This window comes from Amblyomma mixtum, chromosome 6 (assembly GCF_055824585.1).
Source record: "Amblyomma mixtum isolate Tamu chromosome 6, ASM5582458v1, whole genome shotgun sequence".
NCBI classification, from domain to species: Eukaryota; Metazoa; Arthropoda; class Arachnida; order Ixodida; family Ixodidae; genus Amblyomma; species Amblyomma mixtum.
Window position 1 is genome coordinate 43,856,108 of NC_143017.1, and position 142,622 is coordinate 43,998,729.

Consider the following 142,622-nt stretch of genomic DNA (forward strand, 5'->3'; position numbering starts at 1 on the left):
AATTTTATTTGGTGGACTAGCGTAGTGAAGCTTCAGGCATCGCCAGGTGGCGCCGAGGAGTGAAGGTGCTGCCACGTCGAGCTCTGCTGTTAATGGCCTTTCTCGGCGGCGCTTGGGTGCACCCAGCAACTCTCTTCAGACCGATTTTCGGAAGTCCCGAGGATCAAGTGGAACGAACTCTCTAAAAGGTGGGACCACCAGTTTGGTTTTTACGAGACTTTGAAGTTCGGAGCAACCACGTCGCCAAGTTAAGCTTAGCGCCCGAGCCTAGCGTCCGGCCTAGCCGCCCTCGAGGGGAGACCATCGGAGCGTGGACGGCATGTACTGGCAGGACGAGGCAAATCCTAGCTGCCAGCCGAACTCTGACACTAGTAAGGATGGGGATATGAGGCGACTGAGGCTTTAGAAGAAAATTCATGGTTCCGGCGGCAAGGCGGCAGATATGTGAAGGAATGCGACGCAGCGTCCGAGGCGAAGAAGGAGGCACCCGTGAAGGGGAGCGAAGTGACCGAGGGCGCCAAATTGCTGCAAAGAGCGATAGGAAGGTCACTCGCCGAGAGATCCGTCGGCACGGTCAGATCGAAAATACCGAAGGAGAAGTTCCGCGTAGTCTTGCGACCGCACGGCGGCGCGGATCAGCTGACGAGGAAAGCGGGACCGAAGCTAGGCCAGGTCCTGACTACGGCAGCAGGCCTCGACCTGAACGGGGTAGACAGATTCATCGTCAACCCGAAGAATCAGACCCAACTAATTATGACCCCGCAGCTTGGCAGGGCGAAGATCGAGAGGAAAAGGCGACGCCGCGAGTACAACGGGCCATGCGAGAGACTCCAGCGCATCCGCCACCAGAGATGAGCCCAGATCCAGGAGCAAGAGCAGGGGGCCGCCACAACCATCGCCACCCAAGGAAGGCAAGAAACATTTACCGAAGGCCGGGGAGACGCCGGCCGGACAAGCAAAGACGAAGGAAGAAGCCAACGCGGGCGGCAAGTCGGTTAGCTTCGCTAGCGGGGTCTCCAAAGAAAAAAACTCGGAACTTTCCGAACTACAACAGACTCAAGCCGAGCATAGCAAAGAAATCAGAATAATTAAAAAAGACATCAAAGAGATTAAAGAGTCCCTCAAATCCCTAGTCGAGGTAGTTAAAGACTTAAAAGAGGCAAAAGCTATACCTGCACCGGCACCTCCGATGCTCAGGTCGCCTGTCATACGGGGCCCCGGAAGGGAAAGTGAGAGCAATTGTGGCGGAGACAGTGACGACTCAGATGAAATGAACATCGATCAGGCTAGACCCGCGAAACGTAAACAGAGTTGGTCAAATGTTTTAGGGGAATCCCCCAAGGTGGAGTAGATTTGTAATAAGAGAGTAATTACTCACTGACATCCACCCGAGCGCAGCCATACGGGTACGAAGGAAAGCTATACAGCTTTCTCAGAAACTTTGTAGTTAAAGAAAAATTCGTCCTGGGCCGTGGTTCGAACCCGGGACCACCGCTTCCCCGGAGCAGTCGCTCTACCAAATGAGCTAACCGGGACTTTTTTTTTCTTTATTGGAGCTAACCGGGACGGCAAGCTTATGGTAGGGCGAGAGCGAATTGATCAATAACTCGAAGTGGAAACAGTATTGGTGAACACTGTTTTCACTGTTGGTCAAAACATCTGACCAACACTGTTTCCACTTCGAGTCATTGATCAATTCGCTCTCGCCCTACCATAAGTTTGCCGTCCCGGTTAGCTCAATTGGTAGAGCGAGTGCTCCGGTGAAGCGGTGGTCCCGGGTTCGAACTCCGGACCAGTACTAATTTTTCTTTAACTGCGAAATTTCTGAGACAGCTGTATAGCTTTCCTTTGTAGCCGTATGGCTGCGCTCGGGTGGATGTCAATGAGTAATTACACCCTTATTACAAACGTAAACAGAGGACACTAGTATAACTGGACAAGCCAGAAAGCACGTGACATTTAGAAAATTGGTCAAAGATGAAATCATAGACTTCGAATTGAACCTGAACAAGAAACTCGAGGCGAGATTTGGATTGATAGAAGCGATGGCTCAAGCCCTTTGCAACGCATCGGGTGTACAATATCAGAATCATAATGGATCCCAAAACGTCTAAGATTTGGCAATGGAATTGCCGGTAGTTGTCAATGAAGCGATGGCTGTTGCAACAGTACGTAGCTAGCCAGAACACACAGCCTTTGACAATGGCTCTGCAGGAAAGGCGAGGTCTATGGAAGCTTTCGGGGTACAAAAGCTACGATAGCGGGAAGGGAAGTAAAACCCAGGTCGTGACGTACGTCAAAAGCAACGTCGCCGTCGTCCAGCACAAAGTAGGCAACAGGGAGACCGAAACGGTCTTTGTGGAGATCCTGACCTCTACAAAGAACAGAGGCAGCATATTTCTACTCGATGTGTACAGCTCCCCGAAGTGCACGAAGGCGAGGTTTGGCCCGATATTTAAGAGAGCGATTAGCCTGGCAGGTAAGAACCCGCTAATAATAGCCGGCGATTTTAATGCCATGCATCGAGAATGGGGTTACACGACCAGCAGCCCGAAGGGTCTAACGCTGTTGGAAGACATCAGTGAGTCAAACCTCGACATCGCTAACGACATCACATGCCTGACGAGGGTAGGCAACAGTGTGTCAGTGGACATAAACCCGGACTTGACTCTCTGCCATAGAACTGGCATAGTCAAGTGGACGAACAAGCATAAGGATCTCGATAGCGACCACTACGTGCTAGAGGTAGAACTAAGCAAGAAAGTGAGCTTTAGGCCCGCTGTGTATCGGAAGGAAACCCAAGTTGATTGGGATAATTTCAGACAGATCAGAGAACGGGAAGAAATTGGGGATATTGAGTGCATTCAAAATTGGTTCACCCAAATAATTAACCACGTAAACGAGGCCACCCAAGAAATTAAAGGCGAAGCTCTCCCTGAGGCGATGGATGGCACGCTATTCGGCATCTTCGAAAAGAAAGAAGAGTTAACGAAGAAGTTCAAAAAGCAAAAGTGGAACTGAAATCTCAGGAGAGATAGTCAGACACAACACCGAAATAGAAAAATACGCTCGGAAACTCGAGTCGCAGCGTTGGGATAACAAATGCGACGAGATGGAGGCCACCACGAATGGGGCCAAAACCTGGCAACTGCTCAGGTTCCTGATAGACCCCAGTAAGTCCAAAACGGCCGCCAACATAGAACAGGCCAAGGCGAGGTATAACTTTAAGGGTGCGGACAAACAGCTCATTGAGAAGCTCAAGTCCACGTACGTAGCTCCCCCCGCCACAGCGCATTACAAAGATTACAACGGACCGGCGAAAAGCGAGCTTGACGCGCCCATAACAGTGGCAGAAGTCAGAGCGGAGCTGCACGGCCTAAAGAGACGATCGGCCCCCGGGCCGGACCTCGTTAATAACAAGATGCTCGGCAATCTGGACGACGAATCGATCAGTGCCCTAACCAGATATTTAAATAAGGTGTGGGAGAGTGGTCAAGTACCCCAAGAGTGGAAGAGGGCTAAGATCACCCTAATCCACAAGCAGGGAAAACCACCGGGCTTAGATTGGATTGGATTGGAAAACGTTTATTGTCAGCACTGAGCCCTAGTGGGAATTATACTAGGTGGCTTCGAGCCCATGGCTCTTGGCGACCTTGTGAGCCCACTCAGTGGCCCGGACTTGCGTCAACGGGTCCGAGCTGGCCAGTATAGCCTCCTACCGCTCTAGAGAAGGGACAGGTAGTAGGTCCGCCGGTGGCGGCGCCTTTTTGGAGCTCCATAAAATGTGGTCATATCCGGCTATCTCGCCGCATTTTGTGCAAGTAGCGTTGTATTGTGTTGGATACATGTGTGCTAGTCTCGACGGGCTAAAGAAGGCTCGCGTCTGGAGCCGACGCCACGTTACCTCCTGGCTTTTGTCGAACTTTTTGTCTGGTGGCGGATAGATCCTCCTTTCCAGTTTAAACTGATTGGTGTATTCGTGAAATGATATGAATGCATCTCTCGTGAAATTTGGGGACTCAACCCGGCTCACTGCTCGGCTGACATAACCTCGAGCTATACTGTGAGCCAACTCGTTTCCCCTGTTCCCCGAGTGTGCCGGCACCCATATTAGTTAAACCTCTCTTTGGTCCCAGTCTTTATGTCTTAATATTCGTTCTGCCTCCCGGGAGATCATACCCCGCGCAAAATTGTTGATAGCCACCTTAGAGTCGCTAATTATGGTGACTGCTTTGGTGCTGACCATTGCCATGGCGATAGCCGCCTCCTCCACTGTCCCTGAATTTTTTGTTTTGACCGAACTGGCCGTTAATGTTTCACCCGAGTCGTTCACGGCCACGACCACAAAGGAGTAGCCTTCTTCGTATTCCGCCGTGTCTACATAGGTTGTGTATTCCGAGCCTTCCAGCTTGGCTTCAAGGGCCTTTGCTCTGGCTCTCCTCCTGCCTTCGTGAAAGGCAGGGTGCATGTTTTTTGGAAGTGGTTTAATAGTGAGGAATTTTCTAACTTTGGTCTGTAATATTGCCTGCGCGTTTCTTTCCGGAATTCTATCATGTAATCCTAGGTTGCTCAGGATCTTTCTCCCCGGGGGTGAGGTCGCAAGCCTCCTTAATTGCGCAAATATATGTGCCTCGTATAGTTCCGTGGTGGTGTTGTAGATCCCCAGTTTAAGAAGTCTTTCCGTAGGAGTGCAGTGGGGCAGCCCCAATGCTGCTTTATATGCCTGCCTTATGATCCCATCTATTTTGTTCTGTTCAGCCAGCCCTAGCTTGAGGTAGGGAACGGCGTAAACTATTCTGCTTATCACGAAAGCCGGAACCATTCGGCAGAGATCTTTCTCTTTGACTCCGCGTCTTTTGTTAGCTATTCGCCTTATGAGCCTGGTTGTCATGTTAATTGTGGACTTAAGCACGTTTATTGTCTCTGTGTTCTTTCTACTGTCCTGCATTATAAGTCCTAGGACCCTGATTTTGTCAACTCTGGCTACCGGAGTCTCATTTACCAGTACGTGAATGTCTCCTGCGTTGGTATCGCGTTTGCTAGCCCCCCGGATCACCAGAAGTTAGGATTTGCTTGGCGGGCATTTTAGTCCTGCCCATTCCGCGTAATCCTGGACAATATCGACCGCGTGTTGGAGATTTTGTTCTATTTCCCCATCGTTTCCTGTATGCGTCCATATTGTTATGTCATCCGCATATAGCGCATGGTTTATACCTTCGACAGTATTAAATAGCGGCGGTAGGTTCTTCAACGCCAGGTTGAACAAGAAAGGATGAGCCCTGCGGAGTTCCCTTGTCTCCCAGCTTAATAGTTTCTGACTGGATGTCTCCTAGATTTATTTCTGCGGTTCTGCCGGTTAGAAAGTCTCTTACGTAATCGTAGGTCCGCTTTCCAGGGGCAATCTCCGCCAGATTAGTTAGTATGACCTCGTGTTTGACGTTATCGAAGGCTTTATGTAGGTCTAGGCCCAGTATAGTTTTGTCGCCCCCTTTGTTCGGCGGGTGTTGCCGGCAACAGGGGGAAGCCTGGCTTCTATGTTTGCTAGTTGTTCCAGAATTTGCTGGAAGCAACCCATGATTCATTCCCTGAACATGACGAATTCCGCCGTCAGATTGTCAGCACGTTCGGCTATTTTGTCTACCCTAGCGGTAAGGGCATCAATTCTAGTGTCTTGAGCGTCAACCCGCTTCAATAGTGTGTTCATGTCCGACCTAACCTTGATGTGGGTTTTAGCCGATGCGTCCTCGTTAGGACTTTCTGCCGCCTTTTTGGGAGTACTGTCGTCTGTGTTTCCCTCTTTGGGTTTCCCTTTCTTTCCCTTTTCAAGGGGTCTCTGGTGCCTGTATCCATTGCGATTTGAATGTCTCCCCCTTCATATGTGTCACGCGGGGGCGCCTGACTAGCGTTTTGTGATTGTTGCAAAGGAGGTTTTTCGACCACCTTCGGCTGTTTTGTGTTAGCATTAATGAGTTTCCTCAGCTCCGCCATTTCCTTCTTTATGGTGTCTAGCTCTCTGTCTCTCTTAGCGAGTTGCTCTACCAGTTCCTTCTCCCGAGGTGTTTCCCAAGAAGAAGCCTTATCTGGCCAGCTCACCTTTTTGCCCGCGTCTCTGTCTTTGCTGGAGCCTCTTCCTCTGCTCGAGCTGCTCTCTCTGTCAGGACCCGAGCTGGCGCCTCCGGTCCCCGGTAATGGTGGGAAGGAGCTCGATCTGCTTCTCCACCGGTGGCCTTGGCGGGTGCCGCTGTAGTCCCTGGTCTTCGGTCTTGGTTGGTGTCCGGAGTCAAGTTGCCCCAGGTCGTTCTTGGCTTTATAAGGTTCTTTCTTTGCCAGCCGATACTTGCAATTCCGGCTAGCGGTGTTGTGGGGCCCCCCGCATACGATGCATTCGGGCTTGCATGTCGGCAGTTCTCCCTCCGGTGGGTCTGGATGGTCTTCGCCGCATCTGCGGCAACGCTTTACCCATGGCTTATAGCACACATCCGTCCTGTGTCCCGTCTTCCTGCAGTTGTAGCAGGTCTCTACCCGCTCTCGGTACGGGTAGACGATGAACACTGATCCCCAGTAGAAGGCTTGTCTGGGAAGCTTCTTCTCTCCAAAGGTGATGAGAATAGATCTCGACTTGCCAGTTCTTCTGGCGTTGAGTACTACGATGTCCGGGTTGCGTTTGATGAATCCTTGACGGACTTCTTCCGCTGTTCCGATATCATAGGCGTTGTATACCACGCCCTTAATTACGTCGTCGGGAGCCGCGACGTAGGGTGCCATGGCGAGGGTCTTCTCCCCGATAACTTTCGTCTTTATCCTCGCGTAGGTGCTCGCGCGTTGACGATTCGGTGTGCTTATCGTGTACGTGTTGTTCACGGAGTTGATTCTTGAAGTGTCTTCGTCCAGGACATCTCCGTATGGTAGTTGCGCGGCCGCGCAGGTGGCCTGCAGTAGGTGACGTGGCACGTAATCGTTCAAGTTCCAGCCTCTGGGCCTGAAGATTATTTTATAGTCGCTCTCCGGGAGCTTCGGCATTGGTGCCCTTTTTCGGATGTTCGGGTCTTACCTCTTGTTCTGAGTGGCAGTCGATTTCTTCTCCCCGGCGCCGTGATCGCCAGCGTTCCCGCCGATATTCGCGGCGGTGTTCGTGCCAGCATTTCCGCTGGCGTTTCCAGGCTTCCCGCCTTAGAGAATCTCCGCCCAATATCACACGACTCTGTGTCCACCGTGACGGGATTTGAAGGGGCAGGCTCCTTTCCCAAGCAATGCAACCCTGTGAAGCCGAGCACCAGGCCGGGGCATAGCTTGTACCCATTTTGAGAAAACCGGTGGGTACCCGGCCGGCGGCGGGAGTCGAACCCACCACCTCCCGAAGCCGAGGCGGGCGCTCTGCCACGAGGGCCTAAGTCGGGCGCGCCCGGGCGGCGGCCACCGCCACTGGGGTCCCATACTAGGGACCTCCACCTAGTGTTTGTTAGGATCGGTCCCTTACGGGCTGATCCAAACATACCTCCTGTTCCTTCTTAATAAATGTTTTCACCACCACCACCACCACCGCCCAATATCACTAACCTCGTGCGTAGGCAAACTGCTAGAGAAAGTCATTCAGATGAGGCTAACGACATACACCGAAGAGAATTATGCGTGGCCGGCTAAATTGGTCGGATTCAGGCACGGCCTCTGTGCTCAAGATACCGTGCTCAGACTACATAACGATGTAGTTAGCGACTTCAGGAAAAAAATACCAAAGCCATTCTAGGCTTCGATCTCAAGAAAGTTTCCGACAACGTCAGCCACGACGCCATTCTCGACGGGCTCGCTGAGCTAGGAGTAGGTGAAAGAACCTACAACTACATTACATCATTCCTGCGAGACAGGACGGCGATCATCAGGCACTCCGCAGGGGGCTGTGCTCTCACCCTTCCTTTTTAACATCGCAATAAGGAAGCTCCCCTGTAAGCTTGGGCATCTCGATGATTTAAAACTAAGCATCTACGCGGACGATGTGACCGTCTGGATCTGCGAAGGTAGCGGCTCGTACATCAAATTCAGGCTCCAAGAGGCAGCAGATATAATCAGCAACCACGCAGAGGACATAGGCCTATGCTGTTCGCCAGAAAAATCGTAGCTCCTGGTAATGACCAGCAATAGCGGGAAGATAACTCCAGATATCAAAATTAAATTCAACGGGAGCGAAGTCCCGAAAGTAGATGAAATTAGAATATTACGTATGATTATCAACCGCAGGGGTAGTAACAAAAGCCTCATTAAGAAATTAAAAGACAAGGCGGAGCTCGTAGTCAGAGTTTTTAAGAAGACGTCCAACAGAAGGAGTGGCCTCCCGGAGGCTAGTAGACTCAGATTCGTACTAGCTTTTGTCACGAGCAGAATCTGCTACGCGACTCCATTCCTAAATATCAACAAGAGCGAAGAACGGGAAATAAACACCATAATTAAGAGATGCACGAAGTGCGCTCTAGGGCTCCCCATAACTACTTATAACGACATTCTGGAGAATAAGGGGATTGGATAATGCGTGGAAAGAGCTGGCTGAGGCGGTCAGGATATCCCAGAGAGAGCGACTCGCAGGAACGACGGCAGGTAGAGAAATCCTCGGCTGGGTAAACCTACTAGCACCCGGGGAAGGCGAAAATGCCAGAGAAAGCATAGATCGAGAAATCAGAAGACATCTATACGTCTCGCCCATACCGAAGAACATGCACCCCGCACACGACGAGGGGAGGAGGAAGAGCAGAGCTAACCACCTCGCTAACAAATTGGACAAACTCCCGCCGGGATGGGTCGCCTACACCGATGCAGCGATCGGGAAAGAAGGTGACGCAACCTCAGTCGCCCTATTAGACACCGGGATCGTCGTAGGAATCGAAAGAAACCGAAATCTACCGCCGGTAGAGGCGGAGGAGATTGCAATAGCCATTGCCATTGCAAGACCAGGCGTGAAAGACGTCGTCAGCGATAGCAAAGCGGCGGTTAGGAATTTTAGCCACGGAAGAGTCAGCAATCGTGCTGCCAATATTCTGAACGAGTCGTCTCTCGCCGAAAGCGTGACTATAATCTGGACCCCAGCGCACGCCGGTCTCGCCGGCAACGAGGCTGCCCACATGCTCGCCCGCTCCTCGCTACCTCGGGGTGCTGCGGACACCTCCACAACATCATCTCAAAGCAAAGAAAGTATTGGTACGTTTAGGGATGTAACCGAAAATCTGAAGAAAGAACGGAGGATATATCCGCCACCGGATAGATCCCTGAGTAAAAAGGAGTTGTACGACTGCAGAAGACTCCAAACTCGAATTTTCTTCTCGCCACTGTGGAGGAGTTGACGGGTGCCAGAGGTCGGGAGAGGAACGGAGCAGAAACCGAAATTTGTAAATTTTGCGGCCACTTGGCAACATAAGATCACAATTCGGAGATGCGTTCGTGCTCCAGGGCGCAACGCGATTAAAACTAGCGTTGAATGGGTGACCACGCTGAGAAGCTCCGACGAAAAAACTCAGCGCTTCGCCGTCCGCCTGGCGGCCGAGGCTGAAGACCTCTTCTCCTAGACGGGATCGGATGTCCTCCGGCCGCGGTGCAACAGACTGCCTCCCCGGACTCCTGCGTGCTGACCCGGAGGTGGCTGCCGCGCCATATTCGGCGGAAACAAATGTTCTTCCTCCTCCTTTATTTGGTAAAATAGAGTTCGGGAGCTACACAGTGGCCCCGCTATATGGTCGGCGTCCCTTGTCCGGGACACCGCATGACAAGGTCCCGTCTCTCGCCTTTTCACCAGAGCCCTTTGGGACTCAAGAGAGGAGCAGTTGAGGAGGGCAGTCTCCCATGCCTCTCGGGAAAGGGTAGGGGAAGGTGGGGATTTTGAGTACATGCCCACACCATTTGTAAGATATCACATGTCTCCCCACAGTGCCGGCATCGCCTATCGGTGTTAGGATCGTAATGTTTTATGATTGCAGGACAGAGTCGAGTACCTGTCTGCAGGCGCCTTTTAGTTTCGCTCCTCCGTCTTACTCAGCCCCTTTGCAGGGGCCAGGAAAAGGCGATAGCTGTCGCTATAATGCGTTATTTCCCTGAACCGTAGCAGCGGCTGGTTAGTCTCCGATCCAGAAGAGCCGGGATGAGGAGCCCGGTGAATAAGAGCTCGGGCAGCCGCGTCAGCGGCCTCATTACCTCGTAAGCCCTGGTGGCCAGGAGCCCAAATGATTCTTTTCGGTGTTGGATCAGAGGCAGTCCGTCTTGGAATGCAAGCAGCTAAGGGGGAGATCGCCCCTGCCAAGTAATGATCACATGCTTTTCGGGAGTTCGTAATGATGATTCTCGAATTGGCGTGGGCGGAAGCAAGCGCTATCGCTACTTCCTCGGCTCGCATTGAATTCGGGGCTCGAAAGGAGAGTCCATCAACGTGCATTTCCTGGTGAACGACAGCGGCCGTGTAAAATCCCGTGGGCGATGACCCTGCTACGTCTACATAATATACACCGGGTCGGGAGCCGTGTTGTATCTCAAGAGCCCGAGGCCGCGCTTGTCGTCTGTTTTCGAGCATGTCGGTGTCCATGTTACGGGGGAGCGGGGATGCCCAGAGCATCTGGCACCACAGTTCTGGGATACGCTCCGCCTCCTCTGGAGTGCAGTCATGTTGGATGTGTAAGCGGTTTAGCAGGCGGCACCCGGGGCCCGTCTGCATGAGCCGCGTGTATTTTTTCACGAGGTGGGCCTCCCGTAGCTCCTGGTAGGAGTTTAGCACCCTCAATTCCTTGAGTTTGGCATTAGAGGTAGCCACCGGGAGATTCAGTGCTCGCTTACTTGCCTTGCGGATGATGGCGTCTATTCGCGCCTCGCCTTGCATAGTAGTGCGGAGTTGCACGGCGTAGAGGATCCGGCTAGTCACGAAGGCATAGACGAGCCGAAGCGCGTCCCTGTCCCGCAGAATGCCCAGCACCTGCCAAGGGGCTGAGTAAGGCGGAGGAGCGAACTCTGCGGCGCCTGCAGACAAGAACTCTTCTCTGTCCTGCCATAGCAAAAGACTTCGACCGGAACAGAGATGGGCGCTGCCCGCACTGTGGACAGAACGGCGGTATCTTTCACATGGTGTGAGCATGTACGCAGAGCCCTCACCTTCCCAACTTCCTTACCGCGCTATGAGGTTAAATCCAACAGCGAACTAGACGCCCCTATTCACGAATTCGAGGTTCGAGCAGAAATACTAAATCTGAAAACCAAATCAGCTCCCGGACCCGATGGTGTAACCAACAAAATGCTTAGAAACCTAGATGATAAATCTATAACATCCCTGATCAATTTCATACAAGAATGCTGGGAGAAGGGTGAGATTCCCAAACAGTGGAAAACCGCTAAGGTAATTTTCATACCTAAGCCAGAGAAGCCGCTCAATCTAGAAAATCTAAGGCCTAGATCCCTCACATCTTGCGTTGAAAAACTGATGGAACATGTCATACAAACGCGACTAAACAATTTCATGGAAGACAACGACTTATATCCCCATTCCATGATAGGTTTTAGATCGCATTTGTCCACACATAATGTCATGATACAGCTCAAACATGACATATTAGACACTAATGTGAAAGTAATAGTGGGACTTGGCCTCACTAAAGCTTTCGATAATGTAAAACACGAGGCGATACTAGAAAACCTGGCTCTTTTAAAAGTTGGGGAGCGCACATATCACTACATTGCCAATTTCCTTTCGGGCAGGATAGCGCACATTTACTTTGGTGAAAGTCAGTCTCAAGACAAACACTTGGGCAGCATAGGCACCCCTCAAGGTTCGGTACTTTCCCCTCTTCTCTTCAACGTGGCCATGATACGGCTCCCGAAGAGGCTAGAGGGGATAGATGGCTTGAATTTCTGCATGTATGCGGACGACATCACCATGTGGATGACCCGTGGACACGACGCGCACATAGAAAGTACGCTACAGAAGGCCATAAATGAGGTAGAAAACTATGTCAGCCGTAGGGGCTTGCAATACTCGCCGCAGAAGTCTGAACTTCTTTTTTATCGACCTTTGCATCAAAGCCAAACTAGAACCATCCCTAACATCAAATTACAACTCAAGGGGCGGCGATTCCTCATGTTGAAAAAATCAGAATTTTAGGAATGATTATACAAAGCAACGGGTATAACGGTGATGCAATAACTAAGATGGAAAACTGCGCCGAACAAACGATGCGACTCATACAGCGGATTGCCAACAGGAGACACGGCATGAAAGAGCAGAATCTCCTACGGCTGGTACAGGCGTCCGTAGTTAGCCATATCTCGTATGCTGCCCAATTCCTTGATCTTAAAGTTTCAGAAAAGGAAAAGATAAATGAAATTATCAGGCGGTGCACGAAACAAGCTCTAGGATTGCCCATCCGTACATCTACTCTCCGCCTCCTAGAGCTAGGCATGCATAATACCCTGGAAGAAATTACGGAAGCAGTGAGAACGTCCCAAGTAGAACACTTTGCCGGGACCACAACCGGCAGGGCCATTCTAGAAAAACTCAATCTGAGCATAGATAACAGAACAAACGCCAAAGTTGACATGCTCGGAGAAATTCGGGACAATATAGTTGTACCCCCATTACCCAGAAATATGCATCCTATTCATCACTCAGTGCGCCGGGCCAAACGGGCAGAGGCGCTAGAGAAACGCTTCGGCTCCTACAAAGACGAGGACGTGGTCTACGTGGATGCCGCTGAGTATGGTAAGAACACGATGACCGTCGCGGTGGTCAATAATAAACAACTCCTCAAAATAAGTGCCTCCATACTCTCGGGTAACCCACAGACTGCAGAGGAAGCTGCCATAGCACTGGCTTGTGTAGGCACAAAAGCGAGGTACATCATCAGTGACTCCAAAGTTGCCATTCTAAATTTCCGCAGGGGCCGGGTCTCCCTCTAACAAATACAATTCTAAGCCGTTATGCAATAGACAGGAAAATTACACTAGTCTGGACACCAGCACATGCATCCCTGCCTGGTAATGAGACGGCCCACGAGTTCGAACGAGGCTTTTCCTTCCGGGCAGACCCGAGTGAGGTGGTCTTTACAGACAGGGATCGCATGATGACTTACAGAGAAATTACACAAGACTATCGTTTGCAACGAGCTAGACTTCCTCCAGCGGATAGATCCTAGTCCAGATACCAAGCCATCAACTGGCGCCGGTTACAAACTTACACCTTTCCAAACCTGGCCCTCTGGAGTCTTATGTACCCAGGGCAATTTTCAGACAAATTCGCAAACTGCGAACTTAGGGCCACCTTGGACCACATACTATGGGAATGTCCTCATGCCCCCCGGGAGGGACGAGGCATAAACACAAAAGATCAATGGGAGACCTTACTACTGAGCTCCGACCCGGCGACTCAGTTACAAGTCGTCCGACTGGCCGAAGCCGCCGCCGAGAGTCAAGACCTTTCGGCCGTCGTCTAGGCGGGTAACCCTCTGGCTACCCTCTTTCTGTTGGACATTAAAAGCTTTCCTATCCTATCCCTTCCCCCAACTCCACCCGAGAGGCATGGGAAACTGCCCTCCTCAACTGCTCCACACTGGAGTCCCAAAGGAATGTCCTCATGCTCCCCGGGAGGGACGAGGTATAAACACAAAAGATCAATGGGAGACCTTACTACTGAGCTCCGACCCGGCGACTCAGTTGCAACTCGTCCGACTGGCCGAAGGCGCCGCCGAGAGTCAAGACCTTTCGGCCGTCGTCTAAGCGGGTAGCCCTCTGGCTATCCTCTTTCTGTTGGACATTAAAAGTTTTCCTATCCTATCCCAAAGGGCTGTAGTGAAGAGGGCGGGAGACGGAGCCTCGTCGTGCGGTGCCCCGGACTAAGGATACCGACCATGTAGCGGGGTCTCCTGATCCCCAAACTCTCTCTGAGTATTAAAAATGCTTTTCACCACCACCACCACCCAGCTTGTTGGAAACGCGGCGGATCATGCGCCCTACCTGTTCGCCTACTCTCTTGAGTTTCACAGTAGCGGTGTTGTTGTTGTTGCGACTGAGAGAAGAATGAAAAAGAAAGTGCACGGGCCTGCCGACTGGTTCGAGCCAAGCCACCACCGCTGCCACGTGCGCATAGAAGGTGGCGGTGAAAAACATTTATCATCTATAAAATTTACACAGAAAGTTGATTGGGGTAGCACCCTACTGGCTCTTCCCCCTCACAATACTAGGTGGAGCCCCTATTCCGGGGCCCCATTGGCAAGCAACGCCGCCCGCGTCCGTTGAACCAAGGCCTTCTGGGTGTTTAGGTCTTGACAGCCGAGCACGGCCGCCTCTCAGTTTTCTCTGGTGGGGTTGGGGTTGGGGGGGATAGATGCTTTGGATTGACACGCCCAAACCATGTGGAAGGTGTCAGCCACCTCCCCACAGAACTTGCACGCGTCATCAAAGAATGTATTGAAATGTTTGAGCACCGCCAGGCACAGTACAGTGTTAGAGAGAATTTTCATGAGGAGGCGCTCGTCAGAGCGATCCAGACGCGATGTGAAGATCCAACTGCACGCAACCTGATTTGGGCCCCCGGTCACCACGGACTCCAGGGAAACGAACAGGCCGATCAGGCCGCCCGCGCACTCTCTCCCCGGGCTATCTCCCTGTCCTTGGAAGGATACTCCCAATCAGACAATCTGGCCATTACATTCAAACAAATCACCGATTACTACAAGGAGGAGCACCGGTGCAGATAGAAGAGAGTTGAAAGATAATGGGAAAAAAAAAGTGAGAAACGACGCCCGTCGCAACAACCGCGTCCGCCGAAGCGGACGCTGGCTGAAAAAAAGAGAGAGAGAGAGAAAAACTTTATTGTACAAGGAATTCGGGGCACGCCCCAGGGTCCCCGCACGACCCCACTGCACTCAAGTGTTTATGTTCCTAAGGTCCATAACACTGGCAGCCCGGCCGGTTGCGATGGTCTGCACGGCCGGGTCATCCGAGCGCAGCAGGGTCTCCCAGTACTCCCAGGTCTTGAGGTTCTCTAGGTCCCGCGGGGGAGGGTCCGCCGGGCAGAGGAAAAGGATGTGGAGGGAAGAGGCGAAGGGTTCTGGGCATAGGGCGCATGCTGGAGTGGGGAAGGAGGGATGACAGTGGGCCAGGGTAAGGGGTGAGGGAAGAGAGTGTGTCTGTAGTCTGCGCCAGAGCGTTGGGTGTTTGTTATCTAGGGAGGGGTGGGGCGGGGGGTAGAGCTGGCGTGAGGCTCTGTAGGCCTGCGTCAGCTCGCTGAATGAGTGCATGCGCTCCTTCGTGAATCCCCGATTCGAGGCCACCTGAGCCCGGTTTAAAGAACCTCGGGCTAAAAGGTTGGCGGCCTCGTTTCCGGGATTCCCGGAGTGCGCGGGCACCAATATCAGCTCCACTTGGCGGGGCGGGGATGCATCGGGCGAGTCTAGTATGCCAAAAGCAGCGACATGGACTCGGCCTCGAGCAAAATTTAGAATCGTAGTTTTAGAATCACTTAAAATGTACCGGGCTTCCGTGCGGGTGATAGCAAGTGCAATGGCGGCTTCCTCTGCAGCTTCTGGGGAGGTGTCTGGAGGGAGAGGTAGTGTGAGAAGGGCGGATAAAGAGGAGTCCACCACAGCTGCTGTCGCTTCATCACCCGTGCAGGCAGCGTCCACCCATACGGCGTCCGGCTCGGGGCCGTGCGCTCGATGGAGTGCCTTCGCACGGGCTCTGCGGCGCTGCTCATGGTGGGACGGGTGCATATTCCTCAGGAGCGGCCTGATGAGGAGCTCCTGGTGAAGGGGTCGTGGGATAGCGAGGATGGTTGGGTCGTTGGCCGGTATTCTGATTCCGAGGGAGTCCAGGATATACCGACCTGTGGAGGTTTGTGTGAGCCTGATGTATTGGGCCTGTCGGTGGGCCTGCACCAGTTCCCCGATCGTGTTGTGGAGGCCCAGGTCTAGTAATCTTTCTGTGGGTGTGTTGAGGGGAAGATGAAGTGCTACCTTGAATGCCTTGCGAATCAAAGCATCCAAAGCATTTATGTCATGTTTGGATAGTTGTAAGTATGGGGTAGTGTACAGCACACGGCTGAGGAAAAAGGCATGAATGAGGCGACATAGGTCGCGCTCCTTCATGCCTCTGTGATATCCCGAAACCCTTCGGATGAGGTGCGATATCGCGCCTACAACCTGCTTGAGTTTCTTGAGGGTGGTGGTGTTTTTTCCATCGTTCTGGATGTGGAGGCCCAATACACGGAGGGTGCCAACCTCAGGTACCGGGTCACCATTCAGTTCAATGACAATGGGGGAGCGGGGACAGCGGTGGTTCTTAGGACGGATGACGAGCAGTTCGGACTTCTCTGGGAAGCAAGACAGTCCGATGGTCCGTGCATAATTTTGGATGAGTGTGGCTGCTTCCTGTAAGGTGTTCTCTATGCCGCCGTCACTGCCGTGGGTGGTCCACAGGGTGATATCGTCGGCATAAAGAGTGTGCTTCAGGTGGGGAATAGTTGCCAATTTTCGGGCGAGGGGGATGAGGGTAATGTTAAAGAGAAAGGGGGAAAGGACGGACCCTTGAGGGGTGCCGATACTCTGAAGTGTGTAGGAGGGGGAGACAAAGGGCCGAAGTGTATCTCACCTGTGCGGTCAGTGAGGAATGCTTGAATGTAGGCATACGTGCGCACACCCACATTCAATGGGGATAGGGCAGTCATGATCGCGTGATGTTCAATGCGATCAAAAGCTTTGGAAAGATCCAAAGCTAAGACTGCCTTGGTGTGACCTGGAAGAAGCGGTCAAAAAGGTCGTGTGTGAGTTGCAGCATGGCGTCCTGTGCGGATAGATGGGGGCGGAATCCCACCATGCTATGCGGGTAAAGATTGTAGTCCGCCATGTGACTTGTGAGTCTCGCTAACACAACATGCTCGAGCAGCTTCCCGAGACATGAGGTTAGCGAAATAGGGCGAAGGTTTTGGATGGTAAGTGGTTTGTTGTGTTTGGGGTTGAATATTACCTTCGAGTGGCGCCACGACTGCGGAAGGCTACCCTCCCTCCAGCACTGGTTGAAGTATTTCGTAATCTGGGTGATTGATCGGTCGTCCTGATATCGGAGCATGGAGTTTGTGATTTGGTCTGCACCAGGGCGGAGTTGGCGCGGAGAATCAGGAGGGCCGCTCTGAGTTCCGTCTCCGTGATGTCGGTGTTGAGTGTGGTATTTGCTTGTCCTGTGTAGTGGGGTAAAGGTGTGGGGGCGCCTGGAGAGCTGTACATGGTTTGAAGTGTGTCTAGGAGGGTGTCGGGATCGTCAATGTGTTCGTGTGTGAGGCGTGTCACGTGGTGTTTTGTCGCTTATTTGGTGTGTGTGGGGTCAATGAGGTATCGGAGGAGTTGCCATGCACGTTTGCTGGACAGGTTTCCGGCGATGCCGTCACATATCTGTCCCCAGTTGGATCGACAGAGCTCCTCAGAGTGCTGTTGGATTTGTGTCTGCAGCGCGGCCAGCCGCTTTTTAAGTGCCCTGTTAAGTTTGTTGCCTTTCCAGCGTTCCAGGAGGCTGTGATAAGCCTCCTAGAGGTGGGCTAGGCGTGTGTCGAGTGTAGGGGTTTCGGTTGTAGTTTCAATGTGTCGCGTGTTGTGGTGAACGTCATGCGTGAGTGATTGCACCCATGCGTCGATATCCGCGATGGGAGTGTCTGGGAGGGCGGTGCGTACAGCGCGAAAGGCATCCCAGTTAATGTTTGTGTGTTGTATTTGTGTGACGGGGTGGTTTGTATGGGACAGTGATTTGTATAATGTAATGATCACATCCCAGTGTATGTTGTGTTCTGTTCCAGGTAACGCCGCGGATACAGCGGCTCAGCGTCAGGTCCGGACTGGTGTCCATGCTGACACTGTTGCCGATCCGTGTAGGCGTCTGAAACGTGTTGTGCACAGTGAGTTGGAGGTTGTGCAGGAGCAGCCAGAGCCTGCGACCTCGATGTGTCGTGGTTGTGTATCCCCAGTCAGTATGCTGACTGGTAAAGCCCCCACCGATGAGTAGGGGATGTTTCCCTGCTAGATGGTGTAGCTTTCGCAGAAGTGATTCTAGCGAGGCCATCGGCTGGGAGGGGGGGTGGTATATGTTTGCTATAAATATAGAAGGAAGTGAATGTGTGTGATGTATAAGTTCTGTGATCACGCAGGGCGTCCCAGACGTGACGTGGAGTTTTGTAGGTGAGGCTGCGGTGGACGAGTGTGGACTCCCTGGGTGTGTTAGTGGTATCTGAATGTGTAGATGTGTAGCTGGGGACGGTTGCCCGGTGTGCAGTCTCCTGTAGAAGTAGTATGTGGGGCATGGGTGTGGTGGTGGGAAGAAGTAGCTGCAGAGGCGCGCACTTTGCCCGGAAGCCGCGGCAGTTGCAGGTTAAAATGGGGAGATAATTAGTGTTCCCCCCCGCCATATTGGATGTTGGGGGGATTGAGGATGGTAGTAAGACGTGTGTCAATTGGTATGTGTTGTTCAGAAAAGGTGTATTGTGCTTGCGGAGGTAGGATGGGGGGAGTGGAGGGGGTTTGAAGTTGGGTGAAGCGATGGGTAAGATTATTTTCCAAGAGTTCCATCATCTTGGTAACCATAGCGTCCATGCGCTGCTCAACTTTTTCGGTGAGGGTGGCGGCAAGGTGATTGAATTTGGCCTCGAGGCGGGCGTCTAGCTCTTTGAGTTTGTTGTCAAATTTGGCTTCTAGGGCTACTAATTTAGCGTATATTTCTGATGGTACCGGAGGGGGTGTGGCGTCTGAGGTGCGCTGCTTCTTTGCGGGAGGGGTGCTCGAAGTGTCTGTGGATGATGAAGTCGGGTTAATGACAGGGGGTGCAGGTTGAGGGGGCATAGAGGGGGAGGGGGTGATTAGAAGGGAGGAAAGGCGGCTTACCTCGTCACGCAAGGCCTTGAGTTCCTGGTCTCTCGGATCTGCCTGGGAGGACTGGGGTGGTGGGGGTTGACGGGTGGTTTTGCCGGAAACGCGGTCTGCCCAGGTGAGACGCGAGGCGTTCTTGCTGCTATGCTGCCGGGTTGTGGAAGGCGACCGTGAAGCCGTCGAGCTGCGTCCGCTGGCTGTTCTTGGTTGATCGCAGCTGGAAAGCTGCGATGTATCCGGAGGAGGGAGAGTGTTCCTCGTGGACGCTAGTTTGCGGCCCCGTGCCTTGCAGTTCCCGGTGCCGGTCATATGAAGGCCTCCGCAGAGAATGCAGCTGGGGGTGCATGAGGGCACTTCTTCTTTGGGATGGGACTGACCGCAGCGGGGGCACTTATTTGATCTTGGCTGGACACACACATCCGCCCGGTGGCCTGGGACGCGGCAGTTCGTGCAGGCGTCTATATGCCCTCGGTACGGTGCACATCTGTGGAGGGCTCCTCCATACAGAACGGCGCGTGGGACAGGTCCAGCCCGGAAAGTTATTAGGATGGAACGCGTGGAGCCCATTCGGCGGGCGTCCACGATGAGGGCGTCTGGGTTGCCGGTGATCAGGTCTTGTAGGATCTCTGTCGGGGTCTCATTCCAGTACGCATTAGAGATGACTCCGCGTACTGCTCCGTCCGGCGGTGCTATGTAAGGTGCGATGGCGAATACCTTGCCCTGGATTGTGATGGTGGTTACTCGAACCAGAGCGAGTGCGTCATCTTTTAGGGGCGTGCTTACGGTGCAGGTATTGGTGACCGGGTGTACCCTAATTTGGGTACGCGCTGGTTCGTGAAGCTGGGACGCCGCTTGGAGGATGGCTTCCCGTAGTAGTATGGGTGGAAGCAGGTCCAGCTGCAGCCCGCCTCTTGATCTAAAAACGACCTTGTAGTCCGCAGCAGGAAGCGGGGGCTGCTGCCGCTAACGCTGCGCAGCTGAGCGCGTTGCTTTCATGTGCGCCGACTTGTCAGGGCATGCAGGCTTGGGGGTACTGGTAGCAGAGGCTGCGGCCTCCTGGCTTTGGGTTGCTGAACGAACTTCCTTGGCGCGGGCAGCCACGCCAAGGATGTGATTCCAGTCCCTTGGGTCATAGTCGCGGGGGTTGAGAACTTCTCCCTGCACCTGCACCTCCATACTGGCGTTGGTGGCGGAAGCGTCCGTCGGAGTAGGCCTAACTCCCAGCGGAGCGAGGCCTAGCTCAGGCGAAGCGGTCACAGAGGGAAGAAGGGGGGGCCGTGGGTGCCCGAAAAATGGCGTAGTCGGGCCAAAAACTGATAGCGTGCGGCGCTCACCTTCACAGATCAGTGGGTGGTGAAATCTGGGCCGATGAAGCTGGCGAATGGTGAATTCCGTCGTTTTTGTGTGGAGCTGATGTGGGGTGCGTCCATACTCCACGGCCCCCTAGAAAGACTCCGGTCTGAGTCGGTGGTGAATGAAAAGGCCTAGAATACGGAGCTCCTCCAACTCTCTAATAGCACCTCCTGACAGAGATGTGTATTGCTGTTGTAGGGTTCGGCACGCTGCGGCCTCTTTTTGTACGTGTGGCACGTGTGGTACGCAGCGGCCTAAGCTGCGCGTCCCGGAAACGAGGAGGCGCATGCCCTCTCCCGAGATCTTACCCTCCGGGCGGGTGAGCACACCGCCTCCTCCGTCGAAGGGGAGTGCCTGTTAAATTTCAGTGACATCCTACAACACTATCGTTCCAACAGACAGATATACGCACCTCCTCACCCTTCGCTATCAACCACGCAATCAACTTTCTGGCGCAGGCTTCAAACTCGCACACTCCCATACCCGATAGTCATGCACGGACGCTTCCCTGACCTATTCTCCTCCTCCTGTCGACTATGTGGCAAACCAGGCGACTTTCTGTATGTTCTGCTCACCTGTTCCACTTACCCGCACCCCCTCCCCCAGAGGTGGCACTCACTTACTGGGAACAGCTGATGTCCAGTTCAGCACTCCAAGACCAACGACTCGCCATCACCAGTGCTTCTAACAGGCTGGCCCTCCAGGGTCTGGCACACCATTTGTAAGGGAGGAACCCACTGTGTGGCCCACTCCCGCAGGCCATGAGGGGGGCTCTGCCCCCCACCTGTAATTTGTCGTGGCCAATAAAGTTTACACCACCACCACCGCGCGTCCCGTTTTGTTTTGTTTTGTTTTAGTGCGTGCAGTTTGAAGGGAAGGGGCAGTTCGAACGCCCATGCTCTTCGGTTGGTCTCCCCGTTCGGTCTTGCGTTTGCCCTTGTCACTCCAGACGGCGGGGCTCTCTGCCGGCATCGACCATGGGCCCCTGTCCCCCGGCTTCCCGGAATCCTGTCTCCCGTGAGGGAGAAGCCGCCGGCCATAAACAAGCAAGAGAGGTCTGGGTTTCGTCGCGTTACGCGACTTGCTGTGTACTAGGCCAGCACGGTAAGGAACCGACAGTGTCTGTTAGCGCCCCAGACGTCTAGCGTGCATCCTGTGCACTTGGTGGAGGATTGCGCAACCGCGTAAGAGGAATTTCGGAGTGAGGAAAAAAGACCCTGACATCAGTTCTGAGCTTTCCTATTCGTGAAAACTGATGTCAGGCGGGAAGCGCTAGCACAGTTCTTTTTTTTTTTTTGCGTATGGAAAGCCCCTTTCCATACGCAAAGGGGCATCGGTGGATCGGTGAACTCGTGAAGAGACCCGCGCCTGAGAGCTTTTGGCTCTAGCTACTCCTAGCTGGCAGGCGCTCAGTCTGGCCGAGCGCGGAGGTAGCGGCCGTTGAGAGCTGGTGCAAGGCGCGCCAGTTCGACTGTTGGGACGTGGTGTCCCTCGCCTCTGTGCAGGCGGTCGGCTAGGCCGGCCGCGCATAGTTTGGCCGTGCTGAATCTTGTACCCATCTGTAAATAGCCTCTATAAAAGTTCTTCGTTTCTCCCTGAATCGCTTCGCCTTGAAGTCACTTCACCGAGACGCCCTTCAAGCGGTGCATCCAATTGCTGGAAACCACCGCACCAACACCACCGGCACAACTTTACTGCTGTCCTATCCTTTGGTTTCGCACTGGCATGCAGAAGCTCCGATTTCACTGCAGCACATTGGAGCCCACAGTCAATAGCATACGCATCGGGTATGGAAGCGGCCCGCTGAAGGCGGTCCTCCATGTCCCCAAGGCTCCCCTGAGTGGTCAAGATTGTAATGTCATCTGCATATAACGCGTGTTGAATGCCTTCCACCCGGGCCAGTTGGCTTGAGAGGCGCATCATAGCTGTGTTGAAGAGGAGCGGTGATAACACCGCTCCCTGAGGGGTACCCCGTGTTGCCAACCTCATGTGCAGCCCGTCAGCTCGCAGCGGGCATGCCTAGGCACAGCTACTGAGGTCGGTAACCACTAGGATATGGCGGCTGGCATGACGGGAGGGAAATCTTCCTGAGCATTCGACAATCTGTCAGCTCCTCCTAACACAATATCTTAAATTGTGCTTAAATGAAAGACTATTTTCTTTGTTTAATTGGTAAAAAAACCTTTTTAAATGTTCCACTAAAAGATTTACGGAATGTTTAGAAACCAGTGCCAGCTTTCTTTCTCAACCCGCAAGAACGAATGACCAAGCAAAAAAATATCAGCATTCTTATGCTAAACCAGCGGAACTATTTGCGCTTTAATTGATAGCAGGCGGGTCTGTTCCCGGAGGAGCCGGGTCTCTTCGCGGTTTATGAACAGTCTGTCCTTAACTTGATGGTTTTGCTGATAAACGTGCTATCGTTGGAAAAGTGTCCACCGAGACAGTTCATCGAACTTCGAACGGTTGCATCGGTAGCTGGTGGACGCTTCGGTGTGTGTTCCGGCCGCCGGCTTGCGTCGGTGGCCGGTGTGTGACCTTTCGACGTACTGTTTTGTTAAGGTGTCCTTCGGCTGGCGGGCGCCTCATTATGGTGAGCCAGCCACCTACAAAGGCTCTAACCTTTGATGTTGTCGTCCCTGAGGGGGCTAGTCCGGAGGATGTCGTCGATGCGACAGCCTCTGTTGTTGGATTGGAGGAAGTGTACTGCGTCCAGCACTTCGGTGGACGCAACTACCAAGTCACTGTGAAAAGTGAAGCCGCCATGGCTAAAATCGTTGAAGCTTCCTGCCTCACCATCGGCAAGGAACGCGTCGCCATCGTTCACCTGAGCCCGCAGGTGACCCAGGTGACTGTTCTTTTTCTGCCCGCACGTGACCCAGTGACGCCCTTGCCAAGGCTCTCTCCCCTTTTGGCAAGGTGCTGCACATTAGTCGCGGCGTCATGGGATCGCGTCCCACTGTCACCACCGGGACCCGCTATGTGCGGATTGAAATGAAACCAGAGTCACCCGTACCCAACTACATCAAGGTCGCGGGCCACCGCGTGACGTGCGACTACAAGGGCATGCAGCGCGTTTGCCGGCGTTGCAGGTCCACTGCGCACTTCAGGGCACAGTGCACGGCTCCTTTCTGCGCCCGCTGTGGGGTCTTTGGGCACCAAGGCCAGGGTTGCGTGCTGCCATGTCGTCGTTGTGGTGATCCGCACGCTACTGTGGCGTGCGCTATCAAGCCCTCGTACTCGGAGGCGGCGGCCGGCCCTGCGCCCCCGCAGGCCGCTCAGGGAGCGGTTGAAGCCATCAAGGAGACCGGCGGATCCAACACCGCCGCCGTTACGGGTGCTTCCACTGCGTCTCAGCGTCGCTGCGTGGAAGAGCCGGAGTCTGCTGTTGATGCGTCCAGTGCTGCACCAAGCGAGCAGACAGTAAAGGTTCCTGCTGCGTCAGCCTCTGTCTCTCCGAGCGTCCCTGATGAGACAGGGGCCGAGCCTACTGTGTCCCTGGAAAAATCTGAGGCTGAGAACGTGCCACCCTCGGAGCCCGCGCTAGAGCCCGCGGCCAGCGTTGCGGTTTTGAGCAGGGACGCCGACATAGCTGAGGTCGACGGTGACGACAGCAGCTTGACGTCCTCGGCCTCTTCAGTCAACCTCGTCATTGAAGAGACTGTCATCACGCCTGAGGAGGACCCGACGCCGCCATCGCCGTCTTCGTCATCGCTTGTACGAGAGCCAAGATAATCTCCAGACGCTGACCCTGTGCAGTCGCCGTCCTCTTCAACATCGAGGATCAGCGCTAGCACTTCTAGCGAAGAGTCGTCGGATATTGAGATGGTCGCTTTAAGTTCGAGCTTAAAGCGTCCACATGCGTCGACTACGGACTCGGACAATTCTGCCGGTCGGCCAAGGAGGCCTCGTGCCTCCTCTGGTCCGACCCTCCGCAAAAAGTGAGGTGGTTTAGCGCCGTTCGCGGCGCGCTTTGTATTGCCTAAGCATCACGACTGTTCAGGTTTCATTTTTCATTTCCAAAATGACAAACCTTCAAATTATTACTCTTAACGTGCAGGGGTTCCGCAGTGTTTTGAAGCAGGCAACGGTGGTCGCATTCGCTCGTTCCTCGGGTTGCGATATCGTCTGCCTGCAAGAAACCAATTTTTTTCGTCTCAGTGACGTGTTGAAATTCAAGCGTAGGTTTGGCGTCGATGCCTTCTTTTCGTACGCCAGCACGCGTTCTAGCGGCGTTGGCGTTCTTGTTTTGAACCGCTCACTGTTGCGCGATCATCATGTTACCTACGATGCGCTTGGACGCGTGTTGGCGTTCGACTGCACGTTTAACGCACTTCACCTGAGAATTCTTTGTATTTATGCGCCTGCGCATTCCAATTTGGTAAACGCATTCTTTAAAGATTTAGATGTGTATTTTCTTGGAGGGCGTAATGTTGTGATGTTGGGCGATTTCAACTGCGTGCTCGATACGGTCGCCGATGTGCAAGGCCCTGGTAGGGGTAGGCCAGGCTGGAATGCGCGTGAGTTGCGCCGCTTAGTGAACCATTTCATGCTCACGGACGCGTATGAGCTCCTCTATGGCAACGTCTTTGTGTGGACTTGGCGTCGCGGGTTATCGTCGAGTAGGCTAGACAGGGCGTACTACGTTCCGGCGAGCCTTTCGCGCTCAGTGTGTGTAGCTAATGTACTGACGCTGCCATCCTCGCCGGTGCACATATCAGACCACCGCCCTTTTCTTCTATCACTCACGGTTCCGGCGCCTGCAGCATCACCCCATAGACCATGGCGGTTGGATGTACGCATACTTCACGACGCCAGCACTAAAGAGGGGCTCACACGGGTCTTGCGTTTTTCGGTTGTTGGGGCGGTGCCTGGTGACTGGGACCGTCTGAAGGAGCAGTGGCATCACCATTGCGCCGCATCTGGTCGAGCCCTTAGGGCTCGCGTGTCAGATGAGGTGCGTGTGGTGACGGCGAAGCTACGTATTGCTCAACGCACCCCGTCGCCTTCGTCGCTTATGTGCGCATGGAAAGAAGAGCTTTCGGAGCGCCTACAGCGTCTTTTACGTGCCTCCTCTTTGACAGCGGCTGCATGGCGTTGTCGACGCAGTCCAACTGCTCATCCTGAGGTGCTTCGGTTGGCCCGCCAAGAGCTGTTGTACACTCAAGGTTCCCCTGCGTTTACATCTTCCGCCGGGGCTACGTCCCAACCAGGTGGCAGGAATTTCAGTGCGTTTTTTAGCCATTTCAGGGGTATTGCTCAGTCGGTCATTCTAGTTGATCGCAATGTCGTTTCCGCAGCCCCATTTTTAGCAGGCTTGCCGCAGGTTTCAACTGAACTCCATGACGGCCTTATGGCTGTGCCAAAAACAGATGAAATCAAGGAGGCGTTGGACTCCATGAAACGAGGCTCAGCGCCTGGTCCAGACGGCCTTCCTGTGGAGTTCTATTTAGAATTTTGGGATATTGTGGGCCCTATTTTCTCGGACGTATTAAAAATATGCTTTACTGAGCACGTATTTCCAGAATCATTCAAAAGAGGCCGCATTGTCCTTATTCCTAAAAAGTCTCCTATGTCGACATGTCCGGCAGATTGGCGCCCTATCACCCTGCTAAATTCAGATTACAAAGTATTAGCAAAATTAGCCGCCGCGGTGGCTCAGTGGTTATGGTGCTCGGCTGCTGGCCCAAAAGACGCGGGTTCGATCCCGGCCGCGGCGGCTAGAATTTCTTTGGAGGAGAAATTCTAGAGGCCCGTGTACTGTGCGATGTCAGTGCACGTTAAAGAACCCCAGGTGGTCGAAATTTCCGGAGCCCTTCACTACGGCGTCTCTCATAGCCTTAGTCGCTTTGGGACGTTAAACCCCATAAACCAAACCTATTAGCAAAATTACTCGTTCGTCGTCTACGAGCTCTCCTCCCGTCACTTATTTCCTGCCACCAGGTTTGCTCCATCCCAGGCCGTGAAATACACAGTTTATCTTCTGTAACGCGAGACATCCTAGCGTATACTTTACGACGGCGCGCACAGGGTCTTCTTGTTTCCCTTGATCAGGAAAAGGCGTTCGACTTAGAGCACGAGTACATTTACGGGATGCTGGATGCTTTCGGCTTCCCACCTTCTTTCGTGCTTCTCATTAAAGAGATGTACAGAGATATTTCAAGCACTCTGTTCCTCGATGGCCGGGAAAGTACCGCATTTGATGTTCGCCGCGGCGTCCGTCAAGGTTGTCCGCTCTCCCCCCTTTTGTTTGTCTTAGCATTAGAGCCTTTCCTCTTGGCAGTCAATCGCCACTCCTTTATTAGAGGTCTGGCTTTGCCATGCAGCGTTTACATTCTTTTACATTCTTGTAAATGTGAATTCTAGTAACCTTGGCATGTGTACATATGTAAATAAAATTTTTTCTAAACAACTTGATATTGTATTCCTGGCGGGCCTTGTACGCTAGGAAGCGTGTATTACTTCCTTTATAATCTATATCAGAAAGGATATACGTAGCGAGAGTGTGGTTAAACTTCAATACATATTGCCGTTTAGCTTGGTTTCTCTCCTGCTATGTCCAATGTTTAGCTTCGGTTGTTTTCCCCCCATTGCGTCTAATTACGGCTACATTAAAGACGGGTATTTATTATGCAGCAAAGTGTGACGCAGTTATTAAGTCGAAAGCCTTTAATGGCTCATGCTCGCGCTGTCCGTCCTTGCGCTGGAATCGTGCGAACTGTGGCCTCTCCTGCACGCAGCGGCGCAACCTCCTCCGTAATTTCCTTTCCTCAAATTCATTTTCTTCACTACGGGCCCTCTTTCTGTTCCTTCTTTCACTCCCACTTCCTTCCTCCCTACCTCTGCAAACGGACGACGGGTGTCCACCGAGAGATGCGAGACAGTTACTGCGTAATTTCCTTTCCCCAAATAGAATTTTCATTTTCTTCACTACGGCTCCTCTTTGTCTTTCTTCTTTCACTCCCACTGCCTCTTTTCCTGTAAGGAGCGGTTCGGGTGTCCACCGCGACGGTTGCTAGGCAACGGCTCTTGCAGCAGGAGAGAGCGAGAGAGAGGGAGAAAAACTTTATTTACAGAGGAATTCGGGGCACGCCCTAGGGTCCCCGCACGAGCCCACTGCACTCAAGTGTTTATATTCCTGAGGTCCATAACACTGGCAGCACGGCCGGTGGCGATGGTCTGCACGGCCGGGTCCTCCGAGCGCAGCAGGGTCTCCCAGCCCTCCCAGGTCTTGAGGCTCTCTAGGTCCCGTGGGGGAGAGACCACCGGGCAGAGGGAAAGGATGTGGAGGGAAGAAGCGAAGGGTTCTGGGCATAGGGCACATGCAGAAGTGGGGAAGGATGGATGATAGTGGGCTAGGTTCAAGGGTGAGGGGAGAGTGTGTGTCTGTAGTCTGCGCCAGAGTGTTGCGTGTTTGTTACCTAGGGAGGGGTGGGGCGGGGGGTAGAGCTGGCATGAGGCTCTGTATGCCTGGGTCAGCTCACTGAATGTGTGCAAGCGCTCCTTCGTGAATCCCCGATCCGAGGCCACCTGAGCCCGGTTTAAAGAACCTCGGGCTAAAAGGTTGGCAGCCTCGTTTCCGGGATTCCCGGAGTGCGCAGGCACTCATATCAACTCCACATGGCGGGGCGGGGGTGCATCGGGCGAGTCCAGTATGCCAAAAGCAGGGACATCAACTCGGCCTCGAGCAAAATTTAAGATAGCAGTTTTAGAGTCACTTAATATATACCGGGCTTCCGTGCGAGTGATGGCAAGTGCAATGGCGGCTTCCTCTGCAGCCTCTGGGGACGTGTCTGGAAGGAGAGTTAGTGTGAGGTGGGTGGATGAAGAGTCCACCACAGCTGCTATCGCTTCATCACCCGTGCAGGCAGCGTCCACCCTTACGGCGTCCGGCTCGGGGCCGTACGCTCGATGGAGTGCAGCAGCAGCAGCAACAACACAAAAGCGCGATTCAGGCGTCCACTGACCAAGGAGCCCGTTATGAGCGCTTCCTTTCCTTAAAATGATCGGAGCGTAAAACGTCAACGCCAACGCCAATGAACACAATGAGCGCCGAACGGACAACAGGACGGCGACGCCGCGAAACGGGCGCCAAAGTGCTCGCTCTAAAACACTGCAATCAAAATAGAGACCGAAGTCACCAAACACAATAAAAACCGCACATGCGGGAAGCCCGCCACGGCCGAGCGGTTCGAGAAAGCGGTGGTGGGTTGACCGCAAGGCTTTCGCCCAGCACACTTTAGAATTTCCAAAGTGTCTTCGGTAATTTTTTTTATTTCCAGTTCTTCGTCTTGTAGTTGTAGCCTGGCTTCTTTAAGGTCTGCAGTGCAGGCAGTATACTTTAGATGCCATTTCGCGCTTGTCTGGCTCCCCACTACTTTGAGAGAGAGAGAGAGAGAAAAAAATTGGCACAGGCTTAGCTTGGTTAAGCCCGCAAGGTTGCGAAAGCAAATTAGGAGCAACTTTAGCGACTAAAGTAGGGAAAGGCGAAAACCTGAGTTCTGCACGGAACGCCGGAATTAGTTAAAAGTGCTATTGAGGTGTTCACTAAACTACAGAGTTGGTAAGGCGCCTTTCCTTTCCTCCAAATCAACACAGTCTACAATGCTGACTATATCAGAGCGCATCAATGAACGCCGGAATTAGCTTAAAGTGCTAATTAGGTGTCCACTAAACCACAGAGTTTTGTAAGGCGCCTTTCCTTTCCTCCATATCACCGCAGTCTACAACGCTGTCTATGACAGAGCGCATCAATGAACGCCGGAATTAGCTTAAAGTGCTAATTAGGTGTCCACTAAACCACAGAGTTTTGTAAGGCGCCTTTCCTTTCCTCCATATCACCGCAGTCTACAACGCTGTCTATGACAGAGCGCATCAATGAACGCCCCAATTAGCTCAAAAGTGTTATTGAGGCGTCCACTAAACCACAGAGTTGGTAAGGCGCCTTTCCTTTCCTCCAAATAGTCTACAACGCTGTCTATGTCAGAGGGCATCAATGAATGCCGGAATTAGCTTAAGGTGTTATTGAGGTGTCCACTAAAGCACAGAGTTGGTGAGATGCCTTTCCTTTTCTGGAAATAAATGCAGTCCCCTCTCTTACTGCCTGAAATACACTTCGGCCCTCTGTCTTCCCCCTCCTACACGCTTCAGAGCATCGGCACCCCTCTAGGGTCCGTCCTTTATCCCTTTCTCTTTAACATTACCCTCATCCCCCTCGCCCGAAAATAGGCAACTATTCCCCACCTGAAGCACAGTCTTTATGCCGATGGTATCAGCCTGTGGACCACCCACGGCAGTGACGGCGACACAGAGAACACCTTACAGGAAGCAGCCACCCTCACCCAAAATTACACACCGACCATCGGACTGTCTTGCTCCATAGAGAAGTCCGAACTGCTCCTCATCAGGCCTAAGAACCACCGCTGTCCCCGCTCCCCAATTGCCATTGAACTGAATGGTGAACCGGTACCTGAGGTTGGCACCCTCCGTGTATTGGGCATGCACATCCAAAACGATGGAAAAAGCACTACTACTCACAAGAAACTCAAGCAGGTGGTAGGCGCGGTATCGCGCCTCATCCGCAGGGTTTCAGGACATCATAAAGGCATGAAAGAGCGCGACTTATGTCGCGCTCCTTCATGTTTCTATGATGCCTCTATGATGGGGTAGTGTGCTGTACACTACCCCATACTTACAACTATGCAAATATGACAAACGCTTTGGATCCTTTGATTCGCAAAGCATTCAAGGTAGCCCGTCATCTTCCCCTCAACACACCCACAGACTGATTATTAGGCCTGGGCCTCCACAACACGCTTGGGGAACTGGTGGAGGCCCATCGACAGGCGCAATACATCAGGCTCACACAAACTTCCACAGGTCGGTATATCCTGGACTCCCTCGGAATCAGAATGCCAGCCAACGACCCAACCCTCCTCGCCATCCCTCGACCCCTTCACCGGGAGCTTTTCATCAGGCCGCTCCCGAGGAATATGCACCCGTCCCACCATGAGCAGCGCCGCAAAGCCCGTGCGAAGGCACTCCATCGAGCGTACGGCTCCGAGCCGGACGCCGTATGGGTCGACGCTGCCTGCACTGATTATTAGGCCTGGGCCTCCACAACACGATTGGGGAACTGGTGGAGGCCCATCGACAGGCGCAATACATCAGGCTCACACAAACTTCCACAGGTCGGTATATCCTGGACTCCCTCGGAATCAGAATACCGGCCAACGACCCAACCCTCCTCGCCATCACTCGACCCCTTCACCGGGAGCTTTTCATCAGGCCGCTCCCGAGGAATATGCACCCGTCCCACCATGAGCAGCGCCGCAAAGCCCGTGCGAAGGCACTCCATCGAGCGTACGGCTCCGAGCCGGACGCCGTATGGGTCGACGCTGCCTGCACGGGGGTTCGAGGTGAGCGCGCGGAGCGAGAGGACGTCAGTGCATCGGCTCCGCCAAGTTTTGGCTGGAGCCACGGATCTTCGACCGCAACCCCGTCAACACAGCCGCGTCTGGCTTCCCGAAGACGACAGCTACCTGTGCATACCTCTCGCACACAGGTGGGGCAAAATTTAGGCCATTTAGGGCCGATCTTCACTTGGGTATCGTGGCGGCGGCGCTAGGCCTAACCTCTACGCCGGCGCCCGGCCGTGAGTGAGTCGCCCACCCGCGGCAAGATGGCTTCGCCAAGCTTACAACGTGGCTACGACCCGGACGCCATGGCCTGGTCCGAGGTTCCAGCAAATCCAGCGCCTGATAGCCCGGACTCTGCGCCCATCGAGAACTTGAAGTTATTCAAGCGAGTGGAAAGCCGCTCCCGCAAGCGGAACGCTAACTCCAAGAAAGCGGACGCCACGTCGCCAGGCCGCTCAACACGGCACAGCGCTGCTGCGCGCGCTGCAGCGCTTCACGGTGGGCCCCAGGGACCTGCTTGGAAACCAAAGCGGCTTCCGCGGCTTCATCCCGAAGACATCGTTATCATCCTGAAGCCCCGGGTGACCGTCGCTCTGAAGGATGTCTTTCAACATGGTGAGCTGGGAGCAGCGTTCGCGGCCTACCTGGGCGCCAAGGCCGCAGCATCGCTCAGCCTGCTCCCCACATGGGAGCAAAACATGATCGTGGCAGGCACCCGAGAGCCGCACGTCGCAGACAACCTATTGCGGGACTTCGAACTAACAACACCGAAAGGCCAGCTCTCTATGTACGGCCAGTTGAAGCTCACTGGTGACGTCTGCCGCGGCGTCATCACCGTGGCCAAGCACGAGACCAGTGAGTCTCTGCAAAACAAGATCCAGTGGCGTGCTGGAGAGCTTGCCGATATCCGCAAGCTTGGAAAATCAGACGTCGCGGCGCTCACCTTTGTGGGCAAAGTGGTGCCGCGATACGTTCATTACAACTCAGAAGTCACCCTTGTGCGTGCCTATAAGAAAACGGCCCCGGCCTGCGTGCGGTGCGGTACCGTGGGACACCGAGCGGACACATGCCCCTGCCCGGATCAAAAGTGTGGCCTTTGTGGCAGTGCGGTGTCGACAGTCGACGGGGTGGAGACACCGCATGAGTGCACTCCGTCCTATGCAGTCTGTGGGCAAGCCCACGCCACCAACTCCCGGGAATGCACGGGGAAATTCAGGCAGCTCAAGGTGCCCGGCCGCAAAGCTAGGCGCTCCGAGTTCCCTGGAAAACAGCGACCTGGCCGGCAGCCCAGTCATCCCAATTCAGGTGCCGGTGGCGGAACGCCGCGTGGGCCTGACGGCATCGACAACAAAACGTCATCATCATCATCCTCGCTGAAGTCACCGCCCGGGAACAAGACTACGCCCCCACCGCCACCACCCAGCGGCAGGGACGCTGGCCACTTCCCTGCGCTCAAGACAAATGGCGCTGCCGGCGCCCGGGCATCAGCGTCTCAACACGGCAAACAGGTGAGCAGCTGGGCTCAGATCGCCTCCTCCTCCTCCCATTCCCCCGCCTCCCCAGTTACCGTCTCCGCACTCGACGCGGAATACAAAAAACAGATCGACGTGCTCCGGGCACAGAATGAGCTTTTGCTCAACAAAATTCAAAATTTAGAATCAAAATTGGCGTCCGCCGCTCCGAGCCCGCAGAACTCGGACGCAATGGAGAGCGACGCGGAGATCTCGCCTCCCCTCGTGACAGCCATCTCCGCGATGGAGGAGCGCTTAACCTCTAAATTACGATCTATGATCGAGACCGCCATGGACCAAATCTTGACCAAGGTCAAATCTACCGTCCCCGCGGTAGTATCAAAACACATCTTGGACAACCCCCGCCTCCTCCGTCGGACGGGGCCCATTAGGGACGTATCCCGTCCTTCAAAATTCAACCGTCTGATTATTGATTCGGACAATGAGGACAGCTGCCCCGCTCCTTCCATCATCACCCCCTTGATGGCGAAAGTAGCTGGCTCTGAGGCAGCCAATCCCTCCTCCTCCCCCCCAAGAATTTTAAATCATGGCGAGACACCTTAATCAAAGGAGTTCCGCCATCTCCAATTCGGCCATGTCAACTTCAATAACACAGTGGAACTGTAGAGGCTTTAAGGACCGCACTAAGCGGGCCAATTTCCGCCTCTACCTTGAAACTTTCGGGTCCTTACCAGCCGTGGTTGCCCTCCAAGAGCCAGGCCTGGGCGCCACAATTTCAAATTACACGTCGTTCCAACAGGACTCCGCGTCTTGTCTTCTCGTTCACAAAGACTACACAGCCAACCTAGTGGATCTCGACCTCAAGCTCGAGTATTCCTATGTAATGGTGACTATCCTACCACTCCGCCACAGGGACCCGCCGTTGCATATACTCAACGTGTACTGCGCTCCCAAACTCAAGCGAGTGACTTTTGCGGACCTCTTTAGCCGCGCGCTAAGAGTAGCGGGCCGCGATCCCCTGCTGATTGTGGGCGACTTTAATGCTCCCAGTCAGCTGTGGGGGTATCGCAAAGAGGAGTCGCGCGGACGTAGGCTGGCGGAGCTTGCGTCCACGTTGGGCCTCACCCTCCACACGGACCCCGTCCACCCAACACGGCTAGGAAACTCCGTGACACGGGATACGTGCCCGGACTTAACCTTCACTCGCAACATACAACACGCAGACTGGCTCAACACCGAGGAGACCCTCGGTAGCGACCACTGCATCATTAACACTACACTACGCACACGCCCCCTCAAGCGTCCCAGAACACAAGCCCATATCCCAGATTGGACGAAATTCAGGCAAAATTTTAACTCACTTGATAATACACCCATTTCCGCGCAAGGCTACACAGCATGGTCCCAACAGCTGCTGGCACACCTTTCCTCGCACGAAACACACATCCAGCTCTCAGAGGCGGTCACGGATGTGGATAACCACCTTCTACACCTCTGGGAAGCCCGTCGCAGCCTCGTCCGCCGTTGGCGACGCCAGAAACACAATAGAAAGCTTAAAGCTCGAATTGCCGAGCTTACCCAGACAGCGGCAGAGTATGCGGCCCAACTCGCCGACTCAAACTGGGTAGACAGATGCAACACGGCCGCGCGACAAATGTCCAACCGAAACACGTGGCGTCTCTTTCGAGCCCTAATCGACCCAACCCAAACACGAACCGAAACACAAAAACATTTGCAGCGAGCCATGCGCGCTTTTCCTGGCAACACGACTCAACTGGCACAGAAACTTCGGGACCAGTATCTGTGTACAGCCCAAGACCCCCGTGGATCTGCGTACTCTTATGCAGGCAGAGAGAACACGGAGCTGGATCAACCTTTCCAGCTCCATGATCTGCGGGCGGCTCTCGCAAAAATGAAACGGGGCACTGCGCCAGGACGGGATAAGGTCACCGTCAAGCTTTTGACGAACCTGCCCGACTTGGCATACCAGTCCCTCCTGGAATACGTCAATGCGATTTGGCGCGGGGACACCCCCCTGCCAATCGAATGGAAAACGGCTTTGGTCACTTTTATTCCTAAAGCTGGCAAACCAATTGACACAGATAACCTCCGGCCCATCTCTCTCACCTCATGTGTGGGCAAACTAATGGAGACGATGGTGCGGGATCGGTTATCTACATATCTTGAATACAAACATGTCTTTGCGAGCACCATGTTCGGATTCCGCCCACACAGATCCGCACAGGATGTCCTCCTGCAACTCAATCGGGAAGTCCTTGACCCCCTCGAATGCCCCCATAATGACCGGGTCGTACTCGCCTTGGATCTTAAAGGGGCATTTGACAATGTAACACATGAGATCATACTCACTAACCTAAGTCACATCGACTGTGGCCTCAACACATTCCGATACATAAGCCAATTTTTAATGGATCGTCAATCCTACATTCGAATTCAAGATAGAGACCATGGTCCTTACCTACTCGGCACGCGGGGAACCCCTCAAGGCGCAGTACTTTCCCCGCTGCTCTTCAATCTGGCCATGATGCACCTGCCGGCCCAGCTGAGTGGTGTCGCCGGCGTGCAGCACGCCCTGTACGCCGATGACATCACTCTGTGGGCCACGCAGGGCAGCACAGGGGATATTGAAACCAGCCTGCAAACAGCGGCGACGATAGTAGACCGCTACGCCCGCCGCTGCGGTCTTCAATGTTCCCCTCAAAAATCGGAATTTGTGCACCTCCGCCCCTCACAGAAGTGCACAACTAAAATATCTCTTTCTCTCGAATGTGGTCCCATACGCGAAAGTGATGAGATACGGGTACTCGCACTCTACATCCACAAACACAGGCGGCCAGACACTACATTGGCCAAACTCCGTAAGGTGGGGGGACCAGGTGGGCCGCATGGTCCGCCGGGTTTCCAACAAACGCGGAGGGTTACGAAGTAAGGATGCCTTGCGGCTGGCAAACGCCTTCGTAACTAGTCGAATTCTCTATTCGACTCCTTATCTCCACCTACGGAAACAAGAGGAGGATGCCCTTGAGGTCATCCTTCGCAAAATTGTTAAACGTGCCCTTGACCTCCCCATCACTACTTCGAACAGCCGGCTTATGGCCCTTGGGGTGGTGAATACTTTCCGGGAGCTCCGGGAGGCGCACCTTACAAACCAGTACACGCGTTTGTCGCTAACGGAGTCGGGTCGACGCCTTCTTGCTCGACTCCATATACAACACACCCCTCCAGTGGAAGACAGGTTTCGCATCCCGGAACTGTGGTGACGTGCCCTCCACGTGCGGCCTCTTCCTGCAAACATGTCACATGAAGACCATAATGGTCGGCGCCTGGCACGAGCGGAAGCGCTAGCCCGATATTATGGCAACAAAACAGGTGTATACTACGTGGACGCCTCCGGCCCTCGCCACGGGGGATGGTACACGGCCGCGGTAGTTCACAACAGCAACACAGTTAACGGCCTCACTTTCAGAGCCCGCAGTGCAACACAAGCAGAAGAGGTCGCGATTGCTCTCGCGGCCTCACATTCCAATTCAAAATACATAATCACCGACTCGCGAGGGGCCTGTCGGAACGTCGAACAAGGCAGCACTCCCTTCCTAGCCTATCGAATATACCAAAATTGCATACGGGATACGGACCCCGCACACCGTCACCTCATATGGGCCCCTGCTCATCAGGGGTTGGCAGGAAACGAGGCAGCAGACGCAGCCGCCCGCGCGCTCTCTCACCGGGCTGTTTTCTCCTCCCCACCTGATCAGGAACCCGATTTTAATCCGGTCTATACGTTCAAAAATATCGCAACCTTCTTTCAAGATAGCCATCGCCTTTACCCTAGCCCATGTAAAGGCCTCAAGAAGGCGGATGAGCGGCTTCTTCTCCGCCTCTTCACCAATACATTGCTGTGCCCGGCAGCACTAAAACATTTTGACCCCTCCTTTAGCGGCAACTGCCCGCACTGTGGTGCGGTGTCTTCGGACACCTATCACATGGTGTGGGCCTGCCCCTCCAACCCGGCCATTCCCCCTATCCCCAACCCAACCCGGGAGGACTGGGAGGCGACCCTGCTCGGCTGCCACGACTTACAGGCCCAACAAGCCTTAGTCGGGCGCGCCCGGGCGGCGGCTACCGCCACTGGGGTCCCAAACTAGGGACCTCCACCTAGTGTTTGTAAGGATCGGTCCCTTACGGGCCGATCCAAACACCTCCTGTTCTGAATAAATGTTTTCACCACCACCACCACCACCTGCACGGTTGATGAAGCGACAGCAGCTGCGGTGGACACCTCTTCATCCATCCTCCTCACACTACCTCTCCCTCCAGACACGTCCCCAGAGGCTGCAGAGGAAGCCGCCATTGCACTTGCTATCACTCGCACGGAAGCCCGGTATATTTTAGGTGACTCTAAAACTGCGATTCTAAATTTTGGTCGAGGCCGAGTCCATGTCCCTGATTTTGACATACTGGACTCGCCTGACGCACCCCCGCCCCGCCAAGTTGAGCTGATATGGGTGCCTGCGCACTCCGGTAATCCCGGAAACGAGCCCGCCAACCTTTTAGCCCGAGGTTTTCTAAACCGGGCTCAGGTGCCTCGGATCGGGGATTCACGAAGGCGCGCATGCACTTATTCAGTGAGCTGACCCAGGCATACAGAACCTCCCACCAGCTCTAACCCCCGGCCCAGCCCTCCCTAGATAACAAACACGCAACACTCTGGCGCAGACTACAGACACACAGTCTCCCCTCACCCCTTAACCTAGCCCACTATCATCCCTTCTTTCACACTCCGGCATACGCCCTATACCCAGAACCCTTCGCCTCTTCCCTCCACTGACTTTCTCTCTGCCCGGCGGACCCTCCCCCGCGGGACCTAGAGAACCTCAAGACCTGGGAGGACTGGGAGACCCTGCTGCGCCCGGAGGAACCGGCCGTGAAGACCATCGCCACCGGCCGGGCTGCCAGTGTTATGGACCTTAGGAACATAAACACTTGAGTGCTGTGGGGTCGTGCGGGAAACCTGGGACGTGCCCCGAATTCCTGTTGAAATAAAGTTTCTCTCTCTATCTCTTACTGCGTGGGATCTGCGGCGCTTAGTGGCTACCGCTGGAACCGTGCCGACGAACCGACTTGGTAGCTCAGATTTCACCTCGGTATGACGTCACAGACGCGAGCGCCTCCACGCGTCATTAAACTGGAGGCCGTCGAAAGGTCAAACGTACCTACCGCCGGAACTACCGCCGGGACCACGCTGAAGGCTCAAAACCTAGCGTAGTATTGGTTTCGCAATAAAATCTTTACTACAAGAGGAATTCGGGGCAGGCCCAAGGGTCCCCGCACGACCCCTCTGCACTCAAGCGTTTATGTTCCTAAGGTCTATAACACTGGCAGCCCGGCCGGTGGCGATGGTCTGCATGGCCGGGTCCTCCGAGCGCAACAGGGTCTCCCACTCCTCCCAGGTCTTGAGGTTCTCTAGGTCCCGCGGGGTAGGGTGCGCCGGGTAGAGGGAAAGGATGTGAAGGGAAGAGGTGAAGGGTTCTGGGCATAGGGCGCATGCCGGAGTGGGGAAGGAGGGATGATAGTGGGCTAGGTTAAGGGGGGAGGGGAGAGTGTGTGTCTGTAGTCTGCGCCAAAGTGTTGCGTGTTTGTTACCTAGGGAGGGGTGGAACGGGGGATAGAGCTGACGTGAGGCTGTGTATTCCTTCGTCAGCTCGCTGAATGAGTGCATTCGCTCCTTCGTGAATCCTGGATCCTAGGCCACCTGAGCCCGGTTTAAAGAACCTCGGGCTAAAAGGTTGCCGGCCTCGTTCCCGGGATTCCCGGAGTCCGCAGACACCCCTATCAGCTCTACTTGGCGGGATGGGGGTGCATCGGGCTTCTCCAATATGCCAAAAGCAGGGACACGGACTCGGCCTCGAGCAAAATTTAGAATCGCTGTTTTAGAGTCAGTTAAAATGTACCAGACTTCCGTGCGGGTGATATCAACTGCAATGGCGACTTCCTCTGCGGCCTCTGGGGAGGTGTTTGGAGGAAGAGGTAGTGGGAGGTTGGATAAAGAAGAGTCCACCACAGCTGCTGTCGCTTCATCACCCGTGCGGCAGCGTCCACCCTTACTGCAACCGGCTTGGAGCCGTACGCTCGATGGAGTAAGTGCCTTCGCAGGGACTCTGCAGCGCTGCTCATGGTGGAACGGGCGCATATTCCTCGGGAGCGGCCTGAGGAGAAGGTCCCGGTGAAGGGGTCATGGGAAGGCGAGGAGGGTTGCGTCGTTGGCCGGTATTCTGATTCCGAGGGAGTCCAGGATATGCCAGCTTGTGGAGGTTTGCGTGAGCCTGATGTATTGCGCCTATCGGTGGGTCTCCACCAGTTCCCCGATCGTGTTGTGGAGGCCTGGGCCTAGTAACCTGTCTGTGGACGCGTTGAGGGGAACATGAAGGGCTACCTTGAATGCCTTGCGAATCAAAGCATCCAAAGCGTTTATGTCGTGTTTGAATAGTTGTAGGTATGGGGTAGTGAACAGCACACGGCTGAGGACAAAGGCATGAATGAGGGGACATAGGTCACGCTCCTTCATGCCTCTATGATGTCCCGAAACCCTGCGGATGAGGTGCAATATCGCGCCTACAACCTGCTTGAGTTTCTTGAGAGTGGTGGTGTTTTGTACCATCAATCTGGATGTGCAGGCCCAATACACGGAGGGTCTCGACCTCAGGTACCGGGTCACCATTCAGTTTAATGGCAATGGGGGAGCGGAGGTTCTTAGGCCTGATGAGGAGCAGTTCGGACTTCTCTGGGGAGCAAGACATTCCGATGGTCCGTGCGTAATTTTGATTGAGGGTGGCTGCTTCCTGTAAGGTGCTCTCGATGCCGCCGTCACTGCCGTCAGTGGTCCACGGGGTGATATCGTCGGCATAAAGAGTGTGATTCAGGTGGGGAACAGTTGCCAAATTTCAGGCGTGGGGGACGAGGGTAATGTTAAACAGGAAAGGGGAAAGGACGGAGTCTCGAGGGGTACCGATACTCATAAGCGTGTAAGAGGGGGATGACAGAGAGCCGAAGTGTATCTCAGCTGTGCGGTCAGTGAGGAATGCTTGAATGTAGGTGTACGTGCGCACTCAATATTCAATGGGGATAGGGCAGTCGTGATCGCCTGATATTAATGCGACCAAAAGCTTTGGAGAGATTCAAAGCTAACAGTGCCTTGGTGTGACCTGGAAGAAGCGGGCCGAAAATGTCGTGTGAAAGTTGAAGCATGGCGTCCTGCGCGGATAGATGGGGGCGAAATCCCACCATGTTATGCGGGTATAGATTGTCCGCCATGCGACTTGTGAGTCTCCCTAACACAACATGCCCAAATAGCTTCCCGAGGCATGAGGTTAGCGAAAACGGGTGAAGGCTTTGGAGTGTAAGTGGTTTGTTGGGTTGGTTATTAATATTAACTTCGCGAGGCGGCAGGACCGGAGGGGGGGGGGGTTACCCTCCCTCAGCACTGTTTGAAGAATTTCGTAATCTGGGTGCTCGATTGGTCTTCCAGATTATGGGGAATGGAGTTTGTGATTTGGTCTGCACCAGGTGCGGAGTTGGCGCGGAGAATCAGGACGGCCTCTCTGACTTCCGTCTCCGTGATGACGTGATGACGTGATGACGTGATCCCACACTGACGGTGTCAAGTGTGGGATTGGCTTGTCCTGTGTAGTGGGTGGATGTCTGAGGTTTCCTGGAGAGGTGTACATGGTTAAAAATGTGTCTAGGAGGGTGTCGGGATCGTCAATATGTTCGTGTACGAGGCGTGTCACGTGGTGTTGTGTTGCTGATTTGGTGCGTGTGGGGTCAATGAGGTGTCCAAGGAGTTGCCATGCGCGTTTGCTGGACAGGTTTTCGGCGGCGGTGTCACATATCTGTCCCCAGTTGGATCGGCACAGCTCCTCAGGGTGTTGGATTTTTGTCTGCAGCGCGGCCAGCCGCTTTTTAAGTGCCGTGTTACGTTTGGTGCCTTTCCAGCGTTCCAGGAGGCTGTGATAAGCCTCCCAGAAGTTAGGCGTGTGTCGAGGGTAAGGGTTTCTGTTGTAATGTCAATGTATCGCGTGTTGTGCTGAACGTAATGCTTGAATGATTGCACCCATGCTTCGAGCTCTGCGATGGGAGTGTCTGGGAGGGCGGTGCGTGCAGCACGAAGGGCATCCCAGTTAATGAGTTTGTGTGCTGTATTTGCGTGACGGGGTGGTTTGTAGGTTACCGTGATTTTTATAATGTAATGATCATTGCCCAGTGTGTGTTGTGTTCTGCTCCAGGTAACACAGTCGGGCCAAAGATTGATGGCATTCGGCGCTCACCTTCACAGATCAGTGGGTGGTGAAATTTGGGCCGTTGATGCTGGCGACAGGCGAATTCCGCCGGCTTTGTGATGGGCGTATCTCTTTCTTTTACTCCTGTAAAATCGATCCGGAACGAGAGGTGGGAAGTCTGGAACACTGGTTTTGTCACTAAAAACAGTTTGTGATAAACGTGACTTCACATAAACTGGCACAAAATAAAAACTCTGTCGGATGGTTAGCCTTTTATTGTGGCGAAGAATTCTCAAAAAGCGCACTATCACGGTTTTGAAGTGCCTTCCACCTTTCGCCGCCTGATGATGAATAATCGGAGGCTCCCCATTAACGCGTGTCTTGTGCACCATCTGACTACCATTTTGAGAGTTCCTGCGAATAATTTTACCGGCTGCGAAGGAGGACATACACAGAAGGAGGGTAACTTTATTTCAACTTCACATTAGGTGCCAAGGTGATCCTACGGACGAGTTCAAAATTTCATCTGCTCCACGTGGAGCTCAGAGTATAGCCACACGGGCGTCGTTTGGCAATTATTATTCGAATCACACTGGCCGGTTAGTGAGCGCTTGAATATTCTGAGCACCCACATGATGGCTCATCTGGCTCATGTGACCTTCCAGGGCATATCTTCAAAGACATTTATTCCCCTACCCCCGTCCTGTCAGCACTCGTATTGTCTAGCTGGTGAGGGAAAGGATTTGTGTTCACTATTCTCACCATATGTGGTACAGATGGCGACAGAAACGCCGCAGTTAATCTTGAGAAGAATCCATGAAACTAGTCTCACTCTGTTTGCCTGGTAATTGTTGAAGATATTAAATACGATCAAGCCGATATAGGAGGTATTCACATGACGTCATCCGCAAGGGGCGCTAGCGGCCGGCGCGGCATTCGCCATGTTGGTGGTCGCGCGCGCGGCCGCCGCAGCCAGCCGCAGCGTTAAATAGCCGGTGATGTGTGAAATGTGAGTGTATTCCCCTGCGCAGCTATTGCAGTGGAAGATGTCACCAACAAAGCTTTGGGGCCAAGAGAAGGAAGCACTCTCAGCTTTAAAGATAGCCATTAACGCAGATCGTGACACCGCGAGATATCAATCTTGCGTGAAACGAATTCGCTGTTCACTGCATTAAAAGAGGTCATTACAGAATTGTATGACCTCCACGAAAACAGATCCTTAGTACTTCAACGTTTCTGAAAGTAACATGTAGCTTGCATGAAGCTTAGCTGACAGAGGGTCTTCGAGCGATGAACCATCAGTAGTAGAAATGACCGTCACCAAATACATCAAGACATTAATGAGTCAGGTCTTGCAGATCTTTCAACATGTTGTTACCCCAGCCTCCGTTAGGATCATACGTACCCTGAGAAGAATCCATGAAACTAGTCTCACTCTGTTTGCCTGGTAATTGTTGAAGATATTAAATACGATCAAGCCGATATAGGAGGTATTCACATGACGTCATCCGCAAGGGGCGCTAGCGGCCGGCGCGGCATTCGCCATGTTGGTGGTCGCGCGCGCGGCCGCCGCAGCCAGCCGCAGCGTTAAATAGCCGGTGATGTGTGAAATGTGAGTGTATATCGCGTCTCGCCATAGATAATTACTGTCCGGCCCGTAACACCGCGTTACTGAGCGGGTGTTCCGGGAACTGCGCGAAGCAGAAAAGAGCGGCCACGCTCAAAAGGTTCCACTTTGTGAAAAGGTCGGCCCGTAAGAAAGCGGAGGCGCCGGCGCAGTGTGAGACGTACAGGACTGCTGCCGCGCGTTGAATTCACTGGTATCGAGGAACACCTTGTGCACGGCTTAAGTTTGTTGGCATGACAAGGAATTAAAGTATATAAACCTATGAGAGGGTGCAATTACTTGACCAGCGGGTGAGTCCAAGAGCCGTGCTGAGGGTGCCGACGGCCGAAGTGCCGTTTTTGAAGAGGTGAGTAATTCGAAGGGTCTGTTCACTTAGCTGTAGCTTAATTTGTCATCTCCATCTGCTGAAAGTGACGTGTTACTACTGAATCTAGCGGAATGGCTGCACACTGGGTTGCTGCGAAAGCGCTAGACGTCTTGTGCATACGAAGCAGCGCTAAGTAGCTACAGTCAAAACTGCAACATTCTCGCTGTGTCTGCCGTTCGTGCTGCGAGCGCATGACAGTATTTGTTTGACCGTTCTGTCGTGTAAATAAGGCAGCTATGACGCTTTGCCTTTCTGCTGAACGACCGTCTGAGAAGCATCAGCAGTTCGCGGACTACAGGCGTTTGAATTATTAATTTCTGCGGCGGCAGTTTTGGAATTTCGGTAATTAATCGTGCTGTTTATCCACGATGTGCCCTGCATGAGTAGCTGACAGTTATCAACTGATATTAAAAGCTGCAAGTCGTGTACATTCTTGCGTGCAGCGCAGCCAGCCAGTTTTGCTGCCGAGTTGAGGCAGCTCGGTTATATCACGGCGCAGAAGAATTCTGCTGCAAACTTCGTGCACAATACGCGCTCCACAAAGAAAAGTGGTCGCTGACGTATTCAACAACATACAAATATGTTACGGATCACTAACGGTTCAGGCCGGGCACCTCCCGGCGCACCGTGACACTGCGCGAGCTGGCCTGAAACGACCGCAAATATGGCGCGCTTGCCGCGACGACGCTCGCGCCGTCTGGTAGCGCGGCCTCAGCGAATACCTCCTATAGAACACTGTAGCTTCCTACTTGGAAAAACATCAAAGGGCTTTAGCTCACAATGCACCGCATCGCCACCTTTCATGTACAGTCATGAAATTTATGAGCGTGAACACGGCAGCGCGTGGAAGATAGCCTCGAGCCCTACTCGTGGCGATACGCGGCGGCCGCTTTCGTAAACAAAGTGGAAAGGGAGGTCTGTCCTTCGGCTTGCCGGAAGCTGGCAACGCGGCATAACCCTTTCCACCATGTTGCGGAAAGCAGCCGTCGCGTATCGCCACAAGTAGGGCTGGAGGCTATTTGCCACGCGCGGCCGTGTTCACGCTCATAAATTTCATGACTGTACACACAGAGCCAAAATGCCCTCTGGCACACCAAACCACCGCCAAAAAACGCAGTGCCGCACAGGTAGCTATGACAGCGTAGTGAATTAAATCGGCTGCAGCATACTCTGTATCACAATACAACATTTTGGGCGAGTTGGTTACCTACATTCATTATTACAGCGCAAAGACGGCACAGAACAAGAAGGGGACACAACAACGCTGTGTATCCTGCTATCAAAACAAGTGGCGGTTACTCTTCCGCCAGGAAGTAACTACGCTACATGCAGTTTCCTCCGAGCAGAATTCCCCGGCTTAAGAGCAACCGTCAATACGGTCATGAACTCGACTACGCAGTGCATAGAACGCATCAACACCTACTTACCGCCCCATTCCTCGGCGTTGTCGGCAAATGCGCAGTTGACATCCGCGCGTGCTGAGTCCTCCATGTCCATGGCGCACATGGTCCCCACGTCTTTGACGAAATCAAAGAAGCCCCGCAAAATCTCTGCGGCGAATTCGCATGACATGTCAGCGCCTCCACTGCGCAACAGGAAACGGAGAGCTGGCAAAGGCGTTCAAACCACGACCTAGATTGTGGTTCAAACAAACGCAACAGCGAGCGAAGCACGTGCTGCAACTCAAGTCAAAACTTGTGTCAAAAAACGGCGCGGCTATGGGTGGCTTCGGCTTCGGCTTTAGAACTTGATAGCACTGATCTCCGCTAGAGGGATGGTCGGCGCGTCGAGCGCTTGGAAGTGAAGTTACCACATGGTACACTATACACATGAGTTACCAGCCAGGAGCTATGCTAGAAGCATACAAAAGAAATGTTTTTTAGATAAAAAGTAAGCGGGCTTGTCCTTGAAGCCACTGTTTGGCAGTGCATCAAATGGAACACTAGCACGGTTTTTCAGTTTCGGTTTTTGCCTTTCACTTGGCATTTCGTGTTTTCGTCGTTCTCTCGCCTCTTTACACGACAATGCTGGCCTGTTGAGCTGTGAGCTGCATGGGGAGAATAACAATGCCTCCTGGAAACAAGTTTCAAACAGAAGAGTCATTTGCATCTTGTTGGGACGACACTGTAGCAGACGACAACACATTGCTAAACACATGGAGGTTAAAAAACTTCTTCTTCCTCCATGGCTAAACACAACACGTATGGAGCCTTTCAATCAACTCAGTGTAGACCCGTTGCGCTAGCGTCGCCAACGCTGTGCTTTTTCTTGCGGTGCACACAAGGAGGTTATACATATATAACCTCCTTGGGTGCACGTACCCGCGCGCTCTAATACGCCACAGCGTTAAGGGGAATCGTGTCGCAGAAAAGCTGGTGTGGGGGTAGTCGTACGAGAACCTCCAACACAAAACTTGCATGCGCAGAACATGCTACGAAGGCTCGTTGGTTCGAAATGAACAAAAATGGAATGCGTTATGGCTTCGTGAAGTGTACTTGTGTATACTGATGCGTGCATGAGGAGGAGGAGGTAAACTTTATTAAAGAAGTGGTCTTGGGCGCGGATTGGGGTGATGTTCCCCTCCCCGCGGTGGGCTTCTCTTCTAGGCCGGTCGTCAAGTGGCCGACCGACGATGTGGTTCGGCGACGTCTTCGGCTCGCTCTGTGACTCGAAGTTGAACCCCCGGGTCCGAGCTGAGCAGCGCGGCCTCCCACTGTGATTGGGTGGAGAGCTTCAGACTATGCGATGGCTTGTCTTGAGTACATGAGTATAGAATGAGTAAATACATGTGTGCCAATTTTGAAACGGCACCCGACAACAATCGCATTTTATACTCTACTGACTGTTGCGTCAATCAGAGAAAATAGAAAAAAAAATCACTCGGCCTAACAGCACATTTATTCGGGCCACGGTGTTTCGGGCTCAGATTTCGCAAAAAGGTTCCATTTGATGGTCACTTTTGCTTTATACTATCTTTAGGTGGTGGTGGTGGTGGTGGTGGCGTACTTGCCATCGTCTGCGGCGACGGCGAACCGAAACCGAAAAACTTCACAGCAATAGTGCCCGTGGTGCCATTTCTCAACGTCTCGTTTCTCCGCTGAGAAATTAGCCTTTTTTTTTAATGCGAAAGCATTACAGGGATACGTTGGTGGCTTTCTGTAATATAAACCGTGTGCGCAGCGATTGTGGGAAACTATACAGAGATATCGTCTCAAAAGTGGTTATAGTCAAAGGAGGATGATGTGAGGATGCGGCGCAAAAATTTTGGTGCCGATCGGATCATTAGTTAATTAATTGAGCCAAAAAAGTGTCCAAAAGTGGCCGTTATCGGGCCGGGAGTGGCGCAAAATTTGAATCGCCGAAAGTGCGGTGCCACGTGACACATCATGTGATGTACCACGTGATTGGTTTACGTGCAGGAAAAGTGGGCAGAGCCAACGCGCGGCGCGAAATTTGAATGACCGAAATGAAAACCGAGGTAAAATGGTGGGGACTTTAAAGTTAATCTAAATCTAATCAACAATAACAAATTATAGAAACGGCAGCAGTAAATAACAATGAATTAAGGTGCATTAGAGTGAATTGAGGTGAATTAATTGTGAATGAAGTGTGAACTAAATGAATGAATTCTGAACTAAATTAGGCGTGAATTAAATTGACTGTGTGAAAATTGGGATTTAAGTGAATTAAGTGTGAATTAAATGCTAATTAATTTAGAGTAAGGTGCGTTAACTGTGGCTTAAGTTGAATAACGTGATTCGATTGTCAGACGCGACGTCACAATCGACACAGAGGCAAAGAGGAGCAACTAGAGGCGAAGAGGCCCAATTAGAGGCGGCGAAGAGGCGTCAATGCTTTCGCAATACTCCTATCCCCACTGTCCTGTAGCAGAGCAGACATTTGGGCTATTTCGTGTGAATTCATGGCGGAAAAACAGCGTCAGGGAACCTTCAGTGGCCTTGTCAGATTTGGAAATTAGATATTTGAATAACCGGGTGCAGACGCGCGCCGCTCCTGTTTAGATATCTCTTTCACGCCATGCAAGTAATCTGTTTCCCCGAGGTTATGACGTACGCAGTCGTGGGTGGTTACTGTATATATTTTGTTCTGTTTTTCTAATAAACCTTAATTGCGAGTCAAAAAACAGCGCTTGTAGTGTCTCCCCTCTTGTTCTGTGTCCTCTGTCTTTGTTTGCGCTGTTTTTTTCCACCATGAACCCACTGTCGTCTAACGTTTCTTTTTTTTTGTAGCGAAAGCTACACAACTGTCGAGAGTAACTTGAGCATCCCTGACTGCGACGGGTTGGTTATGTAGACCAGGGAATAGACCAGGGGTTTCTCTTGTTAAGAGCGGAACTACTACTTGAGGGTCCGACAGAGGAGGGACGAACAACTGGTGAAGCGTGACGCTGCCGCGAACGATTAGAGGGAGTGATCGGAGGTCGTGGAAGTAACAAGGGCTCTGGTATGCAATCAGTGCCGCAACGCTAAGTCCTCGGGTCCGAGCGTGGCGTAACCACACTGCCTCGGCCGGGAACCATCGGATCAGTGAGAGCTTCCGGTGGTTACCAGTACCGCAACACTGACATCGACAGCCCGCGGCGAGCTAGGGAAGAGAGGGGCAGGGCCGACACTTTCTTGTAGCTCGGGGGACTACTGCTACACAGCCTACACTACTGCCTCCTGTCGCTCTCAACTGCCCTTTTATACCCGCCAGATTGCACCATGGGAGTGAAAGGTGACCGTGGCTTCCCTGTTGGACCTCATCGCAGGCTGTTCACGTTCTTTATTTCTTCATCAAGAGTACAGGTGGCGCTACTGCACTACGTTCTCTCCCCGGTACAAATAATTTGTCACTGTCCTCACTCACAGGTTCTTGACACAAAAATAACGCTAATTGCAGGGATAAGGTAATACACAACGCTGCAATATACTTTACATATGGCGGTAGTCTTTGCAATTTCATTTCCTTTGCTAAGTTCCACAGCGTGCAGTGGCGCAGTCTCACTCACGATCAGCCGCTGCGCTCGCAAGTTCGCTGTGCGCAACGGAGGACAAAAAAAAACTTTTTCTTCCTCTATGCTGCGCGCTTCAGGGTGTAGGGAGTGAGGCCGAAGTCAACTGTTCCATCGCGGAGCACAAACGCGTGCACGCACGCGCACACAATGTGGTGGTTCCAGTTAGCATGATGTCACGAAATGTCGTTGGGGTTCCTGCTCCCGCGGTTATTTCTCGCGAATTTTTTATGCACTCACACACGCACGTAAGGCACTTCACACATGAACGTATGGCACTTCACACATGAACGTATGGCACTTCACACACAAATCTGCACACACACGCAAGTCGATTAATAGTAGACAAAGTCGTCACGGCGACAGGTCCTTTCACTGGCAGTTTTAGCGTTGTCGCATGGGACTATGTCCGTTGCATCGAAGAATTCGTCATCGACACCATCATTAGATGGCAGCTCACCTGTGCTTGCTTCTGGGTATAGCTCCTTTGCATCCTCTGCACCGGTGGTGCATGGCGCGCTCTTCGGAGTTTGTGGCTGTGCTGTCGTCGCGGTCAATGTCGGGCTTGGTCCGATTAATGTTGACGACGTCGCGACGCCCCCGGCGATTCTCTACTTCCCAATCATTTTACGCGGTTTGTCTCACGAGGTGGAAGGGACCATGGTAGGGGTGTAGAAATTTTGACGTGCGGCCTCGCTTGGATGTAGGCATACGTACATAGACGAGATATGACCAGCGGTCAGTGGTGCGTGCGGTGTGTTTGATCGTACCGCAGCTTATTTGCCTCTTGTGCTCTTCGTTCTTGCTCTAGCACCAGGTCTCTCGCGTTACTCCATCGGCGCGCTGTCTCCTCGTTTGTCGGACCCATCGTATCCCCACGGACTGCCCCTAGGGCCGCATCAATCGGCAATGTTGGCTCATGACCGTACAGCAAAAAAAAAGGGAGAATAACCAGTCGATCGTCCCTTACACGGATGAGTTGTATGCGGACGTCACGAAGGGGAGGAATTGATCCCAGTCGTGGCGATCGGAGAAGACGTATTGACTGATCATCTAGGCGAGTGTCCGGTTAAAGCGCTCACAAATTGATCGCAAATACTACGGCGAGACATTCCTGTATTAAGATCCATTTTCCGCAAATCAAATGAAAAGAAAGTCGCATCTGAAACCTCCCGCGCAGGCGGCAGAAGTCATGTTTCTGGTTTTTACATGCACCCGATGACAGCGGCATACCAAAGTGATAGTAGTACCCTACTGTCGCAGTCATAGGCCCGCGGAGCAGTTTGCGCTTTGACAGTTTCCAACGGAACATCAGCTCTTCGCGTGCTGAGCGCATCTTCTTTTTGAAGGCAGCAGCGGCAAAACCTACGACTGCAATTGTGCCCAATGTAGCGAAAAATGGGCGGTCACACGTAGCCGTCGAGATCGTAGCAGGACGACAAAAAGGAACCAAGCACTTAACTTTCGCGCTTAAAAAAAGGCGAGCAGCTGCATGCAACGAAGTCACGAGATCGCAAGACCTACACAGGCCATCCAAGGCCGGCAGCTAGTGGAAAAAATACGAATCGACCTCACTCAAATTGGATGGAATAAGAGCCGCTGCCCGCTACTGCAAAATAACGTGAACGAGAATATTTTTTTTTTGACAAAAAAGGCGCTGTACTTTCACCCAAATGCGCTGCGCTAAATCACTTTTTAATGCCAGGAGTTTGAAAGGGGTGTTAAATGATTCTAGATCACAAATATGTAACCAATTATTTTTTCTGATTTGTGCTTGTCCACTCAACACATTTGGTCCAACTCCACAGCTCTAACTGATGTCGCAGGCGCTTGGTTCTAAGACCGCATCCGAGCTCCGCTTCCGCAATCTATGTAAACTGACCTGGGATCTGAGGTCATAATTAGGCGAAAACAGTTGAAAATGATTAGTTCGGTGGTTTTACTCTAATGAATATTTTTACCCTCAGTCAAAGCTTCAAACACTCAATAGACTTTATCTGCAGAATGAAGGTGGGCGGAAGTGGCTCGAGGGCGGCGGTGGGTGAGTGTAAAAACAGTGGGCTATGCTCGAGCGCTGACACGTGACATGGTCGTCTGAGTTTACCGAAGTGGCATCCGAACAGAGCTTCCAAAACAAACTCGTTTGATAAGTAACCTGCCTGGATACAGAGAGAGAGAGAGAGAGAGAGAGAGTCAAATGTCGAGCATGGCCACATGACCAGGATCACTAGTGATTTCATCACATCAGCTCGTCATAATTAGCCAAAGAGAACATTAAAAAGCGTGTCATTTGATACATATCGTGCGTGGTTAGAAAAAAAAGGATGTGTGCTCAAACCTAGTCGTGTGACCATAATCACTAAGGATTAGGTCATGGGCCCTCATTGTTTAGTTTAGTTTAGTTTATGGGGTTTAACGTCCCAAAGCGACTAAGGCTATGAGAGACGCCGTAGTGGAGGGCTCCGGAAATTTCGACCACCTGGGGTTCTTTAACGTGCACTGACATCGCACAGTACACGGGCCTCTAGAATTTCTCCTCCAAAGAAATTCTAGCCGCCGCGGCCGGGATCGAACCCGCGTCTTTTGGGTCAGCAGCCGAGCACCATAACCGCTGAGCCACTGCAGCGGCAAGGGCCCTCATTGTAGAGATAGCCTAAGATGCATTTGAGAAGCATATCCTTTGCTATGCATGAAGTCCGGTCGTAAAAAGATTGCTGTTCGGTTGACCGTGGTCACGTGACCATAATCTTTAGTGCCTCTGTCATGTGAGCCCGTCATACTAGTAGCCGCGCAGGGTTTCGGAAACAGTTTCGTTTGATATGCAACATGCATGGGGAGAAAAATTATGCACTGTGCTATGGTCACAAGTCACGTGGCTATGGTCACGTGCATATGGTCACAAGTCACTTGGTCATGTAGCCTTCTTATACTTATAGCCGAGCGGGGTTTCGAAAATCATTTCTTTTGGTATGCATCATGCCCTGGTACAAAAAGAGTTCACTACACTCGAACGTGGTCACGGAAACGGCTCAATAAATCTTTTTGTGAAGTTTCTAGGAAGACTAAAACCGACAAACAATCAGCGAGGATGATAAAGCGTGACACGTGACATGGAATTCTGTGCAGGGCCATTCCAAGAGCCAAAAATTCCGCAAAGAATATAGGAATATAATCTGGCATGATGACAGAGTAGCTCCATGCCAAATCCTGCGAAAATATGCCAACTGCAGCTTTTTGGAAGCTGACGAAGGCATTGGCAGAAAGCACCATATGATGGGGTATTCCGCTATCCTGCAACGATTTCATCCTTCGTCTCTTTTTACTGTCGTTTTCATGTGTACGCAACTGCGTTTCTCGATGAAGATGATGTCCTCAGGCTTAATGGTTTCTCGATCACCTGCTATCTATCGATCATTTTTGGCTCCATTTTCGTCGTTTCACCTCTTTGAAATGACTGCTGGAGTTGCCCTTACAGCACCTTGGCCTTAGTTTGAGCAGCCCATGCTTGCTATGATTTAGCGCCACCACGCTTGTGTTCAGCCACAGGTCTGCTTGTGCGACTGTTAAAAAATCCTTGCTGGAATCTCATCGACTGCCTTGATAAAGGTTATATTTTATTTTTTTTTATGATTTATTACATTTTGAATTACTTCTTTCTTTTTTCTTTCTCTCTCTCTTTAATCTAAACACTCATCTCTTTTCATACCCTGCCCTCCTTGTGGCAGAGTACCCGGGTGTTGCTCTCTCGTGAACTCTTTTTTTTTGCCTTTAGTATGTACTGAATAGCAACCTTTGCTTCCCGATTCTTGGCCGATCCCCTAGTGTGGGTTTGTTGTTGTTGTTGTTGTAGCCTTTGACAGGATGGCACATACCCACACTGGGGGATCGGCCAAGAATCGGGTATGTGCCATCTTTTCAAACAACAACACCCGCTAACCTTCATCTCCTTGTTCTTCATCTCTCTTTCCATTGGCTGCAGCTGGTGGGAGGCTCCTCCGTGCTCACTCAGTTACTCCGAGCCTTCATCCCCAGACAGGACGGCTTTTTCGTTAGCGAGGCATCTATTTCTAGTGCACCAAAAATAATTACAAGGGGTAAGCCTCTTGCTGCAGTATGCCCATACCGACCTTAACATTACCTCTCTTTTGTGCCGGCAAATGGCATGACGTGAGGAAAAGGAAGCAGGATTCGTGTATCGAAGCGCAGCTTTTTGAGAGCACAACAGCAAAGTCAAGCGCTGCTTCAGCACAACCCGTCCCTCGTACTGGCCGTGAGAGGCGACAAAGCGGACTATGGTAAGCTGTCTTAGCCGCTAGTGAAATGGTAGCACTAAACCAAACCTCCAAACTATTAAATCCAATCGATTCGCCTGCACTCGCTGCACCAGTTCTACAAAGTACTGCAGTGGTGCCGCAAGCGAGCAGCCTCATTTGAGGCAGTTTCGGTACAGCTTGGCTCTAGCTATTTCCATACTGAACCGTCGAGAGCAGGCCTGGTTTGTTTGCTAGCCTTGCCGTCACCAGCTGATTGCATCCGGCTGTGTGCTGCCCACCTCAACTGCCGTCAATATCCCGAGCCACTCACATCGCAGCGAAGTGTTTCTATGAACCAGAATCGATGCAACCTCGAGGCAGCTGACGCTAAACTGACGTGTGTTCTTTATTGAACATATCCGAGATCCGCGCGCCCAGTTACATGCTACGCGGTTTTTACAACAACGTGCATCATGCTGCATGCACGTGTTTGCTTTTTAAATGACATACGCTTTGACAAGTATTCCTATAGCTTTATTGGTCTAAAAGATAAACGCCTATGACGAGTCCGTCGAGAAGTGCAAGGTGCCGGTGAGGGCCTCTTCTCGGTTGCGGAGTCAATGACGTTCTGTACGAGTCAGGCCCGAGTGGGGCACCGTTCTCTCTGACGAGCGGAATAACTAGGTCGAGTATATTCCCCATTTATAGTGCAAGGCATCGCCTGCTTCTAAGTCGGCTGCCGCTACACGATTTCCGCACCGACCATTGAGCAGGTACAGTTTCTCTGAACCTGACCTGCACGACATCCGCACCTTTCTGAGAGGAGTGGCTTCATGCAAAGGTCGCCATGTTGCATTGCTGAAACGAATAGCGAAGTGCAGCACGCATTTACTGTCTCAACTCGGTGGACAATTCAACCGCGCCACAAGGAAGGTGGTGAAGGAGGGAGCGAAATAATATTGGCATAAAGAGATGCCGTAGTGGAGGGCTTCTAAATAATTTTGATCACCTGGTGATCTTTTACGTGCGCAGACATTAGTGGCTTTGAGAAACGTAAAATGGCTTAGTAATTGTATAACTTCTTCTTGGACACCCGAAGTCAGCCGTTATAAAAGGGAAGAAGGTGAATCTGAAAAAAGAGAGAAAGAGGTGCCATAGTGGAGTGCTCCGTAATAAGTTCGACTACAAAGGGATTTTAAACGTGCACTTACATCACACAGCACCGGACTTAAACTTATTAGATGACATCTCCTTATGACCATGAAGCGAATCATATCGTTTGTTTTGCGTTAGAAATTTTGGTTCTGCGCCCCTTTAATAAGAACCGCTTCCGTGCTTCTGTTTCGACGTCAAGAAAAGGAGAACGAAGTTTAGGCGTTGGAGGATGCACGCAGAACGAAGGCGCACCTGCAATAATAGCGTAGTTATGTCGTCATCACGGTAATCAGCAGTAGCTGCAATTGAAAATAATGGACAAAAATAGGTGCGCGGCCGACAAATGCCGGGAAGAAGAGATGCATGTCTTTCTGTGGGCACTTATTACAAGGGGGAAAATGCATTACCTGCCCTGCTGGAACGTTGAAGGCTGCTGGAATCGCCTGTCTGGACGGCATCGTTCGCTACCATCGGAAAAGGGAAAAAAAAAAGATACCCAGGCTTAGCTTGGTTAAGCCAAGAATGCGTTGCATATTGCGCGGTCTTTTTGCGCGAGGTATTGCTTGGCGGAACTCGATTTTCTCAGCTTTTCCTCCGTGACGCATGGATGGATGGATGGATGGATGGATGGATAGGAGCGCCCCTTTGAAACGGGGCGGTGGCAACCGCCACCATGCTCAGGCGTTCTTTTTTTTTCCTTTTGTTTTATTATTTTTCTTTTCTTTTTTATTATTTTTTCACGTGGTTTGGTGACGTCAGGTCACGTGGTTTGGTGGCTGCCCGGCCGCGCCCAAGGGCTGAACTGAGTGATTGCAATATGCTACGCATAAAAGACGCGCCTGACAAGGGGTCGAAACCTGGACCGTTAGGTTAAAAGCCTAACGCTCCACCTACTGAGCTACCCGGGCTTTTATCTATTTTTTTCCAACATGGTATTTACTACACGAGGTTATACAAGGTGTCCCAGCTAACTTGGACCAAGATTTAAAAAAAAAACTAAGCGTTCTTCAGAACTGAAATCGCGTGGATGTTGTTAGTGTTTTTCTAAAGTTACATTACCATTTTTTTCGCTCCTCCTATTTCTATAATTAGTCGAGATAAATAAATTAACTTTTTAAACATATAGCTTGACACGTTCAGGCGTCAATAGAAAAGTTGTGGAGCTCCACAAATATTGTCCAACCCAGGCACTTCCAAAGAGTTAGACTTAGCGTGACCGTTTTTATTCGGCAGAAACGAAAGACCGCGGAGTTTAAAAATATACCACATGACAGCGCGCTCCGTGCGCCAGAATGCGCCGCGATTACAGCGCTCTCATCCGTGGTTTGTAAGAAGCATCACTCGCTTCGCGCCTTTCGTGCTGCCCAAGACAGAGCTTCGCGTTGTGCTTAATTCCAAGATAAGGGCCAGTGTGTACGGGCGGCAGTTGAAAGAAAGCACGGCTCTCGTTTCTGCGGCGATAATTGCGCTCTCATGTTAGCAGAATGCATGCGGAGGAACGTTGACAATCTCATGAGTTTAAATTTGGGAGCAAGATCCCAAGAAGCAAAGACGCATGTAACAAACCTAATAACGTCCTGTGAATTACAGTGAAAAGCAGGAGCCGCGCTTTCTTTCAATTGCCGCCCGAATCCGCTGGCGCTTATCTTGGAACCAAGCACAACTCGAAGCCCTGTCTTGGGCAGCACGATAGGCGCGAAGCGAGTGATGTTTCTGACAAAGCACGGATGAGAGCACTGTAATCGCGGCGCATCCGGGCGCACGGAGCGCGCTGTCACGTGGTAATTTTAAAAAACCGCGGGCTTTCGTTTTTGCTGAATAAAAACGGCCTCGCTAAGTCAATCTCGTTGGGAGTTCCTGGTTTGGACAATATTTGTGGAGCTCCACAACTTTCCTATTGACGCTTGAAGGTTTCGAACTATATTTAAAAAGTTAGTTTATTTATTCTCGACTAATTATTCAAATAGGAGAAGCAAAAAAATGGTACTGTAACTTTAGATAAATGCTAACAACATCGAGGCAATTTCAGTTCTGAAGAACGCTTAGTTTTTTTTTTATAAATCTTGGTCCAAGTTAGCTGGAACACCCTGTATAAGTACAGAAAGGGGCTATATACAGATTATCTAGAAAGCATGCAGCTATACACAGCATGCAGCTAGTGAATGCACTGAACTAGCTTGACAGAAAACAACACAGCTAAAAGGGAGGCAAAGACAGACACCGCATCAACAGCGGAAACCAGTCCGGTAGAAACTCCCTTTGATGAGAAATGTCCCTGAGTTGGAGCATCATTCGACTGATATGGCTTCTGGCTGAAACAAGAGGTCCAGCGTTGCGGCCAGCAAGGGCGTTTTACACAGGCTATGAAGTCCAGTGAGGAAAAACATGTCATATGGTTCGTAATCAGATTAAGTGGCTGAAAGGTAACGCACACAGTAGGAATTCAAAAAAAATCTTCCTATAGCGTCCTCTGCACACCCACGTACTCCTTCCAGTAATGTACACTTGACTTAAATGCATGAAGTGGAACGCCAGTGTATTTAGGCGGTACACATGACCATTATATTCTTCTATAACGAAGCGGCCTTGAGCCCCATGAACTGAATCACAGGCCAGAACATTTAGAGCGATTGATCGAACAATAGATATGATGCCATATTGACCTATTGTGATACAACTTTCCTGGTGCTGTGCTTGCTAATGCAGAAAAAAGCAAGAATGTCAGCATATGCAAGTACTCTGACTTCATTACCCAAAACAGGGAAGCCATGGATATTGTAACGGAAAATAGGGCGACAGGTCGCTAACCGGCAGAATACAGCAAGCAGCCAGCCAGCCAGCGCGAGACACTTCAACGTCTTCGAAGACACTTCAGCGCCACCTGAGAACACCAGGTGGCAATATTACTGTTACACAGGACACTCAAACAAAGCGGTTCCAGATAAAGAGCAAACAGCAGAGGGGACATCAGGCAGCCTTGACTCAGAGAAGAACCGATTGGCGCAAGGTTTGACGAATGACCATTTACAATTAGGCATACACTCCTGTTTTCCCTTCTAGAGCGAGGAAATACTGGGTCTACTCTACTCTAAAAGTTCTTTTTTTTTCTTTATTGCCTGGCTTAGACACAAAAATAACAGTGACACACGGGAACATGTACGAGGTCTGTTTGAAAAGTATCCGACTTTATTTTTTTTTTGGGAACACCTGACGGATATGAATCAAGCGCGCTTGCACCAGCCGACCTTGAACCTCCGTGTGCGTGTACGAATATTTTCGGGCCTGCCGATAGCGTCAGTCGCTGGGACGCAGCGTTTGAGTGAGGCAGTGCGCAGTGCTCTCGTCGGTTTTTTATTACAAGGAAAATGGCGGAGTGACAGGAGCAGCGCTACTACATCAAATTTTGCCAGAAACGGGATGACAACCAAGTGGAAACTGTTCGGAATAATCAGTGCGGCTGTCGATGAAGATGCTATGAGCAGCACAAAAATTAAACAGTGGTACAATTGGTTTAAAGATGGCCGCACATCGGCGGAGAGCGAGCCACGCTGCGGTCGGCCATCAACGTGCCGAAATGGCCAGGTCATTGCCGAAGTGAACGCTGTGGTGATGCGGGACCGTCGTGTGACCATCCGAGAAATTGTGGAAGAGGTGTACATCAGCAATTTTTCTGCACATTCCATTATCCCCGAAGATTTGGCAATGGAGAGAGTTGCGGCGAAATTCGTGCCGAAGCTGCTCACGGCTGAGCAAAAGCAGCTTCGTGTTGAAGTCTCGCAGGACATGCTAGATTCCACAAACAGTGACCCTGACTTCATAAACACCATAATCACTGGTGACGAGTCTTGGGTGTACAGGTACGACCCGGAAACCAAATCCCAATCGTCACAGTGGAAGCATTTCATGTCACCGAGACCAAAGAAGGCCCGCCAAGTGTGCAGCAATGTCAAAGTAATGCTGACAGCTTCCTTTGATTCCCTCTGTGTGGCACACCACGAGTACGCACCCTACAGGGTCAAACAATGACCAAAGAGTACTATAGGGTCGTCCACCTTCGCCTACGTGGTGCTGTGCGGCCCGAGAGACCGGAGTTGAGGTCAACAGGAAATTGGCGCATCCATCACGACAGTGCTCCTGCACATTCCTCGCCCTTGATTCAGACTTTTTGGCGAGAAACCAGATTCCTCTAGTTCAACAGACTACGTACTCCCCTGATATGCCCCCTGCGAGTTCTGGCTGCTTTCCAAAGTCAAGAGGGCATTGAAAGGAGCGCGATTTCAAACAAGAGAGGACATTATGGCTGCAACGACAGCTGAGCTAAACTCCATCCCGAAAGAGGCCTTTTCGGAATACTTCCAGCAATGGCAGCACCGCTGGGAGAAGTGTGTGGAGTCCCAAGGAGACTACTTTGAAGGTTATTAGGTTTCCAACGCTCCCGTTATGCCAGTTTTTTTTCTTCGGCCAAAGGTAGGATACTTTTCTAACAGACCTCGTATACACAGCGTTCGAATAGCCTGTACCCACGAGGGCCAGGCATTGTCATGTTAAAATTCCTTGAGTACCGTCAAGGGCTCCGGCCTTGACAGCCAGTCGGGAACACATGGTTGTAATTTTTACCGTGTCCAGCCATATCTGTACGCTTTCACGGAAGTACATGCGTGCCGGTCTTGTATCCAAATCGCAGTGATAACCGGCCATTCGAGAGTGCCATATATTGTGAAGGCACATTAACATAACTTGGTCTAATGGGACGTCATCCTGGTTGCCCGTTGGCAAGTATCTAATCCCATGAGCACCGAGTGGCAACTCTTTTTTAAGTGTCCTTTGAAGCACATCCCACAAAAACACCCCCTCCCAGCAATGAAGAAACACATGATCTATTGTCTCCGGCTGTTTACAAATGAGACAGTGGGCGCCCCACGCAAGGAACAAGCCCTTTTCCTCCAGAAATGATTTTACAGTCAATGTACCGGTGTGTAACATGAAGAAAAACGTTTTTGTTCCTGCTGAAACTTTCATTTTCTTTACACGTTTCAATACATTACTGCCTTTGCCTCCAGAGTATAAGGCCCTGTACAAGGGCACCGGGAAAACTACATCACAAAGATTCTTGTATAATGTTTGCTTGTCAACTTTACTGAAATACTCCATCGAAAACGTACGCTAAGGAATTTCACACTTAGAACAATCTCTCTAAAGAACCCAAAAATACGGCCAGGCATACATCGGGTGTGAACCACAACATCAGGCAACGCTCGACCTAGCCTTTGTTGGCAAACAGCTCGCAGGAATGGGTCTCTTACATCCCTAAAAAAAAATAAACCGGTTCACGATCTGGCGTACAAATAAATGGCCCAACCCAAGCCCGCCATACTTCACCTGGCTAAACAAATGTGTCCTCCTGCACCTCTTCCAACTGGAGGCCCAAATGAATACGGCAAAAATTCGGTGCAGTTTTTGCACATTAACACGAGAACAATGCAACACTTGCGTCACGTACCATAACTTGCTTATTAAAAAAAGGTTACAGACTGTTGCTCTTGCAAATATTGACAAGTGGGCGTTTTTCCATTTCTCCGCTTTCTCGCCGGTTTCTTGGATCTGCTGTGTCCAGTATGGCTCGGTATCCTTATAAAACTCTAAAGGCACTCCGAGGTATTTGACAGGCGTTGTAGCCCATGACATATTAGAAAATGTCTCGGGGGTTGACGGCCATTCTCCATGCCAAAACCCTAGGCACGTACCCCAGTTAACTCGGCTTCCTGTGACTTCACTAAAATGTTTCACAGTATCGACTGTCCTCTTTATACTTTCCTCATTTACACAAAAAACCGCGACATCATCTGCGTAGGCCAGCAGTTTAATTTCAGTAGACTGCAGTCGGAAACCATCAATGCCTTTGTTTTGTAGAATGCTTAAACACAAAGCTTCAATATAAATACAGAATAAAAGAGGGCTGAGGGGGCAACCCTGGCGCACCGAACGTAGTACGCTGATGGGGGCCCCCAATGGCTTATTGACAATTAATCTTATAGTGCAGTTACGGTACGCCAAGGCCACTCCCTATCGAATAAATGTAGCAACATTAATGTAGTCTAAGATACTAAACAGAATGTTATGTGACACGCAATCGAAAGCCTTTTCCAAGTCCAACTGCAGCAATGTCACACGTTCGCGTGTGGCATCATAGCATTCGAGCACACATCTATCTTTATGGATGTTCTGAAAAATAGATCGTCCTTTGGTCCAAAACGTTTAGCGGGGGCCAACTATTTCGGCGACTGAGCTACCCGGGCAGCGTGCGGGAGAGAGTGAATAGCCCATCTGGACGCCGTCGTTGGCTACCATCGCAAAAGGAAGAAAAAAGACGCGCGCCCGAGCAGGGGCTCGAACGCTGGACCATTAGTTTAGAACCCTAAGGCTCTACCGACTGAACTACCCGGGCAGCTTGCGGGAGAGAGTGAATCGCCCGTCTGGACGCCATCGTTGGCTACCACCGGAAAAGGAAAAAAAAAAGGACACGCGCCCGAGCAGGCGCTCGAACCCTGGACCGTTAGGTTAAAAGCCTAACGCTCTACCGACTGAGCTACCCGGGCTTTTTTTTTCTTTATTGCCTGTTTTGACAACGATAACAAACACACAAACAAACCGCTAAAACACGTGAACCGGCCTACGTACGGTCAACGTGGTTGTTTAAAACTTCTTGAGGGCTCCAAGTTCATCCAGCACGCCAAGCCATTCGGGTAGCTCCGATTGGGCTCGGTAACATTCCCGCACACGCACAACACTTTCAATGAAATTTTCTCTTACAGGTCGAATGTTTACATCGGCATTTCGCACTGACATCCTGGTTTTCCATATGCTGTGGAGGCCCAGTAGCATGATGAGATCATAAGGAACATCTCGGTCATCGCCTACCGCTAAGAACCGGATTCCGTACGGTGTGATTGGCAGGTCTTTCTTTATTGTTCTTTGTAGAATGTCCCAATGGAATACCGGATCCCAACATTCTATAAACACATGCTCGACTGTCTCAGGCTTTTTGCAGAGCATACAGTTAACCGTCCATGGCACAAAAATGCCCTTTTGTTCTAGCCAGGTTTTAACTGGCAGAGTGTTAGTATGGAGTTTGAAGAAAAAAACTTTTCACGTTAGGATTTACTGGCATACGTTTCACCATTTTCAGAACATCTTGCCCTGGGCCTCCGCAACCAAGCTGTCGATACACTGGTGCAGGCAGCATGACAACCAACAAATCTTTATACAGTTTCTTTCTCGACACATAACTTAATCTAAAGAAAAGCGCACTTTCAGCATGTTAAAAGCCGTGACAACTTCGCGCCAAAATCCTCTTACGGCTGTCGTTCTTTTATCAGAACAGGACACCAAAAACTCAGGCAAAGCATTGCGCAGGCGCACTTGCACAAAAGTACACAAAAAGGGATCATTCTGGTCTCGCAGAAAAATAAAACGCGGCACAATCTGTCTGATAAACAAATGCACAAGCCCTACTCCCCCTTTTCGAACCGAAAGAAACAGATTTGTCCGACTCGTACGTTCCCATGTGCTTCCCCACACGAAAACAGCAAAGATTCGATGTATTTTTTGTACGGTTACGCGCGACATGAACAATACCTGCAAGACATACCACACTTTTGCAACCAAGAAAAGGTTGCAAACAGTTGCTCGTGTGAACATAGATAGGTTCCGGCCGTTCCATGCTTGCGTTTTCCTTCTGAGATTCTCTGTTTCCCTATTCCAGTATTCGTCAGTGTCATTGTATTGGTCAAGTGGTACACCCAAGTACTTTGAGGGAAGCGCTGTCCATCGCACATTGGCAAACACTTCAGGCTTTTGATCCCACTACCCGTGCCAGAATCCAGATGATTTCTCCCAGTTAGCACGGCACCCCGTTTTAGCGCAGAAATCAGCCGCCACTCTAACAGTTTCTTGAACGCTTTCTTTGTCTCTACAAAAAATAGCGACATAATCTGCGTATGCAAGCATTTTTACCTCAGTTGTTTCCAGCGCGAAACCGCGTATCCTTTCGTTCTGTATCATGCTCAAGCATAACGGCTCTAGGTATAAAGCAAAAAGCAACGGGGATAATGGACAGCCCTGCCTCGCAGACGATTTCACTGGCACTCTTTCGGTGAGATTCTTATTTATAATAATTCGCACTGCACAATCAGAGTAAGCCATTTTGACTCCCTCTGTAATAACACTTCCTATGTTCACAAATTCTAGGAGATTAAAAAGCACTCCATGGCACACTCGATCAAAAGCTTTTGCTAGGTCGAGCTGCATCATCGCAACTCGTCCATCAAAAGTATCGCAACACTCCAAAACACTTCTCGCCACATGTATATTGGTCGTAATACTTCGTCCTTGTATTCCACAAGTTTGGTGGGGTCCCACTAGGTCTTTAATGACGCTCTGTGTCCTTCTCGCCAAAACTCATCAGGATTTTGTAATTACGTTGGTGAGGCTTATCGGCCGTTAAGACCCCACCAAAAGCAGCCTTGCTGAATCCTCATACTTCGGAATCAATACAACGTGGGCAGCTTTGAAAGATGACGGCAATCGTTTTGTTTCATAGGCTTCTTCGATTACTCTATGCAGGACCTGACTTAGTTCATCTTTAAAGGCTTTATAGAGAGCTACACCCAGGCCGTCGGGCCCAGGGGACTTCCCGGCATTTAACTGGTCAATCGCTTTCTCTATTTCTGTCATACTGATTGGAGCTTCAAGTCTTTCCTTCTCACTCTCATCTGATTTGGGCATTAATCGCAAATAGTCACGTTCAAAGCCGTCCTTTTTCACTTGCTCCTGTCCTAGCAAAGCTTGATATTGCTCAAAAAAGGCGCATTTTTTCTCTGGATCAGTGGTTTCTTCATTTCTGTACATTATTTTCTGTATTTTTTCGAGGCATAGCTCTTTTCATCGCTCAGTGACCGCTTAGTGGGCGCCTCACCCATCCATAATCGCTCAGTGCGTGCCTGCACAACGGCCCCTCGGTACTTATCTTCATTGGCCTGCTCTAGCTTTCTTTTAACTTCCTTTATCTGGTTCATGCATAAACCAGGCTGCGCAGACTATGTTCAGCAATAGTTTCAACTGGCTGTGCAATTCCTTTTCTTCCTGTTTTTCTTCGCGTCTTAGTATGCTTGCTCTCTCAATGGCTTTCATTTTTACGTCATTTTTGAAACCTTCCCACCTGTCCAACCAGCTTTCGGCTCCAGACACATGCAATGACTTCAGTAAATTATTTACCTCGCAAACGAAGCTGTTGTCGTCCAGAAGTTTGGCATTAAATTTCCATAAAATCCGAATTAAATCTCACCTCCTTTAATTTTGATCCTAAGGTGAAGGAAACCATGCGGTGGTCAGAGAAGGATACTGGAATGACTTCGTAGTTTTCGCAGAGCGGCGCCAGATGCACCGATATGTATATGCGATCGAGTCTGGCATGGCTTTCACCCTGGAAATGAGTAAACTGTGCCTGACTGCCGGGTGATAACATGCAGCCAACATCTATGAAGCCGTACTCCTCTACGAGCTCATCCAGAACCTGCACACTTTGATCCTTTATTGTACGGACTTTAGCTCGGTCCTCTGGCCTGCAAACACAATTGAAGTCTCCCAAAAATATAACATGTCTTTCTGCTTTCAAATGCTGCTCGAGGTTTTCAAAAAAAATTCTGCGGTCGGTTTCTTTGTGAGGCGCATAAAGACACACAACACGCCACAATAAATCACAGAATGAAAAATCCAGGATAACAAAACGGCCACTTTCGCAAACAATGACTTGTTCCTCCAAAATCCCAATACTGTTACGTACAAAGAGCGCGCATCCCGCCGATGTTCCAACCGCATGAGCTATACAAACATTGAAATGAGTTCTAAAGGGCTGCACCATGCGGTCCGTTTGGTCCTCGCTGCTGACCTTCGTTTCTTGGACAGCAACGATGTCCAGCTCGTTTTCGATAAGTAGCCTACTAACCTGGCACTGCCTTCGCCTACTTGCCAAGCCCCGAACATTCAATGTTGCTACACGAAGGGATTTTTTAAAGTTTGCAGCCATATTTACGCTAGGACACAAGGACCGCACGGGGCTTACCTCGACAATCTGAGGTACGCCGCTGGCGTTGAAAACCGCGGCACTCGACTTTTCCGCCCCCGCAGCAAGATAGTAGTCCTCGTCGTTGTTTTGTCCCTTGATACAGCTCCATGACGCACGCTAATTGCAGTTTCGTGGGCAGGAACAAGACTGGCCCACGCTGCTACGAGGGCTCCGTGCCGCCCCCTCTGCGGTCGGGCGGAATGTTCGGCTTGGGCTTGAAACTCGGACGCCGAGTAGCAGACGTCTTGGGAGGCGGTTCCACGTCGGCGTTGTCGCCCGCGACGACTGTTTCCTCGTGCACACTTTTTCCTGGCACTGAACCTGTGGTGTCCACGGTTTGCTCACCATCCCACCAGCCCCCCGTCGACACTACTTCCAACTCCTTGCCGGAGTCTTCCTTCGCAGTCCCCGCCCCCGAGGGTGTGGTGTTGCCTTGATCTTGTTGGTCGCCTTTGCTGACGGCGCCTTGAGTCTCCTCGGCGGCTTCAGCCTTGTCGCCCGTTGGAGACTGCACGGGCACATTCCCAGCCCCTCTGGAAGCCTCTTCAGCGTCTTCGTCATCCATAACGAGCTCGGTCACATCGTTCTTTTTCGGCTGGCCGGTGATGGTTGCGTAGGTTTTAACGCAGTCCGTATCGTTGTGACCAAAGCGCCGGCATCGGGAACAGCGCGGGACTTTGTAATCACGCCGTATATGGCCCTTACTGTTGCAGCGCAAACACAAGGGTGCCCGGTTCGGTACCACAACTAAGGCCAGCTCACCGCCCACACGCACCTGATGGGGCAGGTCTTCCACACTGACACCGGCCTTCAACTTCAGGGCGACGAGGCGCGTCGTCGACAACCTGTCGGTAATGCCGTAGATACGCCACTTCTCCCTGGTCACTTCGGTTACCTTGCCATAATTTGCCAGCGCAGCCTGCACATCATCGTCGCTGACTCCATGAAGGAGCCAGTGAAGCTTGAGCCTGACGTCTTGGTTTTTCGGGTTTATAACCAGACACCGACGCTCCTTCACCAGCATGTCGCCTTTAGCGAGCATGCTCTTCACCGCTTCCGCTGTCTTGAAAGTTACCGCCCATACATGGTTCATTTGGTACGCCTCCTGGGCGATAGCATCTGGGAGTGCTCCCAGATTAACAAGGGCGTCTCTGAAATCTTCGACGCGGAAAGGCCGCGCTCTCACATCGCCGTGCAAAAAAACTGTGTTCAAAACAATCTGACCCGATGGCAGTTGCGGCAGTACCACTTGATAATCCTGGTCAGCAGTGTCCAAAATCCTGTTACCGCGGCCCTACTGGGCCGCTGAACCCGCTCCGACGGAGCCCATCGAGACACGTCCGTTCACTTCTGCGTCCGGAAGTAGAATCCACTGAGCTACCCGGGCAGCTGTTTCGGTTGAGAGTGAATCGCCTGTCTGGAAGCCATGGTTGGCTACCATCGCAAAAGGAAAAAAAAAGGACACGCGCCCGAGCAGGAGCTCGAACACGGGACCGTTAGGTTAAAAGCCTAACGCTCTACCGACTGAGCTACCCGGACAGCTGTTTCGGGTGAGAGTGAATCGCCTGTCTGGACGCCATCGTTGGCTACCATAGCAAAAGGAAAAAAAGGACACGCGCCCGAGCAGGAGCTCGAACCCTGGACCGTTAGGTTAAAAGCCTAACGCTCTACCGACTGAGCTACCCGGGTTTTTTTTCTTTATTACCGGTATCATGACACTCAATATACAGACAAAACACCCCAGCCTGACTTCGGTTGGCGGAATACAGTCAAAAGTTCTTCAGACCCACCATTCCATCAAATACATTAATCCACTCAGGGGGTTCGGGTAACGTCTGATAGACTTCTCGCATGTAGACCATATGCTGAATAAAATTTTTGCGTACACACCGAACATTAACATCTGCATGGCGGACTGCCATTCTGGTTTGCCACAGACCGTGGAGGCCCAGTAGCATGAACATATCAAAGGGAATGCCTTCATCACACTTGACTGGGAGAAACCGGATCCCGTATGGCGTTATTGGAAGTTGTTTCTTTAGAGTTCGCTGCAGTATGTCCCTATGGAATATAGGGTCCCAACAGTCAATAAATACGTGTTCAATAGTTTCTGGTTTTTTGCAGAGTATGCAGTTACTTGTCCGGGGTACAAATATCCCTTTCTGATCTAGCCATGCTTTTACGGGTAGTGTGTTCGTGTGCAGCTTAAAGAAAAAGGATTTGACTGAAGGTCTTAGCGGCACTTTTTTAACCCGTTTTAAAACGTCCTTTCCTGGGCCCCCACAGTAAACAGACCTGTACATTGGTGTCGGCAGTAGATTTTCAATTAAGTCTGCATACAGTTGCTTTTTTGTAACAGAGCAGAGGTAATCCATTGAAAACCTTGAATGCAACATGCGGAGGGAAACAACAATTTCATGGAAGTAACCAGTCACACGGTGACATCTTGTATCACTTGTAGTCACAGTAAATTCAGGAAGCGCTTTCGCAAGTCGAACTTGTATGACTGTGCGCAAGAAACTGTCGCTTTGGTCGCGCAGAAAAAAGAAACGTGACACAATCTGCCTAATAAACAAATGAGAAAGACCCAGGCCTCCATCGCGGACTGAGCGGAAAAGGTTGGTACGACTCACCCTCTCCCAAGTTGAGCCCCATATGAACACAGCAAAACCCGATGCATTTTTTGCACATTTGCGCGGGTCATACATAGCACTTGCAACACATACCAAACTTTGGCTATCAAGAACAAATTGCAAGCAGAGGCACGCGCAAACATTGAAAGGCCGCGACCCTGCCAGTTTCCCGTCCTCTCCTTCATTCTCTCCGTTGCATCACTCCAGTACCTTGCGGGTTCCTGATAGTGCAAGAATGGCACACCAAGATACGTCGTAGGTGTGCCTGTCCATGTCGTACAAGCAAACCTTTCTGGCTTGATGTCCCAGTTACCGTTCCATATACCAACACTTTTTTCCCAGTTTATCTCTGAGCCCGTCAGCTTACAGAAAGCCTTAGCGAGGTTGACCACTTCCAACACACTCTCGCGATCTTGACAGAATACGGCTATGTCGTCAGCATACGTCAACAGTTTTACCTCAGTAGAATGCATTCTGAAACCTCGTATTGCTGTTTGATGAATTACTGCTAAACAAAAAGGTTCGACATATATAGCAAACAGGAGAGGAGACAGTGGACATCCTTGTCTTACTGAAGATTGCACTGGAACCCTTTCCGTTAGTGACATTTATTATGAGCTGGGTACAACAATCGCGATAGGCCATCATTGCGCCGTCTAAAATTGTGCTGCCTACATTTGCATGCTTCAATATGCAGAAGAGGACCTCGTGTGACACCCGTCGAAAGCTTTCGCCAAATCGAGTTGCGACATGGCAACTTGGCCGTCCATGTCGTCGCAGCATTCTAACACATTTCTGGCTACGTGAGTGTTCGTGAAGATTGTTCGACCTTTGATGCCGCATGTTTGATGCGGCCCAACTAAGTGCTTGATCACACCTTGCACCCGCTTCGCGAGCACTTTCATAAACACTTTGTAATCGGTGTTAGTAAAGTTCAGGTTCTTCTCTTTCCTTGCACCAGAGGTGCCCCGCCCGAGACGGTCTTGCTATGAGTTACGATGCAGGGATAACTGATAAGGCGAATACTTGAAGTTTATGTACAGATATTTACAGCATATACAAGTTAAGGCACTGGAGACATATTAAGCGGCAAAAAGACAAACAACAAAAAGGTGGAACTGGCTAACACTAGGGGAGGCCCCTACTCGGCGTAGCCGAAGATGCATAGCACCTGACCTTAGCCCAGAACCCTTTTTCCGGCTCCGGGGCCCGGTTTTAAAACCCTAAAGGCCCGGCCCACATTTGGTAGCCACCAATCATGCTACACTCTTCATACGATTGGCTCATCGAGAGCATGGCCAGCCCTCTAGCCTCCGTAGGGCAAAACACCCTCTCCTTTGCAAAAAAAAAATAAAAACAAACAAACGCACAGTCGTGCCAGCCAATGCCAGCATGTGCGGGGTAGAACATTCTCCCTCCAAAATAAAAGTAAACACAAACACAAAACACACTCGTGCGAGCACGTGACGGCGGTTTCCCCAATGACCTTCGACTTTGGCGTCGTCCCGGATTAAGGGATTATCGGGCTTAAACGGGTAGTTACCGCTGTAACTGCCACTGCAAGCTCGGACCTGCATTCCAAGGCGACTTAGCCTTCCCAAGGCTGTTTAGTCGGCGCCTCTCCGGTATCCGTAGCGTCATCCAACTCGGGCCTTCGCTGCTCGCGGCTAGACGCGCTGTCGCCGGCTATTCCTCATCTCTTTTGCCCCCTTGTCACGGCGCCCTGACGCCGTTCCTTCCGGCAGTGCTTAATCCTTTCAGGAATCCTGCATACTTTTCGAACGAGACGTTCGTCGCGAGCTTGTGTCGCATATCTGGTGTCCGCTAAGACGAGGGGATTAAGACAAGGGGGGGGGGGGGATCGACGTGTGGCGGCCCTTCAGCCACATAGCTCTCACCGCTCCCCTGCCCAGCCGACGCGAAGCAGCCCCAAAGGGCGATGGACGCCCGAGCGGCCCGGCGCCTGCGCGCGCGCGCGCGCATCTTTCCAAGAAATGTCATTCTTCCCTTCGAGCGCACCCCACCGTCCCGTCCCGTCCCGTCGAGGGGAGGGGGGGGGGGGGTCTATTGAAGACGGCAGCGGCGGGGTACTGAGAAAGAATTAGCGGTAGTAATGACCCCGCACGCACTACCGATCCCTTACACGCCCTTTCCAAGATTCTAAAAAGGGCTCAAATGGCACTTTTAGAATTATAACAAAAGGGATCGGAGCCTGTCACGAAACCACCCTGCGGGTGACATAACATAAACAAAACGTACACATTCAAATGCGCGTTTCACACATTTAAATCCAGCGCATTGGCCGAAGTCCAAGCTGTCGCGCTGGAACCAGTTGCATCAACAAAACTAAAAGCAAAATAATGCACACGGGCACCAATACAACATAAGCAAATTGCACAATTACACACAGTGGCATGCCTGCTGTGCGCCGTAAAACGCAGTCCATGTTGATAGGCTGTACCCAGGATAGGCTGTACCCAGTCCATCTGCATGCACGCCGTCGTCCTGCTCGCGAACGAGCACACACACACCCAGACACTCGCAACTGTAGCGTTCAGCAGCACTCGTACGATGTCCGTAGGTGGCCACGTGAGCCTCCTTAGTCGCACCGAGTGTCCCTGTGTGTATTCGAGCCGCTACTCGTTAATCAACCCGATTAACGCCAACGCCTGACGGCCACTCAGCTCCCTAGGCTGATGACACCACGGGGCGAGAACTCGAAAGCTGGTGCCCCCCAGGATCAAACACGTCCCGGTCCTCGATGGGTCCAAACCCCTGACCACACGACGCACCTGAGGGCCCTCTCTCTCCGGCGCGCCGGTACGGACCGCGTGCTGCGTAAGCAGCATAGCCCCTGCCCCGTCTAACCCTTTCAATGCGGCCGGTCTCGCTACACTTGATTTGGCGAACTGCAGCACGGAACGTAACGTTCCACGTACCGACTTTCAACATGAAAGCCACGCACCTGCCTTCTGCTACTTCGCCTGGCTTGGAGCCATTTGCCCCGTTCCTGCACGGGCAAGCATCAAAATTTCCGCTCCCTACTTTATAGGCGCTTGCTGGCTCCGTAGCATTGTCTAACTCGCCAATCTGACGTCTGTCGTCGCTGGCCGCTTCATACTGAACGAAATGTTCTTTTTCGCAGCTTCCTTGAGTCCGAGTTTTTGTTCCTGAACTCGCGCCCTCGTCCCTGGTCTCATCCGGGGTAGAGCTAACCTGGGCGGATTGATCATCGGAGTGCGTGATCACCGCCTTTAATACCGCGGCGCTGCGTTCCATCAGGATACTTTGTTCACCTGAGATTCCGGTTTTGCAGAAATCTGGCTCTCCTTTTGCTTCTGCCTGGCAGTTTGATATGTCGGAGGTCACAACCTCCGTCACCGAGCCTGCAGAAATTTGATCGCTGTCCTGTTTGTTGTCGGACAGTTTGCTCTCGATTGCCCCCGGATGATGAGAACTTGGCTGCTCCTTTTCGTTGTTAGCCGCCCGCGGTGGCGGAAAAGCTGTGGTATTTTCGCGCCCTTCAGGAACCTCATCCTCACCTCCTGCCTTTTTTTCGTCCTTTTCGAACGACGATGTGTTCCCGCATGCCGGCTGCTTGTTTACAGCCACCTGGCTGCTGCTTCCTTCACTTGTGCTCGACGAGCACAAGCCTTTGCCTTCCAGCGCAGTCTGTCTGGACTCGGAGTAGTTCCCCCTGGCTAGTTCATTAGCCCTCCTAACCCCCTTGAGCTCGGCTAGCTCGAGCTCTAGCTGCTGGCGCTTTGCCTCTAACGCCTTCAAATCGGACTTAACGTCCTGAGGTTTTTCCTCGCGAAGCAGCGTCTTTCCGCCATTTACCTTTGCAAGTTTGGCCTCATAGTACGCCACGCGTGCCTTCGCCAATTAAACTTGGCACCTCACCTCGAGTGAAGGTCGGCATGGATAACCCTCCATACCGCCGTCTGTTGTCCTACCGGCTCGAACACATGCACAGGGGCGTGAACAATGCAACCAAGGAAACTCACGGTTTCGATGCGTCGATCCGCATTGCCAGCTTCCTGGTGTCGGAGTCCGTCATCACTTTCACCGCACGCCGCGATGAGCTGTTCCACGCCGCTGGTCCTGTGCCCGCTGTCGTCACTTGCTGCGACCCGCCGGTGACCGTCGAGCTTCCGACTCGGCGCGCTGCTTCCCCTGGTTGCCGTCTCTCCGCAGGTCCTTTCTCGAAAGCTGACCTGTTGCCTGGTCGTCGCCTTTTTCCCTGCCTTCAGTCTTCTTCCTGCGCCGACTTCCGATGGCCGCAGGATCCTGTCGACTGCGCCAGTAAAGTTCAGGTTCTCTTCTCCTTCCTCGCACCAGAGGTGCTCCGCCCGAGACGGTTTGTTTAACCGGAAGACTGAAGCTTTTCTTCGCACCAGCGGTGCCCCGTCAGAGACGGTCTTGCTATGAGTTACGATGCAGGGATAACTGATAAGGCGAATACTTGAAGTTTATGTACAAATATTTACAGCATATACAAGTTAAGGCACTGGAGACATATTAAGCGGCAAAAAGACAAACAACAAAAAGGTGGAACTGGCTAACACTAGGGGAGGCCCCTACTCGGCGTAGCCGAAGATGCATAGCACCTGACCTTAGCCCAGAACCCTTTTTCCGGCTCCGGGGCCCGGTTTTAAAACCCTAAAGGCCCGGCCCACATTTGGTAGCCACCAATCATGCTACACTCTTCATACGATTGGCTCATCGAGAGCATGGCCAGCCCTCTAGCCTCCGTAGGGCAAAACACCCTCTCCTTTGCAAAAAAAAAATAAAAACAAACAAACGCACAGTCGTGCCAGCCAATGCCAGCATGTGCGGGGTAGAACATTCTCCCTCCAAAATAAAAGTAAACACAAACACAAAACACACTCGTGCGAGCACGTGACGGCGGTTTCCCCAATGACCTTCGACTTTGGCGTCGTCCCGGATTAAGGGATTATCGGGCTTAAACGGGTAGTTACCGCTGTAACTGCCACTGCAAGCTCGGACCTGCATTCCAAGGCGACTTAGCCTTCCCGAGGCTGTTTAGTCGGCGCCTCTCCGGTATCCGTAGCGTCACCCAACTCGGGCCTTCGCTGCTCGCGGCTAGACGCGCTGTCGCCGGCTATTCCTCATCTCTTTTGCCCCCTCGTCACGGCGCCCTGACGCCGTTCCTTCCGGCAGTGCTTAATCCTCTCAGGAATCCTGCATACTTTTCGAACGAGACGTTCGTCGCGAGCTTGTGTGCATATCTGGTGTCCGCTAAGACGAGGGGATTAAGACAAGGGGGGGGTCGACGTGTGGCGGCCCTTCAGCCACATAACTTTCACCGCTCCCCTGCCCAGCCGACGCGAAGCAGCCCCAAAGGGCGATGGACGCCCGAGCGGCCCGGCGCCTGCGCGCGCGCGCGCGCGCGCGCATCTTTCCAAGAAATGTCATTCTTCCCTTCGAGCGCACCCCACCGTCCCGTCCCGTCCCGTCGAGGGGAGGGGGGGGGGGTCCATTGAAGACGGCAGCGGCGGGGTACTGAGAACGAATTAGCGGTAGTAATGACCCCGCACGCACTACCGATCCCTTACAGTGTTCGTAAGGCTGATAGGCCTGTATGAGCCTACTGACAGCAGCTTGTCACGATCATCCATCTTAGGAATCAAGACGATATGAGCAGCTCTGAAGGACGGTGGCACCCGCCTTGTTTTATACGCCTCATTGATAACACGATGCAACACATATGCTAGTTGATGAGCGAACGCTTTGTAAAATGTGGCTCCTAAGCCATCTGGTCCAGGGGACTTTCCTGCCGGCAGTTCGCCGATAGCGGCCTCGATTTCGCGGACACTTATCTCTTCCTCAAAACTGTGTCTGACGTCATCTGCTATCTTTGGCATACCAGTCATGAATTCCGCGATGAAAGTGTCGCTGACACGAGTAACGTTGCTAAACAACTCGCGATAATATTGCACGAACGCCTGCTATATCTTTTTCTGCTCACCCGTCACCTCGTTCTTATAGCGGATCTGTTTGATTTCATTTTTTGATGCATACCTTTTCTCGTCAGTAAGAGTGCGTTTATTCGGTGCTTCCTCAAGCCATAATCGTTCGCCTCGTGCACGAATCATAGCTGGCTTATATCTTTCATTGTCTATCACCTCAAGTTCACTTTTGGTTATTCTTATTTCGTGTACCACTTTTTCAGGCTCCAAACGCACAGCGTTTAACAAGTATTCTAGCTTGCGCTGCAGAGCTTTCTCATTCTTCATCTCATTTCGACGCTTGATGCTTGCTCTTTCAATCGCTGCCATTTTTACTTCATTTTTAAATTGTTCCCAGGCAGCCGAGTAATTTTCGGGCTCATCATTCACTAGCCGCCCTAATTTTCCTTCACCTCCTTTAACAAAGGGTTCATCATTGAGCAATTTAGCGTTCAACTTCCACAGGTGCCAGTTAAATCGTGGCTGCTTTTGCTTATTGCCAATGACGAAACTTACGAGGCTGTGATCAGAGAATGAAACAGGTATAACATTGTAGCTATTGCAGTGGGGGATTAGAGCTAAGGACACGTAAACTCTGTCAAGCCTTGCTTGACTACCCTGCTGGGCGTGAGTGAATTGTGGCCGCCCGCCGCTTGTTATAGTGTGACCTACATCCTCCAAGTTATAGTCATCCACCAAGGACCTAAGTAAGTCGGCGCTTCGATCATGTACGTATGCCACTTTCGATCTATCCTCCGAAAAGCAAACACAATTAAAGTCTCCCAGCAGAATAACATTTCTTCCACAAGGCAGATACTGATTAAGTTGTTCAAAGAAAACACATCTCTCATTGACATTGTTGGGGGCATAGACAAACCAGACACCACTTTTCCCCCGTCAACGAAAAGTCCAAGACGATGAGGCGACCATTTTCAGACACAGTAATCATTTCCTCAATAATCCCCACACTATTGCGTATCAATACAGCACAGCCGGCAGATCTTGCTACGGCATGGCATACACAGACATTATAACACGTTGTGAATGGTGACACCATACGATCAGTCTGCTCTTGTTCTTCCACCTTTGTTTCTTGTACCGCAATTAGATCTAGCTCGTTTTCCATGCAAAGGCGGCTAAGCTGGTATTGCCATCATCTTGCAGCCAAGCCTCTGACATTATTTGTCGCTATGCGAATGAAGAATTTAAGTTATTCGCCATTTTGAATCAAGTAAATCAAGCAGAAAGATACGAATGGTGTCATTAGAAACATGCCTGACACTGTTCTATCAATTCTAAGGTGAAAAATCACAAAATGACATAGCATAACCAAGTCCAGTGAAATCTTCAACCGTACCTCGAATGTGTTGCTCGAAGTTTCCGTTGTTTCTTCCATTTCGAATCAGAAGAAGTCCAGCACCTTCGACGGCACCAAGCTTGTCCGCTAAGTGGGCGTCACCGCCGAACTTCTATCCGGCGGGATGTTCGGTTTCGGGCGTAGCGTCGCCCGTCGCACCCCCGGCGTCTTTGGCGGGGGTTCATCGTTATTCGGCTCGTTTGGTTGTCCATCCTGGGTAGCTAACTCATCATGAGTTCTCTTCACCACCACACTTGTGCCTTACTCGCTCGCGTCCATTGCCTCAGCATCGTCTGTTGGAATTTTCCCGCCGTGCGAGCTGAGAGAGCTTGCACCCGTAAACGCGTTCGACGTAGCGTGTTCCGGTTTAGAATTAGTGGGAGACGCAGAATCACTGGCCTTAGCCTTGTGGTCATCTCCGGACTTCTGTTCTGGAGTCTTCGCGTCCTCGCCACTGTTCTCCTCTGCTCTTTTCAAAGATTCCTCAACTTCGGCTTCATCCATCAACAGGTCGTTGACGTCTAATTCCCTCGTAGCTTTCTGCGTGACAGAGGCATACGTCTTCTCGCACTGCTCTTCTCCGTGGCCGTATCGGTGGCATAGTGCGCAGCGTGGCACGCGGCAGTCACGTCGAATGTGGCCGGTATTGCGACAGCGCAAGCATAGCGGGGCCCTGCCGGGCACCACCACAAGCGTCAGTTCACCTGCAACACGGATCTGATGTGGCAAGTCGTCCACCGTCACGCCCGTCTTCAAATTTAAGGCCACCAAGTGCGTCGAGGACTCATTGTCTTGCACACCTTGAGCACGCCACCGTTCCCGGGAGACGTCCGTCACTCTTCCGTACGGCAAGAGCGCCACACGTATGTCGTCATCCAGTACAGCTGCAACGGAAAAAGATCAGTACAAGTTACTCATCACCGGAGCGGAAAAATTGCGAGACGCGGCGCTATTGTAGCCGTATGCGCGAATAGCGAGAGTGCCTGGCACATTCCACTTTCCAAAGTAGGGGTAGCCGACAGAAAGCAGCCCATCCGAAAGCAGGCACTGCCACACGTTACTTTTGACAGTGCATCCCCAGCACATTTTTAAAGGAAAACGGTGATAAAGATAACGTCGATCGCCACGCTAGCGCAAAAGAAAAAAAAACAGATTATGTGCTTAGTCGCCTTAGCACATGATTTGGCTGATAAGACATCTACAGGCGTTAGTTTAAGATGTTGCATCTCTGATGGGCGAATGTCTAGGTGGGCTGCTTTCTGCCGGCCACCCCCGCTTTAGGAAATGGAATGTTCCTGGCACTCTCGCTCTCGGCGTACTCGGCAACAATAGCGCCGCGTGTCGCGATTTTTTCGTTCCGGTCATGATTCACTTGTGCCATTCTTTTTCCGTTGCAGCTGTACGTTGTGAAGCATCCAGTGAAGCTTGATACGCAAGGCTTGGTTGTTAGGGTCTATCACAACGCACCGCCTTTCCTTCACAATCAATTCCTTCAAAGCCAAAAGCTTTTGCACGCCGTCTCCGTCTTTGAAGGTTGCAGCCCATACATGACTCATCTGATACGCCCCCAGGGCGATAACTTCAGACAGCAGGCCTAGGCTAGCCCGTGTGTCACGGAAGTCTTCCACACGATATGGCCTTTCACGCACATCGGCATGCAAAAAAAGTGTTTAAAACAACTCGCCCTGTAGGTAGCTGAGGCAAAAGCACTTGATAATCCCGGTCATCAGAGCCAGAAATCCTGTTACCGCGGCACTGCTGGGCCGCTGAAGCCGCTCCTACGGAGCCCATGACACACACGTCCGTTCGCCTCGGCGTCCGGAAATGGAATCCGACTGAGCTACCCGGGCAGCTGTTTCGGGTGAGAGTGAATCGCCTGTCTGGACGCCATCGTTGGCTACCATAGCAAAAGGAAAAAAACGACACGCGCCCGAGCAGGGGCTCGAACCCTGGACCGTTAGGTTAAAAGCCTAACGCTCTACCGACTGAGCTACCCGGGCAGTTGTTTCGGGTGAGAGTGAATGCCCGTCTGGACGCCATCGTTGGCTACCATCGGAAAAGGAAAAAAAGGACACGCGCCCGAGCAGGGGCTCGAACCCTGGACCGTTAGGTTAAAAGCCTAACGCTCTACCGAATGTGCTACCCGGGCAGTTGTTTCGGGTGAGAGTGAATCGCCCGTCTGGACGCCATCGTTGGCTACCATCGGAAAAGGAAAAAAAAAGACGCGCCCGAGCAGGGGCTCGAATCCTGGACCGTTGGGTTAAAAGCCTAATGCTCTACCGACTGAGCTACCCGGGCTTTTTTTTTCTTTTTTACCGACTTGGCCGGGCAAACAAAACAAAAATACAATGACATGACAATAAAAGCACAGGTCAGTTTCTAGCTAGTGCACGATGATAAAATGGGTTAAATGATTTTAGTTGGTCGAGGACAGGCAGCCACTCAGGCTGAGGAGCTTGCTGTCCGAAAACTTCCTGAGTATACAGGATGCTCTCAATGAAATACTGATGAGCCGGATTCACAACAACATGTTCATGCCTGACATCCATTCGCGTACGCCATAGGCTGTGCATGCAGAGCAACATTAGCAGGTCGCAAGGCACTTCACCTGGCTCTGCACATGGTAGGAAGCGTATTCCAAAAGGAGTCAGGGGGAAATCTTTTTTCAGTGTGCGCTTCAACACATCCCAAAGAAAAACAGCGTCATGACAGTCGAGAAAGATATGTTCTATAGTTTCCACTTTCTTGCAAATAAGACACTCTACTGACCAAGGTAAAAAAAGGCCTTTGCTTTGCAACCATGGCTTCACTGGGAGGGTTCCAGTATGCAATTGAAAAAAGAAAGAACGCACTGAAGGCTTCACCGGCATTCTTTTGACTCTTTTTAGCACATCCCTTTCGGGACCCAGAAGATAAGCACTGCGATAAACAGGCACTGGCAGAAACACATCAAGCAGGTCCTTGTACATCTTTTTCCTTGTTACAATGGTTAGATACTCATCGGAAAATTTTGACCGAAGAATACGGACTGCTGCAACAACTTCTTGCAAAAAAGCACTTAACCCACTCCGCCCTGTTGACATAGATGACACAACATAATCAGGCAGTGATTCTGACAATCGCACTTTTATAACAGTTCGCAGAAAATCATTATCTTGACGCAAGAAAAAGAATCTAGTGACTATCTGTCTCAGAAATAAATTTGACAACCCTAGCCCCCCGTTCCGCACCTTGTGGAACAGATTGCATCGGCTGGTACGTTCCCATGTTGACGCCCAAATAAATGTTGCAAACACTCTGTGCAACCTTTGCACTGAAGTCCTTGGCAAAGTTAACGCTTGCAGAACGTAAAAAATCCTCGCTACTAAAAACATGTTGCACACCGCAGCTCTTGCGAACATGGAAAAGTTGTGACCGCCCCATTTGCTTGTCTGAGCTTTGACTCGTTCGGTTTCATGGGCCCAATATTCTTTGCTTTCTCTGTAGTTGGTTGGCGGCACGCCGAGGTACTTTCCTGGCGTGTCTACCCACTTCATTCGACAGAATACTTCTGGCGTGACCTGCCACTTTCCATGCCAAAAACCAAAACATTTCTGCCAGCTTATCGCGCAGCCACTTGCATCACAAAAATTTACGGCTTCTCTCACCACTTCTTGCACGCTTTCCTGGTCTCTGCAGAACACTGCTATATCATTTGCATATGCCAATACCTTCACTTCATTATGACAAAAGGCGTAACCTCGAATGTTTTGCGTAGTTAACAGCTTTAAACAAAAGGGCTCCAGGTAAAGTGCAAAAACAGTGGAGAAAGAGGGCAACCCTGCCTCACTGACGACAAGACAGGAATACTATTACTCAGGCGGTTATTAATTATGAACCTTGATGTACAGCCATCATAAACCATTTTCACGCCATCAGTGATGATACATCCTACATTCACATGTTCCAAAAGCACAAACAAAATTTCATGCACAACTTTATCAAACGCCTTATGCAGGTCCAGTTGCATCATGGCGACACGACCCTCCGTTGCATCACAGCATTCAAGGACACTTCTAGCTACGTGTATGTTAGTAAAAATGGATCTTTCTTTTATGCCGCAGGTCTGGTGTGGGCCAACAAGGGTTTTAATTACTGTTTGGAGTCGTCCGGCTAGCACTTTCATATAAATTTTGTAGTCTACGTTAGTTAAGCTTATTGGGCGGTAACACTCAACTGACTGCAACCTACTCGGGTCGTCCGATTTTGGGATCAACACCACGTGGGAAGTTCGAAAAGACGGCGGAGTTAACTTTCTTTCGTAACACTCGCTTTTTACGCGCTGTAATGCTATTGCCATTTCTGTTTTCAAAGCCTTGTAAAGTGCGGCACCGAGGCCGTCCGGCCCAGGCGACTTGTTCAAGCTCAGCTGCTGTATTGCAGCTTCGATTTCTGCTGCCGTTATGGGCTCCTCAAGTACCTGCGCCAGGTCCTCCTCGACTCTTGGCATTAGCGACAGGAATGCAGTTTTGTGATGTTCAACATCAGGCGTTTTAAGGCTGAACAAGTTTTGGTAATATTCCAGAAACGCCCTTTCAATCACCTCAGATTCGGAAGTTACGTCATTGCGATAACAAATTTCCTTTATCTCTTTCGAAACTGCATACTGTTTTTCGTCGCTGAGCGCCCTTTTTGTGGGCGTCTCCCCAAGCCAAAATCTTTCGCTGCGTGCCCTTATCACAGCACCTCGATATTTCGTTTCATCTATTAGTTCAAGCTTAGTTTTGGTCTCTTTTATTTCTTGTCTGTACAACCCCGGCTTGACGCCTTCCATGCTGAGCATGAAAACAAGCTCGGTACGAAGTTCCTTTTCTTGATGTTTTTCTTTACGCTTTAAAACACATGCTCTTTCTATAGCGGCCACTTTCACGTCGCATTTAAATTGTTCCCATGTTTGTATAAAGTCTGTCTCTTTTTCTAACAAGCTTTTGACTGAGTCTTTTAGTTTCTTGCTAAACTCGTCATCCTCCAACAATGAGTCATTAAATTTCCATAATTCCCAACTAAACTTGACAGTCCTTTTCCTCTCCCCAAGTGTGATGACGACTAGAGAATGATCACTGAAGCTGACGTGCACAGTCTGGTACTGGGAACACAAGGGCACAACTTCAGAAGGAACATAAATTCTGTCCAGCCTTGCGTGACTAACGCCTTGGAAATGCGTGTACTGTGCTTGTTCTGAACCTTGCATTATAATGCCAATATCTTCCAATTCTGCTTCATTAATCATCTCAGACAGTAGCCCGGCACCCGTGTCCTGCAGGGTTTTGTTGCTTGTTCTATCTTCAGGTCTACACACGCAGTTGAAATCTCCAAGCAATAGTACACGCTTTTCTGTCAGCAGGAAAGGTTGAACACGGCGAAAAAAGGCATCTCGTTCGGGAATTCTATTAGGTGCATATACACACACAGCTCTCCATTCTACACCAGAAAAGTAAAAATCGCATGCTACAATCCGGCCACTTTCACAGGAAAATACAGTTTCCACAGCAACTTTGCCGTTTCGAGTTAAAATCAGACACCCTCCCGACTTTCCTTTTGCATGGCACACGCAAACACTGAACTGTGCACGGTAAATTTCTGCCATCGCACCTGTCAACTCTTCGCTTTCAATTTTTGTCTCTTGAACAGCCAACAGATCGATTTCGTTTTCGAACAAGAGACGTTTAAGCTGATTTTGCCTTCTTCGCGCAGAAAGACCTCTCACGTTCAGTGTGGCAATATGCAAGCTAGTTGTTAGTTGAGGCGCCATCTAAATGGTTGGGATTCGCCGCTCTCAAAGTGACATCGGTTTGCAGCTCACCTCATCAAGAATCCTTCCAGCTTGCAAAGTACGGCGGTGTCAGCACTGAACCCGATCGAAGACCGGGTTACCAACACGAAGACCCTGCAAGGCACCTCCGCTAAGGCGGAGGGACACCCGTCGAAGTCCTACGATCAGGAGGGATGTTCGGCTTGGGCTTGTAGGCCGCACGTCGAACAGGAGGCGCTTTGGGAAGAGGTTCCTCATGGTCCGTCCCGTCGTAGCTCGTCGCCTTGTCATCAGCTTCGTCGTGCGTCCTCTTCGCTGGCAAAGTTGACGCCGCGGGCATCTCCGTGTCAACGTCCTTCTCGTCGGTCGATTCCAAAACCGTCTCAGCTGCACCTACCGCAGCATCATCTGCTTTTCCCGCGTCCGCCTCAGTTCTGGTGTCAGGCACAGGCGGTTCTTCTGAGTTGGCAGCCTCATGTTCCGTGGGAAGCGTTGCTTTTTCTGAGGCTATGCTTTTCGGTACTGCGTCTTCCCGACTCTCACGGGTCGCCTCTACTGCGTCGACTTCGTCAATAATATGCTCCTCAGTAGTATCCCTACGACCAGGACCAGCTACGGTAGCATATGTTCGCACACACTGGGCGTCGTCGTGGCCGAAGCGACGACAGAGCCCGCAACGTGGCACACGGCACTCCCGACGTATGTGTCCGGTGCCGCGGCACCGGAGGCAGAGCGGAGCTCTGCCAGGAACGTGGACGAGTGCGACGTCCTCTCCAACACGCAGCTGGTGCGGTAAGTCCTCGATGGTAACGCCCACCTTCAGCTTCAATGTCACTGAGCGCGTAGTAGACGACTTGTCGACGCAGCCTTTGACTCTCCACTTGTCCCGAGTTATGTCGGTCACTTTTCCAAAAGCCGCCAGAGCTGCCTTCACGTCGTCATCTTTCACGCCGTGTAGCAGCCAGAACAGCTTCAGCCTGACGCCCTGGTTGCATGGGTCAATGACCACACACCGGTGGTCCTTGACGTTGAACGCCTCCGCCTGTAGCATTTTGTTTTTTCCTTCTTCATTGCAGAATGTCACGGCCCAAACATGATTCATCTGATATGCCCCGAGGGCAACCACTTCCGGCAGCAATGACAGACGCTCAAGAGCGTCACGAAAGTTTTCAACACGGTATGGCCTGGCTTGGACGTCGCCATGCAAAAAAACAGTATGCAAAACGCTCGAACCTGTTGGCAAATGCGGCAAAATCAGCTGGTAGTCCTCGTTCGGTTTGATCGTACTCCTGATACCGCGGCCCGGCTGGGCCGCTAAATCCGCTCCTTGGGAGCCCATGATACACACGTCCGTCACGCTCGGTGGCCGGAAGTAGAATCCTGAGCTACCCGGGCTTTCTTTCTTCATTGCCGGTGAACAATACATACACAGGAAAAAAATCGCTGGCCGTCCATAACTGCCCCCCAGTCCGGTGGCTGAGGTTGACTGCGAAGAGCATCTCTCAGAAAAACTACTTTCTATAATGTTTTCCGAGATTGGTCGCACATTTGCGTCTGCGTGCCTAGCCGCCATCCTCGTTTTCCAGATGCTGTGGAGGCCAAGTAACATAAACATGTCGTATGGAACTTCGTCACTCTCTACTGGTAGAAACCGGATGCCATAGGCAGTAACCGGTAGTTCTTTTTAAGCATGAAATGCTTTTAGCTCCCGTTGTCGGCAGTGTGGTGACGTCACGCCGAGACCGAGATCCACTCATCCGGGCACTGAAATCCACTCATCCGGGCACTGAATTCCAGTTATCCGGGCACTGAAATCCACTCATCCGGGCTCTGAAACGAGAACATCCGGGCACCGTACGAGACTTAACCAGATTTAACGAGACTCTCTAAGCCCTCCTACGCGACCGGCATGCAAGCGCCGGTTGGTCTCCAAACGAGACAAAAAATAACTGCTGCCAGTGCCTTCTCAATGTTTATCAAGATATCAGTGGAGCTGTGGGTTTGATAATGCACGGAATTATAATTTCCGATTTCTAATAACGCGTGCAAAAAGCACATAAATGCCACGTTACACTTCGTTGTCATACGTGATCTGGGGGAGAAGTGCTGCGTTCAAAGGGCAAGGCATCGCGCCGAACGGGTGGTGGCGTTCCTCCCTTCCATTACGGCGCGGTTCGGGTGTCCACCGAGATGGCAGAGAATTACTGCGCCATTTCCTTTCCTCAAAAAACCTTCCGTTCAAATGGCAAGGCATCGCGCTGAACGGGTGGTGGCGTTCCTCCCTTCCTGTACGGTGCGGTTCGGGTGTCCACCGAGATGACATTAGGCCCGTAAACATTTCATGCTTACTCTACTCTCGGTTACGGGAGAGGCAGAGAATTTTTTTTTGAAGTTCTTTGTAAGATATCCCATTGGAAAACCGGGTCCCAGCAGTCGATAAACACATTTCCAATGGTCTCGGGTTTTTTACAGAGTATGCAGTCGATGGTGCACGGCATAGAGAGTTTTCGAATAGGGTCGGGGCAAATGGGGTAAACCTATCCGCATGCGCTTAGCGTTAGGGGAACGGGTTCACATTTTCTGTCCATAGATAGGGTCGCGGATGGTCGCTTTGCGTTGCTTGAAGGCAGCGCCATGACGGCGGGAAAGAGAAGCTTGCGGAACAAATAAGTTAATATATATGCTGTATTTTTCATTGCGCAAATAAAACGACACACAAACTGTTGCAGTAGCAATTTCTACTTAGGAAATACGAAAAATGATGCAAATGCTTTTTGTTATGCGGAAATGTTGACTCCGATGCAATACTATCCACACAGGAAGTTGCCGCCGCTAACAGCCGCTTGCCCCCGTGGGCGTGCCTTGCTTCATTTTGTGCGTAAGTTCTGCGCTCGCTTTGGCGCTAGCATCGCAAGTGTTCAGGTTCATGGCGGGAAAAAGGTGGGGTAGCAACTGCCGATCTATGCTTCTGCTTGAAAAAGCCTACGTTGAAGGAATCTTGCGCTACTGTCTACCAGTGCTTCAAAGATTATCTACATCAAGCAATAAGACTCTCAATGCCGCACGGAACAACTGCCTGCGAATATGTCTTGGCCTCCCAAAGGGTTCCTCTGCATCAGGAACAGTAGCGGAGGTAGGATGTCTCCCACTAGAGGTGATTGCCGCCCAGGAAACTATGCGTACCCATCTCCGCCATGTCCTGCAAGGGAAGAAGCACTTCCTACACCGTGTCCACCTAACTCACAGCAACTCTAGCTTTGGCCAGGCAGTGCAGCTCCTGCCCCTTCCTACTATTAATCAGCCACAGAAACTACTACCTCTGGCCTTTCCTCCATGGACACTCTCTCCTCTAAAGGTGAAGAAGTCTGTTCGAGGTGTGAATGCAAAGAGCCGCATGCCACAGGCAGCGCTTCTGCAAGCTACTCTCGCCTACGTAATCGAAGAATATACGCAGCACACCCATATCTTCACCGATGGTTCAACTACTAAAGAAACCTCTTCTTGTGGCCTTTATGTGCCCTCAACAGGCCATGCCCTTTCTTACCGGCTGCAGCGGAGGACATCCTCTACATCAGCTGAGCTTCACGGCATTAAGGAAGCTGTTTCTTACATCCTGCGCCGAACCGCCGGCCGTTGGGGTATCTTCACCGATTCAAAAGCATCTCTGCAGATCCTGGCCAACCTGCTGAAGAAAACGAACCACCAGCCAGTTTCCCTGGACATCGGGTATATACATCATTTAGCTGTTGCCGCAGGCCACTGCATAACATTTCAGTGGGTACCTGCTCACTGTGGCATTCTGGCTAATGAAAAAGCAGATGAAGCGGCCCGTAAGAGCCATCAACATCAGAGATACATTCGAAGTTTTTTGACGAAATCTGATGCGTCCCAAATGGCTAAAAATTTTGCTTACGAAGAAACGTATCGGCTTTGGAGTTTGCCGACACATCAGTACCAATTTCTTCACTCAGTCGACCCACATCTTAGATCAAGACTCTCACCCAGAATTCCTCGACAACTGGAAACACTTTATCACCGACTTCGTCTGAATGCTGCATATACAAACGGCTTGCGATACCGTTTTGGACAAATGAACAGTCCGCATTGTGACAACTGTGCCTCGATAGAAACTGTGGAACATATCCTGCTTCCCTGCTGAAAAAAAGTTCTATGATGCAATAACCTCATAGATCATTCATCATAGAATATCATACAATCTGTATGACATATCATACAATCTGTATGATATATCATACGAATTGTATGATATATCATACAGATTGTATGATATGTCATACAGATTGTATGATATTACGAATTGTATGATATATCATACAGATTGTATGATATGTCATACAGATTGTATGATATTCTATGATGAATGACCTATGAGGTTATTGCATCATAGAACTTTTTTTCAGCAGGGTTGAGTGCCCTGCGTATGCTAACGAGCGTGTGTACTATGAACATTGCATGCAGAAGCTCTGCCCAGTGCCCCTAACAATGGACAAAGTTTTAGGTCCCTTAGCCTGCTCCAGGCAACAGAGACTTGCAATGAACTTTCTTTTTACATATTTAAAAGACATTGGACATCTCGATAAGCTCTAAATTCACTTGCACGTTACCTTCATGCATTCTTCATGCAGTGTACTTCGTCAGCCCATTTGTCGGACTATGCACTCCATCATTCCATAGGTCACATCAATACTCGCCATTGCATCCTTAGAACCCATTTCATGGCCGCATTTTATCTTCGTTTCTTTTTTTTTCTTCCACCTCTTCCACGCTGCTCTCCTTCAGTCTCTATCTCCCAAATTCTCCTCCCTACGCAGAGTAGCATGCCAGCGATATTGAAACGCCGGCTAAATTCTCTGTTTTTCATTAAAGAGCCCTCTCTCTCTCTCGCTATACAAGAAATGCTTTTCACATTTTTTTTAATTGTTTGGCTCGTACAGCGCAATCTCGGGTGGAACCCGCAATGGTAACAATCGCAAATGTAATTATTTTCAGTTTTGCATACGTCCGCGCGAATAAAATCATCATCATCATCATCAGCCTGACTACACCCGCTGCAGGGCAAAGGCCTCTCTCATGTCTTTCCAATTAACCCTGTCCTTTGCCAGTTGCGGCCACTGTATCCCCGCAAACTTCTTAATCTCATCCGCCCACCTAACTTTCTGCAGTCCCCTGCTAGGTTTGCTTTCTCTTGGAATCCACTCTATTACCCTTAAGGACCAGCGGTTATCTTGCCTTCGCATTACATGCCCTGCCCAAGCCCATTTCTTCCTCTTGATTTCAACTAAGCTGTCATTAACCCGCGTTTGTTCCCTCACCCACTCTGCCCTCTTCCGATCTCATAACGTTACACCTATCATTTTTCTTTCCATAGCTCGCTGCGTTGTCCTAAACTTAAACTGAACCCTCTTTGTTAGCCTCCACGTTTCTGCCCCATAGGTGAGTACCTGTAAGATACAGCTGTTGTATACTTTTCTCTTTAGGGATATTGGTAAACTGCCATTCATGATCTGAGAGAACCTTCTTCTATCTTCTAGTTATTTCCCTCTCATGATCCGGATCTGCGATCACTACCTGCCCTAAGCAGACATATTCTGTTAATACTTCCAGCACCTCGCTACCAACTGCGAACTGCTGTTCCCTTGCTAGGTTGTTGAACATTACTTTGGTTTTCTGCATGTTAATGTTTAGCCCCACCATTCTGCTCTGCCTGTCTAACTCACTGATCATGCCTTGTAGTTCTTGTCCTGATTGGTTTAACAAGTCAATGTCATCAGCGAATCGCAAATTACTGAGGTATTCTCCATTAACTCTCATCCCCAACAGTTCCCATTTTAGGCCTCGGAATACCTCCTGTAAGCAGGCGTTGAATAGCATTGGCGAGATCGTGTCTCCCTGCCTGACACCTTTCCGTATTGGAATTTTATTGCTGTCTTTATGGAGAACTATAGTAGCTGTAATATCTTTATAAATATCTTCCAATAAATTCATGTAACACTCTTCCACACCCTGATTCCGCAATGCCTGCATGACAGCTGTGGTTTCCACTGAGTCAAATGCTTTCTCGTAATCAATGAAGGCTATATATAGGGGTTGGTTATAATCTTCGCATTTCTCTATCACCTGATTGATCGTGTGAATGTGGTCTGTTGTCGAGTACCCTTTACGGAAGCCTGCTTCGAAAGCCGGGATGCCAATTCTTTGTGACGCCTTTTTGGGACCAAAATTGCAAACCTGTTTGTGGAGATGAGTAGTTCGAACCTCCTGTGCTTTCTGACGTCAATCGACGCGTACTCGCTAAGCCTAGCAGCTCTGTAAGCAGGGAAGGAACGTGAAAATTTGGCATGTTTTATCGTTAAAATTTTGTGGATCAGGCTACTTCAGCCAAAGCGAAAGCCTCGCGCGCCTTTAGTTTACCGTGAGCGTGAGGCACAGAGTAGCGGCAACGACGAATCGGTGATGGAGCGAGAGGGCCCACTTCGATAAGCGCCGCTATATTGACCCAACGAAAAGCGGCTTTGGGGCGCACACTATTTCGCCGATTTAGCGTTAGCGTCGCCCGCTCACCCAAACAGCCAAGGGCTGTTAGCGTTCTGCGCATGCGCAGTAGTATCCCACTATTGACCTATGACCCAAAGCGATCGGGTGACCCTGTAGTAAAGCTCCCTACTCTCTAATGCCTTTATCGTTTAGCCATGTTTTCACCGGAAGGGTACCAGAACGAAGTTTAAAGAAAAAGTATTTGACGGTCCGTCTTACCGGTGTAATGATCGGAGGCCCAGCCAGCGGAGAACGGCGAGCCAGTCAGACGCCGTCAGGTATGCGGCCAAAAGCGCTGCTGTTTTTCGAATACGCAAGGAAAAGCTGGCCTGGGGGCGGCTTCTGGCGACGGCGTTGGCGTGGACAAAGACTCTAATCCCCTTCGCCGGCGATGCTGAATGCGGCTCTGGTGCCGGACTGCCCTCCTGGGGACTGGCAGCGGAAACAGGCGAGCCAGCCGGGCGCCATCAGGCCACTTCGGCCGAAGCGCTGCTGCTCGGGGAAGACAAGAGACACTGCGTGGGGCAGCTACTGGCGACGGCGTCGGCGTACACAAAGGCGTCTAATCCCCTTCGCCGGGAAGGCTGAGTGCGGCGCTTCTCCTGGACTGCCCGTGGACCGACGGACGAGACCCAGTGGCGACGACGGCGGGGGCGACGGCGCCGCCAGCTCAGTGCCAGCGTGCGCCCTGGGCAGCAGACAAAGCCGAGGGGCGACACGGCTGATTTGTCCCTTCCACCGAACTGAAGAGGTCACCGGTGTGAGCGGTCAGCGCTCGCGTCCCCATCGATCAAGCTCATCAGACAGCAGCAACGGCCTTTGGGCCTGGTCAAACAGTTCGCGACTCAGAGACGCCAAGTTCCTCCTTGCCCGTGTATGTGTATGTCTGTGCGGTGTGCGCCGTCACGTGGGGAGGGCGGAGCCTAAGAAGACGCTAGCAGCCCATTGGACGCTCAACCAGAGATCAGATTCCCTAGCTAGATGCCTGGGGAATCTGAACTGCATTTAAGCAGCAATCTGCAGTGTGCCAGAGGATCCTCCCCTATTTTCTGACTTTAGTCTCCTTGCTACTGTACAAAATGTAAAATAAACGTTCCAGCTCGCTATTCCACCCGAAGGCTTCCCCTCCGTAGTCTGCCTGCTTCGTCCTAACGCGGTGAAGACCCTGGTCCCGATTCCTGAGCACATCACCGGCATCTTCCTAACTCGATTTAGCACATTTTGCCTGGGCCTCCGCAGTAAAAGGATCGGTATAAGGGAGCAGGTATAAATATATCTAGCAAAGCCTTGTGCAATTTTTTTCTGGGTACAACACTCAGATACTCTGTCGAAAAATGAGCGCTCAAAGTGCGAAAGGCAGCCACGACTTCACGTAAAAAACCTGCTACAGAACGATTCGTGGATGGGAAGCTGGACACAGCAAATTTTGGTAACACATTGCCTAAGCCCACCTGCAACATCGTGCGCAACAGAGGATCGGTTTGACCACGTAGAAACAAAAACCTTGAGACAACTTGTTTCAGAAAGAGATTGGAAAGTCCAAGGCCACCCCTTTTGACCGGAAGGAACAGATTAGCTCGACTAGTTCGCTACCAATTCGAGCTCAAAATAAAAACAGCATTCTATGCAGCTTCTGCACGTTTGCTCGGGTGATGAGCAAGAACTGCAAAAAATACCAAATTCTGGCTATTAAAAATAAATTACACACACTTGCACGCGCGAAAACAGAAAAGTCCCGTCCTTTCTATCCATCCGCTTTTTTCTTTGCACTCTGCGTTATCTCACCTCACAACTCTGTACTGTTCTTAGTGCTGTAAGGGTGCCCCCAAATACTTCGCACCGGAGGTCGTCCACTGAATGTTAGCAAACACTGCTGGTGGTGGCGGTGACAACTTTTTAATGAACAAAAGGAGAGTTCGCAGGCCAAAAATGGCCCTTTATATAGGTGGAGTCCTTAGTCCGGGACGCCGCTGAACGAGGCCGCTACCCGCGCCCGTTGGACTATAAACCTTTGAGACTCCAGCCCCGAGCAGTTGAGCAGAGCTGCAGGTGTGCTCTCCAAATCACCGTGCCAGAATCCAATGCACTTATCCCAGTTAACTTCACACCCAGTCTTTTTGCAATAGTACCCCGTAACTTTCACAACTTCTTCAACGCTTTCTTGGTCCGCGCAAAAAACAGCAATATCATCAGCGTAAGCAAGCACTTTTACTTGCGCCGACTGAAGAGTGAAACCGCAGATCCCATCATTGTGTAACAGCGATAACAGGAAAGGCTCAAGATAGATCGCAAAGAGCAGAGGCGACAGCGGGCAGCCCTGCCTGACCGAGGAACAGACAAGCAGAGGTTCAGTAAGCTGTTTGTTGGCTATAATACGTGTAACGCAGTTTTCGTGCGCCATCTGTACGTCTTGTAATATCACAAAGTCGCTTAATATGGGTAAGACACATGATCCAATGCAAATGACTTTCGCCTTTAAATAGATGTAAATAGGTCAAAAGCGATAAACGTACCTTTAAGGTAAAATGCTAATAGAGTAAAAAAATTGTTTACAGACATGCCAGCTGAATTTTTCCTGCTTAAAGGCATTTACATTGGATCATGCGCCGCGTCCATATTAAGCGACTTTTTTTTTAGACAGCATTCACCAGGCTTTCAGCACTTTTTTTTAAACTCGGACGAGTTCGTCAAAGTGTACCGATATGATGATGTTTTCATATTTTTAGACAAGCAGTGCCCTTTACACTACTGCGCTATTGTTAACAGGATTTTAGATGCTTTTAGAAAGCATGGGAAGGGAGCTACATTCACTTACGAGACATCGGATAACGACAAACTTCAGTTTTCAGATATCCGGGTGAAGTTGGGCAGAGATCATATTTGTTGGATGCTTCTGAACCCTTCAGAAGCACCTCTTGCCTTACGACTCCACTCATTCGAAGGTGATAAAAATAGGCATAGTTAGCTTGTGTCTGGATTCGGCGCTTGAGAAATCGTGCGTCCATGAAATGCAGTCTAGCTTTGAGAACAAATTGACAAGAATTTTGTCAGCAGGTTACCTCTTGTCGGTCGTGACTTTTGTTGCAGAAGCTAGCCTGAAAAAGTGAAGGAACGCACAGCGTACCCTAAGACGAAAGAGAGGGACAGAAACCTGCGGCCGGAAGTTGCCACGTACAGGCGCGGCCATAAGTAAACGGAGCACCCTGCTGCGTTCGGAGTGCAATCACGCTTTCTCCATTGGTAATGAAGAAGCGTTGTTTGTCCACAAGAAAGCCCACCAACCTCCGCTACCAGCATGCTCGTACCACTGCTGGGAATTTCAATTAGGTGACGCGTGAAAAATATTCGAAGACAGTTGCGTGCTTCGTTTACTTCTGTCCGCGCCTGTACCTACAAAAGTGTCGCATAACATGAAGAAGGTTGCGAAAAGGCATGGGGTGCCGCTCGTTTTTTCGGCTTCGGTGAAGGTTTTAAACCTGTGCCCTCGGATTTCCGGAGGTGAGACAAGAAGAACCGGGTGTGGAAAAAAGCACACCACGCCCTTGGTGCAGTGTGCATCATAGGTGGTGTACGAGCTGCCACTTTCATATGGAAAAGTGTACATCGGTCCAACAGGGCGTTGTATCAATTACAGGCTAGGGGAAAGAACAAAGAAAATCTGCGCTTGGTTAAACACTGCCAGTATTGCATGACATGTTCGCCACGTTTCGACAGTGTTAGAATTCTAGGCAGCAGCAAGTATCAAACGGCACGCGAACTCCTGGAGGCCTTTCATATAAACAAAAGAGCAGATTGCTGTAGTAGTAATGCTTCGGTTTTTATGTACACTTCGGAGTTCAACCTTTTCGCGGCAATATGATAAGATGTTTTCCGGTGTCACCTTGGCACGTGGTTGCTGTGCGTAAGCCCTTTTTATGCCCAAGATTTTTCGCAATAATCCAGTTGTGAGTGCAGCATTAGTACGTGCTTTTGCTTTTTCCTTCGCTTTGTGCTTGTGCTTCTTCGCTGCCGGTATGAATCAAGAATGGTACCAACTTGCCCAAGCACTTGTTTTACTCAAGTAAACTTCCTAACTGGCTGTCACCACCATTGCTGCTGCTTGTTCCACCAGATGTTCGACCACGACAGTATGATTGATGTACGGTGGCAGCAGCTTCCAAAGGCGAGCGCCGTATTGTTTGAACACGGTCAATTTTGGCGTTTTAAACTTTTTTTTCTGGTTTGTGACATTGATGGCACACAGTAAAAACACTTTTTAGGGCATTTTCGTCCCTGGTTCTCTGGAGTCCTCGCTTCTTGTTTAAGGGCACAAAATGTGATCTACGTTTTATGTGTCATACAGCATTACGCAGGACAGGTAACATTCCATCTTTCTTTTTCCGCTTTGTAGTGGGATAGCAGCAGTCATGTGACTGAAATCATAAACATGAAGCATCGACTGCACTGATCGTGTATAGTTTGGATTACTGGGGTTTAAAGTCCCAGAGCGACTCAGGCTATGAGGGACGCCGTAGTGGAGGGCTCCGGAAATTTCGACCACCTGGGGTTCTTCAACGTGCTCTGACATCGCACAGTACACGGGCCTCTAGAATTTCGCCTCCGTCGAAATTCAGCCGCCGCGGCAGGGATCGAACCCGCGTCTTTCGGGTCACCAGCCGAGCGCTGTAACCACTGAGCGACCGCGGCGGGGCCCTGATTGTGTATAGTTTTTTGTTATTTCGGCCTCACTTAAACGCGCTAGCCGAAACAGATGTGAGGAGGCGCCAAGGATCGGGCAGAGCGATATATCTGGTTCACACGATATATCTGGCTGGTTTATACAGCGTCTGAATTCACCGCTTACTATTGCAGCAGCACAAGAAGAACAGCTGTCAGGCCTCCGAGCTCGTTCCACTGACCTCCAGAGAGGAGGAGGATGAGATGCCGCTTACAGAGAGACCCGCAGCCGACGATCACAGCTGGAACGAACGAGTTGTGCAACAGGGGCCTTCGATCATGGGCTGCCAGGGAGAGCGGCAGAGTGATTTACAGGAGGTCAATGCCATGAAGCGTGAGGAAAGGCGGGTGAAGCTTTCACGCAGCTTTTCGTCGGACAGCCTAAGCCCGGACGACTGCACGCACTCTTTCTCGCGCAGTACTCGTGGTCTGTCGGCAAACGCCAAGCAGCGATGGTGAGCACAGTTCCACTGGAAATTTATTAAGGCGAAAGCCTTTAATGGCTCATACTGTCGTCCGTTAACAAAGCCTGTCACACGCGTTTAACTCGGGAACTAAAAACTGTAGAAGAAAACCAATGGTTGCTAAGATAGAGGACGAAAAAAATGAACCTAGAAGACAAGTTTGATGACTGTAGATTAATTAGGTAATTCATTATAGGCAACAAAAATGTCGAAATTGCGTCGAAATAGCGCGGGCGTCGATATAGCTACGAAAAAGATATGACGTCACATCCAACAGATGTCGTCACGGCATAGAGTCACCATACCGTAGTGAAAATTGTCACAGAATGGTCGGAAAAACGCTGGATTTGCCTCAAATTAGATAGAAAAATGTGTAATTAAGCCTAATTAACACTTAAGATTTCCGGAAGACGCATAATTTGGGCATCGATATACCCACGGGAAAGGTATGACCTCACATCCACCGGAAGTAGTCCCGGCATAGTGTCCACGGCTTTTGCCTCTCAACATTTTAGTTGCCAAAGTGCCCTCGCAATTTTTTTCTTCTGAAGGAGACATTCAGGATGACCCCGGAATTAGTGCCTCTTTGGGGTGTACCGAAATATACTACTCGGGCCTGTTGGAGCGAAGTTCTCAAGGCTGGCTCACATGCAAGCTAAACGCTCGCGAATCCCGACGCCGAGGCGCATACACCCTCTCTCGAGCGGTGGCAGCAGCTTCAGCGGCTGCAGACGCGAGTTTCGGGCAAGTTGGAAATTTTTTTCTGTGACAGCGCGGCAGTACCTCTTCGAACCAATGGCGGCCCGACGTTGCCACGTGACCAGTAGTACCACAGTTTCTACGCCGCACGTGCGCACTTTTTTTTTTAATTGGCGGAGGCTTAGCTCAGCTAAGCCAGGGTATACGTAGCGGAAGAAGTTTCGTCTACTGACGTTTCGATACGACACGCCGTAGTTCCCGTTCAGCAGCTTGGCGGCGTCACTTCGCGAGACGTTCCTCTTGTTCTTCGGGCGCCCGCTTGGCCTTTCTCACCTAGTTTTCACGCTTTCGGCCGGCCTTGTACCATAAGATGACTTCTGGATCGGGAGACTCAATTTCACGCAGCCTGTACTGCTGCCGTGGCGAGCATGGCCGCTCTCCTTCTTCCATGGTGCGCGTCTGAGAACCGAGCGCATCGCTTCCGGCTTATATCCCAGCTGCGCGACGTCACTCTGCGCATGCGCAGAGCGGCGCAGCGGCTGCGGTTTCATGGTTACCATGGTAACGGCACACGTGCAGTAGCAACGTTTATAGATACTTTTTTAAACGTTGTGCAGTGTGGCCTTTGGCAAGCACCGCGAAATGCGCTTCTGCTAGCCTAGTGTAGCTCTTTCACTCCAAAAAAATGCAATAAATGTAGTGGAATGCTCAAAAGCATAAGATTTATATTTATTTAAGTAAAATACGAGAATAAATGATAAAATAAGGCTTATAATTACGCTTTTCGGCGTTTGGAGGCCACCAAAACCGGATGCAAGCGCTGTGCGAGCTGCTCGAGTACAAGAGCCTCCGTTCGGCACTGCGTGTTCCGTATGTGGTCGCCTACGGTTCCGCGGCAGCTGTGTTTAAAAATTTCATTACCGAGAAGCATAAAGGTCGGCCAATATTTTTTTATTTTCCTTTGCATGGCATCTTCATCGTGATGGAAAAAGCATAGTTGAACTCAGGACTCGAATGTCCTATTGTGACTGAGACGAAACTGGCAGTGGTGCGGGATGGAGCGCTCGCGCTAGGCCAGCGGCCATTAAATCATCTCTTGTTCATCGTTAATCCCACCTCATTCTTCAGCTGGCCGCCACGTAACCATAACCATGAGCCACCGCGCTAGGAAATACATGACCTGAACAGAATGACTGCGTATGAATATCAGTGAATTCTCTGAAATGAATGAGTACTGGGAAGCTACTTCGTTCTCAGTCTCAAATCACACTTGCGAATTCTAGCTTTTCAATCCGTTCTGTAAGACAAAATTCACAGATTTTCTTCACATCTTTCTTCACGCATCACCAGTGCTCTGGAAGAACTCACATGCATGAGTCCTTGCATAAATTTGATTTGGTTACTGCTATAGCCGACGGCTGCATAGCATTTCTTAAACTGACATGATACTGCACTTGGAAGTTGTATGAAGGAGCAATTGTGGCGATGAACATTTGAGCGTCAAGTTCGCTTGAGCTCCCAATTTTCGTCATAAGACGGCTAGCATCGCTTACTCATATCAAAGAGGGAATATATAAAATGCAATTCAGTTTAATATAGCGTTTAGGATACGCTATGCGCAATATCATCGCCAGAATGCTTTGCGGTTCGATGGTTCAGACGGGTCGGGATATTGTAAAGCGTACGAGAGGGAAATGTGGATGAAAATGCAGCGTTTGCAGCTGAAATCACTACGAGCGGAGTAAGTGTGTTTCAGCCGAGTTAGCGAGCTTTCTGTCTCAGCCTAGTGTTTCACTCATGATCACAGCTATTTTTAAGTCATCCGCGGAAGCTTAACGGCTATGCCATTCGATTGCTGTGCCCAAGGACATGGAACCGAATTGGTATGCGTATTTTTATGCGGCTGAATTGTAACAACATACGGGTGCTGTGCGCTGTGAGTGAACGTTAATGAACTCACCGTGGTCGACATTAATTCGTAGTCTTGCACTGCAGCGTCGCACAGAACCCATGTGCAGCCTTGAGACGTTAAACTTACACTAACATATCCTAAAATAGAACATGACACCCTATACCATAGAATACTATACCGCACCCTACTATACGAACCATAATAAAGTATACCATCTATACCTTACCTTACTTTACTAAAGCATAGCACAGCAACGCTCTGCTAATGACCGTAAAGCCATAAAGCTGCTCAGAGCCGGAAGTGGATAAAACGGGTGTAATACCCGAACATAGTCCTTGCGATGAACGGTTTTTACGCGGGGAGAATACCTGAGGCTGTTGGACTTTTGGACTTTTTGTATCAGGGAGTCGCGGGTGCTCCTTTCGGGGCGAGTGCTTGTAAAAACACATTTTTGTCTTCCAATGAGTGCAGCCTCTGGTACGTTTAGCCATTTCTGGCTTAGCGTTTGCGTACTGGATTTTGCCTCGTCGCAGGACTCCCCTGTGGCTCGTGCAGCTGTCCGTCCTCGTCGTGGCGCTAACGGTGGTCGCCGTCTTGGCCCTGGTGTTCACACTCCATTACGGCGAGGCTGGCAGCCAGGAAAACGACGATGCCGTCCGCTACTCGGATGTTGGCGAAGGCAGCAGTGTCGGCGGCAGAAACAGTACAATTCGTGGCCGTGGTACCGAATATACGAGCCCAAATCACCACGACCTCTTTGTGTCCAGGACAGCCGATCGACTGAAGCAAGCAGACGGGTCGTCTGCATCCACCTCACCGCGGTTCTGATGAAGGCAGAGCCTTCGCCTTCGGAACCGCGCGCACTACCTTTCGGGCTCCCTTCCGGACCGAGTTGTGTGGTGGGACGAAGAAGGCTTCGGACTTGTACGACCGGGATATTTTTCATTTTCTGTGCTCGGCGTTGCCTCAAAACAGGATGGTTGTTGCCAGCGCGGTGATTCTGCTCTTTCACTTCAAGACAAGCCAACGCATGGTGTGAAAAGAGATGCGAATGGCACTTTGTCTGGATGTGACCGGGATGTAGGACAAATGCGCGAATATATTAGTGTGGATCGCAGGCGCTGAAAGGATGGCGCCGGTCTATAAATAAGACCTCCGCTTTATCCCTGACAGTTCAATTGACGCTCCCTTGAACGAAATCACGACGCGTCGAAAGTTAGGCTTTACGGGACACAGGAGGGCACACGGGTAGGTCATATGAACTATTTTGCACTGCTGTGCGTACACGGGAAGTTTCTATATAACAGCAAGGCGTAGCTCGCATCTGACTCGGTGTCTCGACGGGCGTATGGCGTCTGCGTGGCACTGATATTCTTGTGCTTTTGTGAGTATAAAACTAATTTCGAAGTGCCCTATGTAGCAGAGTGTGTGCTATGAAGGAAGGAAGGAAGGAAGGAAGGAAGGAAGGAAGGAAGGAAGGAAGGAAGGAAGGAAGGAAGGAAGGAAGGAAGGAAGGAAGGAAGGAAGGAAGGAAGGAAGGAAGGAAGGAAGGAAGGAAGGAAGGAAGGAAGGAAGGAAGGAAGGAAGGAAGGAAGGAAGGAAGGAAGGAAGGAAGGAAGGAAGGAAGGAAGGAAGGAAGGAAGGAAGGAAGGAAGGAAGGAAGGAAGGAAGGAAGGAAGGAAGGAAGGAAGGAAGGAAGGAAGGAAGGAAGGAAGGAAGGAAGGAAGGAAGGAAGGAAGGAAGGAAGGAAGGAAGGAAGGAAGGAAGGAAGGAAGGAAGGAAGGAAGGAAAAAACTTTATTTTGGGCCAACACTTGACTAGTGCTTGTTCCGCCAAGGCCGGCTGATCATTTGCCGAGTCCGAGTGAAGCCGAGCACTGCGTGATGAAGGGGTAGGATAAGGGAAATAGGAGAGGTAATGGCAGTGTTATGTGAGTAGAGAATGTGTTTTTTGTCTCCCTTGGTTCTATGGACAGTTGGTAAAGGGAGCTGTGTCACGCCATCCGCAGTTGTACAGCATTAGTGGAATGAGGAGAGTGTTAGCTTGGACTTTGCGAGTGACGTATGCTTGTTCAGTGTTCAGTGACGGCTCAGGTTGGGGTAAAATTGTGCGATTTTCCGCGTTGTTCTTGTAGTATTCAGGTATTTCCTCTGTATGTTGCGGCTCCTTTCACTGATGTTGCATTTGGCCATGGTATCGAAGGCTCCCGGATATTGGTTTCGCGGGCCCGTTGATAAACTGGCTCATTTCCCTCGATCCCGGTATGACCAGGTATCCAACGCAAGGTTATTATAAAGTTTGGATTGCTGTTATAGGATTTTACGAGAATTTCATGTAGGTGGGTTTCCAGTTCTGTGTTGTATACTGCATATGACTTCGCTGCGGTCGGTGTAGATGTTGATATTAGTGGTCTGGTGTTTAGTGAGTAACGATGCTTCCTGTATTGCATATATGAGCTATGAAATGAGGGCCCCTGTAGGTCTAATGTGGGTATCCCATGTGATCCCCGGTGGGACAAATGTGTGGTTTTCAAAGCGGGCCCCAGTCAACCACAATGGGCTGCCCTCAAACGCCCCAATAGGTCCCATTTGGGACCTATGCAGGTAGCCCATATGGGCCACCCACATTCGGCCTGGATTGCAGATGTGTTCAGCAGACAAGGGACTGGTAAGAGGGGCTCTTTATGACATAAACGACGGGAGCCAACAGTTGCCGAAACCAAGCAGCATAGGGGATGCTTTTTAGGAGAGGGGGGATATATAAAAGCCTAAGAAAAACAACCAGATGGCGCAGGTGGTATCCCAACCCACGCCTTCCGAATTCCCCTTGATAAAAAAACAACGAAATTAAAAAAGGCTTCTCATTGCTCCTTGGTTTCGATGTCTGTTGGGTTCCGTCATTTATGTCATAACGAAAGACTCTGTCCATTCCCTTGTCTGCTGAATGTGTTCATCGAGGGCCCCGAATCTGGCAGTCTTGATGCCGTAGGCTGATAAGAAGGTTCTCGTACAGCTTCACCATCACCGTTCAACCACGTTCCTACGTGGCACTACAGGACGTGCTACGCCCGCCGCCATGGACGAGGGTGGCGCTGGTGAACACACTCAAGGCTCGCTTACACTGCCCATATATTCCCCTGAAAGCACATTATTGGACAGCCGTCGCCGTAGCTCAGCTGGTAGAGTACCGGACGTGAATTTCGGAGCTCGCTGGTTCGGATCCTACCGGCAGCGTGGGACAGTTTTTTCTTCTGCTTTCATTGATGATAAAAACTACAAAAAAAGAAAACATCCCCTATGCTGCTTGGTTTCGGTTACTGTTGGGTTCCGTCATTTATTGACTGATTGTTGGTAGCCCACCGAGCTCCCCCATCGGTCCTATTTTGGTGTTATGTGGACAGCCCCTGAGGATGAACGTTAGGTTTTTATCGCAGTTAGCCCCTAAAAATCGGCATGGTACCAATGCGGGTTTTAAAGGGGGCAAGCCTAATTGGGGCCTACCCACATGGTCCTCACAGGGGGCCGATATGTATGCTTTAGGGCCAGACCCAGCCCCAAACGCCCCCATTGTACCCTCAAGGCATAATATTGTCACAGAAGCAGGTAGGCAGGTTTGTATTTGCCACAACGTCCAAGCGCCAGCGGAAACGGCCTGGCCGGCTAACCGACTAGCGAGCGAGCTCACGGGCGAAGAAGAGCGCGCGCCAGCCTCCTGAGCGCGACTACTAGGCGGCGCCAGTAATGCGTTGCGGCATTGCCCCTCCCGGTGGAAAAAGCATCGTCCCGATGCTACGTGGCGAGGCCAAGCAGAACCGTATGCTTGACCTAGCGGGCGTGGAAGGGCTTCATCCGGGCAACGTGTACGACTTCCGACTGTGGTTGCCGTCGGGACGTACGAACAGTTCCTTGCGGAATCACTTCGTAGGTGACGTCGCTGAGTTTGTGCAGCACTTCGTACGGGCCGAAGTAGCGGCGCAGAAGCTTCTCGGAGCGACCCCGCTGGCGAACAGGAACCCACACCCAGACTTTATCGCCAGGGTTGTAAACTACCTCCCTGTGACGAAGGTTATAGCGTTGGGCGTCTTTAACCTGCTGCGTCCGGAGTCTCGTTCGAGCAAGCTGACGGGCGGCCTCAGCGTGCTGGACGAATTGGGCAGCGCCGGCAACTGATGGAAGGGCGATATCGGGCAGTAACATTGCATCCAGCATGGTAACGGCTTCGCGACCGTACACCAAACGAAACGGGGTGAAGCGGGTCGTTTCCTGGACTGCGGTATTATACGCAAAAGTTGCATACGGTAGTACCTGGTCCCAGTTCTTATGGTCTTCGTCGACGTACATTGAAAGCATATCGGCGATGGTCTTATTGAGTCGCTCAGTAAGGCCATTCGTCTGAGGATGGTAAGCTGTTGTTCTGCGATGACAAGTGCCACTGAGCCGCATAACTTCCTGGGTGAGAGCTGAAGTAAATGCAGTGCCTCTGTCAGTTAAAACGACCGCAGGGGCACCATGACGGAGGACTAGGTTAAAGATGAAAAAGTTCGCAATATCAGTAGAAGTGCCGCTGGGAAGAGCTTTGGTTTCACAATAACGGGTGAGGTAATCAGTGGCGACTATAATGTAGCGGTTGCCCAAAGATGACGTAGGAAACGGCCCGAGCAAGTCCATACCGACTTGGTGAAAGGGTACTCGAGGAGGACCAATAGGCTGCAGCAGACCGGCCGGCTTGACAGGCGGCGTCTTCCGACGTTGGCAATCACGGCACGTCTCAACATAGCGCCGGACAATAGCAGCAAGCTTGGGCCAGTAGTATTTTTGTCGTACGCGAGCCAAGGTCCGTGAGAAACCGAGATGGCCGGCAGAAAGCTCGTCGTGGCATGCCTGCAAAACGTCGGGACGGAGCGGAGTTGGGACCACCAGCAGGTACTGAATGTCTGTGGAAGCGTAGTTTTTCTTGTAAAGGACGCCGTCCCGCAAGCAGAACGACGACAGGCCACGCGTAAAAAGGCGAGGTGGCGATGAGGTGGTTCCCTCGAGGTAAGCGATGAAGGGGCGCAGTTCGGTGTCATCTCGCTGTTGTTGACCGAGATCAGGCGTCGTGAGAGCGCCGAGAAAAACGGAGTCATCTGTTTCAGGTGAAGAACACGGGATAGGGGCTCGCGATAGACAGTCAGCGTCACTGTGTTTCTTGCCGGACTTGTACACAATAGTGACGTCGAACTCCTGCAAGCGCAGACTCCAGCGGGCTAAGCGGCCAGAAGGATCTTTAAGGTTGGCTAGCCAGCAGAGCGAGTGGTGATCACTGACCACTCTAAACGGCCGACCATACAAATACGGCCGAAATTTTGTCACCGCCCAGACAATTGCAAGGCACTCCTTTTCGGTAGTAGAATAATTCGCTTCGGCACGAGAGAGGGTGCGACTGGCGTAAGCAATGACCCGCTCAGCACCATCTTGCCACTGAACGAGAACTGCTCCGAGGCCAACGTTACTGGCGTCGGTATGCAATGCTGTATCCGCCTCCTCGTCGAAGTGGCCAAGTATGGGCGTTGTTTGAAGGCGTGTGCGAAGCTCCTCGAAAGCCCTTTGCTGCTCGTCGGCCCAGATGAAAGGTTGGTCGTCCTTTGTCAGACGAGTCAGTGGTTCGGCTATCCGGGAGAAGTCATGGACAAAGCGTCTGTAATATGCACAGAGGCCCAAAAACCGTCGAACAGAACTTTTATCAGTAGGAGTCGGAAAAGCAGCTACGGCAGCCGTCTTCTCTGGATCAGGGCTAATACCCTCAGCGCTGACGACATGGCCCAGAAACTTCAGCTTTTGGAATGCAAAGTGGCATTTTTCCGGTTTTAGTGAGAGGCCGGCCGCGCGGATGGCATTTAGGACGGCCGTCAAGCGCTTCAGATGCTCGTCGTAAGTCGCAGAGAAAATGACGACGTCGTCAAGGTAGACGAGGCACGTCTGCCATTTGAGGCCGGCTAGGACAGTGTCCATCATTCTTTGGAAGGTCGCGGGGGCGGAGCACAAACCAAAGGGAAGCACCTTAAATTCGTAGAGACCGTCAGGAGTAATGAACGCCGTCTTTTCACGATCACGTTCATCGACTTCGATCTGCCAATAGCCACTGCGTAGATCGAGCGATGAAAAGTATCGGGCATGGCGGAGTCGGTCGAACGAGTCGTCGATTCGAGGCAGTGGGTAGACGTCTTTTTTTGTAATTTTGTTGAGCCTCCTGTAGTCGACGCAGAATCTGAGTGTTCCGTCCTTTTTAGCGACCAGCACAACAGGCGAGGCCCATGGGCTTGTGGACGGTTGGATCACATCATCGCGAAGCATTTCATCAACTTGCGCCCGAATAGCCTCGCGTTCCTTAGTCGACACTCGGTAGGGGTGTTGGCTGATAGGGCGTTCGGTGGGGTCAACTATAATGCGATGCTTTGCAACTGACGTCTGTCCCACCTTGGACGTGACGGCAAAACAGTCATGGTAAGAGTCAAGAATTGCTTGAAGGCGGCGTTTCCGGTCAAAAGGCAAAGCAGGATTAACGTCAGTTCGAACTGTATGGGCAGTGCTCTCGGGAGGGTTCTTGGTGAGCAACGATAGGGCGCAGTGGGCTGAGGGCTCGCCGACTTCATCAAAGTAGGCGATGGCTGCCCCTTGCGGTAAATGGCGGTATTCGGCGCTAAAGTTCGTTAAAAGCAGTTCAGTTCGGTTATGACTCAAGGAAAAGACCCCACGAGCGACGCAGACTTGTAGACTCAACAATAAATTCACATTCATTTCCGCGAGGCCTTGAAGGGCGGGGGGGGTTGTCGCAGTGCACTGTAACAAACATGCTGGTGCGTGGAGGTAGTGTGACATGATCATCGCATACCCGGAAAACTGGCTTGTCGGCTGTGTAGTCGTCGGAAACTGCGCGCTGGGTCGAAAATGTCACCATGAGGTCACGGAGGTCGATGATTGCACCGTTTTCTCGAAGAAAATCAAGACCGAGGATCAGGTCCTTGGAGCACTCCGCCAGCACAGCAAAGCAACAAGAGAAAGTTACGTGGCGAATCTCGACTCGGGCGGAGCACACTCCTAGCGGCGTGAGCACATGGCCTCCGGCTGTCCTTATCGGCGCGCCGTGCCAAGGAGTCAGGACTTTGCGTAGGATTGTAGCAAGGCTACGACTCATAACGCAAAAATCAGCGCCGGTATCTACAAGGGCAGTCGTATGGTGGTTGTCAACGGCGATAGGTATCTCAGCGGAAAGAAGCTCACCGTCGACGAAGGGCGCCGTATCACGGATCGTCGGACTGACGGGTCGTTCAGTGCGTCGAAGTGCGGCGTCGAAGGTAAGCTTCTGTGATCGTCGGGAGGTCGTCGGACTCGATGGTCGTTCGGTGCGTCGATTGGGGGCGTCGGAGGAAAACTGCGGCGATCGTCGGAAAGTGGTCGGACTGCTGGTCGGTGCGGGGGGTCGGAGGTCGGAATGTTTGATCGAATCGGCGAATGGAGGATCTTGGTCGTAGCGCTCATCGACGGCGGCTCTACCTCCGAGAGTCGCCGTCCTCAGTTTTCCCGGCGCGGACTTGGGGACTGCCTGAAGGAAGTACGCCGGTTGGGGGAAAACTGTCGCGGCGTTGGCGACCTGGACTGGCGTCGTGGTGGGGACGCAGGTGGGACGTTGGCGCTGAGGTCGATGAGGTACTGGTCGATGTCCCGAGGTCGTTCACCATAGCGCGGCCGAGGGGCATCCGGTGAGAATCCGCGCAAGACCATCCGGCGGTATGGACAGTGGCGCAGTACGTGTCCGGCTTCGCCGCAGTGGAAGCACAGAGGTAGATTGTTCGGCGTACGCCACACGTGTGCTTTGCGAACGGGCGGTCGAGTGTCGGGCGCATCAGCAGGAGCTGAATGTCGGGGTGCAGGACGGACGAGAGGAGCGGGCCTGTAGGGTGCCGGCGGTGCTGGCGCAGGGGTACGCAACGCGTCGCTGTAGGACATGACGTGCGGCGCAGGCGGCTGGGGGGATGGCATTGATGGCACTGCTTGCCGGAGCTCTTCACGTATAACATCCGAGATGCCTCCAACACGCGGGTGTTGCTCGAGAAAGGGCAGCTTTTGCAGTTTTTCACGTACGATGCTTCGAACAAGCTCGCGAAGGGCGCCACTCTCGTTGTCGTTCATCGGCAAGTGGAAGTCCACAGCAGTGATGTTCGCAGAACGATCAAATTGTACGAATCGCTGCTGTAGGGCACGCTCCATACTTGTCGCCTCCTTCTTAAAATCAGCCACAGTACATGGAGGGTCACGTACAAGGCCGACGAAGATCTGTTCTTTAACGCCACGCATAAGATGGCGCACCTTCTTTGCCTCCGACATTGACGGATCCGCGGCCGAGTAATTTCTTCTACAAACATGGCGACGCTCTCATTGGGCCGCTGCGCTCGGGACTGTAGAGCCAGTTCAGCCATCTCTTTTCTTGCGTCGTTGTCGAATGTGCTGAGCAGCTTTTGCCGGCAATCTTGCCAGGTGGTGATGGTAGCCTCGTGGTTTTCAAACCACATCTTGGCGGCGTCTTCAAGTGAAAAATAAATGTTCCGCAACTTTCGCTCATCGTCCCACGCATTAAACGCAGCGACCCGGTCGTAGTTGGTCAACCAGTCCTCAACATCCTCAAATTTGTCGCCATGGAACGGCGTGGGCATACGCGGAGCCTGGAAGAACAGCGGCTGGGCACTTACTGGAAGGTGAACGGGCTGGCTTGCCTCTGTAGTCGTCATGGTTCGCGGTAAGGAAAGAAGGGGACCACACTCGGGAGCTAAGCCTCTCAAGCGGCGGCTGGCCTTGTGCACAGGTGTGTCCACGGTGTGTAGCGGGGCTTCGGAGGCACCCAAAAGCTCTTCGGATATGGGACGTACCCAGCAAGCTCCACCAAAATGTCACAGAAGCAGGTAGGCAGGTTTGTATTTGCCACAACGTCCAAGCGCCAGCGGAAACGGCCTGGCCGGCTAACCGACTAGCGAGCGAGCTCACGGGCGAAGAAGAGCGCGCGCCAGCCTCCTGAGCGCGACTACTAGGCGGCGCCAGTAATGCGTTGCGGCAATATCATATACTATATTTTTTTTTCAATGCCAGTCTGACCTAAGCAACCCACCGAAATTTTCGTTGTAAGCACGGGACAAATGGGTTACGTGGGCTGCCCGCTATGAGCCCGAGTTGCACCTCACTTTACTGGAAGTAGCCCATGTTTGTGTTCCGATCTACAGCCTCATTTCGAGAGCTGCATTAAGATATGTTAGCACCTGGTTTTTAAGTCTGCCTTTACCCGGCCGAGTAAAATTTCTCAACATGTCATAATGACAGCATCGGAGCACCCTTGCTCATTTGTCTGTCTTGGTACCGTCTGCCGCCGGTCGGTCGGCTGCCCGCACGTGCCATGAAGAGTGGATGTGGTGGCCCCGCTGAACAGCAGCTCGAAGGCTGTGCAGTTTGCACCCTGGACTGTTTTCTTCCCCTGCTCGGTGAGGTACGAGACTCTTCAGCCAAGCGGGTTCTCGCCACTACTCGGCCGACCATCGGCAGCCACAGTAGCTACGTGAAGTGGTTGAAGAGCATGGTGATAACCCCGGCCGCCATTCGGAGGCTGTGCCCGCAATCGCGTAGACACCCAAGTACTCCGGCTGTCTGGGGGAGCGGGAGAGGAGAGCTTGCGGTCACCATAGTCGCTTGGCGGTCGAACTCTCCAATGTCGATGGCGACGGCCAGGCAGCGTGGCTGATCCAATGCGACCACGGCGCGTACCGGGGACGGGGTTCCTGCGTTTCCGTGCGCCTGCAAGCACCGGGCTGGAAGTCAAATACGGGAGCGTGGCTGAGAAGTCGCGACCATTCTCTGCCGAGAATTGTTGTTTTCTGTCGTTGTTGTTGTCCTCAAGAAGATAATGATGCGTACTCACTGCAGACGATTGGCTAATACACAAGCAGCCACTAACAGGTGCTCAAAATAATTAAAAGAAAAGGAAGGCACATTTGGTGATTAAAATTTAGAACAAACTGAACACTGTGAGATTGGTGGCTGAAAATGGGAATGGGGCTAAACGTACAGTGTTTAGGGAGTTTTGGTTGCAGATGAATTTTGAACATTATTAGCCAGGAGATGGAATTCAGAATGATCTTAGGATGGCAGCTGTTTCGTGTCCAAAAGGAAATTTTGAATGACGTATACAGCACATTCCTGTTGCTGCGCCCAAAGGTAGCTGCCCCTAGAGACAGAATCCTAGCACATATACTTAGACCGAGTTTTCTTAACGGGTGTTCTAGCAGACGTCTCCTTAAAGAGGAGAAGCGGCGGCAGGTCAGCAAGCAATGATCTATCTTTTCGGTTTCAGCGCAATGTGGCCACAATTGGGAGAACACCAAACCAGGCTTAAGTAGGTAGAAGTTTAATTGAGATAAGCTACAACTTACAAGCGTGAAAACAACTAGAGCTTGCGTGATCTCCAGTCTTTACTGTACCATTAAAACAGAAGATGCTGGAAGACGGGCGAAGAGGTAAGTGCTCCTAGGCTGCATGTTCTGTGTCGCGTGCTGCCGCGTGCCTTCTGCGTTTCTGTTTCCTTCTTTTGTATTCGGTTTCTTTCCTTCAGATAAATAAAAATGTAACAGTAATATACGCAGTCTTGAGGCCAGGAAGACTAGATAGTGAAAAGAGATCGCAAAATTTGGCACCACAAATAAATTTGCCCATAACAGATGAATCAAGAATGGAGGTGCAGGTATCGGACGGGCAGCAAAAAGGACGGCGATATTTTGGTAATTTCGTGTTAAACATGAAAAGCTTGCTGCGAAGATGCTAGCTATATGTAGCAGGTTCGAAAACAAGCTGCGTTCCTTGATTGTCGAAACACTAGCAACATACACTGCAGTACACGCTGGGCATTAAGGTGGGGTGAGACTTTGTTTGGTCAAAAAATTGAGTTTTGAGATTTTTCAATCATCTCTTAGAAAATTTCTTTGTCTTTCAGAAAATATATAACACTTGTGTATTCGCGGTTTCAAAAATATTTTTTTGTCCTTTTTCTTCGACACGTTGACAGGAAAAGTGGGTTTATCTCGACGCAGTCTCTTCGTTTCCGACACGTGCAGAAAGTCAATGCTCTGAAGGTTTCGGTTTCGGTTTTGAATTTATTCTTGTAATTAGTACATTTTTAAGCCACTAGGGCTCCTCCTGTTGCTCTTCTGTTCATGGCTGTGCGCTACGCTTTGATGCTGTCCTCTTGTGCTGTCGATGTACTAACAATTATTTTGGGTGAGGTGTCCTAAAACCATTTTCAGTCTCAAAACAGTTGAGACAGCTGTCGATGATGCAATTGCATGCTATAATGTTGGAAACGTAGCACGAGTAAGAAGGCTGAAACATTTGGGAGCCACCTCTGGACATCCGTGTACTTCAACGCTAGCATCTATATACAGACGGAGGGTAAAAAAAATGATCTCAAGCTGAGATCTGCAGCGAAACAGGAAAGAAAGGACCGAAGAAACAAAGAGAAAGGGTATGCCGATGCTGCCACTGCAAAAGACTACAGCCCAGGGAATTTTTGAGGAATAAAAAAGTTTTTAAAAACTTTACCGGCGTTTATCTCAAAACAACATTTCTCTGATGTGTTAATCAGTGGCAGTTACATAACTGGAACTAGAAATCAACAGCCTTGGTGCATTTTTATTTTTTCTAGCATGAAAAAAGACCAGTTATAAGTGGCAATTTTCATGCAACGGCAAAAGCAAAAAACCTAACGAACCTAATTTTGTTGTAGGAACATAATTCTAGTTCCACTTCTGTCAAGCATTTGTTGCTACCTTTGTACAAAATTGGAACACTCTGGGGGTAGTAGATCTTAAAGAAAAGGTAAAAACGTATAAAAAAGTAAAAATAAAAATAAAAATACTCCTTCAAAATTTAAAACTAATTTTTAACTGTAATGCAAGCTGCGTCTACCTTTAATATACCTTTCAAATTTGATGACCATAGCTTTTATTACTACTGCTGCACAGCCAAATTTTGAAACTCGATTTCAAAGTCTCACCCCACCTTAGTGTCCCATTGCTCTCGTTTATTAAGTGTTAAGGGTACCAGCTGCCGGTCCAAAACTATTGAAAACACACTTTTTTTACAGTTCACAAGATGTTTACTACGGAAGCGAAAGTGTTCAGTTCAGCCTTTTTTATTTTTAAATCCATAAAATAGTTCAAACGACTGCAAATTTTTTGATCTTTCATTTTTTTTACTTTGAACCCTATTCATTTTTTTTGATACCGAATCTATTTTTATAGTTCCAAACTATAGTGTTTTGTTTCTGTGACGCTCAGGCAATTTTACCATCCTGGTTTTACGCCTGTTAGTCTGCTTTTGCTTGTATCTGCATATAAGTGCTGATCTTCCTTTTAATGCCGATAAAGCCGAAAATCACTGGACGACTCACGTTGCCTGCTTCGATATCTGGATATATAGCATTGCAGTCTACCAGAACATGTCTAATGATTTTGCCACTACAACCCTAACCAGCACAAATATCTCCTTGTTCATACTTCTGCATTGCCTGGTCCTCTAGCAACCTTGTGAGGCCTTGAAAATGAGGGCCATGCCTCTTGAACTATCATACAGCGCTTCTTTCTGGATTTCGCCCTGTGCGGCTATTTTCCGCGCCGCGGTGGCTCAGTGGTTGCGGCGCTCGGCTGCTGACCCGAAAGACGCGGGTTCGATCCCGGCCGCGGCGGCCGAATTTCGATGAAGGTGAAATTCTAGAGGCCCGTGTGCAGTGCGATGTCAGTGCACGTTAAAGCACCCCAGGTTGTCGAAATTTCCAGAGCCCTTCACTACGGCGTGTCTCATAGCCTGAGTTGCTTTGGGACGTTAAACCCCAATAAACCAAACTTAAGTATTGTTTTGTTCTAGTTCTAGGACATGCCTATAGTGCTAAAGGTGGCCATGCCATATTTTTGCTCCTCGCCCTTGCTTCAGAGCGCGAAGTCGACGCTTTCCCGTACTGCACACCCGAAGATACCTCACACGTGACGTCACAGGCGCAAGATGATGCACCGCGCTGAAGTCCTCTGTGGGTGTCACTGTAGGTGGTCATGTGCGAAATACGCGAACGCGAAGACTGGCGGTCCTTCAACAGAGCGGCCAGCATTACGTTCGAGCTTGTTTATTCCGACAGTGAATATTCAGCCAGGCAACCGCATTTTTTCAAGAGAAACAGTCTTGACATGTTGCCAAATTTGAACTTCCTCCGTGCTGTCAGGATGGCCGAGCGGTCCAAGGCGCTGCGTTCAGGTCGCAGTCCGGACTTCCGGGCGTGGGTTCGAATCCCACTTCTGACATATTCTTCTTTTTTTTTTGCCTTAACTATTTCCTGCGACGCCGGTTCGTCGCAAGACCGATATTAGGAAAACGCTCCCATATTCCACACCATTTTCTGTGGCGAGGAGGTGAAGCGATACCGTTAGCTGCACGCTGAATGCATTATTGAGCGATTTTCCTCTCTCCACTTCACATTTCAAAGCCTTAGTTTTTTTTTACAGATGTGTCCTCTCGCATGCGACCTGCTCTAAGATGGCAAGACATGCGTTGCGAGTTCAGTGTCTCCTCTTAACCCAACCGTGCAAGACCAAAATTAAGGCACAACTAGCGATTTCTTTCTGAGAGAGGCCTGAATTGCTACTTTATGAATAATGCTCTTGCAACAGAAGGCCGCTCGCGAAATCATAGGACATGTTAGCGAATGCCTCTTTGGTTCATTGGCAAGACATTTCATTCATATACCAACCTTGGTAAAAGGGCGTTTTATTAGTGGACCCCAGAAAACAAGCTGGCAAAGCAAGTACCCTAGTAGCACAGTATGTTACTGCAACGTTGCAACAACATTGCCAATGTTGTACTATGTTGCGCTAACATTCTTCAACATTAGATAATGTTGCTGCAATGTTACCAAGCAACATGCTGATAACGTTGCCCTAAAGTGGTCTTTTCACATTGCAGCAATATAGTCAAATGATGAATAAATGTTGAACCACATACGATGGCATTGCGATAACATTCATGCTTAGGTTAATTGTCTGCCTTGTCGGGCTATTTCTGAAGCCCAAATAGAAAAGCCGGTACCAGATCACTTGTACTCACCATGACAGTACTAATTTATTTATTTATTAATTTTTACTTCGAGGGCAAGTTTGTAGTGGTATGTATGCAAATGGTGAGCAGTCCAAGTGTACTTGCACTCTGTGACACTAATGTAGAAAGATATATTTCTATTTAAAATATTTTTAATGAGCTGGAAGTACTTTGTTCTTCAATTAAACATGCAGACAGAATTAAAACTGCCGAATAAATTTAGTTCTGGCTTCACTGACGCCCCGCAGTCTAATGGCCATGGAGATCACTATCACAAATCCAAATCCAAACCGCGCCGAGAGCCACTCCTGCGATGCGCGCTCATCGAAGAACCTGCGTTGCGTGTCAGCGGCAGTCATGGCAAGATATTCACGTTTTTTGTTCTTCTAGTACAGTTTTTCTTGCGGTCGCCGTGCCCGCGCTGCTGTGTTTCGTTGTGGTTTCACTGGAATTCAGCTGAAACAACAAAGGCTTGCCCAGAGGATGACCTCAATGGTGAGTGATTTCTAGACTTCCATTGTTGTGCTGTGACTTGTGTTGGTTCTTCGTGATAGTTTGATAAAGTGTTACATTCGTTGTATCATGAAGAGAATGAAGTGTTCGCTAAGCGAAGTGTCCATTCAGCAACGACGCCGAAGAACATCAGAGGCTGTTCACGACGAACTAGAAAACTGTTTTGCTGTTGTTAGGCTTGATAATGGTCATGGCAGCAGATTGTACGCAACATGAGCAGAACAGTATCAAGATGCCTTTTGATCGCATAATATTATTTTATCCTCTTTATCAGCGCCAGGCGAGGACGCAGTTGAAAGCCGCAGTTCTCACTTGCCGGATTTTAGCACCGCTAGCAGCATCTCTGACATAGAAAGGGCAACATAGGAGTTGTCGCGGATTTCTGACAATAAGGAGTTGGTGGTATATGAAGATAGGATGACACTTGAGTCTGGTGCCGCTACTCAATGTCTAGAGCACGACTTGCGCGTGTGGGCAATTAATAGCCTGCTTCTCACCTGCATTCCCTGCTTAAAGTGCTGAAGCCATACCATCCAGAGTTACCCACGGATGCTAGAAAATTACTAAAGACGCAGAGGCATACTGATCCAGCAGTGATGACCGATGGTCATTACCACTACTTTGGAATGTTTCGTTCTCTGGAAGAACATGTGCATGTTCCTTAACGTCTGCACTTTGTGCGAGGGCATTACACCAGTTCTCATGCATTCTACTGGAAGATAGCATAAATCGAGCGGCATTTTAAGCAAGGAACCAGAATTTATTCTTTCACTCGAAACTGACGCTGCTGCATTATACTAGTCTTTGCCCTCTCATTCCCAATCAGATGTATACCCTTATAACCAACATTTATGGGAATGTGCAGCGATTTGCGCCAAGGGTAAGAAAAGTGAAATATTCATTGGTATTCAATCATCCTTCATCATCGTCAGCCAGACTATACCCACTGCAGGGCGACAGCCTTTCCCATATTCCCTAAATTAGTTCTTTCCTGTGCTAGCTGCATCCACTTGACCCCTGCACCCATCATCAGTTTGTGACCTAGCTTATGTAGCCCACGAAGAATCGGCCGTTAGCAACTTTGGCTTTCAAATTGTGCACAGCAGTGAGACTGAAAAAGACTATAGGCTGGGCCTGCCCTCTTCGCTCGGTTTACTTTGTCGGCCACCTGCCATGGCACAATTGAGGGAAGACAAAGGGAGTGATGTGCAACCACCTCCAGCCGGCTACGCCTTCATCTACAAACGCCCTTGTGGTTTTAAGCAATTGAATGGTCGTCCCCATGGATGACAGCAGTATGTCCGCTTGTAAGGCAAGATTCAAGCGAGACAGCAGCACTGGCCATTGCTGTGAGGTGCGGAAATGGGAATTTTTGTTTGTAAATTATTTGCTTGCTTTGGAGGAATTTTAGGTGGCATGAATAGTCGATGTCTTTTATGTAATGAATGCATTTTTAGCCACTTTCAGAACAATTTGTTGCTCAGGCTGTTAAAATATGCTCGCGGTGCCAGGGAAGGGCATTTTTTTTCACTATTTCGGTTTGAGCCAAGTGACTGGACATAAGTTCTTTAAACAGAGCTTTCCAATGTCTGTGTTCCTTGAGGAGTGTAGAAGATTTGTTATTAGACGTTTATGCTTATATTAGGAAATTTTTGGTTCTTTTTTTTTGCAGGGATGCAGCTTCGCTTGTGACATCATGAATTAGAAGAGACCATCAGCGTGAGCAGCTGGAGGCTACCAGAAGACAAGCATATTTTAGACGTGCTAAATTGTTCAGGCAAATGTTGACAGTACTTTAAATTTGTAGTTTTCCAGTGCAACGGTGCATGACCAAAGAAGGCAAGAAGGATACTTGAAGAAAACAGCGCAGCAACAGGGACAAGAGAGAAGATGAGACAGGTGCTGACTAGCAACTGAAGGTTTATTGAAAAGGAACTCATAAAGTATACTCTCTTCACAACCAAGAGTGCGCATGAGCTGCGCGAACAACACTGATAACCTGTCAACTTCAGTCATGGTGGTCAGGATACAATAGTTCACAATCATGAACAAGGACGGACAGTCGTTCATGACTGCGAACTGTTGAATCTTGACCACCATGACTGAAGTTGATAGCTTATCGGTGTTGTTCGCGCAGCTCATGTGCGCTCTTGGTTGTAAAGTGAGTATATTTTAAGTGTTCCTTTTCAATAAACCTTCAGTTGGTGGACAGCACCTGTCCCATCTTCTCTCTTGTGCTTGTTGCTGCGCTGTATTCTTCAAGTATGTATCAACTTGCCGTTTTATTGAAGTTGGGAAGAAGGATAAAACACAGCGCTCACTGACAACTGGTTATTTAATGGCACAGACACTGCTTAAATGGCCTTGTAGCGCCCGGCGACGCTATAAAGCGCAGGCGCTGAGATCGGCGTTCCCGCGACAGAAAAAAATAAAGATGGACAGCGCGTGCTCGGGGCGCACGCCCGGCACGGGCAGTTCATCTTTATTTTTTTCTGTCGCGGGAACGCCGATCTGACAGCTGTGTCGATGGTCAAAACACAGCTGCTGTCAGTTAACGGAGCCGTTTCGCCCACTCCAGCGCTTGTGACGACGTACTCTGCTCGCCAGAATCCCACCGACATTCGCTCCAACGTCCCCACACCGACGACACTTGTGTCCGCGGGCAGCACTACAGTCGGTGACGGCCCGACCATGGCCTCCCCTGCTCCCATATCCGTTGTCAGCTCGGCACCCTGCATCATTCGCCCCTTGCGCAGCAGCCAGGCTCGTCCACCTGAGCCGGCGCACTCCACCCGACTGCTCTTCCCGGCCCCTGACCTGAACTTACCGGACCTTGTAGCGACCCCGTGGGGACACTGTTACTTTAGCTGCCTGCTTGCCTGCCGTGGCTACTCCACCTCTGCCCCGTCGGCACGTACATTCCGACGTTCCGTCTAGGCGGGGGGCCCTGTAGCGCCCGGCGACGCTATAAAGGCCGGAATACATGGAGCGTTTTTACCGCGGCGAGTCGTCGATTTTCGCCCGACGGCGCAGATTTGACGCTCGGCGTCAAGAAAAACGCCCGCCGCCGCCGATCAGGACCGGCTAGATTTTGACGCGCGGCGTCCGGTGAGACCGGAAGCGGCGGCTGAAGCGAGCCAATGGCAGCGCAGAAAGCCCGCTCTTCCGGTCCTCTGCCTGCCGCCGCCAACATGGCCGCCATGGCCGTCGAGCTGCGCCGTGTTTTTGGCACGGAAATGTTTTTGTCGTGAAAATAAACGCTTCATCAGACTTGAAATGTCGCTTTTTTTGGAGAACACGGCCGAATCTTGGATCGGAATGCCTGCGCTCCCTCCCTGAAGCGAATCTGTTGAAGAAATCCGCAGTCGCTGGTGTCCGCGGCTGAGCGGCCATCCAAAGGTACGCGACGGCATGCATTCGAGCACGCAAATCTTTATAGATACTTAAGCGCGCATGCTAAAATTTGTACAATGGTGTCGAAGTGAAACTTTCCTGATTTTAACAGAATGGTCTGCGTCGCGGTTCTCACAGACCTCCCTGCACAGTGGTGTTTGCCACTTGTTGATCACATTTGCTTTCGCGTCGAGGGATACACGGCGGCGCGCCGCCGCTTCAACGCTCCATGTATCTCCAGCCGGGCGTCGCGCCGCCGCGACGTTTTCTGCCGCGCGAATGTCGTCGAAAAAAACGTCGCATGTATCCCGGCCTTAAAGCGCAGGCGCTGAGATCGGCGTTCCCGCGACAGAAAAAAATAAAGATGGACAGCGCGTGCTCGGGACGCACGCCCGGCACGGGCAGTTCGGAACTAGAAGCCTGCCACGCTGGTCGTTTCTGTCTGGTGCTCCGCTGCGACCCCGCAAATCCTCAACACCCTCAGACCAGCCCAGCAGGAAAAAAACAAACTTATCACACCTTTATCATAAAAACTATGAAAGAAACATCATATCTGCATTATATGATACAATTGAAGTATTGCTCGCACATTGTGAACCAGCTTTTTTATTATGATGCGTCTCTGTCGCTTCACATGTGGTTTGTGGTCTGCTTCTGCTAAGAATCTTCGCACTTGAAAATCTCTGTACAATCACTGCAGTGCTTGAGAAGTTTGGAACCTGTCCTCATTCTTTAGATCTCTTGCATGCAGATTGCATTTACGGGCCTCTAGCATTTTGCCTCCATCGAAATGCAACCACCGCGGCCAGGATAGAACCCGTGTCTTAACAGACCAGCAGCCGAGCACCATAACCACTAAACCACCGCGGCGGCTCATGTATCTGTGTGTGTGTGTTCCGTAGGGCTGGAAAACTATGCACTTAAATCAGTGATGTTAAACAGCCCAACAACTAACTATGCTGTTCATAATACCTCTGCTCCTTGTTTCTGAATGGCCAACTAGGTTGAACTGCTACTTTGTTTATTTGTTGCAATTTTGTGCACAAAATGAATGTTTATCTTTGGGAAATACAAATTCCAGGCGGTGCATGTTTTCAAGGTGTGCTATTGTTGTGTAAATAGTTTACTCAAGTGTTTTGTATTTATAACATGCCAGTTGAGAGGTGTGTGCACGTTTTCATGCTATGGTAATGTGCCTAGTAACTGTTTAAAACAGTAGCTCTGGTTCTTGTTCCCGAGTAGCTCACATGTGTACTGTTTTTTTTTAGATTTGTTGCAAGTTTCTTTATGAAGTAAATAAATAAATCATATCCGTGAAAATGTAAGCCCACATGTTGCATTTTTCAAGCTATGCCAATGCGTTTGTGTAAATGTTGAGTGTATTATAAGTCTGCTTCCTTTTTCAAAATTATATTTCTGTCTATATAAATAAATCAGTCTAATTGTCAAAATAACCATGTCATGGAAACTTGTTGCATCTAAACGATAGGAGCACTGGTAGTGAGCTAATGAATGTAACATTTAAGGTTTTATTTAGAGTAAGCGGTCTGGAAAGTATGGAAAAACAATGTGTTGTGCAGTGCAGTCTTGTATTTGTATTCTATAGCAAGCACCACATTACTGTGTAGCAAGAAGTAATGCTCAATTGCTCATTCTTGTGACCTTAAGCTGCTGTAACCATTCTGGTATGATGATGCCATTGTACACAGTTTAGTCTTTCAAGAGATCACTTTATTGAGCAGCAGCCATTATTGGTCGCTGAAATATTTCAGTAATTTAGAATGCTGTCTGAATGTTTCTGAAACATTATGGCAGCATTGCAGCAATATTATAGTAACATTGTCGTGGGAATGTTGCATGTGTGCGAATAAAAAGTTGTATCAACATTAAAAAAATGTTGTAGCAATGTTGCATTAATATTGTCTCCAGAAGTTGCTTTAACATTGACTGAAAGTTGATGTAATATTGGAGCAATATTGTCTCAACGTTGTCTTATGTATGTTGCGTTAACGTGGGAAAAAGAGGACGCTAGCCACGTTAAGGCAATGTTAGAAGGTAACGTTGTGGCCACACTGAGGCAACAAAGCGTGCTACTAGGGTAGTGATAGGAACCACACTGGTTTCACGTCAAGTACGGTGCTCTCGGGAGCTGGAGCACTCTTACCAACTACTACTAACTACTGGCAGCCTCTTACTGCGAACCTCAGGCACCGCAATGAGCGAGGCTTACATCGCAACAAAGGCTTATCAGTTACTCTTAACATTTCATTTGCCCTACGGATACAAGTCTCGGCAGCTTGTTGAATTCTGTTTCCTGGCATTGGTCTTATACATCAGGCATAAGGCCAGCGCCACTAGGACCAGCGGAAATCAGAGATTATTATAGGATTTTTTTTAACATATATCACCAACTCTTCCCAGGTACGCTGAACACCACCTTTCAAACATATAGTAGACCATAGTGGACAGATGCTAGGCAAGATTCATTGGCGCCAGCCATGTCTTATCTGACACATGCCGCAGCGCCCGGTGTGTAGACAGCCTTTCAAGGCCATGTTCACTGTCTCTGTAGCCTCCCAACCCGCCGGATTTCGTCCTGCTGAGCTGGCGCATTTCTTCATCACAGTTTTGCAGGCCAACTAGTGTAATCCTATTTAGCAGACATCTTGCCTTGGGAGCAGATCTCCAAGTTCACGCCCCACCGCCCCCCACCACCCTTAACACACGACAGCATTCTCCACCTCACCCGAGCTTCCTCCTAGGTGTGAATGCCCTATTTAAATCCCGGCAATGATGAACGCTATGCCAAGACGAAGAGAAGTGCTCTTGTCGAAAAGCTGGATAGCGGACCGGCGCTTCCACAGGGGTAGGAAACGCATACTCGTTTCTGTTTGCAATACTTCAGCCCAACTTGGTGACTGGAGGGGAACTGGTGGCTAAAAATGAACAATTCATGTGCATGCAATCCAAGCCACGGACAGCGGAGGTTGTCAAGTAAATAAAGAAAAAGAAGCGGAGGTTGTCAAGTAGTCTAAGGCACCGGAAAACGAATTGGCTCTGTTTTTGCTGGCAGTGGTTCGAATCCCATTAGGGCATGAAGCTTTTTTTCTGTTCGATACCGTTTCCATGACAACGCCACGACGCTCCAGTTGGCTTTTCTCCGGCCGCTATGAAGAAGAATTGGCGCTGATGTCTAGATTAGCTGGACAATGGTGTCTGTGGAAGTTTCCTACCCTTGGCTCCCCCCCCCCCCCCATTCGTTTTTGTTGTTTAATCTTGACAGGTCGACAAGAGTAAAAGACAGACAGAAAGAATTTGATTGATTCATTTATTGATTGATTGTACTCCAGTCATTTTTCCCTTTTTGACAGCCGCATTGGTTAGTGGGGACTGCCAATGCGGCAATCAAAATGAAAAAAACGCAGTGTCCTGCACTTTCTGAGATGGCAGTAGCGAGATTGAAAATCAGAATTAGAAGAGCGTGCGCATGGGGAACCTGCGGCTAGTTGTAAGAAGCAGTTAGATTGCGAACTGCTCTCCGCCACCAACGCTGCCAGAGTGATAAGCAGAGGGCATAACAGGAGCGGCACGAATCGCTGCTACGATAAGAGCCGGGGTACTCAATGTTGCTTGTGGAATTGCATGCCGCGTAGTTTGTCTCGATGGGTCCGAAGAAAGTATGTTGTTGTTTTTTTCGGGTCCCAGGGTATCAAAATCACATCTCTCTTACTTTTGTCGGCTAAATCGTGGAGGTTTCTGTAAGCACGAAAGAGTGACCTTTGAAGCAACGAAAAGAGGTCGTGAAAGAATTCGGAAATGTGGTTCCGACAGTTTTTGTTCCATAATCCCGCGGAAACTTGTTACAACAGGGAATTATTGCCGTCTTCGTCAAATCATAGTTCTAGATCCACACACACAAAAAAAAAAACTCGGATCGGAAGGAAACTCATCTACAAAGATCCCAGCTCGCTCAAAATTATTTTTTCCTTAAAAAGTTTTAAAAAATTGTGGGGGTGCTTAGGTTACCTTACCAGTGGAATGCGACAGTATTAGAAGCGACGTCGCTGCTCCATACCTGGTGTTGCAGGGAAGCTGGCTTCTAGTTTATAAATAGGGTTTTTGTTGTAAAGCGAAGCTGTATGCAGCATAGTAATAATAGTGTTGGCTTACGTCAACTTAAGGACAATGCAGAGAGCTGTCGAAAAAAGTTATAGGTGTACCATTCAAAGAGGGGAACAGGGCAGAGTGTGTCAGGAAACCAACGCAGGTTAATGTCATCCGTTCCGAAATCAAGAGGCAGAACTGGGCTTGTCAGGGCATGTAATGAGAAGACAAGACAACCAATGGTCCTTATGAGTAACGTAATGGATTCCAAAAGAAAAGAAGCGGAGCAGGTGGCGACAGAAAGTTAGGTGGCTGATGAGGTTAAGAAAGTGGCAGGTAGAGTGTGGCCACAGCTGGCATAGGACAGGGTTAATTGGAGAGATATGGGAAAGGTCTTCGCACTGCATGGAGCGTAGTCAGGCAGATGTTCGCAATTGTTATTGAAGCTTACCGCTTTATCGTTCGCCGCTCGGGCTGCGTCTTCGCACGGGTGGGCAATATGGGTCTTTGGGGTCTCGAGTGCCGTATCCGGAGCTGGGACACGCTCTGCTCCTGGAGCCGGAGCCCCCTCGGGTCCCGGAGCTCAAATGGTCCCGCGTCCGGGAGCTCGAATGACCCCAGGTTGCTCAAGACACACACACACACGCACCTGAAGATGCACCGCACACCTGAAGATAATTCATACGTGACTTCACAGGCACAGTGATGGTGCACCGCGCTAATGACTACCGTACATGTCACAGTAGGCGGTCATGTGTAGAATACACGAACGCGCTTACTGCCTTTCCTTCAATATAGCGGCCAGCATTACGTTCGAGTTAGCAGTCTGTTTATTCCTGCAGTGACCATTCAGCCAGGCAACCGCATTCTTTGAAAGACGACAATCTTGACATAGTGCCAAATTTCCGGGCCCTCCGTGCTGTCAGGATGGCCGAGCGGTCTAAGGCGCTGCGTTCAGGTCGCAGTCCGGTCTTCCGGGCGTGGGTTCGAATCCCACTTCTGACAATGCTTTTCTTTTATTTGCCTGCATTTAATATTTTCCGCGACGCTACTTCATCGCAATAGCAACATTAGAAAAACGTTCCCACATTGCATGTCATTTGCTGTGGCGAGGAGGAGAAGCGATAACGTTCACTGCACGCTGAATGTAGTATTCAGCGATTTTCCATTCTCCACTTCAAATTATAAAGTCTTAGATTCTTTTACAGATGTGTATCTGGCATGTGACCTGCCCTGAAATGGTAAGACATGTGATGCGAGTCCATTGTCTCCTCTTACCTAAGCCGTGAAAGATAAAAATTAAGGCACATACAAGCGATTCGTTTCTGAAAGAGGTCTCAGTTGCTGCTTGATGGCTTTTATGAATACTGCTCTTCAAACAGAAAGGCGCTCGCGAAATCATATGACATGTTAGCAAATGACTCTTAGGTTTATTTGCAAGATATTTCATTCATGTGCCAACCTTGTTAAAATGGTGGTATATGAGCGCACCTCAGAAAACAAGCTGGCAAATCATGTAGTGAGAACAACACTCACTTCGCATCAAGGACGGTGCTGTCAGGAGCTTGAACACTCTTACCAGCTACTGCTAACCTCTATTAACTGCTAGTAATACCTTACTGCTAACCTCAGGCGCCACGATGAGCGAGGCTAACATCGCGACTAAGGCTTATCATTTACTGTAAACATTTCAATTGCCCAACGATAGAAGCCTCCGCAGCTAGTTGAGTTTCAGTTCCTGGCATTGGTTTTACTCTGCAGGCATTAGGCCAGAGCCAATTGGACCAGCACAAAATGAGCAATAGGCAAATGAAATCAGTAAGCAAATATAGACGTATGTGTGAAAACTCAAGCAGGGAAATATATTTGTTAAGCAATAGAAATGGCAATGCTAAACATTCTGCGCGGTGCGTGCTTATAAAGAGACGACCTTGATCTCACAGTGCCGACAGTCGGAGCCAATGAATAAACGCTGCTGTAGAAGAGTAAACATTGCATCCACTAAGCACGAATATGGTACAAAACATAATTAGCGCAGAAGCGTACCGGCGCGAAAAGACGGAGACAAGCACACACAAGACAGGACTTTCGCCAACTTTCGAGTTAATTGCTCGGAAAAGCTAGTTTATAACCACGCGAGCCGAAGATACAAGCAAAACGGTACAAGAAAAAAAGAAAAAAAGTGGCTTATTAAGAAAAGATATACTTGCCAAAACAACAGAAGCAGTACAACGTTTGCAATGATCCACTAAAAAAACTAATATTCTTCTGACAGCGAACCAGATGGCTTACTCACGCAGATAGGCCCTCTTTGCTGGATGTAATATGCTTCAATTATTTGATGTTCTAATCTGTCTTTCGACCTCGCAATGAATCATGTGTTTTCAAAACACGGATAGCATTAGCAGTTTTAGCAGTTAGTGGCCATATGACTGCTGTAATAATTTTTTATCGTTATCTTGTGCTGCCTGACTCTTTCGTTGAGGCACTGAGCAGTCCGGCCGATATATTTGTGGCCGTAGCTTAGAAGTACCACGCACACAATATCAGCTGTGCACTCAGTGGCGAGAATGTGGTGATTCTTTTTGCATTGCTTAACACGCCTTTCTTTTTTAAAGGTGCAAATGCGCTACTGCTTGCACAAAACAGATAGCACTGCATTGATTTTATATTTCTTTCCCAATTTATTCAAATTGTGCGATAGCCGATGAATACAGGAAATCACAACTATCGGTTGTTTTTGATTTTCTTTGTTCTTTTGACCGTGATCACCCTTCAACGTTGGCTTGCGCTTCTTGAGAAGGTTTTCACAAATACTTGTGATAAGGTGTTTTACGTACTCAGCTTGGTTAATGCGTTTTGTTTGCGCATCAAAGCTGTGTGCCATCTCATAATCACAAGATTTTTTCAGGACTGCATTCAGGCATGTCGCAAAGATTCTTCGCTTGACTAGCTTGGAATGTGCGCATGATCTGGGGTTTAGAACCAACATACATGGCCATCCTGCTTAAGCACGAGTTGCAAATCAAGAAACTGCAGGCCATGATTGTGGGGAACTTCTTTCCTGAAAAGAATCCAATTAGATTCGCTGCTGCAATTGGTGACTATGTCTTTAGGAATGGTTCTTAGTTTCGAACATACATGATTGTTGAGCACAATTAGATAGTGATCTACTTACCTGAATATCATACTAACGTTTGAAATCAATCAAAGCCGGTCATTAACACGTTTGTCAACATACGATAAAAATATGTCACTGAAAATAGGGGCAAGAGACTACCCAAATGCAAGCGGCATGACTCTGAACATAAAACTGATGGTTGAATAAACCGAGAGTCGATGAAAGGTAAAATTCTAAAAGTGTTAAAATGTCATCACAGCTAATGCCTGTTTCATCCTGAAAAAGCAGTCCACTTTTGCGAATTTTTGTGTGCTTTTGTCTCCGTTTTTTTCGCGCCAGTACGCTTTTGAGTAAATTACGCTACGCTACAACCAAATAATTCAAACGGAAGACGTGCTGCAACAATGCAAAAGTACGCTTAGGGCACAGAACAGTTGTATCCGTGAAGTATCGATCAAGAGTCAGCAGACTGTTCCAGTGCACACATATGCCTCTGAGCAAAAAACCACTCAAAGTACATTCAGATAAAAATGCACGCTTCTGAAAGATTTATTTGCAAGAGCATGTTTCATGCTGCTATTAGAAATTTAAATACACTGAATGTGAAACCATTTCAGAATTCTCACCAGCTATGTTCTCGGCCGCTTCTAGCTGCCTTTTCAAGGTTTCATTCTCATTTTTCAGCCAGGCAATTTCTGCTTGCTGTTCCCCAAGTTGCGGCGCAGCTGATCTGCAGCATGTGTATTCCGGAAATCATTAAACAGCATGAGAATGATTGAAGTTTAGACCGGTATAAAAGTTGAAGCATACCCTTGTGCACTTTCAACCACTGCTGTTTGTAGCGTAGATGCCAGATGTCTTCAATATTGAACGAAAGTGTTGTTTTTGTTATGCTTACAACAATTTACTGTATGACTACCTACAACTGAATAGCACTCATTTGAGGTGTTTTTATGTCACACAAAAAGCATACCGCGATAACTACTGTGAGCTTTTTAAAAGAGGGAGATAAATACGTTTTCTCCGCTTAACCGCGCCTGACCCAATTGAAAACCGCCTGGACCCCACCCCATGATCGCGTACGCTACCGAGCGCACGCCGACCACGGCGGGCCTTCCTGTGTGGGAACAAAGGATTGACACTCTGGCTGACAAAAACAAGGCATTTATTGCTACAACGAAAATAACGCCCGTTATCAACAAACTACGCCAATTACCAACGCGAGCACGGTTACGAGCGAATGTTCGCCCACGCTAAGGCAGGGGCTACTCCACGGTTGGACGGGAGGAGATTCTGGAGAGCGTTCCTCCCCACGAGGCTTCGCCATTCACTGCGCCGGCGAAGAAAGGAGCGTCGCACGTGAACGTCAGCGCGCGTCCCCCTTCCCGAGCCGAAGAGGGCCGTCTCCCCCGCGCGCGCGCAGCAATTACGCCATCCGTGGTGCTTGTGTTCCTGCGACACCGGCGCCCTTCTTTGTTAGTTAAGGTAACTAAATAGGCTTGGAAGGGTGCATCGCGGAGAAGCCAACCACAGGGAGTAGGGACGCGTCTCCATACCCCCCCCCCCCCCCCCCCCCCAGCCTTAAATAGACCCACGTGCCTGCAAGTACATGCTATGGAGGCTTCTCCTGGTCTTCATGCCCTTGAGGCAGGTCTTGCAGGTCTTGCACAAACTAATCCATGCCACTCAGTCACCTTTATCGCACCTGCAACGACCCTCTTATTCATCAACCAGATCGCACAATAACCTCAGCTACACGCGCAGTTATGGCAGTACTCACGCCTTTAACTTTTCTCCGCTCCCACGTGCTATATGTGTATGGAACGATCATCCAAACTGCATTGCATCGCAGCGCAGCCACGGCACGTTTCGTAATCATCTGGTCAAACATTATATCGATAACACCTAGCACGTCTTCTCTGCCCGAGTCATGCCTGTTTTTTTTTTTTTTTGTCACACCCTGTTTATCAGCCCATTTGCCTTCCTGTGTATTTGCTCATGTTTTTTTTTCCCGTTACTATTATGGGGTATTTATATTCTATTTTTTTATCCAATGTTTTTCTGCATGTATTTTGCACTGTCGTGATAATTTGTAATCAGCTTTTAGAACGTAACAGTGTGTGTTTCTACGCATTTTTGTTTTTTTCTAGCTACTGTTGCACATATTTAATGCTCCCCCTTACACAATGCCTCCCTGGAGGCCTGTAAGGTATCTGTAAATAAATAAATAAATAAATAAATAAACAAATAAATAAATAAATAAATAAATAAACTATCGCTATTTCTTATATTACTCCCTGCCGCGATGGCTCAGTGGTTACGGCGCTCGGCTGCTGTATAAAAATATGTAGAACTTTTCAGCTACTTTAACTATCTTTTTCCTGTTGCTGATGACATCAACCTGTTCGTCCCTTAGCGCACACATCTGATTTTTGCCTGTGCCTAGTTTCCATTTTACCGCTTTTAGGCTACCTCCGTTTTTTAGAGCATGCTCGATTCTATCCATATTAAACTTTCTTACGTCAGTTAACCTGCGCTTATTGATTAACTTTTATATCTCTGGCAGTTATACTCTGTGAGTTGGGATTTGTTTCAATCTTTGACGTTTCTCAATGAGATCTTTGGTCTCCTCTTCGAAATCGTAGAAAGCATCTATAAAGACGTGGAATTGGTAATGAGCAAAACGAAAACATTGGGCGCTGTACAGATGGGTGACTTCCATGTCAAGGTAGGAAAGAAGCAGGCTGGAGACCAAGCATTAGGAGACATGGCAGAGGCTCCAAGAATAGCAGGTCGGAGTTATTAGTACAGTTCACAGAAAGGAATAATTTACGGCCATATAATGTTTTCACATTAACAGAGGCAAGCAGCATCCTTTCCGTGAACGGTGACGCCGCGTAGACTAGCCAGAGGCCCGGCATAACAGCGTCTGTAACACAGCTATGCGCCTAATTTCTAAACACCTCTCTCTGTAAAATCGGCATGCTACGCTGAGGCCTTGCGGATGATCGCTCCTTTATGTGGGATATTGCAGATGCGGTCCTTCAGTATAGGCCACAAACTGGTCTATCATGCGGGATTTGATTATTCTAACCCTTCGTTATGTGACCTCAACCAGGTAAAAAAGTAGGAGTTGGATGTGAACGGATAAGAGCTCCATTATCATCAACCCTAGGCGGCTACTTCTGGCGTAACATTGTCCTCAGATTGATATGATGCTGCGTTATAGAGTTCTATAAATACTTGTTCTATAAATAATTAAAATTCTGTAAAAAAAGAAGCTCTTTAAATAGAACATTGGTGCACTGTAATAAATAGCATGCCTGGAAACGTATTTTGCTTTAATAGATAAGCCTGCATTTCGTTCGCGCAGCCTGCGGTGGGAATCCATAATTAATTCCTTTTGCTACCCTTTTTAAGCTAAAATCAGAGGCAACTTTTTACAAAGCTTTTTATGCGCGCGTTTTGGTTTAGGCATCATGCTTAGATGGTTATTGACGAAAATCACCGTGGAGCTGTTTCTGAGGAAAACAGTTAGGATACCCAGACATTCTGGCGATATGCCTTTGGGACGTCTGAAGTGGGAATTAGGCTACTGCAATGCCTCTGTGGAGCCACCTAGTTTAAAAATATAACGGGAAGTTAAAATGGCCAAATGAGGCCGGAATAGTTTCCTTTTTATTTCTTCCATGCTTGATGGGTTTTTATGCAAGAAAGGTTGAAGATTGTCAGTAAAAATATTCACGCTACGACATAAGAGTGTCTCCTGTGGCAGTATGCCCCTACAGATCCGAGCGCAGGATTTCAATCGCTTTCCTGCCTCTAGGTGGCGCAACTGTGAGAAAAAGAAGCAGCACTGGCGCATCCGGGTGCCGTTTTCCGGGGCACAGCCGTCTCGAGAACAGCTAAGCACATCTCTCAGTGCTGGTCGCTGTAGAAGACAGCGCACAATGGTAAGACTTTTTCGCCGCAATATTCGAGCGGTCGAGCCAAAGTGCATGGTGATGTTGCTGAGTATGCCTGTATTAATTTGGACCGTAAGGTACTCCAAATAGAAAGTCTGGCTGCCGCAGCAGCAACCCTGCGGTAGCTCCTTTATCAGTCAATCGTTTCGTCGAAGCAGACTTGCACTAATAGGAATATATTTGGGACTTTCTTCTAGTTGAAGGCCCAGCATAACATGGGCTTGTAGGGTAGCATGTGAACATTTGTCAAACATTCTGCAGTCGTTTGTACTGTCACATTATTGCTGAATGCGCGCAAATGTTTCGTCGCCTTTGAAGACGCCATAGTGATTAGACTTATTTGTTAACATTAATTGTAGCTGTTCTCAATGTCTTTACAAAGCAAGAACGGCAGCGCCTGGATGCAAGTTGCCAGCATAGCTGTGATAAATGGTATCAGCGGGGGTAGACAGTGCGTTATGGAAAGAGGGAAGAGGATGGATATAAAGGATGTGACATTGCTGCGGCAAAGTAACTGCGGCTGTAAGTCAATCTACTTTCTCAATTTGCTGCTATTCGGTGTTACACTATCTGCCACGATGGATCTATCACAGAAGAGTTTGCAAGTGGCTTGAAGTAGACGAAGTTAACGGTGCTTGTTGCCTCGAACTACAGAGCTGCAACCATGCACCAGCGTTCTCTCTGAAACTCAGGTCTTATACGTAGCCCTTATTAATTACTGAACGAATGCCGCTTCGAATGTGTCGAAGAGTCACGAGTAATATAAGTTTGGTTGGTTTATTGGGGTTTAACGTCCCAAAGCAACTCAGACTATGAGGGACGCCGTAGTGAAGGACTCCAGAAATTTCGACCGCCTGGGGCTCTTTAACGTGCACTCACATCGCTCGGCACACGGGCTTCTAGAATTTTGCCTTCATCGAAATTCAGCCGCCGCTGCCGGAATCGAACCCGCGTCCTTCGAGTCAGCAGCCGAGCGCCGTAACCACTGAGCCATCGCGGCGGGGAGTAATATTGTCACGTCGTTGTAAGGCGCGCTAACGCTCAGGGCGGTTTAGAAGGCTCCCAAGAACATCCGGTGCCGAGTCCGGTGGTGGCGAACTTCGTCCTTTTCGCTCAATGTCCTCACGTCGTCGTCTTCAGTAGCGCTAGCGTCATTAGCCCCCCCGTTCGAAAAGCATCGTCCCGATGCTAAAGGAAACCAGTGTCAGAGGGAGTGTCACGGTGTCCTTGCGTGATACGGTTTCAGGCGAACGACGTGGACCACCTCGGGGCGCGCGTCGCGTCGTGAGCGTGGTGTTTGATCAGGAATGACTTCATAGTTGAGATCGCCGATGCGCCGCAGGACTTGGTAGGGGCCGAAGTAACGACGTAAGAGCTTGTCGCCGAGTCCGCGACGTCGGATTGGGGACCAAACCCAGACATGGTCGCCTGCGAAATATTCGACCGCCCGTCTCCGCAGGTTTTACCGTCGGGCATTTTGGTCCTCCTGAGCGCGAATTCGCACCCGGGCTAGTTGACGAGCATCCTCGGCGCGCTGTAAAAAGTGGGCAACGTCGGCATTTGGGTGGTCGTCGACGTGGGGAAGCATAGCGTCGAGTGTTGTGGTCACCTGTCGTCCATAGACGAGACTGAACGGTGTCATGTTGGTTGTTTCCTGGACGGCGGTATTATAGGCGAACGTGACATAAGGCAGGACTTCATCCCACGTTTTGTGCTCCACGTCCACGTACATCGAAAGCATATCCGCGAGAGTCTTGTTCAGACGTTCGGTCAAGCCGTTCGTCTGGGGGTGGTATGAGGTCGACCTGCGGTGGCTCGTGTGGCTGAAAGCAAGGATATGCTGCATGAGCTCAGCAGTAAAGGCAGCTCCTCGGTCAGTAATGAGAACCCGGGGTGCGCCGGGGCGCAGGACGATCTGAAGCACAAAAAATTTGGCCACATCGATAGCGGTTCCACTCGAAAGAGCGGCTGTCTCCGCGTAACGCGTGAGATAGTCTGTGGCGACAATTATCCACCGCTTTCCGGAGTTTGATATGGGGAACGGGCCGAGCAAGTCCATCCCGATTTGTCGGAATGGTCGGGACGGCGGGTCAATGGGCTTGAGGAAGCCGGCGGGCTTGGCAGGAGGAACCTTGCGGCGCTGACAGTCACGGCAAGAGAGAACGTAATGCGTAACGTCATGTCCAAGGCGAGGCCAGTAGTATTTTTCGCGAATCTTGGCTTGCGTTCTAGTGACGCCAAGGTGGCCGGAAGCAGGTTCGTCGTGGCAGGCATTCAAAATTTCGACGCGTAGGTTCTCGAGCACGACGAGCAAGTACTCGCGACTGTTAGAAGAAAAGTTCTTTTTGTAGAGTACGCCATCACGGAGGCAGAGGGAAGACAAAGCTCGCCGGAAGGCGGCAGGTACTCTGCCACTGGCACCTTCAAGATAATCAATGACGTCTCGAAGGTCCGGGTCGGCGCGTTGTTGGTCAGCAAAGTCGGTAGAGTTTAGGGCGGTCACAAAGGCGTCGTCGTCCGCAGCGTCGTCAGGAGCTGGTTGTGCAGGGGCACGGGAAAGGCAGTCGGCGTCCAAGTGTTTGTGGCCGGATTTGTAGGTTACAGAAATGTCGTATTCCTGCAGTCGGAGACTCCATCGTGCAAGGCGCCCTGAAGGATCCTTTATGTTGGCCAGCCAACAAAGTGCGTGATGGTCGGTCACTACTTTGAAAGGTCTACCGTAAAGGTTTGTTCGAAACTTGGAAATTGCCCACACGATGGCTAGGCATTCTTTTTCGGTGGCAGAGTAGTTTGCCTTCGGCCTTAGACAGTGCACGACTTGCGTAGGCAATTACACGATGTTGATTTTTCTGGACCTGAACTAGGACTGCACCCAAACCGACATTGCTGGCGTCGGTGTGTACCTCAGTGTCAGCATATTCATCAAAGTGCGCCAGAATGGGTGGTGACTGTAAGCGGCGTTGAAGCTCTAGGAACGCCTGTTGTTGCGGCGCTTCCCACTGGAACTGGACATCGGCCTTGGTCAGGTAAGTAAGGGGCGCAGCGATTTTAGAGAAGTTTTTCACAAAGCGGCGATAATACGCACATAGTCCAAGGAAACGCCGAACTTCTTTCTGATCGCGTGGCGGCGGGAAATTCGCGATGGCGACCGTTTTTGTCAGTGTCCGGAAGGACCCCTTCTTGGTTCACGAGGTGACCCAAAAACTTCAACTCCTCGTAACCGAAGTGACACTTCTCGGCTTTTAGAGTGAGTCCAGAGGATTTTACGGCCTGCAGCACCGCCTCGAGGCGACGAAGGTGCTCGTCAAAAGTTGGGGCGAATACGATCACATCGTCCAGGTATACGAGGCAAGTGTGCCATTTCAGGTCCACGAGTACTGCGTCCATAAGCCTCTGAAAGGTCGCTGGGGCCGAGCAAAGACCAAATGGCATGACCTGGAACTCGTACAACCCGTCTGGAGTGATGAATGCCGTCTTCTCGCGGTCCCTCTCGTCTACCTCTATTTGCCAGTACCCAGACTTCAAATCCATGGAGGAGAAATACTTGGCGTTGCATAAACGATCCAAAGCGTCGTCGATTCTGGGCAAAGGGTAAACGTCCTTTTTAGTAATGTTATTCAGTCGCCGGTAATCAATGCAGAACCGCAATGTTCCGTCCTTTTTCTTTACGAGCACGACAGGTGCGGCCCAGGGGCTCCGAGACGGTCGAATGACGTCGTTATCAAGCATTTCCTTTACTTGCGTGCTGATAGCGGCGCGTTCTCTAGAGGAAACACGGTAGGGTGACTGTCGCAGTGGTGGCGTCGTGTCGTCCGTAATAATAAGATGTGTAGCAAGGTGTGTCCTGCCAACTCGCGGAGACGACGCAAATGTGTGTCTGTAGCGATTGAGCAGGTCGCGCAGCATGCCTTGTTGTTGTGGCGGCAATGTCTGATTAATGTCGTACTTGACGTCGACTATGTCCTCTGGATCCGGTCGTGAAACACGAGTCAGGCTTTGTGCGCACTTGGTATCAGTGACGGCATCTATGTAAGCGACAGTCGTCCCCTTGTTCAGGTGCTGGTGCTCATTGCTGAAATTAGTCAGGAGTACATCAACTTTGCCGTCGTCCAGAAACACGACCGCCCGAGGTACTGCAATACCGCGGTCGAGAAGCAAAAGTTGTTTACTCTCGACTATACCTTCAGTGTCTCGAATGGTATGCGAACCGAGTCACCAGTATACTGGAGCGGGGAGGCACGGTCACTTGCTCGTCAAGAATATGGAGCGCCGACGGGAGGGCATCTGTGGTGTCAATGGCATTCTCTGTCGAAAACTGGACGGACTGAGACTGCAGGTCGATGATGGCTCCGTTGTCCGTTAGGAAGTCCACACCCAGGAGAACATCACGAGAGCAATCAGCGAGGACAACAAACCTTGCAGGGAACGTTTGCCCTTGCACCGTGACCCTAGCCGTGCACATTCCTATCGTCGTAATCAAATGTCCCCCAGCGGTACGTAACTGCGGGCCGTCCCAAGCTGTCATAACCTTTTTGAGCACAGCGGCGAATTGTCTACTGAGCACAGAATAATCGGCACCAGTGTCAACTAAAGCAGTTACGGCTGTGCCGTTTACTGAAACGTCTAAATCGGCCGGTGGTGGCGTCTTGCGGTACTGTCGAGGAGTCCGATCGCGGCTTTGGTGCGTCGAAGGGATGCGGCGTCGAAGAGAAGCGTTGTGGTTACGAAGAAGCGCGGCGGGTTGTCGGCTTGTCTTAACATGCTGTCGTTCGTGGGTCGTCGAGGACGGTGTGTTGCACGGCATTGGCGATGTGTCTGGCGGCGTTGGAGGGTCTTGTTCTTGTCGTCGAGCAGCCGCACCTCCAGAGGCTGCCGCGTCTAGTTTCCCCTACAGGGACTTCTAGACTGGCCCTGATCGCTGGGTCCCGGAGAACTGTAGCGGCGCGGGGATGGTGATCGCGAGATGCGACGCTGGCCGGAGTCCGCATGGGAGATGTAATCTGCGATCTCCCTGGGTCGCTCTCCAGGCAGCGGACGGGGAGCACCGAAGGGGTACCCTCGAAGACCCATCTCCTTATATGGACAGCGGCGCCAGATGTGCCCAGGTGCCCCGCAATGGTAGCACAACGGTCGATGGTCCGGGGTTCTCCAGACGTCAGTTCTGCGACGCCTAGGTCGCTGGACAATGTTCGACTGGGAAGGTGGAAGCTGAGGAGCGGCTGGCGTAGGTGCTTCATATCGTTGGGTCGAGGCCGGAAGGAAACGGCTTGCGGCGGCAGCATAACTCAATGTTTGTGGCGGCGGTGGAGTGGCTGCCGGAAGCTGCGACGTACCTAATGCTTGTTCGACCTCCTCGCGAATGACATCTGTAAACGACGCAATCTGCGGCTGAGCAGGGGTGTGCTGCAAAGCCTTCGCCACCTCTTCCCTTACAATGGCTCGAATGACCTCACGCAGCGATTCTCCTGAGGTCATGGAGGTTCCCTCAGTACGGGTGCAGAGCATCGATACGTTAGTGCGCTCGTACTGTCGTGCCCGCATGTCGAGTGATTTCTCAATGGACATTGCTTCCTTGACGAAGTCGTTTACTGTTGCGGGTGGACTCCGAACCAGGCCTGCGAAAAGCTGCTCCTTTACACCCTTCATCAGCAATCGCACCTTCTTTTCCTCCGGCATGCTTGGGTCTGCGCGACGGAAGAGGCGTGTCATCTCTTCCACGTACACCATTACACTTTCGTTCGGAAGTTGGATGCGATTCTGCAGAAGAAGGTCGGCCTTCTCCTTGCGAAACGTACTGGTGAACGCCTGGAGAAATTCTGCTTTGAATGTCTCCCATGTTTGCAGGCAAGATTCATGGTTTACGTACCATGTCCCTGCAGAGTCTTCCAGAGCAAAATAGACATGGCGCATCTTTGAGTCCCCGTCCCAAGAATTGAATGTGGCCACCCGGTCGAACTGGTTCAGCCAGTACTCGGCGTCCTCATGAGGTAGGCCGTGGAAACGCGGCGGATCCCGTTGGTGGTGGAGAAGGACGGGCGCAGTTGATGTTGGAGGATTCATTGCAGCAGCGCCGGTACTCCTTGTTGACTTGTGGTCAGGGAGCAGCGCGAACTCGGGAGATAGGCCTTGCAGTCGGCGGCTGCCCTGGTGAACGGGCGTGTCTACCGGGGGTGGTCGACCTTTCCTGAAATCGCGGCTTGATGGGGGCGTCCGGTACATGAAAGATGTACCCAGCAGCTCCACCAGATGTCACGTCGGTGTAAGACGCGCTAACGCTCAAGGCGGTTTAGAAGGCTCCCAAGAACGTCCGGTGCCGAGTCCGATGGTGGCGAACTTCGTCCTTTTCGCTTAGTGTCCTCACGTCGTCGTCTTCAGTAGCGCTAGCGTCAATATAAGTAATAGTGATAGTTGCCACATATTCTGACAGAAGTGATACGTAGAATTGCTATGGAAGTAGTAGTTTTGCTGCGACTTCATTTAGGCGCCAAGGTCGAAGCTGAATGACGGTATTCGCTAGAGTATGGTAGAACACGATATCTCTATGTCTACCCGATTTGGCTACATAGATGATACAGCTTTTCATTTCTCTGTTTGCTACTGCAGCAGCAGAACAAGAAGAGCCGCTCCACGGCCTCCGAGCTCGTACCGCTGACTGCTAGAGACGAGGAAGAGATGCCGCTTACCGAGAGCCCGGAAGCCGCCCTTGTCCTAAAGGACGAACCTTCGGCTACGGGCGCCATCTATGGGGATCGGCGGGCTGATTCGCCGGAGGTGATTTCCAACAAGCTTGAGGAAAGGCGAAGTCAGCTTTCGCGCGCTTTTTCATCGCCCAGTCTGAGCCCGGACGACTGCACGCACGCGTTCTCGCGCAGTACGAGTGGACTTTCAGCAAATCCGAAGCGGCTGCGCTGGTGAGTCGGGATCCAAGCGAATATTGATTTGAATTATTTTTGCGCCCTACGTTAAGTAGATTGAAGATGAATGGGAGCCTTGCATTCGCTTTAGGGAATTTAAAGTATCTAATGAGACAACACGCCGGAAGCCGATAGTCACAGCAACCAAGCAGCATAGTGGATGTGTTTTTTTTTGTCAATTTGTTGTGCTGATTAATTAGAAATTAATAGTGGGATGATTTGATGCCGTAAAGACAATGGATGGCAAAGCAGAACAAAAAACAACCGTGGGGCTCCCATAGGGTCCGAATCCACGACGTGCAAATTTCCGTCTGGTGCTCTACCAACCGAACTACGGCGACAGCTGTTCAATCTTTTGCTTGCGGGGGTATTTACACCTAGAGTAATCGAGCCTTGAGAGCGTTCATCAGCGCCACCTTCGTCTATGAGGGAGGATGTAGTGCGTCCTGTCATAACGAGCACCTTTTTTGCTTTTCCTTTCTGCTGAATAGTTTAACGACTGCCTCGAATCTGGCAGCCTTGACGCCATAGGCAATATAAGAGGTTTCACGCACTGCTTCGGTCCTCGAACTTTTAATAAAGTATCTTTCAAATAATTACAGTATTATTATCGCATTGATTAACGCCACATTATTTTAAAAAAATCCAACATGCTTCTTACTTTCGGTGACTCCTGGCTTCCGTCATGTATGTCGTAACGAGTCCCTCTTTTCCCGTGCCTTGTGTGCTCAGTACTTAACGAGGGCCTCTATTCTGGCAGTCTTGATGCCAAAGGTATGAGAAGATGGTTCCCGCACAGCTTCCGCCCTCACCGGTCGATCACCCGCCTACGTGGCACTCGCGATAATAGAGGACGTACTATGTCCGCCGCTATGAAAGCCGGTGGCGCTGGTGGTTACTCGCAAGGTTCGTTTAAACCAGACGTATATACATCTGAAAGCAGGATATTGGACAGTCGTCGCCGTAGCTCACTTCGTAGAGCACCGGACTCGAAATTCGGAGCTCGTGGGTTCGGATTCGACCAGCGGCATGTGGTTGGTTTTCTTGTGCTTTATTTTCAGTTGTCTGTAAGGGTACAACCCATGCCACATTTGTTTATTTCTGGCTTAGACTTTATACAGGCCACTGCGTCATCGCAGGTCTCCCATGTGGCTCGTGAGACTGTCTATCCTCATCGTGGCGCTCACAGTAGTCGGCGTCTTGGCCCTGGTGTTCACGCTGCATTCCGGGGAGACAGACAGCCAGGAAAGCCCTGACGGTCGTTACTCGGACATTGCTAAACACGGCACTGCTAGCGACAGGACAGCTGCAACTCCTGGCCGTGGTACCACAGTTTCAAGTGGAAACCGCCATGACTTGTCGAGATCCAGATTAGCTGGCCATCCGCAACAAGCAGAAGCGGTGTCTGTATCTATCGCCCACAGCGAGGAACAACGCAGGCCTTTGGCCAACGCAAGCGGGCAGGCTAGTTCGCGTGCTCCCATTCCGGTACGTGTTGTCTGGTGGAACGAAGAAGGCTTCGGACTTGGACGACCAGGATATTTTCCATTCTCCGGGCTGGTCCTCGCTTCAAAACAGGATGAAGGTCGCCAGCGGGTTCATTCTGCTCCACTTCAGAACAAGTCAACCCCTGTGGTGAAAAGCGGCATGAATGGTACTTTCACCGCTTCTCCGGATACGACGAGGATGGAAGAGAAGTATGCGGAAAAAACATGGTAGCTGAAGGAGGGGAAGCACCGATGAAGAATTCAGCCCTTCGCTTGCTCCCGGATATTTGAGGCGATATGGCTTTGGTTTCAACAAATTGCCGACGCGTCAAAAATTTTGCCCGATGGGACTGTGGGCGATAGATAGGCTGGGCATTAGAACTATTTTTCTGCCTTATGTCCAACGGCAATTTTATAAATAGCAATGTGTTGTGGTTTGTGGCTAAATATTCTTTCATACACGGACTGCTGCTATTGCTGCCATGCTGACATTCTAAAGCTTTTTGAGCACAAAATAAATTTCAGACTGCTTGCGGAGTTTCATATGCACTGTAAAGTAAATGAGGTTCTTGGTTTTGATAAGTGCACTACCTTATTCATATGTGATGGCGCTAGCGTATATTTCTTTACTGTTTATGATATAGTGTGTTAAGCGTTTTAAGATTTAAGCAAGTAACAATAGGGCGAGCACGTTCCACATTAAAGAAAGCGCGCGGGAGAATGATGACACACTTCCACAATCAACAGCATCAGCAGCTAGGGCATTCCAGTGGCGAGGCGTTATTGGAAAGATTGATTCTTCAAAAATATTTTAAGGCAAAAGCCTTTAATGCCTCATCATTGTCGACAGAAGGTTGTCAGAAGATGTGTCACGCTTTTTTAGTCAGACCAGAAAAAAAAATCTTTCTGCACGACGGGATTCTAACCACCATCCTTCCGTTCCGCAACGGAGCCTGCTAATGGCTACGCTACTTCCTGCCAACACATATGTAGTGCACACATATGTATGCCAATTTCCTATCCTGTATTAGCAGTTGTCTTGCTTAGGTGTGCCAGCTTACTTTTTTTTAGCCAGCCGCGAAGAGGGAGGTATGAGGGCGAGGTAATATCGTTCTCCCTTTTGTGGAGGGCGTTTTGGAGGTCTAGTGGTGCTGATTGTCCTTATAGGTTTAAGTGCATTTTGGCGAATCAACTTGAGCCATGACCGCCTCCCTACCTGCCAATAAACGCCATACGTGGAAAGAAGAATAACGTAGGGATTTGCCGATTGTGAATTTTGGTTACTCAGTTTTGTTTTCTTGCTCTGTTCCGATTTGTGAGAATTCAGGAAAGGAGCACCGTATGCTCTTGCCTAAAGCTTGTTGAAGCGCGTGAAGATCGGTAATAAACGACAGAGAAAACCTAGATGGGACACTTAAGCTCCGCCTTAAGGTTATGAAGTGACCGTGCTAACGAGTTCCTTAAGCGGCTTTGGTCCCATTTTGCGTATCACTTCGCAGACAAGGGTGATGCTCACTCGTTCGCCATCACATAACACTTAACCTGTCTCAAAGAGTACAGTGAGATAGTGTTAGAGAATCCTCCCATGCATGTCCTCCTCCTTTGTCCCCTATGTCTGGCAGCATGCCCATAAACGCTGAGTTGGTGATTCTTAACTGCATTCGTACATCGCCGAGAGTCCTCGTACCACTACTGGCGCCGCAGTTAAGGCATGGGTCAATGCACCTGCAGGTGGCTGGTTCAAACACAGCAACATATAAGGCTTGTGGGACCCAGGTTGGCTGGAAAGCAATCAATCACATAGCTACCACCTGCCATGGTGGGCAGTTTTCTCACAGTCCAGCTGGCCGGTTTCCACCTGCTACGGTGGGCAGGTTATGACGATATCACAAGGTCACGTAACCTATGCAGCAGATGGGCCACCTGCTTTGGGAATTTTTCGTTCTCGCCGCCGCCGCTGCCGCCGAGGACGACAATGACGACATAGTTTCCGCTGAACAAGACCCATTACGGTATCGCGTTAAAAGCTAGTATTCGCCTCTATCTCAGCGCAGGAGTCACCACTGTACAGTCGAGTCCACTTATAACAGCCGCACTTATACGAATGCTGTGCAGCCTACCGTCAAAGTTTATATTAGGGCTACGGCACTCCGCCTCAGATAAAACCAACAACCGTGGCCGCACGCCTCGGCTATAAGGAACAACGATCCGGCGCAAACTCCGGAAAACGATCCGGAAAACACACGCTACCCGATGCGCGGCGAGCAAAGAGCGTGTCGCAGCTAACGTGGGCTCCCCTCCCTTCCCTCCCCCCCCCCTTGAAAAAAAGAAAGCGTCGACCCTCCATAAAGCAATATAAAAGGCGGCATTGACGCTGGATCTGTCCTCGCTTCGGCGAGCGCGGCTTCGGCCGCTTATCTGTTGTTTGAGCAGCGTCCGCTCCGGCGGACGCAGTTGTTGCTGCGACGCGCGTCTTTTCTTTCCTCTTTCTCTTTCCTCTGATATTTTGCCTCTCCTCTATCTGCACGTGGCAGCGGTGGTGGCTTGGCTCGAGCCAGTAGCAGGCCCGTGCAATTTCCTTTTCATCCTTCTCTCAGTCACAACAACCGCACTTACCGCCGGACAAGCGCGCGCTCTCGCCGGCACTTCGGATACTGCGGCTCAGTAGCCAAACTAACCATCCCCCCTCCCCCCACTCCCGTTGGTTTTGAGGAAAGAAAGGAGCATAACTGGCTCCCTGGGTTAGTACTGTTAACACCTCAATCCCGCTTTCAAGCACGTGGCTGTGGAGTCGTCGTTGTCGTCAAAAACTTTATTAACGAACCGGTGAGTTTGAAGCACGGAGGCTCCGGGGCCTCCTCACGCCCCCACTCGACTCAAGCGTTTGTGTTGCTGCGGCCCATTAAGCTGGCAGCCCGGTCAGTAGCGATGGTCTGCACGAGTGTCCTCGGTGCGCAGCAGGGTCTCGCGCTCCTTTCAAGAATTGAGAAGCTCTAGCCTACGGGGTTAAAGATCCTCCAGGCAAAATTCAAAGGGCACTTTGACTGTCTAATGTCCGTAGAGGCGAAAGCGTTTTCCGCACCTCTTTGACTGCCTCTGATGATGATGATATCAACTTTATTTTCAACCAGATAAGGAGGCCTCCAAATCCCCGTCCCCAACACGCAGACCTGGGTGACAGGGGCCGGGACCTGCGCGATTAGAAGCAGGCGAAGCGGTCTTTTTTCCTCGCGGCTTCTTCCGCCAGGCGGATTGCTTGTTGCTGTGGAGCAGGGGCCTCGCTCCGCAGCAGCGCTTCCTAGGTTTATCTATAATTTATATTTGCTTTAGCCCCTGGGGAGCTAGCGCATTCCCAGATTATGTGGTCGAGGGTCCCTCTGACCTAAAGACCCAAAAGGCCTTGGTTCACCGGACGCGGGCGGCGTTGCTTGCCAATGGGGCCCCGGAATAGGGGCTCCACCTAGTATTGTTAGGGGAAATGGCCAATAGGGCCTACCCCAATCACCTCTCTGTAAAAATTTATTGCACGATAAATGTTTTTCACCACCACCACCACCACCACCACCCCACTTATCGTTTTCTTTGTTATCTCTCTGAACATGATATGCCCAGACCGAGTTTACGAAGTTCCCAGCTGGTAGGCGCCGCCAGGCGGTTGCTTCCCTATTGTTGAGATTTTTATCCGGTGGTGGCCTCAGTCTCCTCTGTAGCCTATAATTTTCAACAATCTCCGTACAATTTTGCAGACGCTCGTCCATGTTCCGGCAGTCGGGTGGCTCCACAGCTTCCCGGAAGTAGAGAGCTCGTGCTAACTCGTGGACCGCGTCGTTGCCAGGAACGGATGCGTGGGCGAGAGTCTAAATTAGGCTAATTTTTGTGTTTAGCCGTCTACTGGCCAGAGTCCTTGCCGCTTTCGGCGAGATCCTACCCTTTCCAGAATTATAGATGGCCGTTTTGCTATGGCTAATTATAAAATTGACTTCCGTTCCAACGCAAGCGAGCGCTATCGCAGCTTCTTCAGCTGTTTCCGCGTTGTGGCTTCCAATGGTGGCCGCCGACACGGGGGCACCGCGGCCATCGACCACTGAGGCGACCGCTGCACCCGTCCTGCCGCGTCCACGTACGCAACTGACTTGCTGTCCATCGGATCGAAGCGTCTGGTTAGTGCTTCTGCTCTCGTCTCCCTCCTTTCAATGTTGAATATGCGATTGGATTGGATTGGAGCAAACTTTATTTGTGCCTGCAGTTGGGCGCTCGCGCGCCCCGACGAGGGCCTACGTCGTCTACGAGGCTGCCGTTACTCGGCGCGGGTCTCCGCTCGCCGTTGCCGGCTCGCTGGGTCCCTACCTTTCGAGCGCCCCGAGGACCTGCTGGACGTCCCATAGCTGTTGGTCATGGTCGGTGCTCTTCGCGGCTGCCTCCAGCCGCGGCGGGATTGTGCCTGACCTTGCTTCCTTTGGATTTCTGATGCAGTCCCACAAGATGTGTGTGTGATCTGCCGGCTCCCTCAGGCAGACTCTACACGTATCGGTCGGGTAGGTCTCGGGGTACATGCGATGCATCAGTCCCGGGCTTGGTAGCGATCCGGTCTGGAGCTGTCTCAGTAGGACCGCCTCCGCTCGACTCAGCCTCGGGTGCGGGGGTGCGAGAGTCCTGCGAGCCAGGCGGTAGGTCTTCGTGATTTCGCTGTAGTCGGTCATGCGGTCCTTGGCTCCGAACCACGTCGGACGGTGCGTTGCCGGGGCGCGGTTGGTTAGCGCTCGCGCAGCTGCGTGTGCCGTCTCATTGTAGTTTGCACTGCGTTCCGACGCGTCGCCCGCGTGCGCCGGAAACCACTTGATTCTTACTTTTCTGTCTTGCAGTTTAGTCGCACGTAGTACGAGCTCGGCCTCCCTGCAGACTTGGCCTTTGGCGAAGTTTCGCACCACCTGTCTCGAGTCACTCAGCACCGTGTATCAGTCTGCGTCGGCGATGGCCAGGGCGATAGCCACCTCCTCCGCTTGTTCCGCTCCGGCGCTTCTCATGCTCGCTGCCGTCCTCGTGGCGCCGGTCGACGCCTCTATGACGACCGCTGCGAAGGCGTTCCGTTGGTATTCGGCCGCTTCGACGTACCGCGCGTGTTCGTCGTTGGCGTGCAAGTCGATGAGAGCCTTGGCCCTCGCCGCTCTTCTTCCCTTGTTATACTCGGGGTTCATGTTCTTGGGTATGGGGTCGATTCTGGTCTGGCGTCGGACCTCTTCGGGGACGGGGAGCTTCGTCTCCGCCTCGTTCGAGTGTCCTATTCGCAGGTCGTCCAGTATCTTCCTCCCGGCTTTGGTCGTGGACAGCCGCTCCAGTTGAGAGGTCCGTTGCGCTTCGGCTATTTCTTCGAGCGTGTTGTGCATCCCGAGTTGTAAGAGGCGGGTCGTGCTCGTGGACGCGAACAGGCCGAGCGGCGCCTTCTACTCTCTCCTGATGATTACATTAATTTTGTTGCGTTCGTGTTGCAGCCATCTGTGGTAGGCTGCAACGTACGCGACGTGGCTGATGATGAAGGATTGGACGAGCCTGATTACGGTCTCCTCTCTCATGCCAGCCTTCCGGGAAGTGACTCTTTTGAGGAGTCCCATAGCGTTGGCCGCATTTGCCATGAGACGGGCGATGGTTTCGCCGTTTCTTCCATGCTTTTCGATGACCATGCCTAGGATCCTGATTTTGCTGACCTCGGGGATCACTTTGCCGAATTTGGTTACGATTCTGATTTTTTCGCATTCGCGTTGTCTTGTCTTGTATCGGCCATTGTTGGTAGGTGGGAGTATGAGGAGCTCCGATTTGCTCGGCGAACATCTCAAGCCGGTGCCTTCCAGGCGGTCTTCTATCGCGTCGACGGCGGCTTGTAGAGCGCCCTCGATGTGGGCGTCGCTGCCGCCGGTCACCCACAGTGTGATATCGTCCGCGTAGATGGTGTGCCTGACGTCTTCGATGTCCGCGAGCTTCTCGGCCACTCCGATCATTACTAGGTTGAACAGCATCGGCGAAATGACCGATCCCTGGGTGTGCCGGTGCTCCCGAGCTTCTTCTCTTGCGTTTGTAGGTCGCCTGCTCGTAGCTCGGCGGTCCTGTCCGTGAGGAAGTCCTTGATGTAGTTGCAGGATCTTTCCCCCATGTGGAGCTTAGAGACTTGGGACAGAATCGCCGAGTGTTTCACATTATCAAAGGAGCTCTTTAGGTCGAGACCCAGGATTGCCTTGTTGTCGCGGGCGCTGCCGCCATTGTCTATGATTTGGTATTTGAGCTGCAGCATCGCGTCCTGTGTGCTGAGGTGCTGTCTGAATCCGATCACCGTGGCCGGATACAGCCCTTCTCGTTCCAGGTAGTCTTGCCACCTGTTGAGCAGGACGTGCTCCAGCACCTTGCCCACGCAGGACGTGAGCGAGATGGGCCGAAGGTTAACCGTGTCCGGTGGCTTCCCCGGCTTGGGTATCAGGATCGTCTTGGCTGTCTTCCACTGCTTTGGTAGCGCGCCCGCTCTCCAGCACTTGTTGAAGTATTTTGCGAGGTTCTCAATCGAGCCGTCGTCGAGGTTCTTGAGCGCCTTGTTCGTGACGAGGTCCGGGCCAGCTGCCGACCGGCTGTTGAGGGCGTGCAGGGCCGCGCGGACCTCCTCGACGTCGATGTCACGATCGAGCTTCGCGTTGGGTAGGCCGCCGTACGGCGCGTGTTGTTCGGTGGGTGTAGTGGGCAGGTATTTGTCATTGATGCGCCTGGTGACTTCATCGGTGCCGTGTACCGAGACCGCCCGATGTATGAGCTTGGCGAGTCTGTCCCTTTGGTGCGACTTGGTCTTGGTTTCGTCGAGCAGGTGCCGCAGCAGGTTCCACGTCTTCCCGCTATGCATCTGCCCGTCTGCCGCGTTGCAGATCTCGATCCACTGTTGCGTGCATAGAGCGCGGCAGTGCTCCTCGATCGCTCGGTTGACCTCCGCCACCTTCTTTCTGAGTCTGCGGTTGAGCCGTTGGTTCTTCCAGCGACTGAGTATTGACTGCTTGGCTTCAATGAGATGCGCTAGCCGGCTGTCTACTTTATCAATCGCAGCGTCCGTTTCAATTTCTTTGGTCGCGTCGCGTACGCTCTTGGTGATTTCGGCCGTCCACCTCTCTATGTCTTCGATCTCGCCGTCAGCGTCTGTCTTCTGGCTTCTGGCGGCTCGGAATGCATCCCAGTCTACCCATCTGTGTGTTTTGATGCTGGTGTCGTTGTGTTCCGGTATGCTGATTTCCACGATGGTGTGGTCGCTGCCGAGGTCGGTTCCCGTGTTTCGCCATGTGATCGCGCCCCGGACGTCGTTCTTGACGAACGTGAGGTCCGGAGTGGTGTCCCGGGACACAGAGTTACCGATTCTCGTCGGATGCGCCGGGTCCGCGATGAGGGTGAAGTCGAGTTCCATGGCGTCTTGGTACAGGTCGCGGCCCTTTGCTGTGTACTTGTTGTAGCCCCAGGCTGGATTCATCGCGTTGAAGTCGCCGCAGACGATTAGCGTGTTGCGGCCTGCCGCGGTGCTGGCTCTGTGTAGTATTGTTTTGAATCTCTGTTTTCTCTGCGATGGGTTGCTGTATATGTTGAGCAGAAAAATGCTTCCTTTTCTCTTCTTGCCCGGGATGATTTCGGTGAGTGTGTGCTCGATCTTGATATTGCTTTGCAGCTCGTGCTCAACGAACGTGAGTCCCTTCCTGACCAGGGTGCACAGGCCTCTCTCGTCGGGCTGGCCCTTGTGCAATCTGTAGCCGGGCAGGGACGGTGCGTCGGTGAGTGTTTCTTGTAATAGGACCACGTCTGGTTTGCGCGCGGCATGTGCGATGTGCTGTTGGATGACTGCCTTCTTCCTTCCCAGGCCGCGAGAGTTCCACTGCCACGCTGTTACGGCTGCTGCTGTTGTTGCGTTGGCAGCCATGGTTGCGTTGGTGTGTACGCGGTTCCCTGGTTGGGTGGATGTTGCGCGAAGAGGGGCGATGCATGTTACGAAGGAGTGGGGGAATGATTAGAATTTCTAGGCAGTTCTGCGGAATGCTCGATTTGGCTCGTAGTCCCCTATCTGTTTGCCGGCCTACAATTTCAAGGATTGCTCTGACAGTGGTTGTTCGGCTAATAATTCGGGGTGTGAAATTCTGGCTGCCTCCGCTATTTCGTGCCACGTATTGTGCACTCCCATAGAGAGGAGGTTCTCTGTGGAGGTGCTAATCGGTAAGCCCAGGGCCCTCTTTATGCACCGTCGAATGAGTGATTCTAGTTTGTTCTTCTCCTCAGCCGTAATGTTTAAGAAAGGTGTGGCATAACTCACGCGGCTTATTACGTATGCTTGGGTTAGTTTAAGCAAGCTTCTTTCCTTCAGGCCTCGTCCTTTCAGCGCCAACCTTCTAAATATGCCAAGAGCTTGCGTGGCAAATCCCTCGAGCATTTTGATGGCCCCATCATTATATCTATTATCCTGAAAAAATAGCCCTAAGATTCTGATTTGATCTACCTTTGGAACTGGTTTCCCCTCTATTTTAATGTCAAATTTCCAGTTGTGCTTGCATCGGAGTTACTTCCGGTTATAGACGAATAATTCTGATTTTTGCAGAGAGCATGAGAGACTGCTAATTAATGACGCTTAATCTTCTCCTTTAGGAGTGGAACGACACAGCGTGTTGTAGCGCTGCCAGGGAATACAAGTAAAACCACTACCCGTTCGGCGCGATGCCTTGCCTTTTGAACGCAACGCTTTTTGAGGAAGGGAAATGGCACAGCAATTCTCTGTCATCTCGATGGACACCTGAACCGCACCGTACTGGAAGGGAGGAAGTGAGAGTGGAAGAAGAAAGAGAAAGAGGGGCCGTAATGAAGAAAATGAAAATTGTATTTGAGGAACGGAAATTACGCAGTAACTGTCTCGCATATCTCGGTGGACGCTAGTCAAAAGCGTGACACCTCTGCTGACAAGCTTCTCCTGACAGCCTTCTGTCGACAACGATGAGGCATTAAAGGCTTTCGCCTTAATATGAAAGGAGATGGAGAGCAGGAGGGAGAGCTTCGGGAAAGCAAGTACAGGGCGAGCTCTTATTCCGCTTTGACTGAGGACATCACAAGCACCCGACGTGTACAAGTAATGTACAAGTAAATAGATTACTTGTAGATTGTACCTCTGTCCCCCTATCATCAACCTCACCCCTCATCTCTTTCATTTTATTTCTCCAGTTTTCCTTATATAACTTTATTTCCGCTCGCCAAGCTCACGTGCTTCCCATAACGATGGCAGATGCCGGGGCTAGCAAAAATATTTTTCGTCCTTTTAATATTCTTTTAAATAAAACCGCTACTACTACTACTACGAAGTAAGGAAAAGGAGAAGATAGAAAGATTTAGAGGACAGGAGAAAGTGGGTGTTTATAATTTGCACAAAGGGTTGCCAGTCTATTGCTTAGGGACTAATGTGGTGGGGTGCATAGCCGACGCGAGGTTTTCGAGGCCTGCGTCAGCTTGCTGGAAGATTGCCTGCTTCGTACCATCAACTGGCGCCGGTTACAAACTTACACCTTTCCTAACCCGGCCCTTTAGAGTCTTATGATCCCAGGGCAATTTTCAGACAAATGCGCAAACTGCGAACTTAGGGCCACCATGGACCACATACTATGGGAATGTCCTCATGCCCCCCGGGAGGGACGAGGTATAAACACAAAAGATCAGTGGGAGACCTTATTACTGAGCTCCGACCCGGCGACTCAATTACAACTCGTCCGACTGGCCAAAGCCGCCAACGCCCCGAGCAGGCTATGGGGATACGCCCGGGAGGACAGGCGTGGGAGGAAGCTTGCGGAACTTCTTTCCACACTTGGACTCACCCTGCACACTGACCCCGCCAACCCAACACGTGTCGGCAATTACATTCAACGAGATACTTGCCCGGACCTCACATTTGCACGCAACATACGACATGCCGACTGGCTGAATACAGAGGACACTCTAGGTAGTGATCACTGTATAATCAACACAACCATTTACATGCGTCCCCTGAAACGCCCACTAAAACAAGCTCGTATCCCTGACTGGACGACTTTCCGCACCTCTCTACCTATTGTAGACCCCCTCCAGTCGGGATACGACGCCTGGTCTAGATCGCTCACGTCTACACTCACACAACACGAACAGCAGATACAGCTCACAGAAACACAAACAGACGTGGACAACCACCTTCTCCACCTTTGGGAGGCCCGTCGCAGCCTCACGAAGCGATGGAAGAAACAGAAACATAACAGACGCCTAAAGAACCGCATCCTCGAACTCACACAACAGGCAGCGGAATATGCTACTCAGCTAGCCGACACTAACTGGGTGGACCGGTGCAACACGGCTGCTTGCCAGATGTCTGGCCGCAACACGTGGCGCCTATTCCGCTCTCTCATCGATCCAATACAAACACGCACGGAAACCCAACGCTAATTACATAGGGCCTTGCACAACTTTACAGGAACGACAAAACAACTAGCGCACACGCTCAGGGATCGCTACCTGAGCACCACTAAGGACCCCCGACAGGCGGCGTTCTCGTATGCAGGCGAAGAGAACACGGAGCTGGACAAGCCTTTCCAACTCCACGACCTCCGGCCAGCCTTAAGCAAAATGAAGCGGGGCACTGCACCCGGGCGCGACAAGGCTACGGTCAAGTTCTTGGCCAACCTTCCCGACGCAGCCTACGCCGCGCTCCTCAAATACATCAATAGCATTTGGGACGGAGAGACTCCTCTCCTTCTCGATTGGAAATCGGCTCTCGTGACCTTTATTCGGAAGGCCGGCAAACCTATTGATGTGGAGAACCTTCGCCCCATCTCCCTCACGTCTTGTGTCGGCAAGCTGATGGAGACGATGGTGCGCGACAGACTCTCCGATTTTCTCGAAACACAGCACACTTTCGCGGACACCATGTTCGGTTTTCGCCCTCACAAGTCTGCACAGGATATACTTCTGCAGCTTCACCACGACATCTTAGATCCTGACGAATGTCCCTACAACGACAAGGTGGTCCTGGCCTTGGATCTTAAAGGCGCATTCGACAACGTCAAACACGAAGTAATCCTGGACCACCTCAGTAACACCAACTGTGGCCACAAAACATTCAACTACATAAAACAATTTCTTACAGACCGTCAAGCCTACATACGCATACAAGATGCGGAACACGGGCCATACAGCATCGGCTCGAGGGGAACACCTCAAGGCGCGGTCCAGTCTCCCCTCCTCTTCAATTTGGCAATGCTTCATCTTCCCTCCAAATTGTCCTCTTTGCCCGGGATACATCACGCTCTTTATGAGGATGACATTACAATCTGGAGCACGCAAGGTAACCTGGGCCACATGGAATCCTGCCTGCAAGCAGCGGCGTCCCTAGTCAAAGACTACGCGGCCTACTGCGGACTCCAGTGCGCCCCATCTAAATCAGAATTTGTGCACATACGTCCCTCCCCTCGGGACACAAATCCGCTTTGCATCAGTCTTCCCTCGGGACCGATCCGGGAGTCCAAGGAGATCCGCGTCCTTGGTCTCTTCATAACCACCAACGCAGAGTCGACACCACCCTAGCCAAACTTCGCACGGTGGGAGACCAGGTGGGCCGCATGGTCCGCCGGGTCTCCAACAAGCGGGGCGGATTACGAAGCAAGGATGCACTGCGGCTTGCCCATGCTTTCGTAACGAGTAGAATCCTCTACTCAACCCCTTACTTGCACCTGCGCAAACATGATGATGACCAACTGGAGGTCATCCACCGGAAAGTCATCAAGCGTGCTCTCGACCTCCCGGTCACCACGTCCAACCAGCGACTTCTGGCCTTGGGCGTGGTAAACACATTCCGGGAGCTTCGAGAAGCCCACTTAGTCAACCAATACACGCGTCTTGCACAGACCACATCCGGTCGCCGCCTCTTGG

General features: G+C 50.8%; 2 protein-coding genes, 8 non-coding genes and 2 pseudogenes across 10 annotated transcripts; 4 read left to right on the plus strand and 8 right to left on the minus strand.

Annotated features, from left to right (window-relative positions):
• Positions 1-59,336: 59,336 nt before the first annotated feature.
• Positions 59,337-59,409, minus strand: TRNAK-UUU (transfer RNA lysine (anticodon UUU)). Its single transcript has one exon. It is a non-coding gene; the product is annotated as a tRNA-Lys (tRNA).
• A 97-nt stretch (positions 59,410-59,506) lies between these two features.
• On the minus strand, positions 59,507-60,511 carry LOC149338887 (uncharacterized; annotated as a pseudogene).
• A 3,891-nt stretch (positions 60,512-64,402) lies between these two features.
• On the minus strand, positions 64,403-64,475 carry TRNAK-UUU (transfer RNA lysine (anticodon UUU)). The gene has a single exon. It is a non-coding gene; the product is annotated as a tRNA-Lys (tRNA).
• A 77-nt stretch (positions 64,476-64,552) lies between these two features.
• On the minus strand, positions 64,553-64,625 carry TRNAK-UUU (transfer RNA lysine (anticodon UUU)). The gene has a single exon. It is a non-coding gene; the product is annotated as a tRNA-Lys (tRNA).
• An 80-nt stretch (positions 64,626-64,705) lies between these two features.
• On the minus strand, positions 64,706-65,769 carry LOC149338890 (uncharacterized; annotated as a pseudogene).
• A 9,056-nt stretch (positions 65,770-74,825) lies between these two features.
• TRNAK-UUU (transfer RNA lysine (anticodon UUU)) lies at positions 74,826-74,898 on the minus strand. The gene has a single exon. It is a non-coding gene; the product is annotated as a tRNA-Lys (tRNA).
• Positions 74,899-74,974: 76 nt separating this feature from the next.
• TRNAK-UUU (transfer RNA lysine (anticodon UUU)) lies at positions 74,975-75,047 on the minus strand. The gene has a single exon. It is a non-coding gene; the product is annotated as a tRNA-Lys (tRNA).
• A 76-nt stretch (positions 75,048-75,123) lies between these two features.
• TRNAK-UUU (transfer RNA lysine (anticodon UUU)) lies at positions 75,124-75,196 on the minus strand. Its single transcript has one exon. It is a non-coding gene; the product is annotated as a tRNA-Lys (tRNA).
• Positions 75,197-89,373: 14,177 nt separating this feature from the next.
• LOC149338894 (uncharacterized) lies at positions 89,374-93,956 on the plus strand. The gene is made up of 3 exons (XM_089550825.1): positions 89,374-89,406; positions 90,096-90,415; positions 93,569-93,956. The coding sequence occupies exons 1-3, from the start codon at positions 89,374-89,376 to the stop codon at positions 93,861-93,863; spliced, it is 648 nt and encodes a 215-aa protein (XP_089406951.1). The 3' UTR covers positions 93,864-93,956.
• Positions 93,957-106,314: 12,358 nt separating this feature from the next.
• Positions 106,315-106,398, plus strand: TRNAL-CAG (transfer RNA leucine (anticodon CAG)). The gene has a single exon. It is a non-coding gene; the product is annotated as a tRNA-Leu (tRNA).
• Positions 106,399-116,119: 9,721 nt separating this feature from the next.
• Positions 116,120-116,203, plus strand: TRNAL-CAG (transfer RNA leucine (anticodon CAG)). The gene has a single exon. It is a non-coding gene; the product is annotated as a tRNA-Leu (tRNA).
• Positions 116,204-118,192: 1,989 nt separating this feature from the next.
• On the plus strand, positions 118,193-132,219 carry LOC149338897 (uncharacterized). Its single transcript, XM_089550826.1, has 4 exons — positions 118,193-118,246; positions 128,888-129,195; positions 130,338-130,522; positions 132,185-132,219. The coding sequence occupies exons 1-4, from the start codon at positions 118,193-118,195 to the stop codon at positions 132,217-132,219; spliced, it is 582 nt and encodes a 193-aa protein (XP_089406952.1).
• Positions 132,220-142,622: the final 10,403 nt, after the last annotated feature.

Bases quoted from the DNA above. Each gene is read 5' to 3' on its own strand.
- LOC149338897 (XM_089550826.1), top strand. From the start codon at position 118,193: ATGGCCATCCTGCTTAAGCACGAGTTGCAAATCAAGAAACTGCAGGCC. The intron at 118,247-128,887 runs GTGGGGAACTTC...TTGCTACTGCAG, and splicing joins AGAAACTGCAGGCCATGATT to CAGCAGAACAAGAAGAGCCG. The intron at 129,196-130,337 runs GTGAGTCGGGAT...GCGTCATCGCAG, and splicing joins AATCCGAAGCGGCTGCGCTG to GTCTCCCATGTGGCTCGTGA.
- LOC149338894 (XM_089550825.1), top strand. From the start codon at position 89,374: ATGATTGATGTACGGTGGCAGCAGCTTCCAAAG. The intron at 89,407-90,095 runs GCGAGCGCCGTA...TTACTATTGCAG, and splicing joins GGTGGCAGCAGCTTCCAAAG to CAGCACAAGAAGAACAGCTG. The intron at 90,416-93,568 runs GTGAGCACAGTT...GCCTCGTCGCAG, and splicing joins GCAAACGCCAAGCAGCGATG to GACTCCCCTGTGGCTCGTGC.